Source organism: Spermophilus citellus (assembly GCF_964194105.1).
Source record: "Spermophilus citellus genome assembly, chromosome: 14".
In the NCBI taxonomy this organism is placed as follows: domain Eukaryota; kingdom Metazoa; phylum Chordata; class Mammalia; order Rodentia; family Sciuridae; genus Spermophilus; species Spermophilus citellus.
In genome coordinates, this window is record NC_138194.1 from 78,624,431 (window position 1) to 78,768,609 (window position 144,179).

The window sequence follows — 144,179 nt, forward strand, 5'->3', positions numbered from 1 at the left end:
GGCCCTGACATTTCTTTACATTAAAAATGAAAACCAACCATGTTCTTCTTAATTTGGTGATTAACTCCCTTCACTTTTCAAATTGCTCCACTGAATATAGACATTTTCTCTCTTCATAGATGTAAGCGCATTTTAGTTCAGCAGGAGTAATTTTGTTTCATTTAAGTCATATGTCAAAAGATTATTAAACAAAAAGCATAGGAATGCATATGACTCAATTTTATTTTAATCACGTTTTTCCAGTCTCTCCTCATATGAGGAAAAGAAATGCCTTTTAAGGCTCCTCCTGTTCCCCTACTTTATTTTCTATTAACAAATTGATAAAAGCAAACACATAAGAACCCAGTGGTGACAGTAGTTCATAGAGTAGTAACAATCTTATTTATGAAATTTAGCCAACCAGAAAATGGAACTTATTGCACAACATGTGCTGCACATTTTTGCTAGATTTTATGTAGATTATTTTAAAAATAGATATCACACTGGGGCTTAGTGAATATACGCAAAACACTGTTCTTTATTTTCCAAATATTAAATAATATTCCACCATGTTCGAATACAAAGAAGGATTAGAACACAGGCAATAGTCACCTATTACATGGAAGTTACTTAATATTATTTAATTATCTTCATAACCCTCTAGGCCATTACTGCTTTTTTTTCTTTTCCATTTTGCTGCGAAAAAAAAATTGTAGCACAGCGCAGCTGATATCTGGCATATCAGTTTAAAACAGAAAGCATATTCTGATAACATGGTCTCTGCCTTCTTCTTTGGCCACAGTTGTCCTCCTACAATTTTAATTTGCCTGTTATTGGTGGTATTACTGGCTTATTTTTTTTACTTTTCTCTTTCTTTCTCTTTCTTTCTTTCTTCTTTCTTCTTTCTCCTTCCTTCCTTCCTTCCTTCCTTCCTTCCTTCCTTCCTTCCTTCCTTCCTTCCTTCCTTTCTTTCTTTCTTTCTTTCTAATAGGTGGTTGTCTAGAATCCTAATCTCTCCCTGTAGGAGACTCACATCTTAACTACAGCTCTGGAGATTGCTGTGTAAGAACTTACTATTATCTATCCCTCTATTTTATTATTTGTTTCCCAGTTCCAGTTGTTGATGTACACTGCAAATAAATATTATTAAACAGCTTGAATTTTATACTTTGATCAATAGACTTAAAAGATTGGAAGATTGCAGAATAAGCATGAGATTTAGCAAAAATTGGACTAGAATTATATCAATAAAGGCAAACAACAGGAAATATGGAAAGGGCAAAGAAAGACGGATGCCTGCTACCAATCTCACAGAGACTATGAGTGCTATTTGATGAAAGAATACTTTACTCTTGACCTAGATTATAAGGCATCCCCAATATCTCCTTATATAAAAGAAGGAGGCTCCAAGCCAAGATCTTCTAACCCATAAATATCGAAAGAAGGAGAAAAAAGTGTTAGTGTTGTTCCTACTATGTTGTTCAAAAACTGGCCTACTTAGTCAGTAGCCAGTATCCGCTACATCCTCGTTAATTAATAGCCCTATGATTTTGTTTCACATTTTTGTAAATAAATGCAATATAAGCAATTATGAAATAGAAACCATGTGAATTAAACCTAATTAAATATATTTGCATCTATATTTTAAAAGACATCTTCAACAATACTATTACCTAATTTTTAAAAAAAACTGAACCAAAGATGGCATAGAACTAATGGACAGGTACATGAAAAGATGCTCAACTTCATTAATCATTGGAAAAATGCCAGTCAAAACCACAATGAAATATCACCTTATGTTTGATAGGATAACTACCAGGGAGAAAAGGGAACATTTGAAAGTTCTTGGTGGGAATTCAAGACAGTAAAAAACATTATAGAAAACAGTATGGAGGTTCCTGAAACAAATTAAAAGTAGAATTGCCACATGATCTAGCAATCTCACTACTAGATATATATCCAAGAAATGAAATCAGTATGTCAAGGAGATATTTTCAATCCCATGTTTATTGCAGCACTATTCACAATAGCTGAGAAATGAAATTGAACTATGAAAGTCCATCAACTGAGAACTGGATTTAAAAAAAAAAAAATGCACAAATATACACACAACAGAATTTTATTCAGCCTTAAAAACAGGGGAGAAATTTTGCCACTGTGATAACACAGGCAGAAGGGAAGACTTTATGCTAGGTAAAAAAATCAGGCACAGAAAGATAGATTTTGCATGATTTAATATATACATGGAATAAAAAATATTGAATGCATAGTCACAGAGAATATAATGATGTTCACCAGAAACTGAGAAGTGGGGTAAAGGAAAGATATTATAATTATTACATTATATATACATATGTATGTATTATAATTCTGTTAAAAGATGAATAAGTTCTGGATATACATGCATAGCATGGTGACTAAATTTAATAGGAGACTGTATTGGATGCTTGAAATTTTTTGAGAAAATAGATTTCAGGTATTCTCATCATTAAAAAAACACCACACTGGGCATAGTGGCGCAAGCCTGTAATGACAGCAGCTCTGGAGGCTGAGACAGGAGAATTGCTAGTTCAAAGCTATTCTCAGCCAACAGCAGGGTGCTCAACAATTCAGTGAGACCCTGTCTCTAAATAAAATACAAAATAGGACTGGGGATGTGGCTCAGTGGTCAAGTGCCCCTGAATTCAATCCCCAGTACAAAAACAAAAAACAAAACAAAACAAAACAAAAAAACAACCACAATGTAAAGTGTTGAATATATTAATAAAATTGCTAATTTATTTCTTGAGTTTTGTGAATAAAATAAATGTGTTTGTTTTCATCAATTATGAATTACTTGAAATGAACCAATGAAACACTAAATGAAGTCTCAGATTAATTCATTGACAACAAATGTTCCTAATTATCAGTTTCATGGAATTTGTACAGACATCAGGGACATGAGCAAGGAAATACACAAAATTTCCATTCTCATGGAGGATAGAATAGGCAATTAAAAAAAAACCTGATGCACACATTTCATAAGTATCATGGGGTAAATAAAGCAGGATATGAAAAATAGTTTGTGTCAAGGGGTTCAGTACTGTGTAAATTGGGGCTATTATTTTATCTAGTCTGCTCAGGAAAGGCTGTGATAAGGTGTCATTTGAAAAGAAACATGGGGGTTGAAAAGAAGTGAGCCACATGGACATCTGGGAGATGAGTGCTTCAGGTTCATTCTGTGAGGACACAGGGTACAGGCTTTGAGGTAGAAGTACAGCTAGAATACAGACAGACAGGACAGCAGGGTGTGAACCTAAGACAGACTGGAGAACAAGGCATGAAAGGTGAGAGAGAAGATGGATCTTTAGAGGCTGGTACCTAATTGTAGGGACGTTGGGAATCTTTTTGAAAAGGATCACTCTGGCTGCTGAAAGAAAAATAACTGCTATTATACAAATTCTAATCACGCAAATTTGCTCACTGATTTATTACACAGTTTAAAACTTTGCATTTTAACTGAAATATGTTCAATATTATTAAGCACTAAAAAATGAAAGTCATCTAAATTCTATGGAGAAAAACAAGAATTATTTTTCAGCAACACCATTATTAGAAATATTTTAATGACTTAACAAAATATTTTCAGGCAAGAAAACATGCAGACAGTAGAAGAATGGCATGCTATTGAGTGAGTTCTCATCATTTCTAAGTACTATTTCTCTTCACCACAGGAATGTCCTTTGTGTTTGAAGTCATTATCAAAGCCTGACTTCAGTTTTGGGCGTGGGTAAAGAAAGTAATTCTTCACTGAGATATACAAACTTTCATAAATTATTTCCACAATTCAAAAAAGACTATGTTAATTCAATTCTTAGTGATTAAATGAAGTTCATCGGAAAAGGGCTTTTATTGACCATAACCTTTAAAAATTAATCTTGACTTTCAATCCATGGATAATAACTGTCTTGACATTTCCCCTAAGCTGCATTGTAGTGGATCATTGCTTCATAGCGTTTTGGGGCAAATTCCACAAAATTATTAAGTGTGTTAGTATCTGCTTCAGAGAATAATTGGTGCATAATATACATAATAATATTGAAGTATCCAGCTTCACTATTTTTAAATATAAATGGTCAATACCTTCCTTGTCTTAGCCCAAGTTCTCTGAAAGTGCAGAGAGTTTCAAAACCATAGCTTTTGCAAGTGTTACTTCTTCACTCTTGGGATCTCTTTTGGTGACAATTAATGTTTCATTCTTCTGACTCCTCCTGCAAGCCTCATTATAAGTAGTGTCTCTTAAAGAAGTAATTTAGTTCCCTTCCTTTGTACAATGCAGTTCTTCTCTCTCTCTCTCTCTCTCTCTCTCTCTCTCACACACACACACACACACACACACACACACATACACATAATTTAATAGCATCTGTACTCATTTGTTAGGATGTTGTTTGTAATATTCTAAAACATCTCTTTCCATTATATTCTAAACTCTATTCATGTATACTTTGTCTACCACTAATGCAATTCCTAGCATTTAGTAGGTGCTCAACATGTGAATGAAAGAGTTAATGATTATTCAAGTCTCTATTGATGCTATTATTATTGATAAACTCAAAATACAGAACCATACTGTTTGATATTTCTTCTACAAGAAGAAAAACAGCAAAAGCAAACCTATCCCCTCAAAGAGAAATATATAGAAATATTTTCCAAATTGTGAAGGTTGTCTAAAATAAAATATTGTGTAGAAAATAACTGGTCGATGTTATAATGGTACTTTATGGCAACCTAGCCCTCTGTACATTTCTAATATATTTTTGAATATTAGGGGAATATGTAATAGCATAACCCTGAATGAAGGAACCAGATGGAAGCAGTATATCTCCATAGTCAAAGCCATTTTCACAACAGTGCAAATTACCTCTTCACTTAATCATGTTATGACAAAATCTATTATAGTGATGGATAGGCCTGAGGACATTATTAATATTGAAACAAAATTTAAAGAAACTAGTTGTTTCCAGTTTGTCTCACTTATTTTCCTTAGTATAATTATGGATAATAAGAAAAGTAGAATTTATGTGAAGATAAAGATTTTGCTTAAGAAAACTGTAAATTACAATTATGATTAATGAGCATGACTATTTTAATGAAAACACAATTTACTGAGGAAAATGATTAATAGTAAAGTATTTATGTTAATTATAATCTAGCCTTGACATTGATGGACTATATAAGGGTTTCCTTGCATAAGGAACTGGGAAGCCATTTGTGTGTGGTAAAAGCTGAGGGCAAAGTACTTACAGGTTATGAGTCTGTTTGCTCATATAATTGATTTGGTTGATTTGTTATTTTCTTTAGTGCACCCATAGCCATCATGTTTAAGAGACATTGTGTATGAGATTATGTAATATTTTGATGCTTTATATGATATTATCAAAATAATTCTAGTGGTTTTAATTTTAAAACATGAGAAACTCAATTGTAAATTATAATGATAAGATATGATATTCTGATTTTATTTCTGACTTTTTAATAGCAAAGGACATTAATAAAGTCAATTGTATCCATTATAAAATTATTTGTGAAGACAAATTAAAAGACCCCTTTTTTAAAAGTCTTATTTGAAACTAAATGCTCCTTCCTTTGTACATCCATAGTCCTCTGTAAATTATCATATTATGTGGAAATATTTAATGATATAAAAATTTTCTAATAAGAGTATATCTACAGCTTAAGGAAAATAATGTTTTAATTTTTCAAATAGTAAAATCACTGAGGTTAGATGAATGAATGAATGAATAAGTGAAGGAACAAACTAGTTACAAAAGTAAGTATTAAAAGCACAAAATATCCTAATAAAAAGACATAATTGTATGAAAATGCAGGCCATTCCAGCATAATGTTATCAAATTGAATAGTTTGTTGTCTTTCTCTCTTTCTGTTCTCTCTCCATGCCCCATCAAATGTTTTTCATTTATTGAGTGACATAAATGTGACATACTATGTATGAGTGTTTCCCTAAACAGTAGAGGTAGTGATAGAAAGTTGTTCAAATATAAATAAAAAATATAATATTTTAAGATATGACTTCTGAATCATATACTTAAGAATGAAGAGTTTTATTTTCGATGAGAAAAGTAAGGACAATACTGGCATGGAAAGTATAATGCACTTGGAACTATATAAAACAGAGAGACGTTTGACAAACTGGGGAAAGAGGCACACACTTATAATCCCAGAGGCTCAGGAGGCTGAGGCAGGAGGATTGTGAGTTCAAAGCCAACCTCAGCAACTTAGTGAGCCCCTAAGCAACTCAGTGAGACACTGTCTTTAAATAAAATACAAAAAATGGCTGGGGATATACCTCAGTGGTTAAGTGTTGCTGGGTTCAATGCCTAGTACATAAAGAAAAAAGAAAGAAAGAAAGAAAGAAAAAGAAATATATGTGGCTCAATAAAATGGAAGGAAATTTGATTGGTAACATAGATTGATTAGATTGTCATGATTCTAGAATGTTTCACTAAGGGAATTGAGTTCCTTGCTGTCTTATTACCCACCTATGCTTAATATTTGTTCAGATTAAAAAAAAGTCATAAAAATATTAGGTTTTTTTTTCCTCTCCTTTCTCTTTTATCAGATTGGAGAAACTTGGCAGTTATCAAAACTGTTGTATGGTTAGTGAGTTAATAATTGGATTATCTGTATAAGAAACAAATATTAAAAGAACTTACAGACCTGAGACTCAATTAACAAAAATATGATTATCAATAATACTTATTTTTCATAAATAAGCTTATATTTTATTAGAAATCTTGTTTACTCATAATAGCTAAAGAGTATCATTCTCTCTTGAACTCGGGGATATTTCTTAAATACATAAAATGATAGCTATCATTACATCATGCATATAAGTAATACAAAGTATCATAGTCTGAGTTTTGCCTTTTTTTCTTTTTTTTTAATTTCTGAAAACAAGTTTTTTGTTTAAATACGGGTTTGAGTACATTACATAACATTAAAACTGGAAGGGAAAAAGAATACCAAAAATCAGCACTTTACTTCACGTGGACTGGGGCAGCTGTTGCTAGTGAGTTGCAAGCTCTGTTGTTAGCTATAGGACTGATAACATCAGTTTGGGATTTGTTTCCTTGTCAAAAATGTAACTGATATTCAGCTGGCCCTACATTCTGTTGTTCTGCACATACCATAGCTAGAATATGTGCTCTCAAAAAGAAGACCTTGGTGGCAAGCCAGATGTCACATCACCTCACTGGAGGGAAGATGGCCTCTGAGTTCTGCCCATCTGGTCAGGTTAGAGACACCAGGGGCTCTTTTTGCTACCAAAGGCTCCCTGGAGTGGTGCCCTGCTACTGCTGCTGCCATTGCTGTCTTACCTCATCCTCTCCTGATTGTTCAGGTCATGACACTCTCTTAGGGTAGGGGATTCTGCAGTGGGAGAGCGAAAGAGCTTCTGGCCAGACACAGCCATCTGTGATTGTAGGGTCTGAGCATCACTGAAGCATCACATTATTGTTTTGTTTCAGGGTGGACGCTGCCAGGCGCCTACTGCTTGTCCTTTGTTTAAATGAGTGACTTCAAGACTAGACAGTACGGTTCTTTTCAGTTTATTGCATGAAAGAGTTACACTAGTCCAAGTTAAAAGTGGACCCCAAAATGATTACATTATACAAGCTGTGAGGTTTTTAAACTTGTGACAAGGGACAGAAGGGAAATTCTACTCATTGCCAGGATGTCTTCCCTTAAGCTTCAGTGAGATGCAAGCACTTAAACTCCATTGAACCTTCAGCTGATCACCTTGGTCAGTCCAATCTACCAGGAACTGGTATATGTTCTTACACTGGTCACCTGTTGCTGAATTACTTCTAGATATTCTGGATGCTCAATTAGAGTACCAATGCAGGCAAATTTCTTCTTAAATACCTTCACTAGCTTCTTTTTATCATAATCATCAGTAAGGATATTCCTACTGTTTCTCTGTTGAATTGTGATATAATCCTCAGTGCTAGCAGGAAGCAGGTTATCACTTATTTGTATCAGCTAAGGGGCGGAATTAGTGGAGGTTCTGGATAGTAGACATAAGATCCAATTCCTTCTCTTCAATGGAACCAGTGTGCATAAGGCAGCTGGGGCAGTAGAGAGACAGAGCAACAGATAAAGAGGGGCTTGGGTGGGAGGCTGCTGAATCCTTGACAGTGGTTCAGTCATGGACCAAGTTTTAGTTTTTAATTTTATCCCCCAATAAATGATTCAGTTTTTCCAGGACTATATACCTTATTCCAACTCTATGATGATAATTGTACACCTATTTCTTCATTCTATGAAGAGTTCCCAACCCTCTTCATGACTATCCATCCTTAAGATTCAGTCTATAACACTCCTCCAGTGGCAAAGTTATCATTAAAACACAACTCAGTTATATTAAATCCCCCTCTACAGCATTTGATTTTAGGTCTGGTTTTGCTGTGAATAAAGTTTGTTCTTATGTATTTCCTTTCTGTGAATAAAGTTTGGTCTTCTGTATTATTATATCACCCGAAATAGTTTGCTGGAGAAAGATATTTCCTTTTATTATATGTGTTTGAGATTAGTTCAATCTAAATGATAAATGAGATCTAAAAACCTAAATAATAAAACCATTATGTAGCAATTAGGAACAAATAAATGTAAGAAATATGACAACTCAAATTGGCTCACAAAAAATAAATAAATAAAATAATTTAATATATTTTTTCTCATGATTGAGGAATTCAGGTGAACATTTATCATCACATCCCTCTTGGCTTCAGTTTATGTACACTACAACCATATGGTGAGATATTTACTGCCATCTCCATTGCTGCTTTAACCCCAGCAGATCAAAAATTTAACTTATTTAAACTCCCTGCATACATAGCAATCCCAGAAAGAGAGACTGCACCTACTTAAATATCTCTTCCTATAACCTTGCTTAACACAAGGGAAATTTTTGAATGACCACCCTGGATAAAATACATGCTTTGGGGGCTGGGATTGTGGCTCAGCGGTAGAGCACTCAACTAGCACGTGCAAGGCCTGGGTTCGATCCTCCGCACCACATAAAATAAATAAATAAAATAAAGATATTATGTCCAACTACAACTAAAAAATAAATATTTGAAAATAAATAAATAAAAATAAAATGCATGCTTTGAGTGGACTGGCTCTTGGCTTTCAATTCCATTAATTTCATATAGATTTAGATAGGTAAGAGAATGGTTTGTAAAATGATGAAATTAATGTTGCACAGAAAAACAATGAATGTTCACTATGTAAGTCATCTTATGAATCTGGTGACCCTCAGTCTAAACCCACATTTAGAATTTATTAGCTGTTACATATGGGGAAATGTACTTAAGCACATTGTACTTCATTTTCATTTTTATAAGATGGATTAGATACGATACCCAGAATTCATGGTTACCTTTAGATGATGCGATAAGGAATAACTAGAAAAATTAAGTAATTGAAGCACTTAGAAAATTAGTTCACAAATAATAATCACTTAGAATATTTGCTGTGACTGTGGCAACATAAGTATCAGTCTGGTCCTTTTATCCCTGAATATTTTTGTAATGATGCATTGATACACTGAGTTTTAAATACTGATTCTTAGTGTTCTGGGCCCAGAATTGTCTGGGAGAAAGAAGAGAAAAAATCCTTTCCCTTCTGGAATTGTGGTCCAACTTTCATAAGATTCACATGTTGTGCCTTCAAGAAAGATTTTATTTGAAAACAGAATTCCATAGCTACAGTATATTTTGTAACTCACTGCTGTTCTAAGATATCATCTTTATAGATCTACGTAAATCATAAGTGGAACACCTACAATAAAACAAAAATATAGCCAGTGTATTGTGCTTGTTACGAGAGGGCTGAGCAAAGAGCATAGGTGAGTAATGACAGACATCCTATTGCTCAGGGAAAGCAATTCATAGTCACCACTCTACCAAGCATATTTCAGTGGTGTCATTTTTATAGAGAGAAGACAACATTGTTATATTATAATGCTATTAGGTGTATCAAATATTATATGTTTAAAGAACCAAAGATGTATATCTGCTTTTTCACCTAAAAGCATCTTCTTATTTCTTTCTCAAGTGGAGTCAGAGCATTGACAGATAATATAGCAATTTATGAACTGTGAACGAAAATGAGAGCATAAAAGCACAATCATATTAGGATTCCAGCTATGCTTATCTCATTATCTCAGTCAGAGCAGAAGACATTTTAAGACGTTTATGTACAGAGAATGTTAACTGTTTCCAAAAGATAATTTTCAAATATTTTTAAATTAGCATTTCATAAAAGTATGTGGGGAACACAGGTATGGTTCTGGAAAATGCTTTGGTACTTTCCCAAACATTTATATGAATATAGTTAAGCTTTAATATACAGCATTTTTTGCCTTTCTCAATTGCTAAGTAGTTGAAATAAAATTCAATTTTTCTTATCATCTTCTAGAAAGTGATAGTTAATGCTTGCAAGAGAAGATGCAGTGTATGAAAGTGTCAGATCTTATGGTAAAGGACAGGAATACTTTCACAAAACTTAGAAAACAGTTATTTGTTTCATTTTGATTACAGGTATCTAAATAGTGGTATTTCCAATGAGACTGTTTGTGAATTTGGGATGTTTTTTCTTCTTGTTTTGTTTTTAGTCAAGACTACTATTTAATTGAATATATTTCTTGTAACTCTACTTTATCATCTTTAAAAGCTATAAGGAAAAGACCCCTTTGAATAGCTTATAAAAATTAAAAGTGTTGTATTTTCTAGTGTTTACTGTTTAGATCATTGATTTTGATTTCTGGGTATGTGTGTTGAGATTTTATATATATATATATATATATATATATATATATATATATATATATATATATATCTGTGTGTGTGTGTGTGTATCCCAAGTACAAAAGAATATAGATATATTCTTTTGTATCTGTGTATAGATCTTATTTTGTACTGGGGATTGATCACAGGGGACTTAATCACTAGGCCACATCCCCAGTCCTTGTTATTTTCTATCTTGATACAGGGTCTTACTAAGTTGCTTAGGGCCTCCTAAGTTGCTGATGCTGACTTTGAACTTACAATCCTCCTGCCTCTACCTCTGAAGTCACTGGATTACAGGCATGCAGCAACATGCCTGGCTAATATCAATAATTCTTTAGATAAAGGCAAAGGTGAAGCACCCAATCAAACACAGAAATAATGAGAAAATTTTATACATTTTATTGTCTCCCCAGAAGAGGGCAAACTCTTTTAATTGATGAAATATGACAAAACTATCAAAAGAACATGAACATATCTAAGTATATAGTGAAATATGTCATTATTATTTTATTATATAATAAAATCATAATTGTATACAAATCTTGCCATTATCATGTTCACTTGCTCTGTGAAACTGTCTACATTGTCTTTCAAGCTGTACCTGTGTAAATTCTGAATATGAAACAAAGTATATCTGCACCAATGGAGAAATCTAAGAAGGAATTAATTATAAACCGGAAATTTATGTAAATATGCTGAAAAAAATATATATGCATATATACATATATATGCATACATATATGTCTGAAAAAGGTTCAAAGGCAATTTGAGGGAGAAATGAAGAGCATAAAAGCATTCTAAATATGTTCTTAGCACAGGCATGAAATCTATTCTCTCAGGCAAACAGAAGCACAGAAGGAACATGTTTATATATCATATATTATGGTTGATATTGTAAGTAGAAGGAAAGTGATATTGATCTTGAGATAACTACATGTTAAAATTAGCAAATAAGGATTTTGAAGAAGTTATTACAATTATGGTGCAGTACAAAAAGAAAGCTATGGATTGTAGTTAATATTATGTTTAAAGAAATAGTAGTAAAAAGTACGATACCCAAAGACATAATAAGTTAGAGAAGCCAAAAGTTTCTATGTCTAGTTATGATATCTATGCTTTTGGAAATAGATAACTTCCTGCAGAATGTGGATTGATGGACAACCTTTATAGTGCTACATGGATGGATATGTTATTCATGTCAACTAGTGAATTAAAAACTGATTTAAGACTCATAAAATGTGGTATTTATCACTTATCCTGTTCATGCTGAGGATTACATGTTGTACTGTGCAAAATATTTTCATGAACATTTTTCTCCTTATCTAGTCTGTGATTCTATGAAGCAAAAGATGGTGTGCTACACATTTATAAGTTTACTATGAAAATAATGTGTATAATTTCTCCTGTACCATGTTCCTTACTTCCTTCAAGTCTTCTCCAGGAAAATTAAATGCATATTTCTAAGGTTTTTTTTTTTTAATGTTAAACACAATCTATGCCTTTACTATTCTTGCTCCTCAATATTTTTGAGTCATGCCCATTACCCACTTCCAAGAGATAATTAAGAGGAAATAAAATCATTTTCAATTTGTTTAGTTCCTTATAAGGAAAATGAGACTACCTAAGGAAGACCAAATTCTGAACAGTACTTGTACTTGAGCTGCAACATCAATCTTTTCCTGGATCTTCAGCCTACTGAATTTGGGCTTGCCAGTATCCACTACTGTATTAACCAGTGCCTTAAAGCCAATCTCTGTCTACCTCCAAACCTTCCCCCCACCCACTGCCCCTTTCTCCTCTTCTTCTGTCTCACTTCTATTATCTGGAGAATCCTGACAAATACAGACGGTATAACAGATTAAAAGAAAAAAAAAGGTAATCATCTCAATAAGTAAAAAAAAAAAAAAAATACTCAATAAAAGTCAGCATCAATCCTTTATAAAATCATATCATGCATTAGAAATAAAAGAATTTGCCTTCCACAAAAGAATAATACAAATATTATATAAATCCTAAAAATAAATTAGAATGTTAAAACCTCTATAAAAGTGGTCAAAAGATATGAAGAGGGATTTACTAGAAGAAACAAATACAGCCTAAAACATTGAGTCTGCTCTACCTCAGAGTAATGAGGGAAATAGACAACTACAATGAGATGCCTTTTAAAACCTATCAGTCTAGTAAAAAGTAAGATACCCAAAGACATCTGACAGTACAGAAAGATTTGAAGAGTACAATATTTAAGAAATTTGTATGCAATAGTGGCATTAATCAAAATTGATAGAAGCTCTTCAGAAGACAATTTGCCTTTGTGTTTGCTTGATTTTTATCTACATTCTGGAGCCATCAATTATATTTTGAGTTATGTAATAAATGAAATTTTGCACATGTTCACCAGAAGAGAGGTAGAACAATATAAAAAGATTTTTACATATTATTATTATTTTTTACAGCAAAACAAAGTCAAGATAGCCCTAGTATATACTGATAAGTGAATGGTAGTGCATTATGATACAATGGAATCCTACAGTTGCCTTTATCAGCATGGATGAATATAAGAATAACTGTTGTGCATAAATGATGAAGCAGAGAAAAATACATGTTGGAATATAGAAATGTACAAGAAAATAACAAAGATGTTATATATTCTCTTAGGATTTTATATAATTCATGAAAGCATAACCAAAATATAGAAACAATAAAGCTAGTGTTTTATGCAACCTTTTCTGAAAAAAAAAACTTCCTAATAGTGAATTCGATGTCTTATAATAAAAATTTGTAATTAATATTTCATGAAGCTTTAGAATAATATCAAACTTTGATACTAAGCAGTAGTGATATTGTTAGTTCATTACTAGGGGGCTCAATTGATATTGTTATCCTTTGAGGTCTGTAGGGGATTGGTTTCAGGACCCCTATGGATCCCATAATCTGAGGATGTTCAAATCCCTTGTATAAAACTGTGCCATTTTTGCATTTAACAAATGCATATCTTCCCAAATATTTTAAATCATCTCTAGATTATTTATAAGTTCTAACACAATGTAAATGAAGCCTGTATATGTTTAGTATATATGGAATTTTAAAATAAAATACTGTTTCCATTAAAAATAAATCTACTCAATAATAATTTAGAGTATTTAGATTTTGTGGATATAATATAAATTGTGCTATTGACATATTTGGTAAAATATATAAATTATTAATTTTAATAAAATATTTAGAATTAGAAATATCAAAATTCTTACAAAGAAAAGAAAGTTACTGTTTTAAAATAAATACATAAGGATTAACATGCCCTAATATGTTTTAAGTAGAAATTTTTTTAAAAATGGCTATGTAAGTGAAAATTATGAATAGATATTAAGTATTTTTATTTGAGAGCTTTGTTCTTAGGTAGGAAAGAAAAATTATGTTGGTGCTAAAAAGAAAAAGTATATGTTCATATTAGGGAATTTATGAAAGTATGTACTGAATTAAACCCACTTTAAATAGTATCACAGGGCAGAGTATCCCACAAGATGTATTGTATAATAGATAGCCTTGTTACTAAACTAATAACCCTGAGCAGTTTGAACAGTTTTGCTGAGAGATGGATTTTGTATAATATTGCATATTATAAATTCTACAAAATCACTAAGGTAATTTGTTTTCTTGTTAAGTGAAAAATTTGTATAAAATCAAAGAATTTCAAGTTGTCTTTAACCAAAGAACTCAAAAGCTTAACACCTAAAGAACAAATAACACATTCAGTAAATGGGCAAATGAACTAAACAGATGCTTCTCAAAAGAAGAAATAATAAGGCTTTTTCCTGAAAAAATAAATGGATGAAAAAAAAATGCTCAACATCATTAGCACCTAGGGAAATGCAAATCAAAACCACACTCAGATTTCATCTCATTCTAGTTTAGAATTGTAGTCACCAAGAATACAAACAATAATAAATGCTGGGAGATGATGTGGAGAAAAAGGAACACTTTTTGTTGTTGTTTGTTTTGTTTTCTTTTTTTGGTACTGGGGAGTGAACTCAAGGGTGCTTAACCACTGAGTCACATCCCCAGACCTTTTTTATTTTATTTTGAGACAGGGTCTTATAAAGAGAGCAAAAGGAGACACAAGCAAGGTGCAGAGGCAGAATAATGGATTCTCTTCAGAACTGCCAGTCTTATTTTTATCAATAGGTTACATTAGATCACTGGCATCCTTAGTGCATATTATTCATTGTATCACTAGGCAGGTTATAGAATTAGCAACATTATGCAGCTTTTTCCTCATTTACATACTAAGTTGCCATGTTCAATGTTAGGAGCTTTGTGTAGCTTTCATCTGTTGTTTAAAGTTACAGTTTTGTGGGCAGGTTTAGGAGCAGCAGAGCTTGGTGAAGCATTGTAGTTATCTAATAAGATAGTTCCTTAATTCCCAGGAGCTAAGTGTCTGAGATTAAGGTAGAGGCTGATAAGACTCTAGCACAGAGGCTCCTTACAGAGGGCATTACCGCAGCAGCTAGGCATCTTGCACCTTTGCACAGAAATTTTCCTAGGCATTGAACACATATTAGTTATCTTACTATTCCTGGGAGAAACTATAGAATGTTTCAGAGCTGTGGAAAACAAAACACCTATTATTCCCTGGGAGTTTGCCCACCAGAGGAAATTTGATGTCTTGTATATTTCCACAGCTAAAACCCTTACAGAGGGTGTCACCAAGTTACTTAGGGCCTTGCTAAATTGCTGAGGATGGCTTTAAATTTGCAATCCATCCTGCCTCAGCCTCCAGAGCTGCTGGGATTACAGGATTAATCCCAGGTGTGTGCCACCGTTCCTGGCACGGTATCCTTTCTTAAAGAAACATTTTCTGTGTGTGTGAAAAATGAAATATATGTATTATATTAAGGAAGAATTTATCTTAATGAAGTGTGGATAGAGATGGGAGAGCTGTTTCTGAACTACTGTCCATTCTATTCCCACTATATCACTGAATAACCTTAATTAGAGGTCAATGAATTTCCCAGAAAAATCTAAGCATCATTAGACTATAGGGATTGCTTAGCTCTTTGCAAATCAATAGTGACTGATTTAGTAAAAGATTACTCTTACATTAAATGAGTTTGCAGCTATGAAATAAACTGCACCTCCAAAGCCTGATCTCTTTTCATCATACTCCGTAAAGGACATTAAATGGAGGACACAATACAGTGCTCATTACTTTAAATCTCTTTCTTAACAGCCATTCATTGAGGAGTGAATTTTCAATTCTAAAATTTCATTCATTCATTCCTTCATTCATTCATTTGGCTAATAGCCCCATTCCTTTGATAAAAGTCAAATGTCTCCTGAAAGAAAGCACATTCTACTTTTTCTGCATACTTCATTGTTAATCAGTTGATAAAAATACTTTGAAAAGTTAGCTTTGGATAATGGAATATCTGGATCCATGTGAAAGAGCAGCCTAAGCACAAAATATTCCTGGAGTCATTTTTATGTCATGCTTACAAATGAAGCCCAGGATCAGAGAGACCTGTTCATTTTGAAAATGTTAATTTTCCTGACACCACTGCTTCCTGTGTAACTTTAGGAAAATCATTTAAACTTCGCTTCATCTGTGAAAACAGGTTACTAAGTGTACTCATTTCATAGGCTGTTATTAGAATTAAAGATGGATAGAACACTAATCACAATTCATACCAAGTATATTCATGTAAATAATAAATATGTAGTAACTGTTAATATTAATGCAATGATATTACCAGGGAAGGAAGAAAAGAATGTGGAGATTTCAAAAACAAGGGATACCCAAACAATTAACCCAGTCAGGGGATGTGAGAAGCAACTTCATCAATAGCTTTCTGTGAACTTCTGCATGGATAATTTCAACTTCTCTGTAACACATTTGCAGAATGAGGGGTAATATAGTGGGAGGATAATGATCTCAAAAGCGTCCTTTCATTTCAAATGTTCAGTGATTTTCATAATTGTGCCCAGTACTGTCCCTGACTATAGCAACCTGGAAACACCTTTTCTACATAGTGAATTTCAATGCCTAAGAAGTAGCTTTCTCTAGAAGTTATTTTAATCTTATTTAAAAGTTGATAGGCTAGGTGATAGGATATAGAGCAAGCAGATCTTATAGAATCTAGGTTATCACTCTGGCAAGTGTAGAGAAAATCAATATATTATAGTTATGGTTTTTCGGTTCTTATGTTAGAACCCTTCAAATGACACTCATAAAGGGGGGGCTGAACTTATTTTAAAAACATTTTCTAATCTTTTGGCTAATAGCCCCATTCCTTTGATAAAAGTCAAATGTCTCCTGAAAGAAAGCACATTCTACTTTTCCTGCATACTTCATTGTTAATCAGTTGATAAGAATACTTTGAAAAGTTAGCTGTGGATGACTTTTACAAAGAATGGAATATCTGGATTCATGTGAAAGAGCAGCCTTTAAATCTTTAATCAGATAGAGCAATAATTTGTTGCTCAGTGTAATTGGAGGAAGTAATCTGAATAAAGCAAAAAGAGAAGAAGTAAAAGCCCTTCCTAGAGGTGTACTACCTTAAAATTACAGCACAATCTCATTAAGCAGTAATTGAAATGGAAATTACTTGCTCTTGTAGCCTTGATTGTATTCCTGTTAGGTCATTTGCATACTGTTCAATGATTGGATTACAGGCAAGGCTGAGAGGTCTCAGAACTGTGTTCCTAGGCATTCTTATCTAATTCTACTGCTGTGACCAAGAGCAGAAAGCATTTCATGAACTTTGCAATATGATCCTCATGGAAGCATACAAACCTTCTTTTGCTTTTAGATGAGTATGAGAAGTATAGACTTCTGATGTTGATCCAAAACAGCATAATTTTTAAAGCTTAAAATATACTTCCTCTGGAGTTTGAGACAGGAACATTGCAAGTTTGAGACATGTCTGGGAGGACCCTGTAACATTTTTCAAAGGGGATGTGAATGTAGCTCAGTGCTTGCTTAACATGTGCAAAGCTCTGTGTTGAATTCCTGATACTGTATTTGTGTATATGTGTGTGTACTTCCTTATGTTATACTTTCTTAACAGCTGCAAATGTAATATGCTAATCCTTACCTTTTTACAGTTTACAGCTTGTGTGGTATTTAAAAAAAGAAAGAAAGAAAGAAAATTGGATATACCAAATCAGTTTCTGGTTAATACATAGCACAACCTTTTTCTTCCCCCACTTTCATTGTAATCATTCTTGTATCATTTGAGGATGTGTAATTCAATCCCAGTGTTAAGATCATAAGGTAAAGCAAATGTTTTTCTTTGTTTTTTTTTGTTTTGTTTTGTTTTGTTTTGTTTTGTTTTTGTGTGTGTGTGTGTGTGTGTGTCTCCTACAGGAACTAGCATCTTAGTTTCATTGTTCATAGAAGACTTTAAACAAGGTAACCTATATTTAATTCTAGCAATCAAACTCTGCCTACAATCTGTCTTTACATATATAAAAGCATATAGTTTTAAAAAGTCTAAAACACATAGAATTTAATGTTTAGAGTTCATTCCTGTCCTTCTAATTTTTAATGACTTTATTTTATTTAGTTATTTATTTTTATGTGGTGCTGAAGATTGAACCCAGTGCCTCACATGTTATAGGCAAGAGCTCTATCACTGAGCCACAACCCCATCCCCCATCCTTCTAATTTTTGACTTAAGTTTTAATTGTTTTTCAGTGCTGCTTAATTCATTAGACATGTTTTACTCAACCATAGTGAGGAAATTTGAATGACAGCCATACAAAAATAATAAGTATAAACAGTATTTAAGATAAGATCAGACACTGTTTTCACAAAATGTTGATATTTCAGTTATATCTATGGTAGTTTTTCAGAAAAGTCCAGCATTCTGTGATTGTGTTTTTAAAATATTCAAAGCAAATTTTTAACTTGGTTTATTTATGTCATTTTCTCCTTCTTAGCAATTCAATTATTAACTTATAATGTTTTTTATTATGAAATACTAAAGTTGGATCATTTAGAATCATAATAATATTAATAGAGACAGGTAACATTGTATCTATCAGGTTAGGACTAATGTATCATTGAGTAATCAGAGGTCAGCCTCTTGAGATTCAGAAAAAAAACTAATATGGAGATCTGAATTCTTAGGATATAGAACCAAACGGAGCACAAAGTAAGAATTTCATGTTTCCTAATAAATCTATTAAATAACTAAAATAAAGACATTGTCTCAAAATGAAAATAGGTAAAGATCCTCATAAAAGACATATTGTCTATTAAGAACACCTAGTGTTAAGTTCTTATAAAGGTAAAGCAAATGTTTTTTGTGTCTCCTACAGGAACTAACATCTTAGGTTCATTGCTCTTAGAAGACTTTAAACAAGGTAACCTATTTTTATTTCTAACAATCAAACTCTGCCTATCATCTGTCTTTGCATATATAAAAGAGAGTCAACACACAATGAAAGAAAATGGGCCCTAAATTCAGAGTGACTCCAGTTATATCCCATTTGTAATATATACTCCCAGAATATTTTAATTCTAATCAGAATAAAAATAATCACTGAATCCCAGTGTCCTCCTTTGTAAATATAGACACACTATACACAAATTTTATAGGGTTCATATAAAATTTAATTGCATAAATTCTGTGAAGTTGGGTAACTTGGCAATGCATATAATATTTTATCATTTTGTTGTTTTATAAAAACATAGTTGTTATAAAACTATAAATCAACCTTATTAGAAAAGAAAGATCAAAGATCTCAAATGTACATATGGTTATAAAATTCACATCCAAAGTGCTATTTTCCTCCTGAAAAAATTACTAGAATTAAGTTTTTTAAAGTTTCATCCCTTAAAAAAACAAATATACCTATAAAACATGAGCAGAGAATAACATTTCTATTTAATTTTAGAGAATGGTTAGAATAAAAGTTAAAGTGTTATAATGAAGAGATTCACAAAACAGTGTGGTCCAAAGCACATGGGCACCAATGGCATAAGCTTTCACAAACCAAAGTTCTCGCCATCCTGTGGCTCTATCATTCCCTCCACATTGTCCTAATATTCAGAGTTAAAGCTGGCTTGGTGCCATGTAGTTGTTGTAAGACACTAATCTAGTAAGTGTCAAATAATAATTTTCCATATACTTAATGTAAATAATATCAGATATTATTAGCCTCATCTTTGTTACTATAAACAAAATTCCTTAGACTGGATATTTTATAAACATAAATTTATTTCTTACAATTCTGGAGAATGAGAAGTCCAAGGATGGAGATACCAGAGGATTCAGCATCTGGTCAGGGCTAGCTCTTTCCTTTTCCAATACAGTCATCGGTTCCTACTCATATGTAGAAGAGCAAAAGGGATGATTCCTGTGACAAACACCTCCCACTCATATGTAGAAGAGCAAAAGGGATGATTCCTGTGACAAACACCTCCCAAAGGCCCTGTTTTCTAATACAATTACCTTGGGGTTTAAATTCCAGTATATGAATTTTTCAGGGAAAAATAGATTGGTCTTTAGAAAAGGAAACTGAAATGCAAACATATGTTAAGTAGCTCCCCCAAGGTCACATAGCTACTGATTGGCAGAAGTTAGTATTTATAGCCAGTTAATTGTTCACTTTCATTCTTCAAAATGAATTTTTATAAGGTCTACTTTTTTTCTGTCACTGTACACAACACATATTTCTACTGGACACACTTTTACAAGTATAATAGCTGGAAGAAAAGAAATATAGCTCTTAAACTGACAGAATTTGACATAATTCTCCAAATAGCTTCTCCCATTGTATACTCAGAGTATGAGAATGGAAGTGTCCAGAATTCTAAAACTAGATATTATGAATTTAAAAACGTACTGAGATAATAAAGTGTTTTATATCATTATTATTTTACACTGAAATACCTTATTTACTTCTGTAGATCTGTGACATTTTGTATGTACATTGTATATTTCTTTTTGCTTTATAACCACCCCCACCACAATTATCTATCAAATTGTCTTTCTTTAGCAAATGAGGATAAAAAAATGTTACATATAATTCTATACCTGAGGATTAACTTTGTAAACAGCAGGCACTAAAATGAAAAAAAAAAAGAGATAAGTTTCTAAGAGTCAATCTATCCGTACACACAGAAAACAAAATTGAAGATAAGGAGTGTACCTTTTAAATAAAAGAGGTAAAAGTAGAAATTTTGTATCTTTCCATTATCCACATCATGATTTTTCCAATCTACTGACAATATATTTCCAATTTATTACTTATTTTTCAAGTTCCACTATGACATATAGATATTCATAATTATGTGTTTAAACTTAACTGTTTTTCTATCCATTGACTTCAATATTTTTCCTTGGGTAAACTACTGCCATTTTATGCATTTAATAATTGTATTAGCTATTTAATATTTTGTCTTCTTCCATTATCTAAGTTTAAATATAGTCTTATGTTCTTTACTTCAGTTATAGATTTTTTTTTCAATAATCCAAGTTTTTATTTATTTGTAATATGATTTGTGTGGATGTGTGTATATAGTTTCTAGATTCTCTGTGTCAAAATGTTTCAATAATCTTTTGGTATTTTGCATAATATATATATATATATATATATATATATATATATATATATATATATATATATATATATGGTGGTGGTGGTGGTGATCAAACCCAGGGCCTTGTGCATGTGAGGCAAGTACTCTACAAAATGAGCTATATCCCCAGCCCCTGCACAATAATTTTTATAAACCAGATTTAGGATTGATTTATCTTACTATTATTAACAAATGCTTTTTAACACTAATATTTTCAGCATTTATATTTCTAAGAATATAATTGCTATTATGTAGTATCTCATATTTGAATAAATGTTTATTGTAGCCCCCAAAACTAAATTTCTAAGTTGTAAAATATGTTTATTTCTCCTATCAACATGATCAAATCATTCCTGGAGATTATAAATCTTTATCCCAGTACTATCCATTTTTATGTAGGAGTTCAGGAAACTTGATCAGGCAGCAGGGGAGAAAAATACATTGTTTTAAAAGGGCATAAAAAGTATGACATGATTGTATGATTATGTTATGATTTTCTACTCTGAAATAATTATCCTACTTTTTTAGTTATATACTTTTTATGGTCCATAGCCACAGTTGTAAACTTTTAATGGCTTTTTATCCTTATTATAAAGCCATTTTGGTAAATGCAAAAAAAAAAAATAATACTGCTCTGAAAAGGGTTTTATGAGTTAGTCATTCCAATAAATAACATTTATGCTTTTATTTCTTCTTTGATGCTGATGTTATAAGAGAACTAATTCACTCTTTCTAAAAGCTTTAAGTAATCAGTAGATGGAACATTCTTAAAAGCAAAATATCATCTCTAAAAGTCTGAAATTCTCTGATTCTGGGATTCCAAACCTTGTATATAAGATCTCTTAAATCTGTGACTTATTCTCCCAGCAACCTCTTGTATCCTGGTGCTATGCAACAATTTCATATAAACACACACACACACACACACACACACACATACATAATTTTATGCTTAATGACAGGTACCCAAGTTCAGCCTTTGCCTGTTGTCCTGCACCTCCTTGCTTTATTCACTTATGCTAACTATTCTACCTCTTGTACATTCAATATAGGCCTCTATTCTACTCAAATATAAGTATAATAACTTAATATTTATACATACTTAAATTAGAATATACATGAGCTCAGTGGTTCTTCAATTGAATTTTAATATTAATATGGCCTAATAATTCATATGAGTTACTTCTTCTATATTATCATTAGGAATGTAAAAGTACATGATATTTATATTTCTTTCTTAGAAAGCCACCTTTCTGTTAAAAATAAATACAAACCAATATATCATAAAAAACTACTAATATATGGAGTTCCTATATAGTCATTTATTCTTTCTTACTTTCTAATATAGTGACTTACATTTTAATTTATTTGCACTAAGGAAATAAATTAAAATATTAACCATTACAAATGACAAAAGTATATAATAACAAAACTCAGCAAAATTCCACAAACATTATACTTGAAATATAAGCAAGAATGGTAAATGGCATTAATTAGAATGGTAAATAAGATTAATTAAATTACCAACTGAATGAAAAAGTATGATAAACACATATGTGAAATTATAATTTTTTAAAAGTATTGATTCTTTTTAGTTTTATATAACATTAGGATACATTGTGACATAATCACAAAAGTATGGAATATAATTTGCCGGATTCGGTTCCCAGCACTCCCCGCTTCTTCCTGATCCCCTCTCTCTACTTGACTAATCTTTCTGTAATTTATTTAATTTTTTTAAATTAGTGTCATGTGGATATGCTTGATGATGAGATTCCCTGTGGTATATTCAGTATGTTCAAAAATTCCCTCTCTTGTTGAGAGAAGTTCATAGGGAAAATATGTTTTATGTAAAAATTACATGTTTGATGAAATAACCTAAGTGCTACACAAAATAATTGTCTAGAATTATGCAATCAAATAAATTTTCATTTTTCACATAAAAAATCTCCAGATGGCAATAGTACAGATTTCTTATGGGTATTTTGCTTTATCTAAATCTAATTCATATTCTCCTCTCTGGAGCTACAGATGGTGGTTTAGTAAAATTTTGGATCCCCTAGCTACTTGTTAATCTTAACCCAAATATAAAAATTCTGTAACACAAAATGGACTATAACTTATATAATCTCAACTCCATTAATTCTGAGGTACCTCTTTGGATATCCTCTTTTAAATATATCTGTGCTATTCCCATGAATATTGCAAGTCAAATTAACACAATTTTATCATGTGAAGATTACAAAACTAGACTCAGGTTAAAGACAAAATTTTAAAAATTTTGACAGCAGGGCTGTATTTTATAGCTATTAGTACTACAACCGAGCCATAAACAATTTTAATTATATTTTTAAATTTTAAATTAGTACATCATAATTCTACATATTTTGAGATACAGTGTGATACTTTAATACATGTATCCAATTTGTAATGATTAAGGTAACTGGCACATTCATTACTTCAAACATTTGACACTTCTTTGAATATTCAAAATTCTTTCATCTACCTGTTTTAAAATATGTAATTAATTGTTGTCATCTGTAGTTACCCCACTGGGAACTATGTAATGTTTTGAACAACCAACAATTAAAAAAATTAAAAAAAAAGAATAGTAGAAAGTTTTCCTTTGATTTGACTGTTTTCCTGTACCTGTTAACCAACCTCTCTCTCTCTCCTCACCCTTTCTTCTAAGCCTCTGGTAACTAGTATTTAATTCTTTATTTGTAGAAGATCAACAATTTTAGCTTCCATATATAAATGTAACACCTGGAATATTTGTCTTTCTCTGCTTTATTTATTTCACTTAACATAATGTCCTTCAGTTCATTTATGTTGCCAAAATGAAATGATTTAATTCTTTGTATGGATGAACCATATTTCACCACGTATTATATATATTTTTTATTTATTCACTCACCAGTGGACACCCACATTCATTCCATATCTTGGCTATTGTAAATACTGCTTCTATAAACATGGGGGTGCAGGTATTGCTTCAACATGCTGATTTCTTATCTTCTGGATATATAACCAATAGTGGGATTGTTAAATTTTTCAGCGATTCTATGTCTAGTTGGTTTTTCTTTCTTGAGAAATCTGTATACCTTTTTTCATAATGCCTAAAGAAATTAACATTTACATAACATTTAACATTTGTCCTCATCCTTACCAGCATTTTTTTGTCCTCTTAATAATAATCAGAGATGATATCTATTTGGGTTTTAATATGTATTTCCTAATGATCAGTGATGGTTGAGCACATTTTTTCATATTCTTGCTAGTCATTTGTATATCTTCTTTTGAAAAATGTCTATTAGGTCATTTACACATTTTTAAAATCAAATTAATTTTTTTTGCTGTTGAGTTTCTAATATCCTGGATATTAATCCCTTATTGGTTTATTAGCTTGCAAATATTAACTCTTGTGGTCTAGGTTGTCTCAACTCTGCTGGCTGTTTCCTTTGTAGTGGGGAAACATTTTGATAGGATATATCATATATCATTGTCAACTTTGTATTTTCTTTCCTGTTCTTTTGGGGTCATATCAGAAAACATCTTTACCCATCCCAATGACTTGAAGCATTTCTCACACATGTTCTCCTAGTAATTTTATAGTTTGAGGTCTAACATTTAAGTCATTAAACAATTTTGAATTGATTTTGATAAATTCCAAGAGGTATAGTTTTATTCTTCTCCAAATGGTTATCAGTTGTCCCAGAATCATTTGATGAATAGACTATCTTCTCTAATGAATTTTTTGGTGTCTTTATCCAAAAGAAGTTGGCAATAAATACATAGACAGATATCTTAGTTATTATAAATACATGGATCTATTACTGAGTTCTTCATTCATTTCTATTGGTTTGTCCATGAAGGACCATGATGTCTTGGTTACTAAAACTGTGCAGATGTTTTGAAGTTGGGTACTGTGATGCCTCCAGCTCCAGTTGTGTTTTTGTTTGGGATCTATTGTGGTTCCATAGAAATTTTAGTGTTGTTTTCTTCTATTTTTCTGAAGAAGGCAATTAGTATTTTTTAATAAGGATGACATTGAATTAGATTGCTTTGGGTATCATGGACATTTTAAGAATATAAATTCCTCCAATCCATAAGATAAGAATGTCTTATTTTGGCTGTCCTGTTCAATTATTTTCATCCATGTTTTAGAGAGTACACTCACTTTTTAATAAAGTGAAAACACTCTATTGAGTTATTTCACCTCTTTGGTTTCATTTATTCCCTGGTATTTTATTTATTTTTGTAACTATTGTAAACTGTATTGTTTCCTTGATTTGGTTTCCCTCCTGTTTCTTATTTCTTTTTCGGTTTGTTATTGGTATATAGAAGCACTATTGATATTTTTTATGTACTGTGGACCAACTGGCTTTGCAAGGGCTTACGAAGGGGCACAGGCCTGGGTGTGTGTAGGTGCCAGCTGATTGTAGAAGGCTCTCTACCACATACGTTTTTATTAGCATATTTGTTCTATTCTGATAGTTTCCTTATCTCTGGTATCCACTACTGGAACCATACCCACCTTGCCTTTGATAGTTGAGTGCCACCATTTGGATACTGGTGCCACCATATTCAATTATTCCCACTGTATTGTAATTTTCGAATCCAATGACTGTAATTTTCACTGTAAGTTTTGGTACATAGGAAAGAGCTTTTAAAGAATGCTGGGTCTCCCTTAATAAACCTATTTCTCAAATAACACTATAAGTATTCAATAAAAATTAACTATTATCCATATTATTAGTGTAGGTATTTCATGAATAATTCTTTTGTGAGTGCTCCTTCTTACTCAGGCCTCTGTACAAGATGAAAATTCTTTGGGTTGGATGTTCTGAAGAATTTTAGTGTTAGGAATTTTAGCACAGAGGAACCATTAGAAGAACATTTTCACATGTTCAAGAGAGTGATAAACATTGTTTACACTTGATAGAATATTCCTCTACATTGGTTATTGTATTTAGGAAAAAAAAAATAAGAACTCATGTTTTCAAAGATTAGACAGCAGCATTTAATTCAAACTGAGAATATCAGTGGGTTCATTTATGTAGCTCTAGTATCTTACAGGTAATTTTCATGGCTTCTCAGTGCTTTCAGTCTCCTGTCACTCTAATAAATAACTTCTGTTAATGATAAAGAAAAGTATATTATTTTAACGTAAGATGAAGCAATTCCAAAGTCTTCTATTCCCTTACTATTTTCTTAGTCAAGTGAAGTTTTAATATCCATGATATTTGAAGGGCGATTTTCTCTGGTTTTGAGATCCCTGCAATATCACATCGTATTAAATAATATATAGTAAAAACTGTAAATTACTTCAATAAAATGTTGTTGTCATAGCGCCATTGTGTTTGTTTTAATCTATTTTCTATATAAACCTAAAATTGACTGACCTGTTAAGAATTTCTATTCATCCTAAAATAGTTGAAATTTCCAATTATTTTTTTAATTGTTTTAAGATAGTCTGCTTTATTTCTAGAAGATACAAGCTTATTACCAATGAACTGTCTCAGAAAAATTAATAATTATTATTTTAATCGAAAATGAATCAATAAAGAAATAACTCTGTAAAGAAATAAAATATGTTCTTTGAAACAATGTTAACAACCCTCAAATTCTATAATCAAAAGCTTTATTTTACTACTAACAAAAATCTACTGTAATCCTTGTCATTACAGTTAATTAATTCTATTTTAACAATTTTATTTTGAGAGAGAATTTTTTAATATTTATTTTTTTAGTTTTCGGTAGACACAACATATTTTTTTTAGTTTTATGTGGTGCTGAGGATCGAACCCAGTGCCCCGCGCATGCCAGGCTAGCATGGTACCGCTTGAACCATATCCCCAGCCTGATTTTAACAATTTTTATCTAAATCATATATTTGTGTAAACCATACTTCTAACTCTTTTATGATTTAGTTCTAAAATCAGGCTTTTCCTCTCCTTAGTGACTTTTCATGTCCTTAGTGACTTTAAAACGAAAGAATATATTCTATTTTGGGGGGGGTGGGTGTATCGGGGATTGGACTCGGGGGCATGCAACCACTGAACCACATCCCCAGCCCCAGTTTGTATTCTGTTTAGAGACAGGGTCTCACTGAGTTGCTTAATGCCTCAGCCATGGTACCTCTGGCTTTGAACTGGTGATCCTCCTGTCTCAAGCCTAGTGGGTCACTGGAATTACAGGCATGCGCCACAAGGATATGTTATTTACGTGACCAGAACATGTCTGTACTTTTTACTCAGTAAGTGATAAAACTTGGGTTTAAAAGGAGCAAAAACATTTTCCTCTCCAAATATTGTAGAACAAGATCCATCAACCTTGAAATATGTATTTTTAACAAAGATGCATGATTTCCAAAATCTCCTATGGAAAAATCCTGATTCTACCACTCAGCTCTGACTTTATGCCTTAGTTTGTTACAACTCTCTTGAGAATCCAAAGAAACAAGTTTTTTTGGTTTGTTTTGGATATTCTTTAGCAATTTCTTACTTTGTAATTTATGTCTTTGTCCCTTTCTCTATACATGCTTCTTAACTTCATTTATTTTATTGAAATTTTATACATATATTCTCTCTCTACAGAAATTCCACTTCTTTTGGGGGATGGGAGAGGTTACTGGGGATTGAACTCAGGAGCATGCGACCGCTGAGCCACATCCTCAGCATTATTTTGTATTTTATTTAGAGACAGGATCTCTCTGAGTTGCATAGCACCTCACTTTTGCTGACACTGGCTTTGATCTCACAATCCTCCTGCCTCAGCTCCCCAAACTGTTGGGATTACAGGTGTGTACCACCAGGCATGGCCAAATTCCACCTCTTTTGCTAAACTTTCTCCTCTCTCCAGGCACCTAAATTCTCTAAAGTGAAGTCACTTATCAGCTAGTATCTTTCTTACAGGGCTTAGAATGAAATCTCATTGAAGGCAGAGGTATTTAATCACTACATCCTAGCACTCTGCGTATTGTAAAGCATGCTGGAAAAGTGCTTGCTAAAATGAACTTAAAAGCTATTAAAGTTAAGGCTCTATTCTATATGCTTATTTGGCATCATTTGCAGACTGTTAGTTCTGTATTTCATATTTATAATCAGTCTCAAGTTAATAGAAGAGAAAGAAGATTTTCCTTTTAAAATAGCATAACTGTGCTAAATACACCCCAAAAGATTTTGGATATTAGAAAATCATATTGAAATGTACAGGAGCATTGTTGCTGTTTTTAAGATTACAATGTCTTGTATGATCAACAACAGGTGTTTAATTTTGCTGTTTGAATTATTTAAATACCTTAAAATTGTTTTCTTGTGATTTATTTAGAGTTAAATAAGTATAGCATAGTTACAATAACAGAATTATGTTTTCTAGCTGATTTCCCTAATCTGATTTGTAAATGTCTTAACAATTAACAAAAAAGTGTAAACTACATATTGTTTGATTTAGTTGTGTGTATAATGCAGTCAACTAGCTTTGGCTATTCTATTCATGACCATAGAAGTTCCAACAAGGTGCTGTTTAGACATTCCATCAAGAGAAGACTCACAGTAGGTTTGGTTGCATGTATCTATAACTCCAAAGACTTGGGTATCCAAGACAGGAGGATGGCAAGTTCAAGGCTAGCCTCAGCAGTTTATCGAGGACCTATGCAACTCAGCAAGACCCTGTCTCAAAATACAAAATAAGGAAAAGTTCTCAGGATACCACTCAGGGGTAAAGTGCCCATGGGTTCAATTCCCACTACTGAAGGAAGGGGAAGGAAGGGGAGGGGGAGGGAAGAAAAAGGAAAAACTTGCCAATTAGCTTGAAGGAATGGTTGGCTGACAGCCTCCAGAGGTGAGTTCTTGTGTTCTACAGCAAACTAGGATAGCTATAGTTCAAAACAACCTATCATATGAAGAACTAGTAGTCTCAAAGGTTACAAACACAAATTAATAATAAGGAAACACAGAACTAAATTACCTTTATTTGATCACTGCACACTGTATTCATGTATTGAAATATCACACTGTATCTCATAAATATATATGATTATTATGTACTAATCAAAAACTTTTAAATGTTTAAGGAGATAGAATTGCTACCTCCTCTGATTTGATCTTTTACACAATGCACACATGTATTAAATTATTACATTGTACTCCATAAATATTCGTTGTGTTGTTTTGTTTTGTGTTTTGGTTTTGTATGGGCTTTGAACCCAGGAGAGTCTTACCATTGAGTTATATCCCCAATCTTTCATTTTTCATTTTGAGACAGGGTCTAACAGTTGTTGAGTTTGGCTTTGAGCTTGCAATTCTCCTTCCTCAGTATCCCTAGTGCTAGAATTACAGAAGTATTCCACAGTACCTGGCAATACATATGTACATCTGAAATAAATTTTTTAAAGTATTTAGGAGCCACCATCTAAGAATTCTATTTGTGTACTGCCTGATTGTTGTCAGAAATAAGACAAGAAGAAACCTAAAATTCTCATCATCTCAAAAAAGTGCAACATGTGATAACATCTCAAAAAAGTACAAATGTGATAACATTTTATTGCAGTTTTCCAGAGGAGTACATTCACTTTCTTGGCAAGCCCAGCTATGACTGAGTACCTTAGGAGTACTAAGTCCTCACTATTTCTGTTTACCAACTAGCTCCTTTGCCAGCATCATAATCTTAGGTTTTTATGTCTGATTCTGCTTTATCCTTCCCTTGTCTTTCACAAGCAAAGCCCAGTAAGACTTCTTGCATTCATAATTCTGTATCTACGTTTGCTTTTTGCTGGTTCTACTGAAGTAGTGCCAGAAGTGGGGTTTGGAAGCTGCATCATTATCATTTTACTGAAAACAAGGACAACATCAAAGTGTGCGTGTGAGACATGGATAATCCCTTGCACAATGCAGTGCCTTAATTGTTGTCATATTGCTGACAGTTACTTAGTGACTTGAAAGGAGGTTTCATCAGAGGTAAATACCCTGGTCATTAGAGAGATTTAGAAGGTTGAAACATACAGGGATAATCATGCAGCTAGGACAATGGAAAGGATTGGTTATTATTAAGTAATGTTATGTTTAATAGAGGGATAATGAAAAGCTCTGGGAAATTTCCTTTAAAAATGGAAACTCAGGGCTGCAGTTGTGACTCAGTATTAGAGCCCTTTCTGGCATGTGTGATTTACTGGGTTCAAATCTCAGCATCATATACACATAAATAAAATAAAGATCCATTGAAAACTGAAATATATTTTTTAAAAAATGGAAACTAACAGTAAAGACCTTGGAGCCTATTTGGTAGCTTACAAAGTAGCTATTATTTCTGGATTTATAAATTTTCATTAAATTTATTTTCAACTGATACATAAAAAAAGAATTATATATATTTATTGTATGCAATGCAATGCCTCAATATATGAATGCATTGTGCAAATCTCAAAACAAATTAAACATATCCATCTCCTCAAACATCCATTACTTCTCCATTAAAATCATTCAAAATATTTTCTTTTAGCTTTTTGAAACATACAGCATATTATTCTTACCTATAGTCATGCAACTTTTCAATAACACACAAGAATCTCTTCTTCCCATTCAACTATAAACTATATTGATCAACCTTTCCGTTTCCCTCTTCCACTTCCTAGACTCCCCAGACTCTGGTAACCACCATTCTACTCTCAACTTATATGAGATCAAATATTTTAATATCCATGTCTCCAGTTTGGGCCATGTAGTCACAAATGACAGGATTTCACTATTCTTTATAGTTGAATAGTACTCCACTGTGCATATTTACTACATTTTCTTTATGCATTCATCAAATGATAGACACTTAGGTTTCTTTCATTTTTTGTCTATTGTGAATAACGTTGCAATAAATATGGCAGGGCAGATATATTTTTGACATATCGAATTCATTTCCTTTGAAGTACCAAGAATGGGATTGCTGAATCATACAGTAGTTCTATTCTTTTTTTTTAGTGCTTTTTGTTTGTTTTAATTAGTTATACATGACAGTACAATGATCTTGACATATCATACATTTTAATTAGTTATACATGACAGTACAATGATCTTGACATATCATACATATTGAATAAATACATTTTTCTGAGTGTACAGGTTGCAGAATAACATTGGTCATGAGTAGTTCTATTCTTAATTTCTTTTTTATTATTAAAATTTATTTATTCTAATTAGATATGTATGACAGCAGAATGCATTTTGAGTCATTGTACACAATTGCAGCATAACTTTTCACTTCTCTGGTTGTACACCATGTAGCATCGCACCATTTGTGCAGTCATCATGTACCTAGGGTAATGATGTCCATCTCATTCCACCATCTTTTCTGCCCCCATGGCTCCTCCCCTTCCCTCTCTCCACTTTGCCCAATCAAAGTTCTCCATTTTTCTTATGCCCCTCCCATTATTGTCTATTCTTAATTTTTTGATGAACTTTCATATTGATTTTCATGTGGTTGCAGATACTTACATTCCCATCAATGGTTTGAAGCACTTACATTTCTCAACTTATTATTCAGCACTTGCTATCTTTTTTCTTTCTGATAATATTCATTTGTCAGGAATGAAGTGACATATCCTTGTGGTTTTGATTTGCATTTCCCTGGTGATTGGTGATGCTGAGCATATTCCAGCTACCTACTGTCTGAGAAATGTCTATTTAGGTCTATTGCCCATTTTTTAATCAAGTCATGCTGTTGAGTTTTTGTCCCTTCAAAATTCTGAATATTAATTCCTTTTCAGGTGGACAGTCTGCTACTATTTTCTTCCATTCAGTAATTTGCCTCTTCAATCTTTTGATTATTTTCTTTGCTGTGCAGATGCTTTTCAGTTTGATATAATCATGTTTCTCTACTTTCCAGTGTTTTGAAGAGGCAACCTTTTTATAAAAAGATAGTACTCTTCAAAGTCCAAGTCAATATCATTATCTACTTCAGAAGCCCCTTTCCATGAGTCAATAGGAATTCTTATCAAGATTTGCCTCACCTCCACTCTTGGATGTTAGATGGATAACTATGATTTGTTATTGACATAACTCAACCAGGAATATCCAGTTCTGATAAAAAGGAAAATATTGCACTCTAACACTAAAGTATTAGTTCACAATAACAGAATTTAATAAACTATCATAAGACTAGATTTTGAACATGCTTGATTGGGGAGCTGAAATGTAGGGCTAGATAAGGATAGGTTACTTACTTTGGCTAAGATATCTCAGATACAAAATTTAATGTTTGACAAGAACCCTAGGGCATGGTAAAAATTCTCTACTAGAGTGATATGTGTTATAGTTTTGAGGTGTCCCCCAAAAGCTCATGTGTGAGACAATGCAGGAAGATTTAGAGCCAAATTGATCCGATCATAAAGCCTTAATCTAATCAGTGAATTAATCCCATAATGGGATTAACTGAGTGGGAGCTAAAGGCAGGTAGGGTCACTGGGGTTATGCCCTTGGAGTATATATTTTGTATCTGGTGAGTGGTGTGTGTCTCTCTCTCTCTCTCTCTCTCTCTGCTATCTGTTCATCATTTGAGCTACCATCCACTACATTCTTCTGCCATGATGTTCTGCCTCTTCTTGAGCCCCCAGGAATGGAGTCAGTATTCTATAGACTGAGACATTTGAAATCATGGGCCCCTAAATAAATTTTTTCTCCCCTAAAATTGTTCACAGAAGTGAAAACCTGTCAAAAACAATGTGTTGGGCAGCTTCTGCATCATTATAATTATAAGCCAACAACAACTTAGAAGAAGAAAAGCTTATTTTGGCCCACGGTTTCAAAGGTTCAGTCAATGGTTGGCCATCTCTATACCTCTGGATCTGAGGTGAGGCAGAATATCATGTGATGGAGGAAAGCTGCTATGTTCACGACAGCCAGAAAACAAAGGAGCTTGAGTGTAAGGAGCCAGAGACAATACATTAATCTCCAATGGCATGCCCCCAGTGACCTACTTCTTCTAGCCACTCCATACCTGCCTTCAGTTCCCACTGATTAATCCATTCAAATCATTGACCCTCAAATTAATTAATCTAATTATTTTATCCCTTAACTTTTCTACATGAATTTTAGAGGGTTACCTCATGTCCAAAGCATCACAAATGACCTCTAGAATCGTGGGGAAATTGTGGTCTATGATGAATAAAGTTAAAATCTGGACTTACCAACACAAATGGAACAGGAAAGGATTAAAAGGCTCAATTAGTTGGGCATGTTAGAATGGATATTTTTGGGAGCAGTGAATGAATCATTTCTTTGAAACTGTCCTGGACAGCAGAGACATCTCTTTTAGGAATCTTTTTGTGCAAGGGAGCTGAGAGGTCTGCCCATTGGCCCCTGTTAATAGGGAGGATTCCCTGCTTGTCATGGATTCCACTGGTTCAATAGCTTTGAGTTCAAATACCAGCTTCCCAGAGGGAGACGAAATATGGACAAGAAGCTTCTAAGCTTTAATAGGCTGTTCCTGCTCACAACAAAACATTTTTATATTTAAACCTATATAATAAATGTTCAGAGCCTTCTCTGGTATCAGTCAAGGCTCATCAGGGCTTGGCTTTACCACTGGGTTCCACTTTTCCTGTATTTGTGTCCCCTCATCAGCCCAAGTTTGGGGTAAACTGAATAAATGTCGTTGTGCAGGTTTACGACAGGATATATTTTGCAAAGTTAGAATACTCACTAGAGGATAAAGTTGCATAGGATGATCCAAATAGTACACTACTAATCAATACTATATGGCATGTGCTAACGAGAGAAGCACTAAGAAATTCCATGGTGACTCTTGTCTACAAGCCAGGGATCATAGAAGATGTTGTCAATGAGATTGACTTATTGATGGTAATGGGTATGATGAGGTCCCAAAGTCATACAGGCCAAGTGACAACACCAACATGAGAAGGGGTTTAAGGACTCTTAAAGACAAAGTGCCAGCAAAAGGGTTTTGACTTGCAGAACCTCTGCCAGTACCACTATCCTGGAGCTTACAGATGCATAACTTAAGGGTATAGAAATCTATAAAACAGCATCTGGACAGAGGACTGAGTTTACAGCAAAGGAAACACAGAAGACCTATCACCATGGAATCCACTGGTTTTAGCATATAATTTACCACCCAAAGGCAAATGGCTTGAGAGTATTGGCATGGCCTTTTTCGCATAAAGCTGAAGTGCTCTCTTGGAGCCAATATCCCACACAATGAAATATATACACTGTATCTAGGAACTCCATATGGCCCTGTGTCCCTGGTAAGAATAATGCATGAGAATTAAAAAAAAAAGAAAAGAAAAGAAAATTGCATGTTTCACTAGCCAAGCAAAAAACAATCAAACAATATTCATTGACTTCTTATATAGGCTGTTGCCTAGACACTTTTGAATTCTATGCCCAGAGTATTACCGAAACTATCTTTGATGGAATAGTTGAAGTTGATCAATAGGAGGACATGGGATTGTTACTGAGCAATCCAGGGAAGGAAGATTGTATACAGAACTCTGATCTTCTGAGGAATCTCTTCTGAGCATTCTCTTCCCAACTGTGTATATCAAGGAATAAATGCAGCAACTTCAACATGACAAGGGAAATGTTCCCAGGGGCTCAGTCTCTTTAGGAATGAGAATTGAGTGAAATAAGTAGCCAAGCCAGTGGAGATGGCGGAGGGCAATCTTCTTTTCCTTCTTTCCTTTCATTTTCTAGATGTCAGTTCTGCAACACAATGTGAAGATTTTTTTCCTGCACAATGTTACTAATTTCCATTTTATCTTTTACAGAAATTATCCCTTGACAAATCTCTGGCATTTTTAAATCCATCTCACTGTATGCCTCCCAGAGAAACTAATGAACACAATAGCTATGCTGATTTATTGTTAGTCTAAATTGATCTTAATTTCATAAATTTCCAGGACACTTAGAAAACTAGTCTCACACATGATCCTCACTTAGGATTTGGAGCCAATAGAGGTTTCTCTGTCCACCTACACAGCATCAGAACGCAGATCTAATACATTCTTAATTCTGGTAAACTTCACATCTCTGTAATCTTGAGCTGACAAGACTAAAATTCTCTTCTTTATTCAGTGTGCTATAAAAATAAGTAGATTTTACTCCTGACAGAACATGCAATTTATTCAACATATTATTCAGTACAAGTTTGAAATGAATTTCTTCACCACCATTCATAACTAGTATTAATAACTACAGAACAATGTAGGTGAAAAGTAGGAGTAGGCATCTTGAAGATATGTGAATATGATTTATATAACAAATGATTTAAAAATGGTCTGGATGCAATTTTTTTATTCTGAGTAGTAAAAGTGGGTGATTTTGCTTTCTAATCCTTCTTTTGAAATGCTTCATCTTATTAATTTTTAAAAGACTCACCATAGCTTTTAAACTTTAAGAAAACTATACCTCCTTAAATTCATTCTAGGTTATTTACTGTGTGATCCTAAGAAAATATAGTCATTACCCTCCCTCTGACACACACACACATGCACACATCTTTAAATTATAAAATAAAATATATTCCTCCTTTGCGACAAAGAATTGGTAGAATAGGAAGTGAGTACAAAGGGAAAATATGCTAGTAGTTTAATAGTTAGGACAAATTTAAGTTAATGGTAGAGTAATGAATGCTCCAGTGAAAAAAAAATCCAAATAATTAATATGGTATAATCTGGGAAAAAGGTCTTATTCAAAAAAACATTAAAAATGTCTTTTTACATGATTTTTTTAAAATAAAATATTGGCAATTTTTTATATTATTGTTTTAGAAGTAGGAATACAATATATATTTTAAACATACCTTATGCATAGAGAAGAGATTGTGTTACTCACATATGAATGCAATGTGGGCACTGAGCAGTGTAAGCTGTTTCCTGAATCATAATGGAATAAAATTAACTACTATATTAAGCAGTGTCTGTTTTGCCTACAAACAGATTTGAATTGAGGGTTCTGGAGAACACCATAATTATAGACAAAAGAAAAAGAGAATAGAAGTTCAAATCACACTCACTCACTGAAAGGAAAACAAGCCGAGATATGTATGGCAATGTGAATATTGAGAAACCAGAAGTAGTCTTTAGAGCCTGTTCTAGAAATACACATTGAAAAAGAAAAGCAAGAATAACTAAAAGAAGCAGAAAGACAGATATCTACATGAAGAATAAAACCAGACCTTTTTCATATATCATATCCAAAAATCAACCCAAAAGAGATTAAAGCCTAAAATATAAGATCTAAAATTTTAAAACTACTAGAAGAAAAATATTAGGAGAAAACACTGGAGGAAAACACATTGCCTTTGGTCTGAGCAATGATTATCTGAATAAGATATCCAAAAGCATGGGGAATAAAAATAAAAATAGATAAATAGGATAGCTTGAAACTGAAAGTCTTATTTACAGCAGGAGAGATGATTAACCAAGTGAAGATAGAACATATAAGATGAGAGAAAATACTTGCAAACCTTACGTCTAAAAATTGGTTAAATCTCAAATATAAAAGGATTAAGCCAAATGACAAGAAAACAAATGTTCTAATAAGAAACAAATGTTTCTTTCTTGGGAAAGAAACCCGAATAAATATTTTTCAAAAAGAAGACTTATAAATGGCCAATAAATACCATAAAAATGCTCAGCACCTCTAAATAATATGGAAATTCAAACCAAAACTACAAGGAGTATCACTTCATGCTTTTTAGAATAGCCATTTGATTCAGATATCCCACTCTTTGGTACATTTCCAAAGGATTTAAAATCAGCATACCAGATTGACACAGCCACATTAATGTTTATAGCAGCTCAATTCACAATAGCTAAGCTATGGAGCAAGCTAGGTGACCTTCAATGATGAATGGATAAAGAACATGGAGTATTACTCAACTATAAAGGAAAATGGCTTCATGACATTTGTAGGTAAATGGATGGATATGGAGACTATCATGTTGAGTGAAATAAGCCAATTCTCCCCAAAAGCCAAAGGTCAAATGTTTTTGCTGATATGTGGAAGCTAATCCACAATAAGACGGGAGAGAGGAAGCATAGATATTCAGTAGATTAGATAAAGGGGAAGGAAGGGAAGGAAGGAGTAATAGGAAAAGGAAAGACAGTCCAATTAATCCAAAATAATTTTCCTATGTACATATATGAATCTACCATAGTGATTCCCCCATTGTGTACATGCATATGTCATGGGCCAGGCTATATGGGCAAGGACCAAACAGACTCCATTTTGCCCTGAGACTCCGCATCATGTAAAAACTGTTTCTTCCATGTGAAAGCCCTGCCTCTGTACCCATCAGTAGTTGCTTAGCATAGCATGTTTGGCAGCACAAGATGGTAATTCTTATACAATGTAAAATTGTTCTCTCCTTGATTTTCACTTTTCATGGAACATGAACCCTGTCAGAGATAGACTTTCTAGATGTTAGTAATCCTTCTTTAACTTGCACTCAAGGGACATTTTGACACACTCTCCCTTATGTTTATGATTTTATATTTCATGATGTTTATGGTTTTTGAATCATATCAATAGTCACTTATGATTAATATGGTTTTGGACTATAAAAGGTGTACTCAAATCCCAGGTGGGGGTCGAAGGGTATAGATTTGCAATCTGCCCCTTGGCCCACCAACTGGTGAATCCAGACCATCAACTGGTGAATAAAGTTTCCGTCTACTGCTCTAAGATTGACTCGGTGATTTATTGCAAGCTCGCCATAACACATAAGAATGGAGTTATAACTAGAATAAGATATATTACTTGCTTATATAATTATATCAAAATGAAATTCTACTGTCATGTATAATAAAAAGAACAAATAAAAATAAATAGAAAGATAAATTGAAAAATAATCAAAATTTAAAAAGGAATAGCTTTTTGCAAAAGCATAAAGAACACATTTTTATACTGTCGATAAGAAATGTAAATAGTGTAGCCATTTTAGAAAATCCTATCAGAAATTCAAAAGAAAGAAAGAATAAGAGAAAGAAAGAAAGATGAGAGGAAAGGAAGAAAATACAACCCCAAAAAACAAAAAGAAAAAGAAATCTTCAGGCTCTGCCTAGCTCCTGATAGGCCTCTCAGAAGCCTAGAAGTGTCAATGTTTTTCAGAGACATTCTAGAGCAACAAAAGAGCCCTGGGGTGCCCTGTGCACACACAAACCACTTGGGGCTCTCTCTTGCTGGCAAAGAACACCATGGCTGCTGTACCAGGATTTATGCAAGTTTGAGCACAGCTTGTGCCAGCAACAGATCTTAGCATTGCTCACACAATGCTGAATGTGGACATGTGCAGAAGCTAAGAGTTATAGAGTCTTGGCAACTTCTGAATCAGACTCCCTCTGAAATTAAGAGCAAGCTCCTCATACTGAGAATCGGTGCTCCTATCTGAAAGTAAAGCCTGAAGGTTCTCACACAGACCTTCAATCTGATAGAGGCCAAGGAAATTCAGACTGGCAGATTCTCTGCCTAACTATATCTGCATGTATGTATGCCTTTTGACCCACTTTGCCATCACTTCTCTTATAAATGCTTTCTTGGCCCTTGAATTCTCTGAAGACAGTTATTTGAAAATGGGTCTCCTCTATCTTCCTTCAAAACTGGCTTTGAATGAAATCTATTTTCCTGATAATTTGATTCCTGGGTATTTGCCACCAGTGAAGCTGACCACTGGAGATGACCGGTAGAGCTGCAGAAGTAAAGTCAACAAGAACTCAGGAAAGGATAGGTTCCAGCAGGGTGACACACAACCTTGAAAAGATTCAAACATCTTTAGAGTAGCCATGTGTCATGAAACCAGCAAAGTCATGGGGCAGGACTATCTGAAACTTTGGGAGGTGACCCTTCTGCCACATGCCCAGAATGCCTCACTTAGAGATTTAAGACTTGAGGCTTGCCCTGTTGGATGTGGATCTTGTTCTGGTCAATTCCTCCTCTTTACTTTTCTAGTGCTCCCTGTGTCTGCCCCAGCACTATATCTTAAAATTAGTGTCCACAGATACATTGTAGTAATGCAAAGGTGACAAATAGAATGTAGAATCTAATATAGTGAAACTCATAAAATTGTGGAGTAGAAGGATAGTTACCAGAGCCAAGGCTGGTAAATGGGGTAGAGAGAATGAGACATTAATCAAAGGGTGCAAAGTTTCAGATCGATCAGCAGAATAGGTTCCTAATTCTATCGAACAGCAGAATGACTATAATCAATAGCGTTTTAGAAGCCAGACACAGTGGTGCACCTCTGTAATTCCAGTGACTTGGAAGACAATGACAATCCTCAGCAACTTAGTGAGGCCCAGTCTCAAAATAAAATGTAAAAAGGGACTGGGGATAAGGTTCAGTGGTTAAGCACCCCTGAGTTCAATCCCGGTATCAAAATAATAATAACAATAATAGTAATGTTTGGTAATATTTAAAAATAAGTAAAGTGTAAATTTTAAATATCTAATCACAATAAGAAATAAGTAAGAGAGGCAATGAAAATATTGATTAGTTTGACTTAATTATGTCATGCCATTTAATAAATTTCATACACATATCAACACATCATATTGTACCTATAATTTTATATCATAATGTTCAAATCAAAATAACTTTAAATTAATAATTTTAAAAATCAAACCCCTTTTATCACATAGATCTGACTTTTATCTTAATTTTGTCCTTAGTACATCCTTGTTAAACTCAGAAATTATTTTCTTTCATTTCTCTCTTCCTCACTTTGTGTGTGTATGTGTGTGTGTGTGTTTTATTAGAGATTAAATATATTTCCTGTTGGACTGTTTCATATTATATACCCTTAGTTTTTCATATGTTTTCGGACAAAGTCTTTCTTTTTTAATCTTCTTATCAATTGATACTTGCAGTGTTGGGGTTGCTATACTAGCTAGCTACAATCACACAGGGGCTTATAATTAACCATATGTTTATTAAAAAAATAGAGAACATAAGGTTGTTATTTAATATAAAATGGAGATGATATAACAAGTGTTTATCATTATTATTAAATTTGTATGTTGTATAAGCTAAATATTCAAGAAGGAATCAAAGATTTTAATGTTTATAAATTTTCACCTTCTAAGCTTAGTAATAAATTGAAGGTATAATATCCATATGAAGTTTTCCTGGAGTGAATTTTATAAGACATATGCAATTAATAATTTTGTTTTAGCAAAAAAAATATATAAAATATTTATACATATATATATATATATTATATATAAAAGCACACAGAGACAAACGTAACAATAATGAAATGAAAGGCATTAGGATTATTGTATCTTCAATTGTATAGAAAATAAGGTTTAGGAAAAAATTGCATAGAAATAAACTTATACTCAAGACTTTTGCCTCCAAATACTATTTACATTTGCTAAGAAGTAGTAGAATATATATATTCTAATATATATATATAAATTATTTTACATATAGGAACTATATATATTATATATTTTCTTCTCATATGCATTGTATATTTATGTGTCTATATCATATATATAATACTTATGTATATTCATATCAATAAGTATATTTTGTAGTTCACAAAGCTAGTAAGATATAGATAGTTTTTGAAATAGATAATCTGGTCTTATGAACTACATATATTAAGTCAATATGAAAAAAGTCTTTCAAGCTGCTATTTTTTTGGTAGTAAAGGTGGCTTGGAAACGAGATGAAATGGTAGTAGAAAGTGAGTGAAACAATCAGAATTTTATTTAGGCCATCTCAACTACGAAACTGAGATTGATTTTTTTAGTGAAAAAAGTTAATTATAAAATCAATTGGGAAGCTATTGCAGTATTGTGTATAAATTAGTGATGATTAAAAAAAATATCTAAAAGGTGAAACTGGCAGAATTTTACATTTAATGACATAGGTAAGGTACAGGTGAAGTTACAAAGGAGTCAACAATGACCCTCAGGTTTCTGCATAAGTGGTAGGGAAAACATTGGAAACCACATCTACAACAGAGGTCACAGGAGAAGGGTGACAGTTAGCAAAATAGCTATTAGTTCAAATAGAGACAAGTCTGGGAATCCTTTATGATAAATATACACAAATATCTTAGGAAGAAAGGAATATGCAAGTAGTAACGAGTGATAAATAACCAATAGAAGAGTGAAGATCTACATAGTATAACCTGAAAGAAAAAATGGCAGAGCACTGTAAGCATAAGAGATGGGCTAGGATCAAACACAGAATAGTCATACTTTCAGTCTAAAATCCAGATCATCAAAAATCTTGTTATTATATGTGAAACATTTATCAAATTTATTGCAATTTGTAACCATAACTTTTCCCTTCATCTTTACTTTAGAAAGAGTCATGCTAATAGGACCTTGGTATAAAAATCTAGCAGCTATTTTCCCTTAGAACATTGCTTAACCACACTGCCAAAATTGCAACCTGTAATTATTCAGTTATATACTTTGTGGCTAAACAACAATCTCCTACCCCTGCAAATACATGTAATGTCTAATTTGCATATTACTTAATGTTATTCATTCTAAAGTTTGTGGTCCTTGTGATCATTTTTTCTAGATGAAATCTATGGCTTTTTTTCTCCCTAAGATACTTGTGTACATTTAAACTCAAGTTTATTATGTTTTTATATTTTATAAGATCAATATCAAAAGGTAGTTTCATTATCACCATTTCCTGTGTGGGAGAATGGGGAAGGATGTTTCAATGTAGCCCTCAATCATCAAGAAGATAGTCAAATTACTGCTCCAGAGATAACCAGGTACAATAATTTAGCAAGTAGAATGAAGTATTGGGACAAGAATGAGAACTTTTTTTTTTTTTTTAATAAGAGATGTACTCTAAACAATTGCAATTTTGTTTCGTATGCTATATGTTCTAGGTCTTCAGTTGCCTCCAGACTATCTTTACTCCAATCTAGTCACAAAACAAAAAGAACATAAATTTCTTGAAGTCATTTTGTTTGTTACATTCTTCCAAAAGACCCTGATATCAGTTAGGTCACAAGCCTTAGTTTCCACAGAAGGAGGATATGTCTATGTTTACCCCTTTACCATCTCCTCTTTCTACTCCCTCTTCCACATTAAGGATTCTAGGACAAATCACCTACTGTTCTTCAGATGATTCATTTCTTTCAAGTCCTCTGTCTTTCTTACAGGCTCTAACACTGTTGTCTGTGGAGCTTCTCTTTTTATATACTCAGTTTAGAGATGGATTCCAGGAAATCTTTGACCCAGCTTCTGTCCATCAGTGGTTGGTAGGTAGATAGGAATCAGTGAGCACCAGCACAGCTGTGTCCAGAATTTACCTTCATCCTCTGATATCACATGATAAAGAGTTAGGATTTCTTCCTTCATGTTGTACTATGAGGATTCTCAACTGGAAGAAAATGACTTTTATTTCTAAATCCAGCTTTTATGTCTAAATCCAGCTTAAAAACTGCCTGGGCTATAGAAGATGCTCAGTAAATATTTGATGCATGAATGACCCATGATGGGAAACTGGTATAACATTTCCAAACTGTTTAAAGAAAAATGCTGATAAACATTCTGCAGGAGGAAAAAAAAAAAAACATGATCCTGTATTATAAATTTGGGAAATATCAGGTTAACTATACCTGAATAGAAAATTTATAATAAGAATATATAAACTGTAGGTTCCAAGAAATGGCAATTCTATGTAGTGTTTGTCATATTTGTTTCAAAACCACTTTCTCATTTAACATCTAATAATATTGCAAGTTACTTTTTAGAACATAGTTTTAGGAAAGCTTGTTGAGAGAACACATATTTTATTCCTTTTCTTAACCAAAAAAGAAGAAGGGAAGAAGTTTTTACCACAATTCTCCACAAATAACCTTTAGGCATTCAATCAGCATTTCTATTTCCATAACCCCTTTATTTTTAACATTTGACATTTGAAACTTTCAAAATTTTTATGCCTTAGTTTTAATATGGTTGTAAAGAAAACAAAGAAATGATAGTTGGCACACTAAAATAAAGAGATAATTTAGTCAAAAGCAAAAGATAGAGGTTTTTTGTTTCTATTATTGTCAAGAAGCTATGGCATCAGATGTAAAAAAAATAGATAAGTAATTCATTAAATTATTGTTGTTAATAGAAGTGTTTCTGAAAACCATTCTTTCCTGAATAATCAGTTTGCCTTCGGTTCAATGGTCTTTTTGAACTATATTCATTAATATAAAAATTATGCATTTATTCTTTGTGAAGTGCTGACTAGGTGTTTTACATACTCCCTTGAACAGAGGATTGCTGAAGTAATTACTCAAGTATTGAGTAACTATTAAATAGATGCCACACTTTAATCTCCATATTATAAGTCTCCATTTCAAATACTTGCCACAGATATATCAAAGATTTAAATGCTAAATATTTTTCATCCATTTTTTCAACTCCAATTTTTTTTCAATTCCAGACATATCCAAATCTATCTATTTTGAGATTGATTTCCTCAATCATATCAACTGATGTGATTAGCATAAATCCTAACTTTTTAGGGCTAACAATTTACAAAGCTTTAAGGCAAATATAAATCTATATATATCCATGAGACATTAAAAGTACAAGATAAGTTTTATGAGTGGCTAAAGAAATATCATATTTCTGAGGGTATAAGAGTCAATCAAGACCAGATAAAATAAATCCCAACATGCCATTATTGAGAGTGATGTTTCCTTTGAAAACTGGCTATCAAGAGTCAAAGTTTATAGAAGCTATTCCAAATTGAAGAATTAACAGGTACAAAAAAAAAAATGAAGGTAGTGATGCATGAAATTCATGCAGAAACAATCAGTTGAGCTAAACAACTACTGTATTGTGTAAGGGTGTTGCTCAAGTATATACATAGACAGGAAAGTTTAAGCTGAGGACATTTTATAGAATTGTTTGAAAATCAGATGGAGAGATTTCTATTTAATTCAGTGATACTCAGATGTCATTTAAGGTGGATGAGCAGCAGAAGGATTAAATCAGTTTTGCACTTGAGGAACTTTTATCAGCCACAGGATGAGTCAGAGGGTGGATGAGCCAGAGACAGGAAGACCAATTAGGCAAAAGGCAACAGACAGAAGGCTTTGTGCAAGGATTAGAGGTCCTCATTAAAATTAGAATGAGAGTAATGGGGATGGAAAGGAGAAGGTGGATTTGAGAGTTAGAAGACACTGATGGAGATAAAATAATTGGTGATGAAGTATTCTTCATATTTACTCCAATACAGAAATTCAGATACAGCAAAGAGAGTGTAGAAATAGTTAAAATTAGCTAACAGAAATTCACTTTGATGGTTTTATAGCAGATATGTTTGAAACAAAGTGATTTTTATTTTGTTTCATTGACAAATTTGCTGAAGATGTCCCCTTAAAAAACCATCATTACAGATTAGAATGGATTTCCTCAAGTTTCTCTCCCTAGTCATATTGCATTGCTATTATAAATTCAGTATATAGTCTGCTCATGATTTTTAAAATTTCCTAAATACATATATATGCCTACATAAGAAAAATATGTACTAGTATTTTAACATTTTCTGAATTTTACTTAAATCTTATACTCTTATAATTTGCTTTTCAAAACTGTATCTTTCAAGCTCTACCCATATTTATGTATACATTGATATGGTCAATTCTTCATTAACTATAGTGTAGTATTAATATACAACAAAGCATTTATATGTCTTCACTCACTCACAAATAAATAGACAGGTTCATAACATGATTTTTCTTTTCATCTTATTTAGGTCTACTTTTTATTTTGGCATAAGTTTGGATTTATAGTAAAGTCATGAAGATAGTGCAGAGTTCCTGAGTACCATTATCCTCTTGCATTCCAGCGATACATTTATCAAAACTTGAAAAACATTGCTACTGCAAACACTTTTTTTAGAGCTAAACTACATGTTCCAATGACCAAATACTTTCATTTTTCCTAGGCAGTCTAGAGAAAGCAAATAGACTGATGATAAACATGGGTAGGGAGGTGGGACACATGCACACTGCAGCATTTGTGTTAAGTGTGAATAATTTGAAAACAAAACACTCTAATACAGCCTCTACAGCGTCATTCCATCTGACACAGAGAACAATGAGAAGTTTGGGTATTTTTGTTGTTGTTGTCCTTGTTATTGTTGTCCTTTTTTCAGAGTATGTAGACCTAAAATTTCATGTCAAAAAAATAATGAACAGGGTGGACATTGTCACAAAGGTGCTGAGAATAGTAATTTATCTTTGCGTCTAGGCAGTATTAAGATAATTCTAATTGAACAGCAAGGAATTGCTAGTTTGAACATTCTCAAATGCTTTTAGCAGAGAAAATACTGGATTGTGACAGCATGGAGAGGTTTATCACAGACAACACTAGAAGAAACCCTAAAATAGAAAAATATACTTTAGAAGCCTATTCAATTTGATACTCTCATTGCACAGACAGACAAAAAAAGGAGACATAGAGGAGGGGATATGATTTTCTTGAGACCATGCAACCAATTGGGGTAGCAATCTGGTCCTTTGACTCTTAGTCCAAAATTTTGATTTCCACTGAAGAGCATAGATTTGGGGCATAGAGCTAAAATAAATTAAATTGCAATTAATCTTATTAAATGTATAAACAAAGATGACTATTGACCAATCCTTATCCCAAAGGAATAATTATCACTCTTAAAATTTAAAGAAAGGAGATATAAATGTTTGTCTATAAACTTAATACAAGGCCTCATGTTGAATCATAGTACATCTATGAAACTCCCACTCTCAATGAATACAAATGCATACCTATAAAATCCTCTCAAACTTGTGGCAGATTGAAAATGTGACCATTGTTCTTTACCTCTCCCTGTATCTGTGTCATTTGCAATGTGACTTTACAACCACTCACATCAAGATGGGAGTCTCTCCTTTCGCCTTCCACCTGCCTTGTGACGTGATTTGGTCATGGAACGCAACGTTCAAGTAATGTGGTTTTGGTACTGAAAATTCAGTGCCGAGAAAATACAAAACAAAATTCTCCATTTTAATAAATAAGCCTAGTTTACAAATTACTTTTGTCACAGGCAAATACACAGAAACAGAGAGAAGAATGGTGGTTATTAGCAGTGTTGCTGAAATAGCACCTCTTCATTTCCCTTTTACCAAAGAAAAAAAATTAATTATGCAAAATGATAGATCTGCTGGGTGAAACTGTAGTTGCAATACTCTATTGTACACTCGAACATGTAAGAACATAGAGCTCAAGTTAAATTTCACACCACAATTTTTTTTTAAATTGCAAAACAAACTATACCAATCAATGACAATGGAGTTGAAAATTCTGTATTTGACTTCAGTTCAAAAATTTGACTCCAGTTCAAATCATTTGACTTCAGTTCAAAAATGTCAACTAGAAGTAACAGGTTGTAAATTAGAGCACACTTCTTAATTCCTATTTATTAGCTAAGTGTAATATTTGTAGTTGACCACTAGGTAGAGCTAGTATAATAGTATCCTGAGAGAATAACAAAAATATACAAAACATACTTAGCACGTGTATAGACTGCTATTTTTATTTTGCATTCTATATGATCCCAGTAGTTCTGAATATGACATTAAACTGATAAAACTTAGTTCTGCCTTCACTGCAGTATATTCAACCACCAATTTTATTAATTTACAATAGTGATCTGCATAGACTGCATTATGAAGTTTGATCTATAGTAGTCATTATCTAAAACTATATTAGCACATTTTAGCATGAAATTTTTCCTAAATCCACCTAAATATTTTTATAAACTTGTAATTATTATTTTTAAAACTTGTATACATTATAATATTTATCATGCTTAGGCAAATGAGACTTACTACTTTTAGATAAAGATTAAATGTAAAATGAAGAATACACAAAAATAAAGGTTCAGACCAATCCTGAAAGCCTTAAAGCTGAAGTTAGACTAGCTAAAATCTAAGTACTTTATAATAGTCAAAAAACTTCCATCATGGAACCAGCAAAGAACAATAAAATTTATAAGAAACTTGAAGACAGAGATTATGTTGAAAACTTCTTTTCCAGCTCTTATAAATAACCATTACTCTCATGATCATCATAGAATAGGAACATAAATCTTTGAGGATTCATTCTTAAAGAACAGTTGTTTACATGCTGGCTACATAAGTGCATTATTGATGAGTATCCAGAAATTAATTGGACCATTATTCAATGCAATGTATGTACTTTATTACAATTTTAAATAAGTGACCTCTCTCAAACTCAACTTATTAATCTGTAAAACTTCTTAACAATGTGTGATTTATAGTAAGAATCAATTGGTTTTACTAGTAAAGCAACATTTTTCATATTTTGTTGAATATCAGAATCACCCAGCAACCTGTTAAAATGACAGTCCTGTACCTGACCTGTCTCCTGAGAGTCTGATTAATAATTCTGAGATATGTACTATAAAGTCTGTATTTTATCAAGCACCTGTGATTGTTATGATGCAAGAGACTATATACTATAATTCCAGGAGTATAGTCATTAAGTTGAGACACACCTAACATCTGAGCCTCAGTTTCTTAATCAATAAAATGGAAACACTAATATCAGCAAAATTAGTTGTAATAATTAGAGCAGCTTGTGTACATAAGAGAATAACAATGTCTGGCACATGGTCCCAATTCAATAAATGGAACTCAGTATATTCCCTTATCCAGTTATCTTTAAATAATGTGAATATTCTCTGACAAGATATTCAAGGAAGTAAACAATAGTGACAGTGATATGCATTTTTGTTATGCTTCCATGATTTCATTTTTCTTGTCATTTATTTGTATTATGCAAATCTTGTTAATCACATGCTTACATGAGTAGCAATGTCACTTTATCTATTAATAATTACTTCCAGCCTTGTTCATGTTTTTTTTACTATGCTTAGGAACAGATTAGAGTGCCACAAGGTGTGTGTGCCTTGTCTCCAAAAAATGTGTCAGTAAAAATACAAACAGGCCTTTTCTCATAAAAATGCTCTCAAATAGAAACTTCAGAACTTTCTCCTGAAGAAACTAATTCAATTGCATGTTGTCATCTAATATGTTAAATCCCTTTCTTGTCATAGGGTTTCTCATAAAATTGTTAATGCATAACCCTCAATGAGACCATTGAACTAAGCTGCTTTTGTAGTTCTGCATTTACATAATCCTGCTTTCGGGTATTATTCCATTATCTGAAGAAAAATACATGATGTGTATAAATAAAAGGAACCCTATCTTAACAATTGTCTTTTCTTTGGAAAGTGATCACTTTGAAAAGATGTACATTAATACAATGTGCTTGTATGGCTTTTGAATAAAAGAGTTGTCCCATACTGACATATTGAAAAATACTCTGAATTAAATAAACAATAATAATAAATGGGCTACATGATAATGCATTTGTTCAAATATTAAACTGAATATTTTGAAGGTAAATGATTTCAAATACATTCATCATGTGTCTCTTTCTTCTCATATTTAAACTTAAGGGAGATGGAAATAACATTAGCTAACATTTATTGAGCACATATTAGCTTATGGGCCCTCTGTTAAGTGCTCTGTGTTGTAAACCTTATTTAACCCTTACAAGCCAGTGCATAAGAATATTATTTTTCTGCATTTAGTGGTGACAAAACTGAGCCACAGAGAAGGATACATTTGGCTTAATGATCTTGCAGGAGGAGCTTCCTGATTTATATCCTAGTAGTCTTATTTCCAGAGGCAATGTCCTTAAATCACATTTGATCTTCCCCTACCTTTTCATATAATCCCCTTTCCACCTGAAACTATTATTGCATCAAGCAGAGCTTTAATGAGAAAAGAGAGGCCTCACCAAACTCACCATAGTTTAATTCTAATCTATTTTTCCGATCTATTTTCCAGGAATTCAGCTTCCCATTGCTTCTCTTTCTGCTATTTCAGGTTCTTGAACTTACCTTTTTCAAAATTATTGCTTCCCCCACCTGAATGCATTCCCTACAATGCCTACAAGTAACATAACAATATCATATTCATCATTCATCGTGTTGTACCACACTTCAACTTTTCAAACTTTGTAACTGAGAGCTTGATCAGAAAATCTTCAGCCTGCACATGGCTAAACTGAGAATCACCCCTTCCCCAGTATACGCTTAATATTTGGAAATAACCTTGTGTTTTATGATATGTTCCAACCATCAAGCAAGATTCCCTATACATCACATGCATTGTATTTAGGAGACTTAGGGGTGACCCACATTTCTCTATAATTTATAACTCCCAGTGTGGAGACCCGGAAGAATAAATCATTATCTCCATGGGTCCAGTGACTCACCTAATGAAGAGCTTCAATACCACAGGAGAACTTATCTTAAGAAACTCCAAAGATGATGGTAAAATAAAATTGCAGAGGGTACTTTACATAAGTTTTCATTTTGAAAGTCCTACTATTTCTTTATTAAATATTGTCTTTATAAGAGATCCTCACTTTTTATTGTTAAAAAATAAAAGAAAACCAGTTCTAAGACCCCTATACGGTAGTCATGTTTTTTTAAAACAAAAGCTAACTAATTCAGTAATACATTCAGACTAATAGAGTTGACAGTGACACCTATTTTCTTATAAATATGGGTTAACATTTTATTTAACTAAAAAGTTAATGCAGGGAACTCATAAACTTGAGGATTTCTATAGTAAATCTCTTTTCCACCCTAGTCTGAGAATCACAAGTTGATACAATTATTTGGAATGTAATCCTTTACTTCATAGTGATGAACTGTAGTAGCAGTTCTCTTTCTCCTCCTGCTACTCATTTTCTCCCACTCTGTCCCTTAATGAACTCTCCATCAGGGTAGCATCTGTATGTCCTCTTATGATGACTATGTAGACACACATTTTGAACATTGTAATCTCATTCTATGGATTAGAACAGAATTCAATTTGAGAGGAGGCCTCCAAAGCCTCACTCCTAAGCAGTGATCATTCTCCCCCTTTTCCTGGCTAAGAATGCAGTTTTATTCAGGGATGGCAGTCTGATTTATCTCTCTACAGCCACAGGTAGTAGATATTAACCCATCAAGATAACCAAGATAATTCTTTTTACTGGTGACAAGAACTGACTTGTGTTTCAGCCCTCAACTACTAGGTGCCCAGTAAGTCTGTTCCCCTAATATTTCATTAAGGTTTTCCTTTATGAAAAAAAAAGTAGAAATCAGTCTGGGATTGTGGCTCAGTGGCAGAGTGCTTGCCTTGCACGTATGAGGCACCAGGTTTGATCCTCAGCACCGCATAAATGTAAAGAAAGTTTAAAAAAAGATATTTTGTCCATCTACAACTAAAAAATTATCTAACAAAGGAAAAAGTGGAAAGCAAAAAAAAAAAAAATTACTTTTTCACCTCTGAGTATTTTCCTGTGAGAGAACAATGCATCTTAATTGCTGAAACTATGTCGCAATTATCATGTTGAGAGTGGCAGTTTGAAATAGAGCAATGGAAACTGAGCCCTTAATAAGTGTTATCCACCATAAAGTCTCCAGACATTTTATCTTGTGACTTCTTTGTTTAAGCATTCTTAAGTTTCAATTACTTGCAACAAAAGTCATCCCATTACGAGAAACTCATTTTAGCAATCCTACCTTCTCTAACTTACTTTTCAAAGGACAATATCATGGAGACTTAATGTAATTCTACTGACATTACATAAAACATCTTTTTGTTATGTTAAAATGATCTTTAAGATATCTGAAAAATTTTTGGAGACAGTAAAATATAAGTTTAACTTCTCATTTCAAATAACTTTTTAAAATTATGATAGTGGAAAATGAAAGCTGTAGTAATCTTAATGGAAGTGAATTATTCTATGTTTAAGAATTTAAATAATAGTATAGTGTTAGCTAAAACTCGCACACAAAAGTATATTAATACAATGAATGTTTTTGTATCATTTGAAGGTCATTATGGTTTTTCTGTGGAGTTTTGTGGTTTATTATTATTATTTGCAGCAAGGGATAAATTTTATTCTGCATTGATTTTTCAATACAATTGTTTATTATTTCTAATATTTTATAAACTTAATTTTAATATGTATATGACTCTTTTTAAAATTTATTTTGGAAGTTTCAACAGAAATGATTATTATCAACATAAAAATTTTGCAAGTTTAGAATATTCTTCACCATGTGCCATTATAAAGGGAGTTACATCATTATGAGGATATATGTTTAATTATTCTCATTTTATGATGGAATAAAACTAATTTCAGAAACTTTGCATCACATACTACATATCACAAGATGAAAAGGGAGAAAGACTAGAAAAATGTGGTCTTACCCCCATGTAATTATTCTATGTGTGGTTTAGTATAAAATCTGTTATGACTTTCACACTTACCTGATTCAGTGACAGCCCCCCCCCCCCCACCACCACCACCACCAAGGGGAAGAGCCAGCCTGCTGGTCCCTTTCAGGAAGTGGCAGCAGAGCTGTATAGCAAAGTGGAATACTGGGGGAGTGGTGATCTAGGCAGGCTGGAGCACTGGTGGTGAAAAACAGCCTGAGGCGTGGTGGAGCACTCACTGCAGGCAAGCCAAAACCCACATACCTGTCATCCTGCACAGCTCGGTCAGGCCCAATGCAGATACTCACTCCACACAGCTCTGCAGCTTCAGGTCCCCCACCACAACAGAGCATGTGCCATTCACTGACCTCAACTTCTAATTTCCCAAGATGTGGGGAGAAAATGGAAGCAAGGCAAACCTGAATGGGAATCAGGGCTAACTAATAGCATTAGTACTTCCCCAAACCCTATTTAGCTTTGGTACTTTTTGCAAACCCTGATTAGCATAAGTTTGGACCAATAGCATCAACCCAAGTGCTACATAAACTCCTGGACTAGCATACTCAGAAAGCAACCCTCTCACACTGTGAAGTTCTGTTTCTATGCACACTTGAATAAATCCTATTCTCAACATTCATTTGTCTTGGTCTCTGGATTTTATTTTTTGAATTCAGGGACAAGAAACAGAAAGAAGAAGCTGATAGTGAGCTGCTTGGGCTTCCTGCAACACTACCTACCACACTTTTTGGCTGCAGAGGTTTGCAGCTTGTGCACAACCCTACCTACCAGCAGAAAAGGAAAATAGAGTTTCATCTCAAAACTCCAGTTTTAATAGTGCAGTTATAAATAAGTAAAATGAATAAGTATCATGGATCATGAAGAAGTCTCAGAAGCATAAATAAAATGACTAGAATAGGATTATGGTTCTGGAATCAGGAACTTGATACCCTTTTTTAAAATCAAAATTGGTAGTCATAGAAGCAAAAATTGCATTATGGGTACTTTAGGCAATTCACCATTGCTACAGCATAAGGTTAGTTATATTCTAGGAAATTGCTGATAATTAACCATTTGAACTTTTTAAGGGACAATTTCATCTAGTTCAAATTAAAAAAAAAGTACACATCGGAATTTAGAAAGGTAAGTAAAATTAGAGAGGAACTATGTCTTGAAGGATGTTGTATGCCATATTAATGAGCTTAATTTTATATTGCAAATTATTCAGAAGCATTGAAAACATGTTAAGCACAAGAATAATATAGTTATATTTTCATTTGTAACAGACAACTCTAGATGTGTAGAAAGGATGAGACTAAGATCAGAGTAAACACATCACTACATCACACAATCAATCACATCACAAGAAGCCAGTCACAATCACTAAAGCAATAAATAATCTGGACCTGTACCTGGCAATGGCGAACAGAACACATAAAAAGCTCTGCTTGAAAAATACTTATGCAATGAAACTTGTAATATTATTAATTTTTAATAATAGTATTAATACAAAAAGAAAATAGTACAGTACTATCAAGTTGCTGTTTTACATGACTAAGTGGACTTAGGTACTAAGATTTTATTAGCAAAACTGATCAGGCAGAAGAATGGAAAAATATCTATCTCTCTACTTATTTGTAATGTGTGTGTATACCAATTACATAGCTGGATGGGGCAGGAAACTGTATAAATCAAAGTCTTGAAGGACAAAGAACAATGCATTAGTTCAATAAAAATAGTCATGTACATTTAAAAGAAAATTAGGAAAAGACTGATTCTGAAGACAAGAGGAGAGGTTAATAAGAAGTACTAAGACAGTTGTAATAAGCAGGCTCACCAAGAAAATTGAAGCTTAAAAAGTCTGTATTGTACTTAACAACTTATAAGTAACCCTAATAGGAAAAAAATAAAAGAATTTTCTGAAATTTTGACAGTCATTACATTGAATTAAAAAGAAATCTTTTGTGGACCTATCATACCTGTCTTTTATACATTGTTGTTTTGAAACAGAATGAATTTTAGTTTTTGAGTTTTTATATTATAAAGCAGGAGCTCAATAAGTAAAGTCTTAGAAAGAAGACAGGCTAACAGTTTAATATATAGTACTAAAGACAAAATGCCCACGGAAGTTTGCTCCCACCATCCTTAGTGTGTCATTGGTGATAGAGGTAAGTTTGTATTAACAGATTTAGAATAACAGTGATTATATCTGGTCAGCTTTAGCATTTTGTACCCCCAAGTGGAGTTTTTTAGTGGGATATTGAATATATGACTCTTATACTAAGAAGACATTCGTATTAATTTGAGACAATAATTTCCAATTTCAAGCTAATAGTATTTGGCATGAAGGAATAATGTAATACATAGTAGGAGAAGGCAATGATAGAGCCTTAAGGGTCACAGATATAGAGAGGTACTATTAAGAAGATGAAACTAGTAAGGAAAACATGAAAGGGGGACAACATAATTAAGATGGTGACCAAAAACAAACAAAAAAACCCTAGAGAGGAAAGTGTCTCAGAAAGGAAAGGATGGTTTAACATGATAAATTCTACTATGCTTTAGAGAAAATGAAGTCTGAGAATTGTCCATGTCTTTAACTATATGAAGTTAATTAATGCCTGTGGTTAGCATGGTTGCTGCCAAATGACAAAAGTAGACTTAAGTAGATGGTAGAGGGAAAAGGAAGACTGGGGCACAATGAATAAAACTCAGTTTTATTGTGAAGGGTAAAGGAAGAAGTCAATAGCAACAGAGGAAGTTATGTCAAGGACTTTTAGTAGAGGATACAGAAGGTTTTCTGTCCACTGACTGAAACTCTCAAAGAAACTTGAAAGCATTTTCTATATATAAATACTTAAGAGGAACAAGTGAATTATCTCAAAGGTGTATGTTTAAGTTTTTAAGAAATGGCTAAAGAGCTTTCCCAATAGTTCATGCCCTTTTGCACTTGCAACAACAGTTTGAAAGAATTCCTATTGCACTATTTCCACAACAAATCCCTGTGTAATTAGGTTTACTAATTAACTATCCCAATGCATGGATAATAGTTTTAATTTATACTCCCCTGATGGCTTCCTTTTAGGTACTTATTCTCTATCAATATATCTTGTTCAGGAAGACGTATTAACAACCTTCTTTTTTATTGGTATGTCTTTTGTTGAGATGCAAAATATTTATGTATTCCATATATGAGATATTTTTCAAATACATGGTCCATGAAAACTTTCCCCATGACTTGTACATGTTTTTTAAAAACATCTTTTTAATTTTAAAAAGACCAATTTTTAAATTTATTTTTATTCCTCATGCTTTTTTTAATCCTATCTAATGAATCTTGGACCAATTTTAGATCACAAAGACTGTATCTTATACTTTTCTAAAAGTCTTGTAATGCTAATTTACATTCTTGGGTCTATGATCCATTTTGGGATCATTTTTGTGTGTGGTGTGAATTAAGGTTTCAAGTTTTTTTATTTTATTTTTTTCCTCATAGGGATATCAAGTTCTTCTAGTACCATTTGTTAGAAACCTTACATCTTCACTATTGAATTTCTAAGAACTGTCTGTATCCTCTCCAGTCTCTGGTAACCACTATTCTACTCAACAACTTCTATGAGATCTACTCTTTAGGCTCTGTTTATAAGTAAGAACATACATTGTCTTTCTGTGCCTGGCTTATTTCACCTAACATAATGACTTCAGGACCATCCATGTTATCACAAATGAGAGTACTTCATGCTATTTTATGGCTAAATAGTATTTCAACCTAAAAGTTTATTTATAGACAAAAGAATAAAGAAAATGTAGTAGATATAAACAGTGGAAAATTTAAAATATGGTGAAATATACATGTAACACAAATTTACCATTTTAAACATTATTAAGAGTACAGATGAGTGATATTAGTTACATTTACAGTGTTCTAGAAACAGTAACTTTTATGTTTTTCCAAACCTTTTCCATCACCCCAACAGAAACTCAGTAAGCAGTAAGCAATAATACCCTACTCCCTCCTCTTTTAGGCTTCTGATAATTTCCAATCTATTTTGTATACCTGTAAATTTGTTCATTTTGTATATTTCATATATCTAAGCAATATTAAATAATATTTATCCTGCTGTGTCAAGCTTATTCCACTTTGCATAAAGGTTTCAAGTTCATCTGTGTTATAGCATTATAGCATTATGGTTATAGTGTCTGTGTTATAGCACCAGAAATTTATCCCTTTTTACAACTCAGTATTATGTTTTATTATATTTATTTATTGATGGAAATTGAGTATTTCCACATTTATTATGGATAACAATACAAAAAAACAGTGTAGTATTATCTATTTGAGCCCCAGTTTTCTAGTATGTATGTATATATATATATATATATATATATATATATATATATATATATATATATATATATAAAATTGAAATTGCTGAGTCAACAAGTAGTAAGATGTTTAACTTTTGAGGAAGAACCATATTGCTTTCTTGTAGGTGTAAAGTGGTGTCTCATTTATGGTTTTGATTTGCACTTTCTGTTAGGAAGTAACAATAGTCAAATGAGGCCAGAAGAATGGGACCTTTATGATTGTGACTTCATACAAAGAGAAAAGGAGAGAGATCTATCTCTTCCTTTTCATAAACAGAAGGCATGTGAACACATTGCAAGATGGTGGCTACCTACTAGCCTAGAGGATAAGCCTCAAAATGGACCTACCTTCCCAGCACCATGATCTTTAACTTCCCAGACCTCAAAATGCTGAAAAACAAGTTTTTAATTATGAAAATTAACTTTTTTTCTAAAAAATGGGAATTTATTTCATGATTTAGCTATTGGAGAAACAATTTTTTTCACTTCTGTGGATTGAGAGAAATTATGTCAAAACTAAAAAAAATTTTAGAAACCCTTTTTATTTGAATTTTTTTTGGTTTACAGATCTATATTATGTTATAGATTAGCAATGTTAGATTTATCCTTTCAATGGACATTTTAAAAGGTATGTATAGATCTTTAATTATCTCTGGATATTCTGTACTGCATATAACAGAACCTCAACATTTATTTTTTGAATGTGACAACCAAAACAATTTGAACCAAAATAACAGATTTGTATATTTACACAAGGAGACAGTACTGAGGACTTTTGTGTATAAGTAACTCCAAATTCTTGAGTAGCGAAAAGAAAGGGTATATAAGATAGTAATGAAAGCATGGACATTTGAATCTCAGTATCACCATTTATTTCCAATGTGACATTAGACAATTTGCCTAAGATCTATTATAGCATCCTTACCTGAAAAATGCAAATAATAATAACAGTTACTTCAAATTTAGATAATTTTATATTAGTATTGCAAATGGTATGAATAATCTACTGTTATTAATCCACACAAATATAATGTACACATTTCATGTTCCAATTTACAAAGAACTTTTTAACATGTTTCATAACATAATCACCAAAATAACCCTGTGAGACAGAAGAAAATATATTATTACTCATATTTAATAACAAATTAAAATTCAAAAAAGTTGTGAACTATCAAAGATCATATGAAAATTAGAACCTCTAAAATAAAATCTTATTAAAACCAAATAATTGTTTTTCTATATTCTTTACACCACAGCAAATTGCTTCTGCTTTGTATTTAAATTGAATAGAAAGAATTATATAGTAAAATTAATTTGTATAATATTATAACAAAAGGAACTATTAGCAAATTTTTCCAGCAATTTATAGGGAGTTAATTTTCTATTCCTAAGGTCATATTTGTTTCTTCTGATTTTCAGATGAGTGAAAGTGAATTAATGGTTGTGTAATTTATGTGGTGGTTAGCAATCTGCTGAATGTAGGATCATTTTTAAAATTTGTATTACTCTGACTTCATTATAAATAATCACAATTTACCCCAAATCCCATAATTCTGTATGCTAGAACATCAACAATGAGATATGCATGCATATTTGCCTCTTATTTAAATAATTCTTTATAATTGGCTCATATTTTAAGAAAATTTACTTGCTCATTTTTGGAACCTCATAAGGATAAGTAAAAATAAAAGATTGCATTGATTTAATCTTTCTAAAATTCATCAGTAAGATCAAAATGATATAAAATGTTTTAGTTTAAAAAAGCTATTAATGAAACAATTAGCTAGTTAATAAGTATATGTGCATGAAGTTTACTATTATTATTGAACATTATGTGACATTGTGGCAGGACTGTTATCTTTCAATTGGCTTATTTTAAAGTCCTGCCACAATGTCACAATCTGAAAAAATCAGATTTGAGGATATCTACTTAATAATGTTGCTCTTAGAGAAAAATTATGTAAGTGATGTTCTTACAAAAATTCAGGCACATATATACCCCCCATACTAAATATCATTTTTTATTTAAATTCTGTGAAAAAAAGTTTTTTATGACTATTTTGTATCAGCAATATGAATTTGACTAAGAACACAATAAGTTTAAGAATTCAGACCAATTATGCATGTAGTGATTGTTACTATAAAATATTTACTTCAAAATAAATCTTAATTATAATTTGATGTATTTGAAAATTTTATACAATTAACATCCTAATACTATGATAAAAATTTAAAAAGTAATTTCAATGCACTATATTAATTTAACTACTGTAAATTATGTGCAGCAAAATGTTAAAGAAATATAAATATTTACCATGGACCATGGATAATTCTCCTTTATTTTTGTAACAATTATGTATCTGCATGTTTTATTTTTAAAACAGAAAGTATTTGGTAATACCTGAAATCATTCCAATAAAAGGTGGAAGAATAGAAACTTAGAAGTCACTTTTGAAATTCAGGATAGCCTTTTAGGCATTTTGCTCACAAGTTTTTGCTTTGAAGACAGTGGGGGAAAGAACAGTGGTGGAGTAAAGCATCAGGGAGGAGAGTCAGAGTGAGCAAAGCCAGTCTCCGAGGCAATGAAAGGGGAGAGCAGAGAGATGGTATCAAGAAAGGCAACCCATGAAGAGCAACTGTTGTTACCAGGATGTCAGAGAAGAACTAAACCCAGTATAGAACCGAAGTGAGTAACAGGAAGAGTAATAAGAACCCAAGGGTGAAAGAGACAGAAGAAGTTATGAAACAGCAGGGAACAGAGAAGCTGCCTCCGTGCTTTATTTCAGCCAGTGAGCTTGTCTGGTACTTCAGGAATATCCTTTTAGAATTATTCTCTTTGTCATCCACACTGTTATCTTGGATGCACTCTGCAGTATTCAGAATAGCATAAGCTTCACTGGAACAAGAAACACCACAGTCTAGGTAGGGACTGAAGATGATTTGAAATCCAAAGATGATTTGTCCCTCATGCCATGTATGTTAAACATTGATCATGTGTCTAAGCAGAAGTCAGGGACACCAGAATTCAGGATCAAAGGAGAGTAGAGGTTTGGCTACCCATGCACTAACTATATCACACCTCCCAGATGTGACACCCTTTTCTTTCACTCACATTGCTTTGCTCTGTACTTGTCGTGTGGAAAAAATGCTGAAGGCAGGCTGGGAACTGTACATGGACACTGGTCATCACTAATAGTTTCTTCTATTCCACCTTCACCTGTTGCCACCTATATAAAATACCATTGCTGCTAATCTTCCTGACAATATTCTTCTCCAACTTCAGTCCACACATTACATTTGCTTTAAAAATCTCAATTGTCTTTCATGGCAACCTATCACTAACCAGTTTTATCAAAACTGAACTCTATAATATACTTGATAAAAATCTCCATTTTCTGGTTCTACTTTGTCAATCTTTAACAAATGACAATGAAAGAAATCTATTCTATGCCTTCTACACAGACCAGGATCATTTAAATCTTATTCATGTCATTCTCTTCACTTTCATGATATTCTTCTTATTCACTCAGATAATCAACACGAGGGCCTCTATCAAGACTAAAAATGAGTTAATACATGAGAAAATCTTGGGATTATTGGTGCTATGGAGTTATGCCTGCTACCCTATACCCAATCAGCACTAGTCCTCCAAGGATTGTTAGTGTAGAAACATGGCACCTAGAAAGAGAGTAGAGGCAACAGATTATGTAAAATGATAAAAAGAAAGAGTGATGGAAAATAATAAGTGAGAGGACAGTGGAAAGCCTTGTGTTTCGAGTCCAAGAAAGTAGAATACTAGAAATGGAGATTAGCCTGAGAAAGGCCAACACTGATCTCCAAGAATGTTCATAAAAGGATTCCCTGGCTTCTGAGAACTGTTGGTCTGAGGTCTCCATCTCTGAGTCAGGATTAATTCCATTCTAAATGGGAAATCCAAACAGAAGGAGTTTACTGATGATCACGCAAAGAATGTTAAGAACTTGATGACTAGCATTCCATCAATACACAGGACAAAATCTTGGTCCCTCCCATTTCTAATGAGATTGTCACCAATTAAGGAATTCCAGAGCTATGTCTAAATTCCAAGGATAGCATGTGAGTAAACAATGGACTACAACCTAAGCGTGTCCATCAGGCAAAAAAAAAAAAAAAAAAGAAATAATAAAAATGAACATTTACAGCAGAGTATGATGTAACTGCTATCAATAGAATAACTGAATGTAAAATAAATTAGTATTTATAATGATTAAATTATAGCATAAAATATTTTCTAGAATAGGTAGGTAAATAGTGAGATAATTGTGTGTAATATTTTATATGAATTAAAAATCAGAAAAATAATAGTCACTGAATTAGGTGACAGAATGAAGCCCATATTAGGAATTCATTCACATGAAATGAAAGTATACAGCAATTAGAATTATAGAAAGAGAAGTAACAACAACAGGTAGGGAGGCAAAACTTAAATAAGTAAGAAATAACATTCTTGAGCTGGAATAATACCTGATTCTGTAGATTAAAAGGCATCACTGCATTTTAAGTAGTAAAAATGAATAAAACAATACTTAATTATATTCCAATATTATTCTCTAACTCCAGGAGTAAAGAGAAAAATCTTATATGCTTTCAGAAGAAGTAACTACTTAGTTACACAGTAAAAAGAATCACAGTGAAATGAGCTCTTTCAATTCTTGACACTTCAAGTTAAAAAAAAAGTAGAACAACATGAATAACTAATATGTAACAGTCATACACACATGAATACACACACACACAAACACACACACATACATGCACACACACCAGTACAGAAATATATATGCAAATAGAATAGAAATTGAAAAATAGAGACTTTAAGATGAAAGAACATGAAGAAAGGAAGAAAATCTTTGCTATCTCCTGCCAAGTATGAGACAAGTATTTGTTTCAGGAAAATCTCCAAAATATTTTCTTACATTTCTGTGCAAGCATTTCATTCTCATCTCTGAATTGTACACAGATGTAGAATATAATGATTTGCTTATTGCAAACAGGACATGTTCCTTAACCTGATGTATAGGTCATGTACACCCAAAAATACATTCAGCAAGTGTACATTCTCCCTAACACATGTATAGTTAGAAAGGTGAAATAAAAATTCAGTCTAGTTTGTCAGGACACTGTAGTAGAATAAAAGTGTTTTAGATTTGAAGATTCTTTTGATTGTAGGACAAAACACAGTGACACTTACATAGGTAAGCAGCGAAAGTTTTTGTTACATCTCCAAATGAGAGAAGGCTGTCACACAGGGACACATAGAAGGTTGCAGTTGAGAATAGGATAAGTGCAAGCCAAAGCCCAAGAGGTAGCTTTGTGTGGCAAGAAGGGAAGGATTATCTGGGTACACTGGCACACACCTGTAATCCCAGAGGCTCAGGAGGCTGAGGCAGAAGGATTCTCAGTTCAAAGCCAGCCTCAGTAAAACCGAGGCACTAAGCAACTCAGTGAGACCCTGTCTCTTAATAAAATATAAATAGGGCTAGGGATATGGCTCAGTGGTCAAGTGCCCCTGAGTTCAATCCCCGGTACCAAGAAAAAAAATAAAAAGAAGGGTAGGATTAGCTAGGTTGCATAGGCTCACTCTGAATTGACTAATTTGAACAATTTCACTGGCTCTTGGCATAGGGCCTGTCCATGGGTTTCTGGTACGTGGCTCTGGCACAAGTAAGGTAGGTATGTACTGACCCTGGAGTGTTAAAGTACATAAGGGAAGTAGTTATTAAGTGGACTTAATCAACTGCTAAAGAAGGGGAACTGAACTTGCTCTTGCCAGAACCTCAAAACTGGATGAGTACATTTTAAAAAATAAATTATATTACAAAATGCAAATGTTTTGTGTACCCTTCATAAGGACTCCTCTCCAGAATATATATTTTCAACTCACCAGGATGAGACAAAGAATTCAACCTCTATACCTAATGCCACTTACAAAAATATGAGTAGACACTTCCACAAAGAAAATCTAAGATTGAGACATAGCATGTTGATAAATTCTCATTAGTCATTAGGGAAATGTAAAGTAATAACACAACAAGACACTATTGAATGCCAATCAAAATGTTAAAACCAGCATCAAATGTTGTTGAAGATATTATAATGCACATAGAAGAGTCACATTTTGTGGATGAGAATGGAAAATGATATAAATACTTTGCAAAACCCTTTAGAAGTTTCTTAATAAGATTTGGAAATCCTTTTCTAAGGACTCACTAAAAGTAAATGAAAAGTTATGTTCAAAGATAGGATTGTATCTAACAGCTTTCATAATATCCACATACTGGAAAGAACTCTCATGTCTATCAATTTGTAAACTAATAAAGAAATTATGGTATAACCTCACAACAGATTTCTACTTGGCAATAAATCAAATAACTACTGATTCATTACTGATACACCCAACAACATGGATGAAGCTGAAAAAGATCAGCCTAAGTGAAAGAAAGTCTTGCCATATTCACAAAATGTACAATTTGTTTATGTGATATTCTTGGAATGGCAAAACTGTAATGTCAGAAAGCAGAGCAATGATTAGGAGAGGTAAGGTTGATTGCAAAAAGCAGGAGAAAACATTTTGCAGTGGTAAAAATATTCTATATGATGCTCCTCAAACTTACAAAATTGCACACTTAAAATTATTAAATTGTGTTATATGCAAGTTCCATTGAAAATACTAGTTAATAGATTTAACAATATGAAGTACACTTGAAAATTGCTGAGATTATATGTTAAATATTCTTGCCACCAAAATATGTGATGTAATGCATATGCTAATTAGCTTGATTTAGTCATTGCATAATGAATGTATACATATATTAAAACATCATGTCATCATTATAAATATATATAATATTGTTAATTGCCAGTTAAAATTAATTAAAAATAAAAATGACAAAAGAATGAAGAGGTATTCTGATTAAATTTTAATGTCTTTGCTTCTTTTATTTTCCTCTCGGCAAGTTTATTTATTTTTAATATAGTACTACACAAATTTGCAAAAATAATTTCAATTAAAAACATCATGATTGAGAAAACTAAGCCCACCACAATTTGTTTAAAAACAAATTCAGTTTTTAAAAGAGCAGAATGTATTTTTTTAAAAGTATCAGAATTTACTTTAAATGCCTAGTAATACTGTATATCATAACTCAGATTTTTCACCTTTAGTGTTTTAGTCAGCTTCATTGCTGTGACTACAAGACCTAGTGAGAACAATTTTGGAGGAGGAAAAGTTTATTTGTAGACTCATGGTTTCAGAAGTCTCAGTCTATAGTAGGCTGGCTCCATTCCTCAGGGCTCAAAGTGAGGCAGAATATCATGGCAGAAGAGTGTGGTAGAGGAAAGTAGCTCAGGACATTATCAGAAAGCAGAAAGAGAAGTTAGGTTCAGCTTACTAAATATATATCCCAAAGGCATGCCCCTCAGGGACCCATCTCCTCAAGCCATACTCTGCCAGTCTCCAGTAACCCTTCACTTAATACATATCAGGGGATTGATTCACTGATTGGGTTAAGGCTCTCAAAACCCAATCATTTCACCTCTGAATGTTTTTACTGTCTCACACATGAGATTTTAGACGACACTCCACATTCAAACTATAACATTTAGTTAACTCATTTAATCACCATCCAGGCAAAAATCACAGATTTATTGGAGATTCCTTGTTGTCTTATAACAGTCAGTGTTTCACATGCACTCCTGTGTCTATAACAGGACTTTAGCATTTCAAATTAAAAAAAAAAAAACACAAATTTTTGTAAACTGAAAAACATTATAAACAAGACAGTTACTATTATTTATCATCCTTTGATGTAGAAATTGTTCCTAATTCATCTTTGTATGGGAACTAACAAAGCATACGATGTAATTGTTACTCAGTAAATAGGTATTATGTGGTTCAATCAATGATTAGGATACTTATTTTTGCATTTAGACTTTTCCAAGTTGCAACATTGAATTTAGGCATCACATGATAGCATCCTCAGGGCAAAAGCTGAATAGTGACTAACAGTGACTGCTGTGTTTTTTCTATTGGGTTTTACTCATCATCACATTTCCTACAAGTGAACTATTTATTGAGTTTCAGTAGCACTGAGTGCCAAAGGACAATTAAATTGATCCTCGACAAATTACTAAGAAACACTTCCTTGATTTTAGTGTTTCCCCTTAATTGTGAAGCCATGGCAGCTCCACAAATAAATGGGTTGCTTAACAACTGCACTGCTAATAATGTGAAAAGCTCGCATTACCTAATGCCACTTACAACATCTCTATTACCACTGTAGCTGCAGCCAAATATAGAGTGATAAAGAAGAGTTGCTATATTTTTCACCATAAATTACACTCAAGCCTTTACAGACAGATACACACACACAAGCGCTATAAAACATTAAACATGTTTTAAAAATATTTCATGTCAATTGCTTTTACATGAAATATTTAGTCATTATAAGCAGTTTATACAGTATATGAGAAAGCCCTATTTCATAAATAAGAAAACTAAGACTCAAAGAATTAAAAAAATTTCTTGGTGGGGGAAGTGTCACAGTTCTTTTATTTCCCAACTATAATATTTGGTTACCTACAATAATCAATTCTATTTTCAGAAAAGTATAAACTATTTGAGAGTAATTCCATGTATACATTTTTCCGCATCTTATCAGCAGTGACTACTAATTACTATGTTGTTTGATTCATAGCACTTTCAACAAATAAAAAAATATATTAAATAATTACTACAAGTTCTGAAAGCCTATGTTCCAGATTGTTAAATGGTTTATATATTCAATGTTATTGATTATATCAACAACTTTGTGAAATGGTCACCAGTATCCTCATGTTTTCTTCCATTCCCATGATTAATCAATTTCACTACATATTAATTTTCCACAACTGACGTAGCAAAGGACCACAAACATAGTGGCTTAAACAACACAAATTTTCTTTCTTACAGTGCTGGTTGTTCAAAATCCTAAAATCAAAGCATCGTGGAGGGGCTGCATTTCCTTCTGGAAGCTCTGGAGGAGACTTTGTTCTCTGGCCTTCTTGAACATTTAGAGGTTGCCCACATTATCTTAGTGGACAGTCAACTCCTTCTATCCTCAAAGCCAGCAACACTGAATTTCTCTGACCCCTTTTCTGTGGTCATACTCCCTCTGATCAAAACCAAAAAATGGTTTTCTGTTTTAAAACACTCATGTGATTAAACTGAGCATACCTAGATAGTTGTGGTTAATCTTCCATCTCTCCATCTTTAACCTTAATCACATTATCAAGGTCCCTCTTATCGGGTAAGATAATATCCACAGATTTGGGGACTGTCATTTTATCTACTACACCTCCATCAACTTTTCAGTAATCATTTCCTACCCCTGTGCTTTAAACTGAAACCTGGTTTCTTTCTAAAGACATTACTTTTCTCACTATTGTCATAATTAAACTGTTTTTTTTTACCCCAAATCAGACGTTCCAGAATAACCAGCATTGGACCTGTGTTACCTTAGATACATAATATTAATTCCTACCATTATTTCTCATTTCAAAGTATCTGCTCTTAAGTTTCTTACCCACCCAGACATAAGATATATATCTCAATTTATAATTTCCCCTCTCAGTTATTAGGCTGTATCCTCCACAATAAGCTTCCATCCTTTTTCAACTGATTCCTGTGGTCTCATCCTCAATCTGTGTGTCAATCCCAGTGGGACTCTTAGTGCATTAACCACTTATTTTTATTTTCTGTTTTCTTTTACCTTTTTACCTTATTAAAGAGAGAGGATCAAGTTCTATCTTTATGGACAGACAAAATTAGGAGCACATTTTCCCAATTACTCATCTGTCTCTTCAAATTCCCCAAGACTATGGTCAAGAAAGGATCTATTTAACTACCAATTGGCACATTTTTAAAGACAATTGCAGCAAAGGAAAGAAAAGGATAAACTCTTGACAAAATAATGTTTCTTCTACAGTTCAAGGAAAACACCTTTGATCTTTATTCTCACGATGAGTGCCACCAACCTCCCCCCTGACTTAGCTTGGTTCTTTGCCTTGAGGCTATGCTCCCATTTCTCAAATAAATCTTTCATTTACTCTCACCATAGAAATCCTCACCCACCTCTGATAAAATAGCTAACCATATAATATATGACTGAATCTTAACTGCCTGAATTACAATTTCTTTCATTCATTTGTAATAAATAGAAAGTTTAGAGTGGAGAGTTTGAAATACATTTTCCTTGTTTCCCTAAATAGTGATGTTGTTTGTTGACAAAGTTCTGTAGATTAATAAGTGCCAGGTAGAGTGAGAGTCTCAGATGGAAAGGAGAAGAAGGTTTAAGCACTGGTAGTAGAATGAATTCTAAGACTCCTCCATTGAAGTTGACCATAAATCCATCTTCATTGTTATTCTTATCTGTAAGAGTTTAAAATATCAGTTCTACTTTTATGTTTTTCTTAGTGCATCACAATTATACATAATGGTGGGGATTTATAATGACTAATCTGAATTGTCATGATTGGGTTAAAAAGCACCTAAGAGGCTCCAGGTTGTGTCAATAAGGGTATTTGAAAATTTAGCCCATGGGATAATGAACAGAAGACCCACCCTAAGTGGGTTGGACCATCCAATAGGTTGGAGGATTAGATGGGATAAAAGTTGGAAGAAAAAGGAAGCAGCAACATATAAAAGTTCTAGTTTCTTAAATGGGTTCTTGATTGCTGCTGGGATTGTCTGAAGACATCAAATTCCAGCTCCTCTCTCTTCCAAAGTAGACTCTGACAGTGATTCTCCAGGGAGTTTCCAGTTTTTCTGTCTTGGACTTGAGTAGCATAGTTGATCCCTCTTGTTTCAGTTCCTCCAGCTTTCCAGCCTGCAGATAGCCACTGTAGGACTATCCAGCATCTGGTTGTGTAAGCCAATCTAGTTATAGATCTCCATCCCATTGGTTCTGTTCTTCTACAGAACTCTGACTAATACAGGTTTATTGTGATATAATTACACATTCGTGGGATAAAATTTGGTTCATTTCAGCCTCCAGAATATAATCATTTCTTTAATTAGTGAACCAGCTAGCTCACACACTTATATACTATCTAAGGACAGAAACTCAGGAATCCATATGGAAGAAAAAAACTTGTCTCCGTTTAACAAGTCATCTATAATTTCCTATAAACACAGTAATTATCTTTTCTGTATAAAATATTGTTTGATTTGTTTCTGTCTCTATCAAGGTTCTTATTAGAATAACAAAAGTAATGAATTGCTTTCTCTTGGGCTTCTCCTTGGTTACCACAGAAATGGGCCCTAGTTTATAGTCAGTGTAGTAAAGATAAGAGCAAATTATGTTGTTATAACTAGTTTTTCTCTGAGTGTAGAGAAAAGAAAAGAGAAGAAATAATTACATTTTATAGATGTGCTTTAAAATATAGTCTTTCTACCTAATATTTGCTTCCTGTAACATCTGAAATTCTTTAGGATATTCCTATATTCTTTAGTGCTTCCTTCAATTATAACTTTAGTACCTTCACTAATATTTTTTTCCCCTTGGCAGCATCTCTTTCATATAAAAATAAATTAAACCATGTACAACCTTCCTTTTTCACTTCCCTCACCATGTATTTTTTTTTCATTTTTCACATTCATTAATGGCCAAGAATGTTCACATTGTTTCTGAAACTTTCCATTCTAATATTCTCCCTGATCATTTTTACCTTCTCACACCGAAATTGGGCTTCTGATCCTGTAATACCACCAAAATATTTTTTCTCCAGGTCACCATTAGGCTTCATATAAGGAAATCAGTAGAATTCTCAGAAGCTTTTAATCTCCTTTTAAGAATACTCTTAGCACCTCTTACTCCTTTCTCTTCATCGATTTTTCCCCAAGTGGTTCCTTTTCAGAATCCCTTTAAAGTTTTCCCTCCTCCCATCAGTTCTTTCAATGCTAGTGTTTCTTCATCTTTTTCTTCTTGTCTACAATTCCTGCAGCATGATCCTATCCACAGTGGTGGCTTTAGTTGCTACTACACTTCTGCTGATTTCTAATTCAGTGTCTTATAGTTAGACTTCTGACCTTCAAGTTCGTTTACATATCTCTTTCTAGTTAACATTTTTTTGTTCATATCTCAGAATTTTATTTCTGCCAGGTCAAAATCTATCAAACTTTGCTAACAGTAATAAAAATAATAAACAGGAGATCAGAATGAATAAAACAAGCAGATCAGGAGAAGGGAGGGGGTACGGAGGGAAAGGGAAGTTACTTGGGAATGAAATTAATCTAATTATGTTATGGACATGTACAAATATTGCATACTGAATCCAACTCCTGTGTATAATTATGATATACTTGTTATGGTTTAGTTTTAAGGCATTCCTCCAAAAGCTCATATGTGAGAAAATGAAAAAAAATATTCAGAAGTAAAATGATTAAATTATGAAAGCTGTAACCTAATCTACTTGAATGAATTAATTGGATGATAACTGTAGGCAGAAAGGATGTGAATCCAGGAAGTAGGTCACTGAGTAGGCATGCTTTTGGAGTTTATATTTTGTCTCTGGTGAGAGAAGCGCTCTCTCTCATTCTCTCTCTCTGTTTCCTTCTTGGTTGCTGTGTCCTGAGCTGGTTCCCTATGCCATGCCCTTCCACTATGAGTTTCTGCCTCTGCTCAGGACTAAAGTTACGGAGTCAGCCGACATGAAATAAATCTCTGAAACCATGAGCCAAAATCAACTTTTTCTCCTCTGTGTTGTTCTTGTCAGGTCTTTTGTTCACAGCAAAGCAAAAACTGACTAAAAGAGCACCAATAAAAAATAATAATAATAATACAATGACCACTGAACACTAAAATGAAAATAAAATCCAGAACATTGAATTCCTACTTCCCATCTAATGTCTACTTAAAATAAACAAATAAGTTTGAGCTTGATGTAAGGATTATGTCATCTCACCTCATCAGCCACTCAAAAAATAAATGGAAACGATTATAAGTACTATTATTAAAAACAGTGAGATGTATTATTTGGTTTCTCATTTATATTTTGTTATAAGAAAAAATGTATAAACAGCAAATACAAATGTCTGATGCCCAAGGCTTTTTTAAATGTAGTCTTAATACTGAGCAAATAGTTTTGCAAGTACTTCTTATTTTATGTAGTAACTTTCAAGTTCGTAAAGTGGCAGTAAGTGTTCCTAGCCTACTCAACACAAGGTATACTGAAAGTATTTAAATAGGGGAACCAAAAGAAGTGAGCCACATACAAAACAAATATATCATCTGACTGAACTGAACAAGCAGCATGAACTTTTCTTTTAATGCTAATATTTCTTCTCTCTTGGGCTGCTAACTACCCCTCGGGAAAGTTACGTTGTGTGTGGATGATCTCATAAAATCACTTCTTGGAAGCAATTGTAGCAAATATTTTAAGTCATTATAATCTCTTATCCCTTGATTTTTGTTTTATTTTATCCTAAATAAGAAAAAGGTTTTTAAAAGTCTGTTATTCACCTAAAACAGTAATGGAAAATGCTGTATGAACAGCAAGAATCCAATTCTGAAAATAAACACTTCAAGTATGGTATTTTAAAATTTTTTCGTTTAATTATTTTAAATATTATTTTACAGACCTATATGTGAATATATTTATCAATTCAATACCATGCTGTTGTTTCCAGATATAGTTCTTTTATATAATTAAATGTAGGCCAATAGAATGTTATTCAATATTTGGCATCATCTAAAATATAACTCTTAATGACTATTAATTCATGGCCTTTACCACATAATAATCTGGAGTCTTTTATGCTTACAAAATACAATTTTCAGGCATCAATTCACTCTAAGTAATAATTAAGTTAATGATTTTCATTAGTAAGATTTGTTGACCATCTATTAAATTTTATTGGAATCATTTATGGATTATTTTATTTTCACATTATTTCTCCTAGAGATAAAGTTATATAATTGTTAGTCACATAACACTTTTAAATAGTATATGTCATTTATCTTATGCAACTGAAAAATTGTGAGAAGAGTGCTAATTCTCTGGAGAGTAGTAACACTAATTAGCATTTTACATTCTGCTTTTTCATACTGAAAGCTAATTTAAGCCTTTCTCATTTTTTCCATTATCTTTTCTTATCTAGTACGAAGCTGATTAAATCACTTGATCATTTATATGATTAGAAATTGTTTAACAGAACGATTTATCATTCTGCCCTTCTGGTCTCCTCTCTCTCTCCCACCCCTCCTCCTTATACTGACTATCAGGATAATTTTATTACTCACATCAATGACATCATAGTATTTATTCATTAAATGTGATAAGTTACACTAAAAGGACAAAATCAACATATTTTTTTATTACAGTGGAGTTTTATTTGAAGCATTTTCAATAATAAATGGAATCTAGCTACTACTTTAAAATATGAAATTCTAAATAAGGTGACTAGCTTAATTAGAGAACATCCTTCTATGCATCCACTAATGTCTTAAAATATTTTTAATTCTACTATTTGTCAGGCACGATGCTAGGCTCTGATATCTTAATAGAAATAGAAGCAATGAAAGTCAAATCCCTCTCCTTCAAGTAGCTAATAACTCACTTTATTACCAAAATTAGACAGATTATTCATTAGAGAGGTTACTAATTAGATTTCATGAAAGTCAAATTTTACTTTCCATTTTAAGGTTTTACTATGCTTTATATTTACATAATTGTTACCCTAAATTACAATATGAACTATCCATGATAAAGTATATGACCTAGGCAATAATTAAAACATATATTTGATTTGTTGGCATTATCTCTAAGCTCAAATTAATATATAGAATAAGCCCCAAATGAGATTGCTAAATAATAATTAATTTTGATCATCCATGTACTCAAAAATATCATACTTGTCTAGTTCAGTTTTGTAATACCTACATACAACCCTCTGCATTGGTAAGGCAGAAGTAAAGTCTGTTAGAGTTTTGGCTACAAAGGCTGACCAACCTACCTGTGCTATGGCTGTAGCACGTGTACCAACCTCTTCACCTCCAATTTGAAACTTGGGTCTCAATGGAGAAAAATGGAAGGTCTTGCAACTAAGGCACCTGAAATTTTTGAATTCTAAAGACTGGTCCTCCACCTTACATGAGCATGGACATATGAGCTATTATATTTCACAAAAGCACTTATATTCTGAGAAAGGAGTCCAGAAAGTCTGATGATCCTTTGAAATGGCATTCCTCATATAATTTATCTTGTGTTTATATGCATTGCTCATTTAAACTCTGTTAAGATAAAAAATCCTGGGGGCTGGGGATGTGGCTCAAGTGGTAGCGCGCTCGCCTGGCATGCGTGCGGCCTGGGTTCGATCCTCAGCACCACATACCAACAAAGATGTTGTGTCTGCCGAGAACTAAAAAATAAATATTAAAAAAAATAAGTTTAAAAAAAAAGATAAAAAATCCTGCTTTTTTCATCGCATCAAACTGCTCTTTTATTTTTCCATATTATCTCTATTTGATAAAGGCATCTTATTTCCAAGGCTTTTCTCCTCTGGCAATTCCATTTTTCCAGTTGCTATTTCTGATTTTATGAAGATGCCCCACCATGTCTACCATGATTTTTGTTTATCACTCCTAGGATTGAGCAGATGCTGAAAACTAGAATGGATTCAATAGGTCACTTACTGTTTTTCAGTGATGTTCAGTGATGACCATGTTGTCTGCTTAGACTTCAAATTATAATGATACAGCTACTTCTAAGGGGTAGTCTACACAATCATTGGACAGTTCTCAGATGAGAAACACCTTTTTATACCCCATTTTAATAACCACTTTCTTGTGATATCACTGATTCATTTATTTATTCTTTTACTCCTCTACTGTATAAGGAACACCTAATTATGTAAACTCTTTGAATGGAAAACATTATGTAATATCTGTATTCAAGCCATTTATTGTTTAATGGGAACAGGCTACAAAAGCATTAGTATCCTGCTTTAATATAGTAGCCCTGTTACAAAATTCCTTCTATTTACAATGTTTTTTTTCCAGCTAGTTCTTCCAGCTCCTTGTTAAACTTCACTACCCCACCCTTGAACCTAGGAGGGGCTCCTTGATATGTACATGCAATGAGAAAAATATAGTCTAATTTTAGATCCTACAACTCAGTTTTTATTACTTTAACTATATAACCCCATCTGTATCTGTTATATTCTATGCCTTAGGACTAGGTTTTAGACTGTAAAATTTGTTTGCTCTTCTTCCTAGTGAAATAATAATAGTAAATATTAAATGGGTAAATTAATTAATCACTAATTTTTGGATTAGTTCTGCTGTTTACCACACTATAGCTACATGAGTTATCTATTACTGCATAAAAATTATTACAAAATTAGAAGTCACCGCATATGTATTATCTCACAATTCCTGTAGGTCTCAGGTCTAAGCATGGTTTAACTGGAATACAGCTACAAATACAATCTCCTTGGAACTTGGCTGCTGTCAAGTCAGCCAGAGCTCTGATCTTATCTGAGACTTGGTGTCCTTTTCCATGAGTGATTTCTGGAAGAATCGGGTTCCTGTGGTTTATAGGTTGTCACCATTTTCTGTTATTAGACCCTCTCTACAACATGCCAGTTTGCTCCTTCAGGGACAACAGAAAAGTGTTTCTGCTCTTTGTTTCTATTACTTCCACGTTTTTACTTTATACATTTAAGTGAAGTCATGTGGCATTTATCTTCCTGTGACTGTCTTACTTAATTAAGCATAATGTCCTCCAAACTCATCTATATTGTTGCATGTGACAGGATTTCCTTTTCTAAGGCAGAAAAGCATTTTGTTGTTTATTTAGACCACATTTTCTATCTCCAGTTACGCAGCAACGTGTAAATGTTATTTTTCTGCACATCCTCACCAACACTTAGTATCATTTAATAGTGGCCATTCTCACGGGTGAGATGTGCTATCTGACTGTGGCCTTTAATTTGCATTGGCTTGGTGGTTAGACACGTTGAGTACTTTTTCATTATCCATGAGCCATTTGTATATCTTCTTTGAAGAAATGTCATTTTGTGTTATTTCCCCATTTTCTAATTGGGTTATTTGTCTTCTCTGAGTTGTTGAAATTCTTTTTATAAACAGTTTGGATATGAACTCCTTATCAGAGACACAGTTGGAAAATATTTTCACCTATTCTGTAGGTTACTTTTCACTATTTTGATTATTTGCTCAGCTGTGCACAAGCTATTTAGGTTGTTACAATCCCATTTGCCTATTTTTGCTCTTGTTGCTTGTACTTGGGAGATTACATTAAAAAATCTTTGCCCACACCAATGTTAAGAACATTTTTACTATAGTCTCTTCTAGTAGGTTTATAGTATCAAGTCTTATATTTATGTCTTTAATACATTTTGAATTATATTTGGCATGAAATACAGGTTCAATTTCATTCTTCATGTATATATTCAATGTTCATATTTATAGAAGAGACTATTCCCATTGCATATTTGTAGTACTGTGTGAAACATCAGGTTACTGTGGACATGTGGACTTATTTATGGGCCCCCTATTATATCCCATTAGTCTATATGTCTGTTTTTGTGCCAGCACTATGCTGTTTGATTTATATAGCCTTATCATTGTAGTACATTTTTGAAGTAAGTTTGTATGGTGCCTCCATATTTGTTCATTTTGCTTAATGGTCTTTGACCATTTGAGAAATTTAAGATTATTTTATTCTATTTCTGTGGAAGATGTCATTGGAATTATAAACAGATTTCTTATTAAACATGATGAGCTACAAAAATAGTTATAGTCCTATGGAAAAGGATTTATTTTTCTCTTTTATTTATTCTGGGAGGGAGAGAGAACTATGATTTTTTTTAATTCTCAACACTTCTTCCTCTAGATGTCATTTTATGCAATAAACTTACATGATCATCTCAACTCCCATCTCAGAAACTATGCATATAAAATCACCTGTAATTTTGATGTCTTCTTCAAAAAACTTTATGAAGGATTTTCTACTCTAACTTCAAAACTAAACAAAAATTTTTTTTCCATGTGAACACCTTCTCTTTCCTAAACATTTTGTTATGTGCCCTCTTTGCTTTCAATACCTGTTTTTCACATCTCTTAATGCAGTTGTAAATAGTTACTGTTTAATTAATTATGAAAACGACTCTTTCCTCAGAATAATTCTGAAGAACATGTTATGACTCCCATACCTAGGAACTTACAATAAATTACTATATAATCAATAACAAATAATTGAAATTCAGACTCAGCAGAGTTAATTTTCCTAAAAAAGTACAGATAACACATGACACAGTCAGGATGTGATACTCTTGCCTTTTTCTTTTCTCTTTCTTTTTTTCCCCTGCATTATATGACTTGATTACCTGGAGGAAGGAAAAGTAATAATTGATAAGATCATTTGCAGGCTCTACAGAAGATTTTGTTTTGGTTTTGTCACCGTGAGAAGTAAATCCTGAACTTCAATGGAGGAAGATTGAGCCTTTTCAACAAATAACTCAATGAACTGCTATACAAGACTGCTCCTTGTATGTATGTATTTTTTTTAATTTTAGGGAATCAATACTTCTCCCTTCTCAGAGATCAAGAAAGAAATCAGACTTTGTCTAAGTACTTGTTTCAAGTGTGAGGCAGTTATTTTGACACTTGAGACAGGTCTTCATCTATCCAAATAGTCATTAAAAACAGATTTAACATATTTTACTGAAAAGCTTCCCAATCTCCTTTTTTTTAACTAAACCTGTATTTAATAACTACAAAACATACATTGATAGAAGCAAACAAACAAAAAGATATCTGGCAAACAAAACTTGGTGCATATCATGGAATATGAGATTCAATAAAGAAAGCTTGAGAAATCAATATGATATTGAGATATTATACATCAAATAGATATATGTATGCTCTACAAACATACTAAAGAATATATTAAATATGACAACTTAGTTCATGAGTAAAAAATATCAAGTTTTGAAAAATTTGTAAGCAAAAATCATTATATAAGACATTGAGTGGCATAAATATAATTATTTGGATTTTTCATTTCTTATTCAAGAAAATCAAATTTTAATAAAATAATATATGATTCGAAGATGATGTTCATTAATAACAAATACATGCAAATTTCATTTGTGGATACTACTTGTTGATTTACACAGGAATATGGGAACATAATTTACACAACTGAGATATATCCTTATTGGTACTTTATTTCTTATTTATGTCAGCAATGATATTTTCAATTTGATTCTAAAATAACTACTTTCATCTGTCTGTTAGCTCTGTGTTTCTCAGCTCACACAGCATAGGCTGGGCCACTGCAGTATTCCTAAGTGGCCATTCATAGATGAGCAGAAGATGGCATTACCATACTCTGTGCTGTAGAGCATAGAATTCTCCAATTATTTTTACATCATTTTTGTTGTTATTTGTTTGTTTCAAATGGATGATCACAGAGTGCCACCATAGATTAACTATGTTATTGGAATGATTCTGGTGTTCTGTTTCCTAGATACGAAATCTTCTGCTGAATGTGACTCGATAAGGGATGTATTTCTTATTCTCTCTAGGTTCAGGAGGGCACCATTTGAATATAGAGGGCAGTTGGAAATAAACAAAAGAAATAACATAGTTCTGATTGGTAATGCCAAGTAATAATTCCATTGTAAGGGAGTTGACCTTCATAATAATAGAGTTCAAATATATCCCAGTTAGGAAAATGTTTATTTTCTTCCTGTGGTTTAGTCTTCATTATCTTAGAGAAAAATAATAGTTCTTCTCATATATGTTTGCACATGTGAATAATCATGTATGACTCTGTGTATGTGAGTGAGTATATTTATGTGAAATGGATGCTATAATCATCTATAGACAGGCAGATGAATATGGAAGTATATATACCTGCTGGGAAGACGTCCATGTAGTCTCTACTTGAAGTGCCTGCAAACCCCATTTCTACTGTGTTATTTTGGAAATATTGAGACATATAATTGTGAGACAAGGAGATGAATCTTGTGATGAATACAAGTTCTTCCAGTAAAAGTATGATTTGGAAAAGATATAATCTTGTATATCAAAATAGAGAGCTACAGATAGATTTGACATTAGAAGTTAGGGTCATTGAAAAAAGGCAACCTCCACTGAAAGTTCATCAAGACTTTCACTGAAGACTTGGAAATGACTGTTTATATATAGCTGCATTTTTCTAATCTGCATGATAGTACAATTCATTACTCTAATCCATCAATAAGGCTTAACAAATATTATATACTACCTCTAAAAATCTAATAGATATCTCTGATTTGCATCTCAAGATCTAGCCTTTGCCCTCCCTGCCCTTCTTCAAGCTCTGTGTCCCCATGCATCTGACTGGTGGAAACTACTTCAAGATACACCTTCCTCTGCCTTCGTTTCTGGTTCAGCTTAGAGAGAGCCCTAGCAAGAAGAGAAAGGGTGCAGGAGAGAAAATAAAGTTGGAGTGTTCAGTACTCAGCTTTTCTCCTGAGGGGCTTCTTTGGGTTGAATAACTCTCAATCTAAGATTCTAATGATCTGGCTCTTTCTAAGGAACTATCTCTTTCGGCTTCTGGAAAGTGTCCTAATCACTTGCCTCTTTAGATGTATGGGTGCTTAGCATTATATACACTCAAATCTGGATAGCAATCCTACTATAATATCCTACCTACAATTTAGTAAATAAACCATTATTAAACTTTCTTCATGTTTACCAATATATGCACCATCTGTTTCTGCCAGGGCTTATATTAATTCAGACAATAAAGGAAAAATTGTTTTTACTGAAGCTCACAAAGTGGTAACATTGTGTTGAAAACACCAAATTCTAGGATATCCTTTGATCAAACCATGGCAAACTGAGTGAGGATTTTTAACTGAAGTGAATGAAACACACAAGAACAGACAGATTGGGGAACAAATTGTGGGTGGGAAAATGAAAAAGTATCTCAAACTTCACCCTCTAAAAATATATACCAAAAAGGCTTGGGATGTGGCTTAGAGGTAGAATTTTTGTCTAGCATGAGGCCCTGGTACTGAAAACACACACACACACACACACACACACACACACATAAACATACATATACATACATATATACATATATATACATTATATATAAATATATATATATATATATAATTATGTGTGTGTATGGGCGCACACACACACACACACACACACATCCACCAAGAGAAAGTTGATCCTTGAAAGTTGGTGGTGGGCTGATATTTTAATCATAACTTAAAATCTTGAATATCTTTTGAGGTTCCAGAAGTATTACTTTTATATCACAACTTTTCTAAATATGGCAATATTCACTGTGATCCTTTATGTTTCCGTATTCCTTATCCATGTATCTCCAAGAATGAGTTTTCTCTCTTGTTTTCTGCATATGAGAGTTCTGGGATGTCTGTCATGAGCAGTGGATGCCTTCACTGCATAACATGATGACTACTTTTTCTATCTTTTCTTAATATAGATTTGGCATCCAATCCAATTTGCAAGTGAGAGCTGATGATACCTTCCTTTATTTAACATAATTTACCAGGAGTTTTGCCACAATTATATGTCAGTCATTTGGAAAAGACTAAAGGCAACATTTTTTTTTCTTAAGATAAATTAAGTCTTTCTTTATAAACGGTCAACAGAATGCCCTGGCAGTTGACTACTACTTTTTAATCAAATGAGTGTCATTCACTATTATTGAAACTGAAGAGAAAACCCATAATATATTGTGAAATAATAAAAGTAACATTTTGCTTTGAGCAAGAGATAATGTATGAGTGCTTAGTTGTCACTTTAACTGGATAAACATAAGCAAGTCAACCAAAGTTTACTCTCATGTACATAGGAAAGAGAATTTAAATATCAATTTAACTGAATTTTAAAAATACATATCATTTTAATAGGATTTTACTCTAACTTGTTTTCCCACAGTGTAAAATATATGTATATTGGTTTTATTATATCACATAAATATTAGAATTAAGAAAAATTATAATTTAAAGCTATCATCTTAATTTAATATCTATACCACTGAAAAGTTTTTCACTAATATATAGATATACATGTGTGTGTGTGTGTGAGAGAGAGAGAGAGAGAGAGATTATTTTTCATTCCTGCTAGAAATTTTCAATTGATGGAATTATTTCCATATTTTGAATCAGGTAGAAGATGTTTCTTTATGTTGAGTGAAAATTTAGCTCATAATTGAGCTAAATTCTGCCTTCAGGACATTTGAAATATTCTACAAGGTTTCATGAAAAACTTTTTGAGAGTATTATCAGTTTCCTTAATTGGAAGTTATTAATATGAAATTTTTAGACTACGAAGCAAAGGAAAGATTAAAACTACTAAAATATTTTTCTCTTCAATAAATTACATAATTCTTAATGAAATTTTATATAAATTTTAGTTTTATTTTACACATTCCTTTTCTCTGAAAAAGATAATATTTACTAGTGGTTTATTTTTTTTAATTTCATCATAATTTTCAGGTGCACATATTCTGATTTTAAATAATCTTTTCATGACTACAAAAGCATTTTTGGACTTTTCATTTTTATATGACTCAAATTCAAGCAATTACATTAATTGTCTTTGGAAAAATGAGTGAGCGTGCCTTATCCTTATTTTGGGGGATTTTTTAAAAATGTCAGACTGAAAAAAAATGAGTTGGTATTTTTTTACTCTAGGGTCATTCTACATAGTTTTAAAAGAAGGAATCAGGAAATAATTTGGGGAAATAATGTGACGGGATATTTAGATCACACTGTCTTGGCAATTTAAGCAAATACTTTCTAAATTTAAGTTGAATACTTATTTCTCTTCTCTGAAATCAGTTTATTGAGCTGTAGAGTATACTTAATGAAATTTACTCATTATGTATCTAGTTCTAAAAGTCTGAAAACATATGCAGTTATATAAGCACCAATACAATCAAAATACAAAATATTTATATCACACCCAAATGTTAACTAGTATCTTTTGTGTACAATGCCTACACCCATCCCTACTTCTTGGCAATCACCATCTGATTTTCATCCCTACAATTTTTCTTTTATAAAATGTGATATAAATGAAATCCTAGAGTAGGAGGCATTTGGTGCCTGACTTCTTCTGTTTAAACCAAAATGTTAGCTTCCATTGTTTATGTGTTCAGCTCCTTATTATGTAAAACCTACTTTCATTATATTGACCTTTTTGTTTTTGAAACTTGGATTTTTATATGATTTGCTCAAATTCAGAATAAACTCCAAACAAAAGAACAAGACATAAAATAGATATAATGAAATAAAAGTTATTTTCAAATGTTTCTTGGTTTACTTGGAAGTTAGAAATATTTGAAGATATTTTTGGGAATTCCTCCAAAACTAAATTATTCACAAAATATGTAAATCACCTCTACTTTTTCAGTTTTTATTTTGATAACTCTTATAGCTTTGACCACTAAACTCATTTCCTCAACCCTCTGTATACCTCATGGAGTCACAAGAATTCTAGTATGGTTGAAATGTCAATGATAACATACTTTCTTTAGACAGTTATTCTAAAAATATGCCCAGTCTCTCTGTGTTGTCTGTTTTATTGTTGTAAAGGGCAAATTGTTTCATGCTTCTTAGGAGGAATCATGGCAAACTAACTTCATAAAAGTTTTGATTTAAGATTTTATATCTAGGGAATTCTTAGAAATATATCCTCATTCCTGTCATAAAAAAAAATGAAAAGTAAGTATTGCCACATATGTAAAGAAAAGTAAAATGGATCTCTTGAGGATGACTAGAGGAAATGTGCTTTAGCACACACACTGTGGAAGTTCCTAAACAATTAAATATAAAACTACCACATGATTGAGCAATTCTACCTCTGGATGTATATACAAAGGAAATACAATCAGTATGTTGTTGAAGAGATATCTGAACCATTCAAGCTTGTTGCAGAGTTGTTCACAACAGCTATGACAAGAAATTAAGTTTCCATACTGAGATGAATGGATAATAAAAATATGGCATTGATATACAATGTAATTCAGCCTTAAAAAGACAGCAATCCTATTCTGTTGAACATGGATAAATTTTGAGGTCATTAAGTGAAATAAACCAGACCAGAAAGATAGATATTGCATGATCACACATGTATTTGCAACCTAAAAATGTTAAGCTCATAGAAACAGAAGAAAAATGGTGGTTACGAGAAGGTAGCAGGTAGGAGGATCAGAGAGATGTTGATTACAGTGTACAAAATTTTAATTGAACAGAAAGAAAAGTACAGAAGATCTATTTTACAATATGATAACTATAATTAATAACAATGTACTATATATTTGAAAATTTTAAGAAAGTAGATTTTAAAAAAGTTTTCACAGCAAAAATGATAAGTATGCAAAATAATGGATAATGTTAATTAGCTTGACTTAGGTGTTACACAATGTATACATGTATCAAAACATTTTTTATACCTTTATGCTAACAACAAAGTTTTACTTGTCAATTTGGAAAGCAATAATTAATCAATAATTTCTCTCTGATAATATAAACAGTTTAAATAAAGTTTCATAATTATCTTTCCTCCGATGAGCTTAAATACATTATTTTTAAAGTAATTAAAATTTTAACATTTTATTTCAAATCTAATATAAAATGCTCTAGTTTCTGTTGCTATTTTGATATTTTTTTTTTCTTATTTCATCACATTGGTATAACTAGCACCATTTTGTTGACAGTTTATTATTGATGCCATAACTATTCAAAAATCAGAATGTGAGATAGAATGTTTAGGTGACTAGTAATTTCCATTGCCATTTTAAGATGCAGCTTATGGTCTTCACAAGGCAGTATAGATCAGAACGTGTGTTAGAAATGCCAGTTCCCATTTTGAGACTTGTGTACTAATGTTTTATTATTCAGTTTGATATTGAAAGAACTTGAATATTACAGTCTCTGCAAAGGGAATATTACTTTGTTTTATTTATTGATAATTGGAAGATGTTGTTTGATATTAGAAGGTCAAGGTGTAAAATGTACTAGTGCCTTTATGTTTCTTTATATTTAATTTGTTTAAAATTTATCTTAACAAATGTGCCTTTTGTTTAGCTTAGTCTTGTTCATACCATAAAGTCCTTCAGCATGACCTATATATTTTCTTTCTCTGCTCATATCAGCCATAGAACATCCAATTAGTACCTTTTAGAATAAGCCTTGGGATGTCTTACACTGTGAATTGTCATAAAGATAATGATGTGAAGTATGAGGTTTCCATTTCCCTGCAGCTTATGGTAGATGGGCCAGCCATCTGGCCTCATTGATTGACTACAGTAAAGGGTAAGTGGCATGGGTATAATGTTTGAGAAGGAAAAGAAAAACAGGCACTTGAAGTATTACACAAGCAATATAAAAAAGATGATAAAAATAGTGCTTTCTTGGTTGAGACAACTGTTCTTTATTTAGCTTTTAGAAGATACAAATTTTACTACTACACTGTTCTGAAATAGTTTACCATAAATACTTTTATAAATAATATAGAGCTTCAATTCTGGTAGTTTCAGTGTTCTTTTTATTCCACAATCTGAGCTAAATCTATTAAATAAAGATCATGGCTATGATATTCAGTTCAAAAAATCAGTTGTGAATAAATTGAATTTTTATTTGTACATAACTCACAATATGCACTTCTGTTCTTTTGGACAAGCAGAATAATAATAACAACAACAAAATCATAACCCATAAAGTATTTTCTGAGCCATCCTAACAACTCATAGAGTCCTGCTACAGTTCTATATATTTCTTGGAAATGGAGCAGAGGGGATTGCAAAATATTAATATGGTTCCTAATCAATCTTTCACTTGAAAAAATTCTGATGCTTGCTTCACTCCTCTGCATACCACCCTTTCAAATCTTCTGGGTTTTTGCCACCTAATTAATGCAGGAGTCTTTGGAGAAGCTATATATGGTTCTGACTTTCTTTCTTTTTTTCTTTCTTTTTATTTTAAACAGATTTTATTAGGTAAAATGCATATTGCAAAACGCTAATTGGACAATTAAAATTTCTCAAAAATGTAAAATAATTGTGCTGAGAAGAGATAAAATAGAATCATATCATTAATAAAAATCAAGAAATCTAGAAATGCAGAGGAGAAATAAAAAGTATAGCAAATAGACGATGGTTAACATCACAGTAGATATTAACCCAGTTGTATTACTAATGACCCTAAATGTGAATGGTCAATTAAAGACAGAGACTGTCAGAGTGAGATTAAAACAAACACACAAAATCTAAGACCCCACAACCTGTTGCTTACAAACAACACTTTAAATATAAATTCTTGTCAATAGGCTACAAGTGCAGTCTGAGCTAGAGGACTTCTTTTTCTCTTTCTCTTTTCTCAGTCTGAGGTAATATTTTACTACCCTTAATACATGTTTTCCTCTTGAGAGAAGCTATTGCAGTGTTTAAAACCTTAGCACAGTTTACCACCAAAATAAATTCATAACAGAATAAAGGTGAATAAGTCAACATTACTTCAATTAGGAAAAGGTGAAGAAAGTCAACCTAGGTTCTGAATACTCTAGCCATCATCATAATTTTCACATTATTTTTTAAAAATTTTGAGGGTACAAAGATCATTAATCTGTGCTTCTTGACTTCGGGGTATTATAGTCTAGTAGAGGTTGCATATTTGAAGAAACAAATACAATTATGTATTACTTGCGATAATATTATATATGGGCTTTCACTACAATGGAACTTCTAAGAAAAGAGTCATTAATCTTATCAGCCTATAGTACTTCACCTTAGGAAGTAAATATGAATATGTAAAGGAACCATAAGGCCCATATGCCTAACTACAAAATTACTGAGACTTCTTAGAAGAAATACCTTTCAAAACGTAAGAAGAGGATTTGAGTTAACTGGGACTTGATTTAGAATTATCTATACATGTAATGAATATCTATGAGGTAAAGGAGAAAGGAATTGAATTAGTTGCTTCTACAATTAGTAAATCATTTTGTAGTTCCAAATATGAAGTGTTTTTAACTGCATATAACTTCCCCTTTTTCATATTCTTTCAAAGATTTAGAGGAAGCTTGTACTAATATACCCTGTTGTTTTGTAGTCTTTAAAATGTTCTTTGGATTTTTTTATGGTGGTTTCCCTTGCTGTTTTGGACGAACTGTGTGTTTCCCACAAAACTCACATGTTGAAATCTAGCCCAAATTGATGGCATTAGGATATGGGGCTGTTGGGAGGTGATTAAGTTAAAAAGGCAGAGCTTTTGTGAATGGCATAGTGGCCTTCTGAGACATGAGATCTTGCTCTCTGCCATGTGAGGATCAACGAGAAGACTACTCTGTAAACTAGAAGAGCTTTTTACCAGACACCAGATCTGCTAGAGCCTCACTCTTAGACTTCCCAGGCTCTAGAACTGTGAGAAATAAATGTATGCTCTATGCACCACCAGGTCCATAGTAGATTGTCACAGCAGCCCTGACTTACACACAAATCAAATGATTTATAAATATTATAGACTTACACAGTGTTTGACAGAAAACAAAACCAGAATTATATACATATATAACTACCACAGTAAATTCCATCTTTATGTATATCTTTAAAGCACCAATTAAAAAACAATAAATAAATACAAGGAAATGAGTAGAAGAAGAGGAAAAGAGGGAGAGAAAAGGGAGGGAGAGAGGAAGTACTGGGGACTGAGATGGAGCAAATTTCATTCCGTTCATGCACAAGTATATCAAATAAACCCCACTTATTAGGTATAACCACAGTGTACTAACAAAAAAAAAATTTAAATGCTTTCTTTGCATGTTACAACAGGATTTTTATTACACTAGAAAAGTTTATTATTAATCTTTATGTGGTTATAAATTAGAATCACATGCTTCTCCAAGGGTAGCCAGAGAAACTAGATGAGAGACTTAGAACTCAAACAAGTGATAATGAAAAATCCTCTCTATCTCTGCCTTGATTCCCTCTTTCCTTCCTTTCATCCCTCATTCCTTCAAAGATTTTTCCTCCTTTACTTCTCCTGCAGCAGAGAATGAGATGTTATTTTTGTTGTCCTGTCCAGAGTCAGAATATAAGATTTTATTTTTCTATACATCTTAAAAATTATGAGGAATGGGTAAACTGTAAGAATTTTTTTTCTTCTCTTTAAGTTAATATTTTTCCAATTCATTTTTAAAAGAAGACATAGGTATTAGTATAACAGGAATGATTTTTTTCATATTTTTAAACATTTTAAAGCTAGAGGCTGAAAGAGACATACTAGATCTCTCAAGAGATAATGCATTCTCACATGTTTTCTAGTCTTATTTCTTCATCAAAGAAAGTTCAGACGAGGAAAAGGAACTCAACCTCCCAAAGCTTTGTGATTCACCTATCACTAATTTAAAGAGAACATTAGTCATTCTGTTTCATAGGTTCTCCAAGGAGATGTTTTAACGCATGTCTTTTAATCAGTGACTGCGAGGTGAGGCCCTCTCAAGAAGTTAGAAGAGAAAAAGAATATGTAATTTGCAGGATCATGATTCCTCAGGGTTCATAAAGGGACTTACCTACTCATTACAATGGATTGCCAAATCTGATTTCCTAGGATTTTTATGAGTTTTTGTGACACTAATCAAGTTCTAAATATAGTTAATTATACTAAATGCATGCTATTTACACGATTTACTTACATTGTAAATTTTTAAGGTGGTTTTTTCCTAAATATTCTTGATAATACTCTTAGTTTTTGTTTCATTCTGTTTCTTCCATGTTGGAAATGCAACTAAATCCAAGGTATCATGCATGCTAGGAAAGCATTATGTCACAGAGCTTCAACCCCAGGCCTTTGTGTTTAATTTGGTTTAAGAAGCTTTTCATTATTTGGGAAAAGGTAAAACAATGAGAGTGCAAGCTAAGATGAGAATAAATGCAAGTCTTTGATTGAAGGATGGGGATTAAGAAGTTTCAGGGAAAGACCTTTTTGCCTAGTACTTGCTTATGTCATTTACACTCAAATATATGTAAGTTAACTCTAATGATATATGTAACCCAAATCCATAAATGCATTTATTTTCTCATGTATTTAAATTAATCTTCAAATACTCACTGACTATTATGTTTAGGCTTTCAATTAACTTTGCTATCTTGCCTTCTCTATAATTAAAATAACTCAAAAGTCTTTCCATTGTGTTTTCCTGAACCACATCAGGTCTCTTAGTGTTCCTCAGATCCTCATTCTCTTTGGTTCTCCAGAAAAGGTTATTCTAAATGTCTTTACTTATTTGTGTTCTTCTAACCATTCCTTTACTTCTGTTCATCTGTAATGTCATTGTTCTATTTCATTTACCTCTTCCAATTGAAGAACCATCACACAGTCTCTGAAAGTCACACTGACCTGATTTCAGATTCCGTCTATGCTTCCTATTAGTCATATACACATGAACAAGATCACAACTTTGATGAAATTTAGCTTCCTTGTGCGGAAAAGAATATATATAATTACCTTAAACATTGTTGGAAGACTGAAATTAAAAACAAATATTTCTTTAAAAAAATGTTCCATGGGGCTGTACTTGTAGCTCAGTGGTACAGAATTTTCCTAGCATGTGTGAGGCACTGGGTTTGATCCTTAGCACCACACAGAAATAAATAGAAGAAAGGTATTTTGTCCATCTACAATTAAAACAAAATTTTTAATGTTCCATATGTGTCTTTTATTTGGAATGGATTCTTGTGACACCTCATCATTTACAATGGGGATACCAAGGTTCATAAATAGAATGATAATAGTTCTAAAGCTGGGATAAAGGCTAAGTCTTGAAACTCAAGTTCAATCTCCTTTCTGGTATATTACCATATCTCAGGTACCAGCATTTTATCTTTTTATAGTATAGACATAAGTGAAGTTTCCAGAGAGAACCACAGAAATCTCATTTGCCCTAAATCCAACTTCCCAGTGACTATGTAGAAAGAATTTAAAGCATATAATTAGAAAATACTTTGTACATTTACATTTAAAAAATAAAACTCTATGAAACCAAAAATCTAGCATTTTAATGTTTTAATTATGTTTGAGCATGTGATTTTCTATGATATATTAAATAGATTTCTGCAAAATAAATTTTGTTACCAGCAAAATAATATATAAAATGTATAAGACATTTTACATTTCCAAAATCCCATAGCACTTTCAAAATTTTCTTAAGAATGCTGTTGTAAACATTATTGTAACCACTGAGATGATGCACAGATTTCTTTAGATAATTTTCAGAAAAAACATGCATGGATTTCTATTATTTATAAGGCTTGTTTTTTAAATTACAGTTGAGAAATATTATACTATGAAAATATCTTTTAAAATATTTCCCATAGTATTATTAAAGTATTTGAACTTCAAGATTTCATTAATAGACAAATCATGGAGTTTTGGATAGCAAGACACACAAATAATATATTTACTGATTTGTTTTTTAATTCACTATTGACATAGTTAAACAGAGTCCTCATTTCCTTCACTCTACTGCTCAAGAGATTATCTTGAAAGATATATATTTTAGGCAATATTTTATTAAAATAAGAGCAAGTGGAAGAGATTTTTGATACTATTTATTTTCTGCAGTATTTGAATTATCAGAATTTTAGTGTTTGCCAAGAAAGAGTATGAGTTGCCTGTGATTTTCTTCATAGATACATTTATAATATTTTTAATTATCCCCAAACATAATTCCTTTCTATCATGCTATAGTCTAAATGCTTATTTCCTCCCAGAATTCACATGTTGAAATCCTAAACTCCAAGCAGTAATATGAGCAGGTGGTGCTTTGGGAAAGGGATAAGGTTATGAGAAAGAGCCCTTGTGAGTAGGATTAGAGATTTTATTAAAACAGCCTCAGAAAGCTGCCTTGAACCTTCTATCATATGTGTTCACAACAGGTGGCCTATGAAGCAGAAGGTGGGCCCTCACTAGATCCTGAACTGCCTTGACTTTGGACTTACTATTTTCCATAACCATGATAAATAAATTTCTGTTGTTTTAAGCTTTGTAGTTTATGATACCTTGTTGTAGCAGCCCCAATAGACTAATAGAAAAGTAGTATCTTGTAAAAAATAGAAATTTTCAACCATCAGAGTCAATTTTTTCTAAAATTTCATTAATAGATTCTATTTTATGAAGAGCTTGTGTATCAGTATTGTGTTAGTTTTACATCACTGTGATGTTAGAGTCTGTAAACAAGTCTGGATGGCGCCTGGCATTTTGCCAGAGGGAGTAGTTAATGTTAAGGTCTGTAAACAAGTCTGGATGGCGCCTGGCAAAATACCAGAGGGAGTGGTTTGTGAAGTAAAGCCAGGGAGCCATTAAGTGTGGAGATTCCTTATTGGTTGACTGCTGTCTCTAGTTTATGTTAATTAGATAAGCTGTGTGGAATGTATAAATATCTCTGTTGTCCTACAATAAACGGCTCCCACTCCTGCTGTATCAATCTACACAAGTTGTTTGTCACCCCCCCACCCCCCCCACCCCCCCACCCCCGGTTATTTTGCTGCAGCTGGACTGCAACACTGTGACAAATACCTAAGAAAAACAGCAAAAAGTATTTATTTAAGCTAACAGCTTCCAAAGTTTCAGTCCATAGTCAATCAACTCCATTACTCTAGGCCTGAGGTGAGATAGAACATCATGGTGGAAGAAGCATACTGCAAAGGAGGATGCTCATGTCATTCATGGCATCCAGGAAGCACAGAGAGACAGGAAGAGGATGAGGAAAAGATAAACCCTTCCAGGGCAACCCCCCAGTAACCTATTTCCTTCAACTAAGTTTCACCTTCTAGTAGTCCATTCAGCTATCAATGGATTAATTCACTAATAAAGTCAGAACCCTCATGATCTAATCATTTTCCCAAAAACTCCATCTCTAAGCACAAGAGACTTTGGGGGACTTTCCAGATCCATAACATAACAAATTTATTTAAGTAGGTACTTGTCTTTCTTTAATATTTATCTGAACACAAACCTATCCTCAACTAATCTCTTGCATTTTTATCAAATTTTCTTATTACTAGGATTCATCCTTTCTATAACCACATTTTCCCAATTGCTAAGGCCAAAATCTGATGATATCTTTGAATTATATTTCTTTGGTATCCCTTATTCAAACCATCAGTTATTTTGTTGGAATTGGCTTTGAAATATATGAGAATTTGACTGTTAGCCCAAGTTCTTCCTGGACTTCAAACATCCTCTTCTATCCAATTTCCCTGTGTGGTCTGGCTTCTCCAGATCAGTCCTCACCCAACTGCCCAACTGCTACTTTCACGATTTAAAACAGATCACATCACTACCTCGATCAAAACTTCAATGGCTCTCCATACAACTTAGAAAAAGATCCAGAATTATGTAGGTCTCTACATAATTTTCAGTTACATCATTCATAAAATATTTTAAATAATAGTATTTGCACCCTATGTCTACTATAAGGGTTGACTGAAATAAAGCATATAAAGAACTCCATGCAGGCAAATCCTTCATAATTATTAGACATCACTTTTTCATGCTCATAAAACATGTAGAAGAGATGGTGATTCTCTTAAGACAAAAAAGATATTCTTAACTTCAATTATATATTAAGGTTATAATTTGAAGTTTATATATTGAGGCTATAATTTAAAATTCAACTTTTAAAGATTTTTTTTTTAACCAAAAAGGAATATAGCATGTAGATTAAATGGTAATGTTCTTCAGGGTCAAGCAGTTAAAAGTCGAAATTCTAACTCTTACTCCTACTAGCTAAGGGGCCGTAAGCAATTTGTTTAATCTTCTTTGGACCATCAAGAAGAAATGAAGCCTCATCTCTATAATCCAATAATATATTTAGATTAGTTTGGAGAGTAAATACAATTATACAGCTATTTAGCTATAGTTTTCTAAAATATGTAGATATATAAATAAGTTACATATATGTTTCTATTATACACAGGGCATACATATTTTTTTATCTCTCAAATAAAGTGCTTTTAGTGAATCTCTGGATGCTTATCATAAACGTTAAACTACATTTAAGAACTATATATATTTATATATGTAAATGTATATATAATTTCTTTTATTGTCATATTTTCTTCTACTAACTTAAAGGAAGTAATTTAATGAAAAAAAAAAAAAACTTCAGACCAACTACACCATTCTCAGAACAAAATCCTGAAATGCCTTATGTGAAACTTTGACAGTATTTATAATTAATTTTATCTAGGTTATAATTCTTATATTTTTTTCTATGTTATTACAGTTTGGATCTTTAATGTTCCCCAAAGGCCATGTAATGAAGGCTTGGTAATTAGTTTGTGACAGTATTGGGAGGTGATAGAACCTTTAGGATGTGGGGCCAAGTGGAAGGAAACATGGTTATTTGGAGCATGCTCTGGACGGGGATAATTAAGACCCTGGACTCTCCTGCCTCTGGCTGCTTCCCAGCTGTTATGAAATGAACAGCTGTGTTCCACTAAGCCCTCCCCTCCGTGATATTTTGTCTTCCTACCAGGCCAAAGGCAGCAGGCCAACTGACCATGGACTGAAGTCTCCGAAAAACTCCTAAACCAAAGTAAACTATTTTCATATTTTTCCACTAAAGTAAACTATTTTCATATTTTTCCACCTTATAAGTTGATTATCTCAGCTAATTTTCACAGCAATATAAAGCTAAATAATAAAATTGTATAGTGCCTGTCACATAAGGAGAATGTCCTTAACACCAAATTAAAGGGTGAATAAATACTACTATTTTTAAATGATGGCAGCATGAAGTTAATGCTGAATAAAACTCATTAAAACATTATATACTGTTTTAAACTGTGATTATTTGTATGTATAAACATCTTTTGATCTCTTAATGGTTCCATGATGTTAATAATCATTATTCTGTTCAGTATAATGTTATATAATTGTATACTAATCTAATTATATAAAATATATTCATATTTGATTAATACTTGTGACAGCTGCCATTCCATAAATGTACTAGTTACATCTGCATTTCAAAATATTCTAAGTGACTTGCCCAAAGATTCACACATGTTAATAAGTAAGAGTAGAATGACATCAATAACTTCGGATAACAATTGTTAAATGCATTTCAATACATTTAGCTTCCTCCATAATTCCAGAGTTTAATAGAAAAAAATGCTGAAATTGAACTCTTTCTTTCTCCATTTTTTCACTATTACTTCAAAGACCAATACATTCTAAGAGATCTTACAAAATCCAATATTGTGATATTTAATTCAACTCACCCAGTTTAAGGAGATTGTAGGGTTAAGAAAATAAATATATTTTTTTAAATATTTATTTAAGAGTCCTGGAGACATTCTTAAATTTTAAAGAACTCCACTTGTCATTAAAATGTCTATTCTTGGCTGGGTCTGATGGAGGATGCCTGTAGTCTCAGTAGCTTGGGAGACTAAGGCAGGAGGGTCCCAAATTTGAGGCCAGCATCAATAATTTAGCAAGGCTCTAAGAAACTTAGTAAGACCATGTTTTAAAGTAAAAAATAAAAATGGGGGCTGGAGATGTAGCACAGTGATAAAGTGCCTCTGGGTTCAATCAATACCCAGTAACAAACAAATAAATAAATAAATAAAATGCAGCTATTTCTGTGAGTTACAGAAAATAGGGACATTTTCTTTTTCTTTTTATTAGTAGTAACCAGGAATGTTCTGAGATTTTAATCCTAAGGTAGATAATGAAATAACTCATAAAACAATTATGAAGGGACAGTGTTCTGGGAACTGGTAACTGCTGATATCTCACTATTTAATAAAAGATATTCATGACAGATTTTGAATTTCAGATAAGTTTGTCACAATTATATCAAACATGCCTGGATTCTATTTTCACAATGAATGATTTCTATCCAGGGAAAAAACTCTAATATTTAATAAATTGAAAATAAAACACTATCATAATTGCCTGAATGTATTTTTTATTTTCTTCTAACAAATAACTTAATTCACACAAGTTTGGATTCAATTTACTATTTAGCTTAATTTCATTGTCATAAGTTTATGATAAATGGGGCAAACCTCTATGTGTGACTCAATATCAAGGACAGACTTTTAGCCCCAGTAGAAGTTTAGGAACTTTATGACTTTGAAATGAACCAGTGTTAAAACAAAAGGAAATGCTTCAGGAGAGAGCCTGCAAAAGACAGTCACCACCTTTTTGAGTACTTGCAAGGAAAGAAGCTGATATGTACATTTACTTAAGGTAGTGTGACGAGTGAGAGAGAGAGAGACAGGGTAAAATGGAAATGTAAGTTTCTTCTCTATGTTGGGCTTTGTAAAATTTCTCCAGAAGTATTTGATACCTTATTGAAATGACCTTCCTGATTTAGGAATTATAATTCATCAATTTGAAAAATGTGAATAATTCTATTGCTTACTCTAATGCTGCTAAGACCCTACCAATAACACCTTTAAAAGGACTAGGAATGAATGATCTAGACTGACAATTTGCCGTCTTTAAAGTTGGTCTCTAATACTTTGAACAAGTGTTTGCCTATTCTGAAACCTTATCACATTCTTTGGATGAAGTCACCTCTTCGTACATGTCTGCTCAGCCTTCACTGATACCAATTCTTTGGAATATGAAGAGCAGAGAAAGACCTCAGCCTTTTAGGCTTGTCCGCCTTTGGCCTACTGACCACACTTAATCTTTTTCAAATCACTAAAAGCTTTTATTAACACAATTATAAAACACTTTTCTATTTAGAGCTATTTAGAAAACACTAGAAGCAATCTTATGTCATTTGATAACAACCACTCCAATTAAACTGCAAATAGGATACCAAAACTAAGCCTGAATTAGTACCTTGATTACATAATATGTGATTGTATTAGGAACTACTCAAAGACCCACTAGGGTAATCTATTTTGTCTATATTCTTGCACTTAAATTCAAATCATGTGTCATCTAATCTTCTACTTCTTAAAGCCTGCAGTACTGTATTAGCATCCTTCTGTTGTAGTCTGATAGGATCCTAGGAGTATATCCCTGAATTGCTTTGAGAGATACATGCAACAAATTTTTATTTCTCAAGTAAATTATTTTGTATTTTTCAGATAATTCAGGGTAAAGATCTCTTTATTCCTCCCCAAAAGAAACATATATGCCTTAAAGAACAAAAAGGAATCATAATCTTAATTATGGTTATTTAATCAAATCTTAATTATTGGTTAAGATTGCTTCATTGATTCATTGGATTATGTGTGCTTTATACATATATTTATTTATATTATATATATTTATAGCTTATGAGCATTTTATATTATATTATTTAGTTATAGTAACATAAATATGAAAAGTGAAGGAAAATATGCCTGTTCTTTGTTGTCCTTCAAAAGGAAAGAAGCTTATGTTTGACAATACCCATATTGATAAAAGTAATCAGAACATCTCTGCTCTTTCACTGTAGGTAGGAAACAACCTCTGTCATCTCTTGCAAAGTTTAAGTGATCTGAGCTACTGTATGATCACCGTCACTAAGATAATTCAATGTTTCTCACTGTTTGGTAGAAGGAAGAGTTAAACAGGTAATATCCAGAAACCCTCTGCTACTGAAGTATATGGAACTAAAGAAGATACACTTGATATGTTCTCCAATTTTCTTTTGTCTTTAAGATGCTCACAAGAGTGTCCAGTAAGTATTACATACGAAGTAAATATACATTAAATTAATAAATGCAAGAAGAAAGAAATAAGAAGTCAACAGCCCCTTTATTGTCTTAACAATTTAGTTAATTATAATAAAGTTTTTAAAAAAAAAATCAAAGCAAGATCTGGTCCAGAGAAGACTGGTAGTTACAATACCTTTCCTTCATCAATTCCAAAACTCAAGTGGTTTTGTATCATAAAATACCACCCATTGTTGAGTGTATTTCCCTATGAACTATCATGACATGACAGCAAAATCCAATGTTTCTTTCTTGTCTTTTAACATAGGTGAGTAGGAAATTTACACTTACTCGCTTATTATTAGGAAAGTTATACAAGTTAAATGAGGGATGAATTATGTTGCAAAACAATACATAGTTGTTTAAATTGTAGTGATGGGTTTAAACTCAATTAGAACCAAAATATTAACTGCACTTGTGATTCAAGGATCCTCTCTATAGACTTGTGTCTTTTTTGATGTATATACATTCATATAGTCAATACATAAAACTTAAAATTAATTTGTGTTGCTTGAAAATAATATTCATTAATTTGTATATTTCTTTAAGTTTTATAAGCACTTTGATGACCGTTAGCTATATTTCTATTTATAATGAACCCTAGTTTAAGATGACTTTGTGAGATAATTTAGGAGAGTGCTTTATTCCCTACTTTTTAAATGTTAAATTGAGATCTGAGGTCTTTAAGCTTTTAGCTGTGCTATAATCAGGAATGAAACCATTGGTTTTTCATCCTGATTTCTGACTCCAGATATGACTCATATTAGAGCAAGTATTTTCAAGTGCTCTTATGCATTATAATCACACAGGCAGCTTGTTAAAAATAGAGATTACCCTGGTCACTCAAGCATTATAACTCATAGACTGGCAAGAGAAAATTAATATTAATTTTCAGTAAGAATCAGAGCACATTTTTTGAAGGGCTCCATTACACTATGTGAGTAACAATAAGAATGCCATGTCATGGATGGTTTTTGTAATATCCCTTGAAACTGAGTCAAATGCAGTAAAACTTGTGACCACAGATTCCTTGAGGGCATGGAAGCATAATTTTTTCCCAATTCACTATTCTAAATGAAAGGTACAGGTAGAAACTTACATGAAAAAAATTTTTTTTCTTTGAATTCTTCTTAAATGACAGGAAAACTCCAAAGACAATAACATAATTTAATCAAATATAGCTAATCTATCAGGGACAATAACATCCACTAAATTTATAGAATCACAAAATAAAATCACCCTTATGCATGGGGCTAAAGTTGCTCTTTAGGAAATGTCATAGACACAGTAGTTCTCAGACTTTGTGTTCCCATGACATTGTTGGCACATACACAACAACCATTCCCCCATATTCTTCTTTTGCTATGAGAATTCCAATTTTCAGTGCATGGTAATATGTCTGGAAAGTAACTAAATTAAGAGTAAATTAATCATGAATGTTTCTTTCCTCTTTCAGGTAAGAGGCTTATGTGGCCAGTTCTCTACAATAAAATATAAGGTAAAGCATACTTTGAGCTTCCAGAAAAACTTTCTGAGTATAAACAGAGTGGGGCTTTGGTTCCTACCTTTTCCTTCTTGTTTGAGACATGTCCACATAAGGACTTGGTACTTGGATCCCTGGTGCTTGAGGTGATATTGCCAAAACTCTGAGGCTATTGCAGCAGAAATAAAAAAAGAACCTAGGTTTCTAACAATGTTGTTGAACCATGCCTTTATCACTGGCCACTTGTTAAGTGAGATAATTAATAAATTTGTTGGAAAAGGCAAATATACTATGAGATAAATCTGAAAACTCTCAATTCAATGAGTTATTCTTGATTCATTTTTATGACAACCAATACTCATTTCCACTTTGCATTTTACAGAAGTAGATTAACTTAGAAATGACAATGGCTTTCATTAATCCCTTCAATTACCCAATTCATTTCTGGTTTATTCTACTGTTCAATTGCATAAGACACCACATCTTTACCATTCTCTGCCTTGTCTCCCAACTAAAAAAAGAAAAAGCAGGTTGAATATGGATTGAGACTTTCCACTTGCTTTGGTCAGGAGAATGAGGTAGAAGTTATGATTATGATACTTCATAATCCAGTCCTCAAGAGACCTTGAATGTCTCCACTTTCTTGCTTGGCTTCTGCAACTTTAAAGAGGGACATATGTCTAAACATGTCCACTGTTCCTAGGAGGAAAATAAAGGGCAGCAGAAAAAGTAAACAGACAAATGAGTGAGCATCACTGATATCAAAACAATCCTCTCTATATCAGTTGAATGCTCTAGACACTTGAGAATTGTATGTTCTGATTTTATGTCATTGGCTTTCGGGATGGACAAAGCAAACACTGATAGTTTGAAAATCATTTAATTCCCTTGGTGTACTCAAGTAGTAACTCAGTACTTTTCTCTCTCAACAAAAAAAGAATGCTATAAAACAAATTGAATGAAATTGATATATTTTTGCACATATGAACATGCAATTTTTTTATTCTGTTAAAGGGTAAATAATTTCTGTATTTTTGTATTTAATAATTATCAATGGCAGATTCACTATGACATACCTCAAAACTGAATCACTATTTAATGTTAATGAAATAAAACTCTCTCTTACACTCAACATGTAACATCTTATTTCTTCTTGGAATTGTTATTTGCCCTATCTTCTAACATGTAATCTAGTTTATGTTTTGTTTTTTTATTTTATTGTCCAGAAAAATCTGTCCTTAATTTTGTGTTTTCTTGAAATATCTTTCAATTCAGTTCCCTCAAACTCTATAACAGTTATGAATTGCATGTAAAATAAAATTTCAAATTTCAAATTGTAGAAACATTGGATTTTATTTGCTATCAAGAGCTATATTAATAGCATTAAAATTATTGACACTGTAATGAACTTAAGTCATCTTCTGGTATTTTAATGTGCCATATATTATGTTAATCTTTCTTATACTGAAAAACTGTAGAAAAGTTTGTATGTTTTTTTTTTCTTTCACACCTAAGTATCAGGTCATGTTCCATTTCAGAATTTAATATGATACTGGGAACCTTTAAGATCTCCTTATCTATCTATCTACACTCCTAACACACTATTGCTTACAGGAAATGGAATTCAGATCTTCTGAAGCATTCCTTTAACAACTGCTTCAATAACCAATATAGAACAAGTGCATGCATTCCTTTGGATTGCAAGACCTTAAATAATAAGATCAGTGATAAATGGACTAATCTGTGTTTATTGCAGAACTGGGAACTGAAGTGTTGAATTGATGCACACTCCTAGGAGATATTTTTCTCTATTAATGATATTTCAATTTCCTCTGATCTAAGAGACTCTCAATTCAGGCTGCTGTGTAGAATATGTATATCCCTGGAGATTTCTTTCAAATTTGGGATTTTGTCACTCTCAATATGTGAGATATAGAAGCAAGTTTTTAAATTACTGATTCATTACTTTTGGACCTGTCCTACCATGCCACTACTCCACCTGAAAATTTATGTATTTATTTCTTTCTGTAAAAAAGTTAATATAAAACTTTATAAGACCATTATGTGTTATATTGTGCAACATGTAGATGTTCTAACATAACTGATAATTCAAGGTAGGTCTTCTATAATAAGACAATTAATTCATTAAAACTATGAAAATTTTAAGTATTAATGATTTTGAATACTTCACTATTTACTACAGAACTTTAAGTGCCTGCATTAAGTGTGTTTTCATTTTTGGCATTCATTTGATTTGTATTTTGGAATCAAATATATTATTTTCTTCCATATAGATGGATATATCATCTTCCAGAAATGTGTTATTTTAAAAAATTGCACCCATACACAAATATATATATATATATATATATATATATATATATATATGCACATATATTTAAATATATATGCATTTGTAGTCATCATTATTTTCATCTTCATAACATATAAAATTCAAGCATCTTAAATTTTGACAGAATATATGTCATCCTAACACACACACACACACACACACACACAAACACACACACACATACACACAAATGAGAGTTTACACCAATTATCAGAAACCCCCTTCCTATTATAGTTATCACACATTTGTGTAGTTAAAATCACCTTTGTTCTGTAGATAGCAGTAATATATTTTGAAGAAAGGGTGCTTTAAATAACTATACACAAAAATTATTTGGGGGCTATTATCAAAGCTGATTATAATCTGTGATTTGTTTAAAAAATAATACATTATACCCTCTTATTTTACTCACATAAAGTTATTAATGGTAATGCTAACAATGATAATACACATAAACTGGTTTTCATTTATATGATAATTTTTGCTTTTTATTAGACTTGTACAAATTTAACTATTATGTTTAAAACTGGTCACCTTTTATACACTTTGGGTGAGAATGTAAACTAATATGGCCACTGTAGAAAACATATGGCGTTTCCTCAAAACTATGAAAAGAAAACTGTTGTATGATCTAGTCACACCAGTCCTGGTGTACAGCCAAAACAAATGAAGTCAACATACAAAAGAGATACCTGAATTCCTATCTTTATTGTGGCACTATTCATAATACCCAACATATAGAATCAGCCTAGAGGTTTATCAACAGATGAATACATAAGGAAAATATGGTATATGTACACAATAGAATATTATTCTGTCATGAAGAAGAGGGAAATCCTGTCATTTGCAGGAAAATGGATGGAAGAAAAGGTATCATGTTAAGAGAAACAAGACAGACACAGAAAGATTGGCATCATATATGGAAACTAAATATATGGAAACTAAAAGAACAAAAACAAAGACTTGAAAGCAGAAGAGGTATTATTAGAGATGGAGAAGGGAACCAGGAGGAATGGGGAGCAAGAGGAGAGCAAGAAAGAGTTGTAGGAAGGGTGGGTATATGCATGTATAGGAGTAAGTTCCATAGATTTTTACAATTAATATGAGTTAATATTTATAAAATAAAAATGGTAAGGTATAAAAATGTTACTTTTCCTTAAATCTCACATATCTTAGTATCTCATGTAAACTATTTCTTATCCATTATGTGTCTGAACATCCTTAATCCTTTTTCTTTCTTCCATCATCCCTTAAAAAATTAGGGATAATATATTAGGCAGCTTCTAAGCTTTCTGAGATTAGTGATGTATTTGCATTTTAAAATAATTTTAGTTTCATATATTGCAGCTTCTATCCTAAAACATTGAATACATACACTAATTTAACACATATCACAATAATTAATTTAACTGATTCTTACTCAAGAATAATATTACATTTATAATCATCTGTCATATCGCTGTACCCATTATTGTGCTCAATTATCAATACTCAATAAATACATGTTGAGCTAACTAAATTCTATACGTCAAGTCTCACATCTATGAATCAATCTCTAACCGCCCCTCCCCCCAGAATTGTTTACACTAAAATTCCTCTCCTGAACTTTTTGTCATTCAAGAAGTCTTCAATGACTCATTTTTCCTTATAACCACCAGAAAAATCCTTTTCATTTTTTTCTTTCTCATGTATTTGTAAGTCTTTCCACATTTTTAGGTTCCTTTGCTCCCTAAATGTTAGCATCTCCCAGTAATAGTGAATAGTGATTTTATATTTTAGGAAAAAAAATAAATAGTAGTTATGATGCTATTATATAAAATATATAATCTAGCTGATAGTTCTGTAGTTATAAAATTTTTCCTAGTTTTTGTTAATTCCATGGCTGGAAGTTGGGAAAAAAATATCCTGGGTTCAGTAAACATCATGAATGCATTTTTCTGTGTCATGCTAGCTTGGTTCTCTTCATCTAACTAAATTTAAATAATATATATCAGATAAGATGCTATATTTACTTTATTATTAAGTTTTATGTTATTCAGATCAGAGTTAAACCTGCACAGATTGTTGAAGTATATAATACATTATAGCATTACAATAATCTAAAAATCTGAGACTTCAATTTTAAAAGATTCTCAAATTTTCTAAAAAAATATTAGAAGTATTCTGTTATAGTTATTTACAACTTAATCTTAACAGATTCCTGTATTTTGTTTAATCCAACCCTCAAAAGTAATAAGGCTTCTTAGCTTCACAGCAAAAAAAAAAAAAAAATCTTTTGAGTTTGACATGTTTTCATGCTTCTTTGATCCATTACTTCCAGATTTCAACTCCCTGAGTATCTGTCGAAACTATGAATTGATACAGATTTCTGGTAAACATATGGCTGCCTTTTGCCCTTTCCTCCTGACAGATGTGGTAATAAGTCTTCCATAGATAAAGAAAACTAAAGTCATTCCCAGATACTTTAAATAAAAAAGACAGTTTGTCAGTCTTGCTTGGCCCTATTGTTTACTTTTCTAACTCATTAATAGGACTTGAGGGTTGGATTAAACAAAATATAGGAATCTGTTAAGATTGCTTTAATGTAAAATACAAGGTTCTTATCTGTATTGTTGCTATAATGAAATAAAGCTTTCAGCACTAAAATCTTTCCTGCATTGTCAATTTACAGATGATACTATAGTAATCAGTTAAAGTATAGGTAAACCATGATCTCTATCTCCTAGAACTACAAATATCCAAATAACTATAACAAAAGATGTGTTAAGATTTCATGAATAATTAAACAAACAAGGAGCCATGGGACTTGTTAGAAAGGAAGGCACATCTATCATCTAATTAGTTATTAAGTTAACTAGGAAATGTGAAAATGAATGTGTTAAAATCGTGCCTTCAAAATACTTCCAATAATTTTTAAAAGAGAGTTTGTAAAATGTTCTTCTGATCACAAGCAATTTTTCTCTAAGGTAATAACAGCTATTTCCAAAATGTTATAGTATATTTTGCAAGAATCACCATAGGAAATGTTTTCTAATTCTGTATTACATCTTTGTGAAAATAGGTAATGTTATGTTTATTAATATTCACATTATATTTTGCATATGACTAAGCAGTAGGATGGATTTTTCTTATCAATCAAAGAAGTGAAATATCCTATTTAAAAAAGAGTTTTTCTAGCTTATTTCACTGCACTGTGCTTACGGAGATAATATGTATTATGTTTTCCATGAAAGATTTTATAAATTTTAGTTGGATTCTAAGAGTGAATATTTCATTGACAGACATGCCAAATAGAAAGAAAAATATCCAGCCAGAAGGTGACAACTTTCACAGAATTCATCTTATACAATAACCATTTCAAAAAAAAAAAAGAAAAAAAAGTGATGGCATGAAAATGTGGGTAAGTGAATAAAATTCTCTAATATATTCTCAAGGAACTGAGCCCATTCTCTCTCAAAAGTCAGAAATAAATGAATGGTGGCAATTACTGCTACTGGGATCCAGAGAACGATATTTAAATGAATCTCCCCACCATAAAGAGGTTTTGTGAACTGAGACCATAATTTTATAAAGTTGGTAGATAAATGTGAAATACCTTACACAGAGGTAGAAATATGTATAATTTGAAGTAAAAATCCAGAGGAGAATATTATGTTTTTAAAAAATGTTTCTCAGCTAGAGATATAGCTTAGTGGTAAAGTATAGGCACAGGGCCCTGCGTTTGATCCCCAGCAGTGTAAAAATGTAAATATGTAATGTTTCTCACTTGTTAGAATGCTGGTCAGTGTTTCATAATGAAAGGTCCTTTAATTCTCAGTGCCTGCAGTCTAGTAGATTGTAAAGATATCTATTGACCCTATTTGTTGCTTCTACAAAGTAATCTACAGTATGAAAACACAGCAAGCTCAAGGCATCTTGTAGAAGTATAATGAATGAATAAAAATATAGAGAATTTAGAAAAAGAAGGTGTAGGCCTGGGAAGATGAGAAACACAATAACACAGTAGTTTTAATTTTTATCATGACCATTTGTGAAAAAGGAACAAGATGAAGAGGAGAAGGCACAGGAAGATAAAACTTCTGATCTCTTATCATATATTGTAGATTGCAATAAATATAGACAAACAAGTAGATATATAGGTTTAAAACTGAAATTAATAGTTTCTTGCTTTCAAGGTTTATTGAGTCCAAGTTTTCTGTTCCTCCACATGCGTCATTTCCCTTCAATGGCATAGAGAGCCAGCCTCCACAGAAGTCTTTGGTGAAAGCTACCTGCATCTCATGGAATTTTAAAATGACTGAGGTTTTCTATTTTTGCATTCTTACAATGAAAGGACAATAACTGATTCTTTTAGAAAGACCAATGTGATACCTTCTTCAAATAAATTATATGATTTCAAGAGGGACAGACATGGGGATATGATGAAGGAAGAGGTTATTCAGAAATCTACCAGAGATTAGCAGAATCTAAAGAGGTAGAAATATGTATAATTTGAATTGTAATTATAGAATTTATCTTATACAATAACCATTTCAAAAAAAGAAAAAAAAAGCGATGGCATGAATATGTGATAAGTGAATAAAAATCTCTAATATATTCCCAAGTGGCCCCATACATGACATATCCAGATCATCTTCATATCTATGGTACTAAAATATTTTTCAGCATAATTGATAACTTGAGAAATTTTACTCTTTTCTAAATCATCATTTTTTTTCTTTAGGAGCATCAGTTTGATAAAAATTCAAACATATGATTATGATTATATTTTCTACTGTTCAAAAGTCATTTTTCCATATTTCTTTCTACCTACCATCTCATTTCAGTTTATAGAGCAAAAGTCCTGAAAAAAATATCTATACACATTATTTCCATTTCCTCACTCCTATTTTCTCTATTTTTCATAGCCAACCTCTTTTTTTTTTTTCTATCCAGAACTCAACTCGGGCTACCCCTGTTAAAATCAAAAACTATTTCCACTATTAAAAGCTTGATATCAGCTCTCAGTCTTCATCTTGTTTGAAACATCATTAACATTTAACAGCACTGCTTCCTCACTGGCTTCCAAGATTTCACATACTTCTGATTTTCTTCCTGACTCTTTTTGGTTACTCTGACTCCTTTACTGTTTATGCCTCATATTTACAACAAATACACGTAAGAATTCCCCAAAGCCCAATCCTTTGATCCATTCTGCTCTTTTGCTATATTAACCTTCTGATAGTCTAGTTCATTCCCTCACTTCAAAAATTATTTTTTTTACTGTATCAACCACTTTCCCAATTTTTATCTGCATCCTATGCTTCTTATCTCAACTCCAGTCTCATATATATCTAGATATTAGATGTCCCCCAAAAGCTCATGTGTAAGATAATCAGGAAAGTTTAGACCATGGTCCCATAACCCAGACAGAGGCCTGCCAGAGAGGCACACTGGCACTGTGGTTCCCTAGTCACCGAAGTGTGGCTCCATAGCCCAGCATCAAGGTACATAGTGGCTTGACGCTGCCGCTGCCAACAAAATGGGATATGGCTACTTCTATCTAGGGACAACAATCATGAACTGGTATAGTATCACCAAGGTCCCTATGGGCCTGGTTGCTCCAGTGGTATCTCTACCAGGGATGTTAATAGCCATCTTGTTGCAGAGGTAACAGGGAGCCTTGTAATGGGGTTGTTTCTTTCTTGTTTCTCTTGCTAACAACCAACTTCTTTTGATTACATTTCTCTAGTCATATAATCTAATACTTTTGTATTCTCACAGCCTATCTCATAAACATCACAGCCAACCCCCAACTTTACCATTAGAAACTATAAACCATTATGGAAACCTGTTGAATATATGATAGAATATAACTGAACTTATCATTTCTGTTTATAGTGACAAATCTGTAACTGTCAAAATAGAAGCTAATTGATTTATGGTTGCACACTGGTTACATTAGTTGCTCTAATATTGATGTCCCCCTTAAAAATGAGGTATTGGTAACTGTGGGAACACTATAAGATAATAGGGTAGAAGCTGCAATACCTCTGATCTATACTGCAAGAGAGGAAGACAGATAGGTATCATGAAAAAACAAGGGAAGACAATGCCCCAATCAAACCAAGATACTATAACAATAGAATCCATAGATAGCACAGTAGATGAAACATTAGAGAAGGAGTTCAGAATGTACATAATTAAAATGATCTTGGAATTAAAGAATGACCTAATTGAGCAAATACAGGCAAAAATCAATCACACCAACAAAGAGATAAGAGAGCAAATGTAGGTAGCAAGAAAGAGAGATTCTGAAAAAACAAATAAAGAAAGAGATAGAGATTACGAAAAACAAATAAACAAACAGAAATCCTTGAAATGAAAGACACAATAAACCAAATTTAAAACTCAATAGAAAGCATCACCAACAGACTAGATCACTTGGAAGAAAGGACCTCAGAAAATGAAGACAAAATATACAATCTTTAAAGTAAAGTTGACCATACAGTGAAGATGTTAAGAAACCATGAACAAAACATCTGAGAATTATGGGACAGCATCAAAAGACCAAATATAAGATTTACAGGGATAGAGGAAGGCTCAGAGATTCAAACCAAAGGAATGCACAATCTCTTTAATAAAATAATATCAGAATTAATTGGAAAATCAAATATAAGAGGCTTATAGGGCCCCAAATGTACAAAATTCAAACAGATCTACACTATGAAACAATAATTCTAGGTGACTTTAACACACCTCTTTCACCAATAGATAGATCTTCCAAACATAAGCTGAACAAAGAAACTATACAACTCAATAATACAATCAATAACTTAGACATAACTGACATATATAGAATATTTCATCCACCAATGAGTGAATACACTTACTTCTCTGCACCACATAGATACTTCTCTAAAATAGACCATAAATTATGCCACAAAGCCACCCTTAGCAAATACAAAAAAGTAGAGTTACTACCCTGCATTCTATCAGATAATAATGGGATGAAATTAGAAATCACTGATAAAATAAAAAATAAAATCTACTCCAACACCTGGAGACTAAATATTATGCTAGTGAATGTACAGTGGGTTGCAGAAGACATCAAAGAGGAGATAAAAAAATTTAGAGGTGTATGAGAACACAGATATAACATATTGAAATCTCTGGAACACTATGAAAGCAGTACTAAGAGGAAAATTCATTACATGGAGTTCATGCTTTAAAAGAAGAAAAAGTCAACAAAAAAAAAAAAATGAACTAGCATTACATATCAAAGTCCTAGAAAAAGAAGAACAAATCAACACCAAAAGCAGAAGACAGTAAATAATTAAAATCAGAGCTGAAATCAGTGAAATAGAAACAAAATAAACAAATGAAAATATTGACAAAACAAAAAGTTGTTTCTTGAAAAAATAAATAAAATTAATAAACCCTTAGCTACGCTAACAAAGAGAGGGAAAGAGAAAACTCAAATTACTAATATCCATTATGAAAAAGAAAATATCATGATGGACACTACAGAAATACAGAAGATAATTAGAAATTACTATGAAAACTTGTATTCCAATAAAATAAAAAATATCAAAGGCATCGACATATATCTAGAGTCATATGATTTGCCAAAACTGAATCAGGATGATATACACAATTTAAAAAGATAATTTCAAGCAATGAAATAAAAGATGCCATCAAAAGCCTACCAACCAAGAAAAGCCTGGATGTATACACAGCTGAATTCTAAAAGAACTTTAAAGAAAAACTAATACCAATACTCTTCAACCTTTTTCATGAAATAGAAAAAGATGGATCACTTCCAAACTCATTCTATGAAGCCAATATCACCTTAATTCCAAAACCAGACAAAGACACATAAAAAAAGAAAACTTAAGACCATATCTCTAATGAACATAGATACAAAAATTCTCAATGAAATTCTGACAAATTGAATAGAAAAACATATCAAAAAGATAGTGCACTACTATCAAGTGAGGTTCATCACAGGGATGAAAGGTTGGCTCAACACATGGAAATCAATAAATGTAATTCATAACATCAGTAAACTTAAGGATAAGAATTATATGATTATCTCAATAGATGCACAAAAAGCATCAACAAAATACAGCAAAACTTCATGTTCAAAGCACTAGAAAAACTAGGAATATCAAGAACATACCTCAACATCATAAAAGCTATCCATGGTAAGCCCCAGGCCAACATCATTCTAAATAGAGATAAATTGAAAGCATTCCCTCTAAAAACTTGAACAAGGCAGGAATGCCCTCTTTCACCACTTCTATTTAACATAGTTCTTGAAATTGTATCCAGTGCAATTAGACAAATGAAAGAAATTAAAGAAAGTTAGAGAACTCAAACTATCACTGCTTGCAGACAACATAATTCTGTACCTAGAGGATCCAAAAAAAAAAACAAAAACAAAAAAACTCCACCAGAAAACTTCTAAAACTAATAAATGAATTCAGCAAAGTAGAAGGATATAACATCAACATTCATAAATCAAAGGCATTTCTGTACATCAGTGACAAGACCTCTGAAAGAGAAACTAGGAAAACCACACCATTTACAGTAGACTAAAAAAAAAAAACAAAACTTGGAAATCAAAGAGGTGAAAGATCTCTACAATGAAAATTGCAGAACACTAGAGAAAGAAATTAAAGGAGACATTAGAAGATGGAAAGGTTTCCCTTGTTCTTGGATAGGCAGAATTAATATTTTCAACATGACCATACTACCAAAAGTGCTATACAGATTTAATGGAATCCCAATCAAAATCCCAGTGATATTCCTCCTAGAAATAGAAAGATAAATCATGAAATTCATTTGGAAAAATAAGAAACCCAAATAGCCAAACCAATCCTTAGCAAGAAGAATGAAACAGGTAGCACTACTATACCAGAACTCAAATGATACTACAGAGTAATAGTAACAAAAATGGCATGTTATTGGCACCAAAATATAACTGTAGACCAATGGTAAACAATAGAGGACACAGAGACTAGCCAACAGAATTACAATTATCTCATAATAGACAAAGGAGCCAAAAATACATATTGGAGAAAAAATAGCCTCTTCAACAAATGGCACTGGGAAAACTGGAAATCCATATGCAACAAAATGAAATTAAACCCCTATCTTTCACCATGTACAAATGTCAACTCAAAGTGGATCAAGTACCTGGAAATTAAACCAGAGACCCTGAACCTAATAAAAGAAAACATAGGCCCAAATCTTCATCATGTCAGATTAGGCCCCGACTTTCTTAATAAAACTCCTTTAGCGCAAGAAATAAAATCAAGAGTCAATAAATGGGATGTATTCAAAGTACAAACCTTCTTATCAGCAAAAGAAACAGTCATTGAAGTGAATAGAGAGCCTACAGAATGGGAGCAAATTTTTACCACTTGCACATCAGATAGAGCACTAATCTCCAGGATATATAAAAAACTCAAAAATCTTAACAGCAAAAAATCAAATAACTCAATCAATAAATGGACCAAGGAACTGAACAGACACTTCACAGAAGAGGATATACAATCAATCAACAACTATATTAAAAAATGTTCAACATCTCTAGCAATTAGAGAAATGCAAATCAAAACTACTCTAAGATTTCATCTCACTTCAGTCAGAATGGCAGCTATTAAAAATCCAAACAATGACAAGAACAAGTCTTGGCAAGAATTTTTGGGGAAAAGGCACACTCATCCATTACTAATGGAACTGCAAATTGGTGAAACAAATCTGGAAAGCAGTATGGAGATTCCTTGGAAACTGGGAACGGAACCACCTCTTGACCCAGCTATCCCACTCCTTGGTTTATACCCAAAGGACTTAAAAACAGTATATTACAGGGACACAGCCACATCAATGTTTATAGCAGCATAATTCATAGCAGCTAAATTGTGAAACCAACCTAGATGCCCTTTGGTAGATGAATGGATAAAGAAAATGTCATACACACACACACACACACACACACACACACACACTTACATACACACACAATGGAATATTACTCAGCATTAAAAAGAGAATAAAATCATGGCATTTTCAGGTAAATGGATGGAGTTGGAGAATATTATGCTAAGTGAAAAAAGCCAATCCCAAAAAACCAAATCTCTGATATGAGGATGCTGATTCATAATGGGGATGTGTTGGCGAGTATGGGAGTAATGGAAAAACTTTAGATAGGGCAAAGTGGATGGTGGGGAAGGAATGGGGCATGGGGGTAGGAAAGATTGTGGGATGAGATGGACATCATTACCCTAAAAAAATGTATGAAGACATCATTACCCTAAATACATGTATGAAGACACATGTATGTATACTTTGTATACAACCAGAGACATGAAAAATTGTGCTCTATATGTGTAATATTAATTGAAATGCATTCTACTATCATATATAACAAATTAGAATAAAACATATTTTGAAAACAAAATAGAACTAATACATATAAAAATTACAAAAAAATAAAAAATAAATAAAGATATACGTCTTCCCAGTTTCTCAAACTTCCCCAGTTTTTTAATAGCAGTTCCATTCTTCCTCTGGTATTCAAGCCTCAGCCAGTCCTTCCTAGCTCCTTTTTTCTTCACATTCTGTTAAATTCATCAGAAAATACATTTAAAATGCATCTTATACCTCATCATTCTTTACCACACTGTACTAAGGTACTGTCAATAACCTGATTCACACAATAATTTCCATGCTTCCGAATTTGAGTTCCAAAACATTGTTCACATCTAGGCACCAGGGAACTACATTTATACTCTTTTATTTGAAGAATGTCACTTTCTTTCTTAATCAGTGAACCCCAAATTCTCAAAGTTACATGGACAACTACACAACCTGAAGCTGTGACCTCTCTAGATTCTCCTGCCTCTCTTCTCATCACGCACCACATTCTAGCTACCCTGGCCTCCCTACTTCTCTTGAATGTATGAGTCATGCTGCATTCTTCTCTGGCTATTCTTCGTGCACAAGAACTCCATCAATATTCATGTGCCTTGTACCCTCACTCACCTATCTAAAGTTTTTATTAAAATATTTCTCCAGTTGGGCTTCTTTGACTTCATGATATTAATCATTATTTCTATTTCTAGTACTTCCCATGGTCCTCTTCACTACCTAATTATAATCCTATATATATATATATATATATATATATATATATATATATATATATATATATATATATATAAATTGTAAGTCCTTTTCCCCTTGTTTGTCTCCATCACTGGGATATAAACTCCATGAGCACAGGGACTTGAATCTTTTTGTTCACTGTTGTGTCCTCGTTGCATAGTAGGCAGTAAGTAAAAATAAATAAATGAAGTTATCTGCTACATCTGAAATATTCATGTTCAGGGAAAATATTGCAATAATAAGTTCAAAATTACAAAAGAGAGAAGCATATTGAGAATTAACTCTAAGAAATCAAATGGGAAGTTTTTAACTGATTGAAATTAATTATCAGAGGTCTGTTTTAGCTATATAGTGCTTTGTTCAAACTCCTAGAACATGTTCTTAGACACTGGTAGTTTCCCATTCTGACTGACTCCTTGAATTATTATAATGCCGATGGTTAATTGATAATGATATGGTTATTGTTACATTTATATATTACCATATATCAGGAATTGCATGGGGCATCTCTTACGTACCACCTGAAAATCCTCTCATCCCAAACTATTGCTCTAACCATAACTGCAACAACCTGCTCCCAGAAGGTTTTGCATGGAGTGCCATCAGGAAACTATGTGCCTTCATGCATGTGCAATCTCATGATATAAGAGTGTGAGCACTGGCAGAACAACTCATGATCAGAAGGAAGTTAGAACAAATGGATATGGGTTTTGTTCTTATTCCCCTGAGTAGTCATTTCTGAGATGTGTTCAATAAGATGTATTCATGAAACACTGGTGTAGCCAAACACCAGTGACCCTTAGTAGTGATGAATCACAAATGCACTTGTATTGGAATTCTCCCTTGTTTCATATTTTATCTTGCATTTCTGCTTCCTGTAAGCAAGAGTTCATTTTATAGTTTCTGCCTCATAGAGATCCCAAGTCTGGAACTGTATTAAACATTTTAAAATGCTCTCAGTTTATTCCTTGAGAAATTCTATTATTAGTTATTATTACTATCCCTTTTTTCGAAAGGAGAAAATGAGGCTCATCTAATTAATGTACCTTACAAAGAAAAAAGTCAGAGAGAATGCCATTTTTTTTTACTGATTCCAAATCCATATTCTTCCTACAGGGGAAAAAAATCTAAACTAGTGAGCTAATAAAATTCCTGAACTTATGATGTTTTTACTTAAAAAGTAAAGTGTAAAAATGTATGCTACAGGACTGGTAATGCACAATAATTAAGATCTCAAGACAATTCATTAGAAATAACTCCCAAACATATTCCATAGACCCATAAATCAATATGACATACTGCAACAAATCTGTTAGGTCTCTCCCATGTTATTTTGTGAATGTGTGACTGCTTTATCCTATGCCTTGCAAAGTACCTTTGACAGGTTTATCTTTAGGGACTAGGTAAGCATGCTCCCTTGCTCTTTAGTTACAGTTCAATTCAGCTGCTGGGATGTACATAACACAGGTTAGTCAGGGTATCTATAGCCCAGGTTTCTTCAACGCCTTCAGGATACATCACAACTATATGCAACACTTCTCCTTAATTTGTAGGAATCCCTGTATCCTATATTTATTCAGGTTCACTAACCTTGGTGTACTGTACTTCTCTTTGATAGTTCCTTTAATTCCACCTATAACTTTATAATTAGCTGCTTTATTAAACTCTTCTTAATTACCCCATTTTTGAGTGTACCATCTGTTTCCTCCTGGGTTCTGGCTCATACAGGAGACAACAAAAATCATAAAAATATAATATTCTTAAGCAATAAATGATTGAAAGTAATTAGGGACAGATTGTCCACAGGGGAGGGGGAGGTATACAGTACTTATTCAGGGGAATTGGTAGTCATGTATTAAAGAGGAGAAAGGAAAATGTATGTGCTATTTGTAGCCCAGAGAAGGCCTTGCAGTTGGATGTGAGAAATAGAAAGATTTTTAAACTCATTAGTTAACTAATTAAAAGCCTTTGTTATGTATATTTTGTAATAGAAATTAATGATCCGGTTTTCAATGATGTTGGTCATCAATTGGCAGAATATTCATGATAGCATGTACCATACCAAACAAAATGTCAATCATGGCTTATAGATCGTACTGATTACGTCCTTGACATAAATCAGTATAGGGCATCGGCATTGACCATAGAGATATTTACTATGAATTTTATGGTTTGAAATTTAAAGTTTTTTTAAGAAAAAATGTTCCTCCTGCATATACATTTACATTAAACAGATTTCATTCTACATAGGCTGTCCCATAAAATTGGAAATTAAAGTTAAATTTTATGGATGTGAAGCCATGAAATCTAATCTTAATAAAGAGAATTTCAGAAACTGCTTCAGGACTAGAGATTTATATAGCTGTAGAATAGAAGATTAATGGAGTAGAAAGATGAAGTACAGCTTACTGCATTTCCTTCTCTTTTTAGACATGGTGCTCAGCCTCCTGTTACCTGACGATTTTGTAATATCTCTCTTCACATTTCTCTTCTTATATAACTTTCACTTTAAAAATCATAACTGTTTCAGCCTTTACTTTTCTTTAGCAACAAATAACTCTCTGAGTAACATTCACTACTGGTTCACATCTCAAAATATGAACCTTTTTCCTCTTCCAATTTATTTTAGAAAAAAGATATTGCTCACAGGAAGATAGGATTTTTGACTTCAGTATTTTAGATAAGCATTTTATTCATATTATTTTACTTTAGAATTGAGTCCAGTATGCAAACAAAATTAGAGCAGTTCAGCACATCTACCATTCACATTGTTGCAACCTCTTAAAATTTTGTCATTGCTTGATGATTTCTTCTTTTTTTTGCATGATGATTCTTTAGTCTTAGAGTTTGGAAACAAACACTAAACCAAAAAAATCTCCTCTAGAATATTATAGCCTTAAAATTTTTTGTTATGAAAGAGTATAATACAGCTAAAGAAAAATATATAGAATGATTTATCACAAAATGAATACCCACATTACATTCATCGTGAACAAGACATGAAAGGCTGCTTGTGTTTACTCCGCATCCTCTTTTTTCTTGCTCTTTGCTATTCCCTCTCTCCTCTTATAATGGTAGCTATTTTGACTTTATACTAATCACTCCTCCCTTTTAACTGTTACTTTCTGAATATGCATTGATGATTATAAAGTTTTGTACATTTTTATTTCCTAAAAAGTGCACTATGTGACTCTTTTGATCAACATAACTTTTCAAATTTGGATATATCCCATTTATTAGTACATAAAGCCAACTTTTTTTCCAAAATAATGTCATGAGTATTTAATCTCATTAGCAGTTCAGGAAAATTTCCTATTCACAGCAGGGTTCTGAGACACAGTTTGCAAATGAGATGTATTTGTGTATGATTCAATAGGTGGAAGCAAGGCAGAAATCACTAGGTTTTGAAACATGGCACTTCTTCTAATCATTAAGCCATTATCTTTCAGTCTTTGACTATCCTGGCTTCTCTAAAATTTAGGGAAGTTAAAATTAATTTCTATATTAGTTCCCTAAATAGTTTTAACCAATTAACTTATATGTCAAACCTGAATGATGATCTCTTATGTTCTAAATATTGATAGGGATGGTAGATAAGAAAAAGTTTAAAAAAATTAACAACAACAACACTTTTGAAATATAGACCAAAGAGAAAATCATAGAGGTTGGTGGCTCATTACATGGAATGAGTTAAAGGGAGGAACTGTTTGCTTCCACTGGCCTGGGGTCATGTGTCCTAAGTTACTGAAACAGGATGGTGTTGCCATCCTGAGAAGTCAGAAGGGAGTACCTGATGAGGATTGGACTTGTTTGGATTGAATATTTTGAGGGATGTTAAAGAACAATGTAGATCAGGAGAAAATAAACAATAGGCATTGAAATTGTTGATCTTGGTCAAATTCAAAGACAAAGAAATGGATTTGTGGGTCACTTTAAAGAGAGCGATTCTTCTCAGAGTGATCTCGATATATGGCTAAAAGAGTAATGAAATAACCCTGTAGATTCAGAATACCCATGCATATTTGCATAAGTTGTACTAAATGTTATAGCTTTTATGGTTTTATGTTGCAATCCTTATGTAGTCATTCAATTCCTAAGTGGTTTGCAGTATTTTATGACATTAATATGAACCATATATCGTGCTATCTCAAATCACAGATTGCCAGTTTCTTAAAGGTGAGGGCAATGTTTTATAAATCAGTATTTTCATAATAGTACATAGCACATAGTTAAGTCAGAGATGGATAAATAAATGTGGTGGCATTATTTCTCTGTGTATAACTGCAAAAGCTACTTCAACTTGTATTACTTCCTCATAAATTAATATTTCCCCATTTATACTTATGCCACATCACATATCACATCAATCAGACTGTCAGTGTTATTGTTCACTTACTCAAATCTCATTGAATTCAGTGTGTCTCCATTGTAAATTTCTAGCACAAATTAACAGACTTTTTTTTTTTTCTTTTTACCCACTAACTCTTTTTCTTTTGCAAAATCATCAGTAGTTTCCTCTCTGCTGAATCATATCTCCTGCCCTAGGGAAATGCACTACATCTGTCCCAGAAGAATTAGGGAATATTAGAGATAAATATTCTAAGGAAAATAGTGGTGCTTCTGTATGTAATTATCTTCAAATTTTCTAAGGACACAGTTCCCTAGTGGAACTAATTTTCAAGTATAAATCTTTCCAATTTATATAAATACAAATTTGAATAAGGAGACAAAGAAGACGGCCTTGTCCTTTAGAGTTTAAGGTCAAATGGAAAATATTCTTTGAGAGTCCAGTCAAGTGACATGTCTTGGACATCTGGAGAGGAAAGTCATCAGAGATAGATCAAATACTCTCGCACAAAACCAGACTGTCTGAGACAATCCTGTTTTAACTATAATTCTGAGGTATTTCGGAGTCACGGACATCATTCCTTTTGTAATCCTATTTCTTGCCATCTCCTGAAACAATTGTTCCTAATTTATAATCAGTCCTACTGTAATTCATTTTGATTCCCAAATGATTATCAAATTGTCAACTTATATTATCATTAAAATTGTTAAAATTTTCTTTTTTTATACTGCAGTTGATTCACAAATATTAATTTTAGTGTTATCTTTTAATTTTAAAGAGAACTAGGTCATGGGTATTATCATTTGTCTTTGTCATATGGAAAACAGAATAATAGAAATGGTAACCAATAATTACAGAATGTAGACTCAATGGAAATATCATTCTCATTTGTGTCTGTTGTTCCTCAAATATCTGCCTCTTTCTTTGAACTTTAGGAACATTTTCTTCCCGTCTTCAGTTCAGTGGTGGAATAACCACTGCCAGCTCCCTAAGCCTTAGTTTTAGGACAGAGCTTCTGACTTATTACTCAATACCATCTTTTCCCAGCTTAATTCACAACAGAATAATGATTTATAGATGATTTCCCAACCTCTCAGATAAACACTGCATTTCTGAGCCCACTTTTTATAATTAACAGCCAAAGAGATATAAGGAAAATTTGTTGGGAATGAAAACAAGCATTGAGGATTTTCTTCTTTCCACTTTCCAACTGGCTGAAATTCAGAAGTGATGACAGCAGCACTATCCACCATCTTGAGTGAGAGCAACAACATAAATGTAGATATTAGCACTATGGATGGCAGGGTGGAAAGTCTGAAGGAATCCAGTTTCTTGGTGGCCATGGAGCCACTAAACCAAAAATGGAAGACTTATCCCCTGACTTGATTAATTATGCAAGATAAATACAAACATTGACTACTTAAGCCATCATTGCCAAGTTTCTTTTATTAGCAAATATAATATTGTTACAGCATGTTATATCCAAATGCCCCTAACACTTGTTATTGGTGGTTCAGATCCAGAGAGTAAGAATAAATTGTAATTATTATGTGATTTTTTTTCTACTTACAATTGAAGTAAGAAATGCAGTATGAAATGAAGAATAGTAGATTCTTTCATTTTCTCTAATAAATATGCTATATTGAATTTCAAAACTATATGTAGGATGAATGATAAAAATGTTATTAATAAATGACTTAAAGTTGATATTAGATTATGGGTAAAACATGACTCATTAAATTTTCTTTATAAATTTATGCCATCATATTGTCGAGATACCTATTTCTGAAGGTAACATATGCTTATTAATAAAACTTGTACAACATCATTTTAGTATTAAAATCAAAAAGAATATTTACTTGGTAGATGGTACAATCATAACATTTCATTTCTTTATCTTATGACAAAGTTTGTTTAATTTAAAATAACCTTTTTATCACTTTGGGAATAACTGAAAATGTATTTCGGTGTGAAATTTAAGAATATTCACCCATAGTGTTAGTTTAAGCTAATCTAAAAATATTTAGAATGCATTTCTAGATTGTACATATTAAGATAGGCAGAGAAAGATTAAAATTATTTCTCATGAGGTCTGGTTTTTTTAAAACATGAGATCTATAAAGTAAAAAAATGTTAGAAAATATCTGCAGAGACTTTTCATTTCATGTAAAAGGAAATAGAAAAATTCACATTAACATCTTGGGAAATAAGATGCCAAGCAGTTTGATATACAGGGAAATTCTCAGGATGAATGTAGAAAAAAAAATGCCAGCACATTTCTGCATTAAATAGCTATGACCTTGGGCAAGTCACTCAGTCTTAGTACATGACAGTTTTCTCATGCATAAAAGGAAGTTAATTTTATCTGACCTCACATGAATAGCATGAAAACAGAATTGTGCTAATGGGTAATGCATTAAGGAAATTTAAAATTTTCAACATGGAGATCATCCAACACATAGAAAGTTGCTAAAAATTTGTTAGACTTAGAACTGTGAAATATTTCAAGAAATATTTGCATGAAATTCAGAGAATTTAACATGAGAGACAATGAATTAATATCCCTAGAGTTTGAAGACTATATATTTTAAATTTTATATATATTATCCTCCTCAATGTACCTATTATATGCCTAGCATGGAATTTCTATTGCTGTTTTGTTTTGCTTCTTAGTTTAAGAACCCTAAGTAGAACATGCTTTATAACATTCAAAATTCATGACAAAATTCTTCCTTATTTAACAATTATACTTGTAGTTCACTTCCATATTTTCATGGCTTTTGAATCACTGAAAATACAGGGCCAAAGACTGGGAACAGTGTTAATACATCATTTTAATATACTATAATGTTACAAAAATATTCAATACAAGTATAATCTACAGTATATAATTTAGAAACAGATTAGACACTATTTCAAAATGGCAGTTGAAGCTTTCCAGTTTTACAATCCCTGATTCTCCCTGACAAATAAACACAGGAAATACAGAGATAGGTATGTTCACACACATGATGTATTTACAAAACCTATTACCCTTAATTTTAAGGTGATCAGGTAATCAATTTCCTTTGGTCCATCACACCCAGGCAATTCAGGGCATTCAGTCACACAGCTGAAAACCCACTGCAGTTGAAAGAAGGGAAAGGAAAACTTCCTGGAAGAAGGAGCATAACCAGGTACCTGGCTTAGACTTTGAGATGGGCAGGGGCAGTGTAGCTGAGAGGATCCAATCAGAAGACTCAATGGTTGTGCATTCTTAACCATGGGGCTTACTCACAACCACAGAGACATCTCTTGCTCATCCAATTAGTACCAGACTAATGAGAGTTTAGTTAAAAAGTAACAATTTTGAATATATATATACATATGTATGTGTATATATATATATGTGTGTGTGTGTGTGTGTGTGTGAGTGTGTGTGTGTGTGTGTAGTTGAAAGATGGTCAAGAGTAGAGTGAAGGAACTCCATGGGTACAACAAAAAGGGTAGAATAAACATTTATAAATACCCTCTACCAATAAGTCTTAAGTCTAAACACATTCAATGCTAGAGAAATTGTGGCCACACACTGAGCACTCATAGAAAAGCCAAACCACATACCCAACTATATTTCTTAATGAATTGACCCAACTCCTAAAAAGAATACCCAGAAAGAAGGAAAGACATGCTAATTTCTAAACACACAAAATATTTTTCTACAAAAAATTTCTGCATTTCAATTCAAAAATTATAATGTACACAAAGAAACAGGATTCAAAGCATCTATTGTCAGGAAACAAGGTAATCAACAGAAATGGAGTTAAATGTGACATGTATCTTGACACTATCATACAGGGAATTCAAAATAATGATAATCAATAAGTAAATATGTCAGTAGGAAAACCAAAGAGTGCTGTATTGCAACACAGAGATGGATGGTCTCTGACAATGAAGTATGTTTCAAAATGGCTAGAGGCGAAGTCCCAACATATAGAAAACAATTACCTGAGAAGGTAGAATTCTAACTACCCTGATCTGATAATTACATATTGTATACATCAAGTTATAATACTGTACTCCATAAATAAGTACAAATATTTTCATCTCTTTTACCTACTGGTTCTAGTTGTAATTTCTAAAAGTTTTCAGAATGGAATTTCTATTTCAAATGACAATATTATTTTCAGTCATCTCAAGATGCCTATGCTTTTCCTTCCATGTCTTTTTTTGTAATTTCCATTTCTTGGTGTATTTCTGTTCATTCTTATCTCATATTCTTTTATTCTATTTCTTTTTGCTTTCTCTTTTCCATGCCTCGATAATACTATTGCTTCTCTTGATTCTAAATATTAGAATCATTATCATTAGAATCACTGATGTCCTATTTTTCTTTTTTAAATGATATTTCTGCAAATTTTGCTATGTTCTGAGATTACATTATTTTTCTGTCAGTGATGCCACATTTTAGCACTGTTGAGGATACATAACTAAAATTCCTATGTCTATTATCATATGATTACAAATAAATGGATCTTTGCACTATCTTCTTCTGCAGAATATTTTCAAACCTCTGTATATGGGTTGCTGAGTGTGTTCATGTGCATGTGTGTGTGCGTGTGTACATAAATAAATTCTCCATTAAATCGTACTTGATTTCCTTCTCCAAACTGTGATCATTTTGTAATACCTATTTTGTTCAATAGACACCTTAATACTTTCTTAAGGTTAATGTGTTCTCAAAGTATCTGAAGCACGCGTCTATCTCCTTATCCAAGCTCATAGATAAACATACCATAGAGACATCTGGAATTCTATTGTATTCTATTCCAAGGTTCCTAATGTGATTAGTTGTCTTGATTTATGTATGTATTTAACATACTGGGAGTAAAGAAAATACTATGTTCTTCTCTTTGCACGTGAATATACTGAACATAGAGAAGGAATAATAACAAGTTTAGGAAACCTCTAATAAAATGTATCTGTATATCACATCAGTCAGAATATCCCCCTGCAAATGAAAAACATTTTGAAAATCTAGATGAAATATAGATATATCACATCTATTTTTTATTTACCGTTCTTTTATCAAGAAATAAGGGGGAAATCAGAATTGTTTTGATTTCTCTATAATTATCACCCAAGCCTATTCTCAGCTCTTTTGCCTTCTTTCCAGTACCTCAAAAGGCTACCCTGTATGAACTGCATCACCTCCACAGATGTTGCTCATAGCAACTAGGTGAAATTGTCCTGAGGAGCAAGACAAGAAGTTAGTTGTGGGAACCAGTACAAATTCAGAAGAAAGTAGAAAGTTTGACTTTATGGTTGCTTAAATCTCCCCAAATACCCCTGAAGGATAGGTAGTGCTTCATCATTGGCAATAGGGCTGACCCGGTATCTGGAAGCAAAGTGAGCCCCTGATTAATAGTGAGAAACTCAGAAGCAAGAAACAAAGGACATAGTTACATAGCCACTTAAAGACAATGACCACAAGGATTCCAAATATCCAGTTATTTTCAAATATAAGTTAATCTGAAAGTCAACCACAATCTTAGATGTTCTGCATTACCTATTCACTTCTCAGACATGAAACAAATTTGGAATGGATAGTGAACTATCCCAGAACTCCTGACTAATAGAAGCTATAGCCAATATTCTAACCTATCTGAATTCTAACCTATCTGAATCTAAAACCAATTTTCTTTCCTCTACAACTGCAGGAAGAGTCCTTTACTATAATCTACTATTTTAAAACTTGATCACAAATTTTGGAAACTTTGGATAAAAACCTAGGAGCATATAGATGTTTTTTTTTAAAAAATATTATATGATATATGGCTTATTAGTGTTATTTATTACCATAATTACAAAAATAACTACTGATCTTTATAAATTCATCAGGAATCTATTATAACAAGAAACTATATACACTACTGAGTAATTCTTTGAACTTTCCTCAAGGACTTACAATTCATTTTCACTTGACTGTACTCTGCCTTCCAAAAATCTTATGAACTTCAGGAGAGAGAAAGAAAAACATTATTTCCTTTCTTTGTACCCTCCCAAATGTGTCTACCACAGTATTATTCACACAGTGGGTAACCAATTTATTTTGCTAACTGACTGAAGGATGGTATCATTACATAATGAAATTTTTTTTTATCTTCACAGCAATTAAAGCAAAGAATGCCTAAAAAATGTCATGAAATCTTCAAATAAGACTTGTTTAGTAATCACTATGAGTAATAGAAATCATTAGTTATAACATGATGCAGTGAATACTAATGAAGGGAAAGTATATTTTGACTACTCTGCTTTCTGAAATGTGCTTGGTTAATAAGTGTTAGAATGGGGTCAAAGTCATTTTCCTTATTTGAAAGGAAAAGGTAATTCTAAAGCTTATAAAAGAAAGCTTTGTTGTCTGCCAGGAATTTTAATTTCTATGCTGACAACTTTTTAGCACTTATATCTGATAACAGCTGTTGTAATGCACATTCCAGTCTCCTATCAGTTGTTTGCTCTTCCCTGAGTCACAAGTGAAATATGAGTAACCCTAATGTGGAAAACACAGCAAAACTTTGGTTTTCTGGTCAAATTTCCAAGTTATCAAATTATGTTAAATTGATACATTGATGATAATTGTATATATTTCCATATCTGATAGAGTTCTGCTCAAAAGCTATTTTTGTCTTAAATGGAAACAAGAAATTGATTTAACTTAATTGAATAACTGATAAAAATAATCAGTTATTGTACTCCAGGTTTTGACATAAAATGGTGGAAATGTTTTTTCTATCTCTAGAGAGACTGCTTTATAAAAAAGATAATATTGAATACAAAACAAGGTTTTTAGATCTCTTTACACTTCCAAGAATCAAACCACTAAAAATCTAACAAAATCAGGCAAAGGTAATGGAACAATTGTCAGAGTGAGAAGAAACAACTACATAACTGTTGAAAGTCATCTGATGTATTTGATACATCCCTTTGGGTTGGTGTTTACCAAACCTTGTTCCATTTTGAGAATCCAAACATGAGGAAAAAATGGAATTAGCAGATGTGATATTAAGAAATCATCTGCAGGGGCTGGGGTTGTAGCTCAGTAGCAGAGCGCTTGTCTCACACATGTGAGGCATTGGGTTCGATCCTTAGCACCACATCAAAATAAATAAAATGAAGATATTGTGTCCATGTATAGCTTAAAAAAATATTTTAAAAAAAGAAATTTTCTGTACTTCAGAATAAAGAGGTTAAGGAGTCCAAATGAAAAATACCAGAAAATAATCACAATGAGCAAGTATGAGGAACACATGATGCTAAAAGATATTTTAGCACCAGGTAACAGGACTATTCTGTTTCAAAACTGAAGAACTTGTCAATCAGAAGAGGTTCCAGAGAGAAGAGAAAAGGAAATTGAAGTTATAATTACTGACTGAAATGGCTGAAGGGAACCTGAAGGTGCACTGGTTTTATTAGCAAAGGTAAGATTTGATATGCTCGGGATTGCTCACTCTGAAGTTGCAGGTCTGGAAGGACTTTCAATTCTGGAAAGTGATACAAAAGAACTGCTATGGGTTCTCCCACACACACCCCCAGGTTCAGGTGTTGGAAGCTTGAACTCAATTATTTGAGAGGTGATGGAATCTTTAAGATGTGGGGCCTAATGGCAAGTCATTGTTGGCCCTCCCTAAGCTAATAATGTGATCAGTCTCTTTCTCTAAAGCACAGAACTCTTTATTGTGGGGATGCCATCTCCTTTCAGGTCTTTATCAGAGCCGAACTGATGTCAGTCATGCCCTTTAACCTCCAGAACTATGGGTAAATTTATTTTCTTTGTAGCTTACCCAGCCTCAGGAATTTAATTATACTAATCGAAATAGACTAATATAAGAACAAACTTTAAAATACAGAGGCAAATCTACTTTTGGCAACAAGTTGAAAAATCAAAGTTCAAATATCTAAATGGGTCTGACTGTATACTACTTCTCTACCAGCATGTGCTTCTGACTCTACTATATAAACTCAATCTCACTCACTGAAAAGATCCACACACACTCCAGGGTGTCATTCCTTGTGCCTTGAATATGTTTATATTCTTCTTGCCAGAAATGCACTATAATCCTTTGCTTGGAAAACTTACAATTATATGCTGACACCTAGATCCAAGAAGACTCCCCCAAATTGAATTTCTTCCTTCTTCAAAAGTAAAATAAAGCTGGGCATGGTGGTGAATGCCTGTAATCCCAGTGACTCAGAGGCTGAAACAAGAGGACTGCAAGTTCAATACCAACTTTAGCATCTTAGCAAGATCTTGCTTTAAAATAAAAAATAAAAGAGCTGGCAAAGCACCTGTAGATTCAATCCCTGGTACCCAAAAATAAAAATAAATAAAAAAATAAATTGAAATAAAATAAGAATTGACCAGTTTGTCAATATTACTATTACTATATTTTAAAGCATATTTTAATCATAGAATTTCTCTTCATTTACTTTATCTGTTCTTCCTATCAGTCATCTGTGATCTCCCTTTGAAAAATATCCACATTTTATTCATGTTTTTAAATCCTTTAGTCCATTGCTTAAAATGGGTAACCAATGAATGTTTATTAAGTAACTAAGTAATATACTATCTTGAAATTTTTGTTTTCAGTGCTGGAGATTTTAATCTCTGGCCAGGTTCATACTGAGGCACATCCCCAGCCTTATTTTGAAATCTTGTTCTGAGTATTTGGTCTTTACATTTTACCATTTAAACATTAGGAAATAGAACACAACAATGTGTTAAGAATTCTTGGGGAAGTCTCCTTACCGTCTCCAATTCCTATCTCCTCTGACTCAAAGATGCATCAGGCAAAAATCTGAATGTCTCACTCTAAGGGTGTTTTACTAGAGTTTGTCGCAGTGAATGTGTTGCCTTTCATAGGTTCCTCTTCAGGAATTAGACTCTTTCAAAGTTCATTACAAATTACAAATTCCAAGCCTCTAGGGATTGACAGAAGTCCTCTGACTACACCTTGAGATAGTCCCAGCATTCAGGATTCATACTTTTTTGCTTTTGGCTGATGAGGATTTATCTTGGTTTTATGTTAGATGAACCATCCATTTAAAAATATGGAATTATATCTCATTTTATATGTTTTAGCCTTTTTTTCCCACTTTTGGTGTTCTCCCACGTGAAATCTACAATTTTGTGGGTGGGAAAAAATGTACAAATTTTAACTAATTTACCCCAAAAAATAGTGACTCCAAAAAAGTCATATGTGTAATCCTCTTTCTACAAAGAGTACAATTAAAAACAGGATGTATTATTTGGCATCATTTTGAACTATTCTCTGTGGATCAGAAATTGTTTATTGTCTCTCAGACAACATCCCACATTCAGATTGATTAGTTCTATCCATTCATCCACTTATTTACTCGCATCTATTTGGCATCACCACAAACTCCTAATTTTGTAGACTAATTAATTCATACTGCTAATTCAATCTGATTATGCACTTCCAATGAGCAAATGAAGATATTTATCATTATTAATTTTAATGAATGAGATTTACTTTCATTTGTTGTAAATGAAAACATGCCTCCTGATATGAAACAGTTTTCTAAAATGATGTTTCTGTATAAAACTCTAATGAAAACAAGTTTACCAATGAGTACATGGTTTCTCTCAAATTCAAGAATCTCAGTAATAGACAACTTTTTTTTAGTGTTTGTTTTTTCATGTTTTATTGATGTTAAAGATCTTGTTATTTAAAGTTTCTTATGTATAATTAATTTAATTTTTTAAAATAAAGTTTGTTAATATTAATTGTTCTAATCAGTAATAGAAAGATCTAACATAAAATTCTGGCCTAATCAAAATAGGTGTATTTTTCTTTTCAAATGACTATGTGGCCTTGCAGGATGGTGCATGCCTATAATCCTAGCAACTCTGGAGGCTGAGGTAGAAGAGTCATGAGTTCAAAACCAGCCTCAGCAACATAGCAAGACCCTAAGCAACTAAATGAGATCCTTTCTCTAAAAAAAAAAAAATAGTGAGGATATGTCATTTGGAAAGATTATATGATTACATGCATTCCATGGGATAACTGGTACTGGTTGTTTTCTCTCTTCTAGTCCTGAGTCTTTCAACACATTAAGTAGGTCAATAGCAGAGGTAAAATGAAGAAAAAATTTAGATTAATTAAACCATGAAATAGTTGAGATTAAAATATAAGCTTTCTTTATATTTCTAGAATGTATATTGGTACATCATTGTTTTTCAAATACTTTTACCCATGACTATAATAAAGTGCCACTATTAATATCAATTATAAGGAAAATTATATAATACTGACTCGATTGTGATTTTTATAATATAAACCATTTTTTCTATAAAACATGAAATGTGTCAAGCTTATCTCTATCATATTCATAACCTGGTTAAAAAATGTGGGATATTATTTTTTGTATTATAGGGCATCCATCATATTTCTCCTGGATTTATTTAAGAATCCCACAATTTACATGCCTCAATTTCAAAGACAGATGTTCTTTTATTTAATCTAGTAAAAGAAAAAGAGTAAGTTCTGAGTAAGTTTGGGGACTGGTGAAACAAAATACTATTGAATTATAATTAACATGCTTGCCAATATTCTCTCATTCTACATATCTATGATAAGGCAGGTTTTGAGCCCAACTTTGTCTGCCATATCCAAATAACTTCTACTGTGTAGCAGTAACAGAAAATTTTGTCAAGTTTGAATTACAACATTTGGAATTAAGTAAATAACCAGGAGAACCTGGATTGAGACTCATGACCTCTTTCCTTCAGTTCTCAGAACATTTATATGGCCCAAGATTGTCTTGATGGAGATCAGTAACCAAGAAAAGACTTTGAATCCACAATAGGAAGAAAATTTGATACCTAAGCTCACTATCAGTTATTAAATAGACACTCTAGGTTCAGATATGATTAAAGTAAAAACTCCAAAGCCTCATCTAGTAGCCCTAACACATAGGCTCACTTTCCATAAAACAGAAATGATTATGATGGAGCTTTATGAAGTATAACAGATCCTTGTCCCATAGTAATATAATATAATATATGCATATGTGTACATATATAGTTTATATAAAATATATGCAACAAATATATATTTCATTTGAAATACTACATTGCTATCCTTTCTAGTAAGAAATTTTGAATGCATATCTTTCCATTTACACATTCTTATATCTGTATAATTCATTTCCTGAGATGAACTATGGAACTGCTGAATACCAAAGACAGCTTAAAAGTCAGTTATTTTGTTTAATGTTTCCTTCTCAGTTAATATTTTTCCTCACCTTATATAGAAATGAATGCATCCATATTCTGATTATAAATATAAAAAATTCCTTGATCTATTTTCATTATCTAGAATATAGCAGATTCTACATCATAATATTTCATATTTTTAACTACATTTCAAGTGAAAAGACTTTGGATTTTTGTTTCCAGGAAACACATATTGAATATGACTTGTTTAGCACTCACATGAATGACTCATACATTATGGCACTATTTCTTAAATACAGAAAAAGGAAGGTGGCTTATTAGAAGTAGAAAATATGATAGAGATCATTATTCATTTGTCAAAATGTTTTGCAAAAAATATGGGGTTTTGTTGTTATTGTTGTTATTGTTCATTTTTGTTTTTAGAAAAAGTAAAAGCAAATACCTTTAAGTCAAATTTATTAATTTAGGTCTTACTGAATTTGTACTATCTTTTAATAAGGGTTTTTACTTTAAGTATGCGTAGAGGTTAATTATCCTTTCTAAAGCTCTCCCAACTAGAATGTTCCTTTTTATATCAGTTCAATTGTATATGAGTTCTCCCATTTCAACAGGTTCTTGGCCTCTGGATGTGTCCCCTTGACCACATATACATGATGCTCTTTCATGCTTGTTTCTCTTGTGTTAGGTGTTTCTCGTTTCTCTTGTGACCTCCCTCAACTGGACAATTTACATGCCTCAATTTCAAAGTCAGATGTTCTTTCATCTGATCAGTTCTGTAGTTAAAAATACTGTTTATTCCATCCCTCAGGAGAGAATTATTCTAATACCATCTATCTTAATATTTTTATATATATAAATTATAGTATATTAAAAAAGAATTAACAAAAACACAAATAAGTGAAAAGATACACTTTGGTCTCAAATTTGGAGGATTATTATTATTAAAATGTTCATAATATACAAGGTGATATGTATATTCAAGATAACCCCTATCATAATTCCAATGACATTCTTTTTGCAGAAAGAGGGGGGGGGATTCATTTAATTTGTATGAATCAACGACAACAACAGCAACAAAATAAAAACTTTAATGGGAAAAACAATACTGGAGTCATTATACCATCTAATTTTAAAATATACTACAAAGATATAGTAATCAGTATAGTATAATACTGATATAAAAACAGGTACATAAACCAATGGAACAGAGTAAAGACCCAAAGTAAATTCATGCATTTATATTCCATTAGGGTTTAGATATGAGGTATCCCCAAAATGCTCATGTGTGAGACAATGCAATAATGTTCATTGGTGAAATGATTGGGTTATGAGAGATTAAACCTAATCCATGCATTAATCCATTATTATGGATTAACTGGAGCATCACAGTAGGCAGGTAGAGTGTGGATGAAGACAAGAGATCACTGGAGGCATTTCTTTGGAGTTATTCTGTTTCTGGTGAGTTGAAATCCCTCTGTCTGCTTCCTGATTGACATGTTCCGAGCTGCTTTTCTATTTCCACGGTGATGCTTGCTGTATCTTGGACCCAGAGCTATGGAGTTGAGTATCTATGGACTGAGATTGCTGAAACCATTATCCCTAAATAAACTTTTTGTCTAAGGTTTCTTGCTAGGTCTTGGGTCATAGCAATGAAAATACTAAAACAGAAATTGGTATTGAGAGTGGAGTTAGTGCTTCACTGAAGGCCATTGATGTTATTTTCTGACAAAGAAGTTGTCTACATTTTGCCCACATCCTGAGACTTTTTGTGAGACTGAATTTAAAGATGATATACTTATTAATCTGCTGGAGGAAATTTTGAGGCAGCACAGGATTCTGGTGGTAGTATGGATATTGATTGCTCGCAACTTTTATTCAGGTTTACCCTGATACTCAGAAGCAAAAAGCAGAGCATAAAGATTTTAAGAACTTGCAGTATGACCAGAAAAGGGCAAGTAAAATTGGGCTGAAGAAGTTATGGTTGTTAAAGACTTTATAGCCACTAAAGAGGTGCTAAGTACTCTAAGCAGAAACAATAGGAAGAATGGCTTAAGGGCATCTCAGGAATTGGTAAGACCACACATTTCCCAAACTCAATGTTAAAAGTAAAAAATCCTTTTGAGAAGAAATCAGTGGGGCTCCCTTCTTGCAAAGGAAGGCAAGGAAGTTGTTTTACCATGCTCTTTCACCCAGGTACTCAGAGGCTGCTGCAGCCAGGGTCCCTGGAGATGTGGATACTGCTCGAAATGACAGCAGACCTTAGAAGCAACCCCCTCGTGCTGGTTCTGCAGGAATGCAGGATACTGGTGTCAGGTGTCAGGGAGGCTTCCACTGAGATTTCAGAGAAAGGCTGAACACTTAGACCAGGCAAAGTGTACCAGGGTCAGATTTCCCTGTGAGATGCCACTGAAAAGGGTGATGTGTAAAGATGTGAGAAGGAAACCAAAGCTGCCGTGAAGGCCTGTGAGATTAAGAGATGCCAGCAATGTGGGACATCTGCCAAGGAAAGCTGCAGGTATCAAGCAGAAACAAGCCAAGAGAGGTCATGTGGGCTGCACACCAATAGGACCAAAGGGATAGGTCTACTGAAGCAGTTTGGAGAGAACATCATCATGACGTCACTGGACATGAAGGTACCAGCAGAATTTTGGTCTTGCTTTGGTCCCATCCCTTCTTTCTATGCCCCAGTTTCTTCCTTTTTGAATTGCAATGTTTATTCTGTACCATGATATATTGGATATATGTAACTTGTTTTTGATCTTTACAGGGGAAAGAACTGTTTGCCTTGAGTTTCAGAAACTTTTGAACTTGGACTTTTGGAAAATGCTAGAACAGTTAAAACTATGGGGTAATCCACTGGTATGGATTAGCTGGGAGTGGGTAACTGCTGGAAGGTAGGGTATGGGTGAAGGAGACAGGTCACTGGGGGTATTCCTTTGGAGTTTATATTTTGTTCCTGATAAGCACAACACTCCCTTTGCTTTTGTTGTCGTCACCATGTCCTAAGTTGCCTTTCTCCTCCTGCAGTGATGTTTTCCCAGAGCAGTGGAGATGACCATTTAGGGACTAAGACCTCAGAAACTATGAGGCCTAAATAAGTTTTCCTTTTTAAATTTTTCTTATCAGATTTTTGGTTACAGTGATGAAAAATCTGACAGAAACACTCAACGGATTCGTGAAAAAGATATCATGAATACACAATGAGGGAATTATAATTTCTTTGATACATGATATTAGGAAAACTAGATTCCACCTGAACAATAATGACAGGAGAACCTTATATGACACCATACACAAAATCATCTTAAAATGGATTAAAGACTTAAACATGAGACCTAACATTATGAAACTACTAGATGAAAACATAAGAAAGCTCTGACATTGGTGTAGGCAATGATTTTTACATATAATCCCACAAGTGCAGGCAATAAAATTTTAAAAACAGACAAGCAGGATTGTATCAATTTAAAGTGCTTCTGTACCGCTAAGCAAAAAAAAAAAAAAAAAAATCAAGAGTAAAAATCTCATTGCAAAATTTATATCTAATAAGGGGTTAATGCCCCCCCCATACAAGGAATGCACACAAAATGTTGGCCAAAAAAAAACAGCCTGATTTTTTAAATGGGCATAGAACCTAAAAAGCATTTCTAAAAAAAGACTAAAATGGCCAACAAGTACAGGGAAAATAAAACACTTAATATCACCCATCATTAGGAAAACGCAAACTAAAACCACAATGAGTTACCACTTCACACCTGTAGAATGGCTATTATCAAAATTATGAATAATGTAAAGAACAGACAACCCATATAAACTGTACTGTCATTATGGAAAACAGTGTGGTGGTTCCTCAAAATATCCAAAATGGAACTACCATATGTTACAACCACACACTCACTATTGGTGTATATCCAAAGGAAATAAAATTGGTATGTTGGAGAGATATCTGCACTTCCATGTTCATAGCAGCACTATTTACAACATCATAGGCATGGAATCAACCTATGTGCTCATTAACCAGTGATCCAATAGAAAAAAAATAGGGCAATTATACACAATGGAATACCATATAGAATTTAAAAAGAAGGAAATCCTGACACTAATGACAACATAGACGAACCTGGAGGACATCTTAGTAAATGAAATAAGTCAAGCATTGGAAAACCAGTACTACATGATCTCACTTAACTGTGAAATAACTAAAAAGTTGAACTCCCAGAAACAGAGTAGAGGGTAGTTACCACAGGATTGAGAAGGATATTGAGATGTTTTCAGGGACACCACAACAGTTCAGTTTCATAGAAGGAATGAATTCAAGGGATCTACTGTACAACATGATGACTATAGTTATGAACAGCCTATGACACACTTGAAAAATACTAATGGAGTAGAGAGGTTAATCATAAAGAGTAGAGAGATAATAAATGGGAGGTAACACGTACGTTAATTACCTTGATTCAATCATTTCACAATGTATAAACATTTTGAAAACTTTAGGTCATACGAACATATGATGCAATTTTATCATTTAAAAATAAGAAAGGTATTTTTTAGAGAAAATAATAAAAATATAGAAGATAAATTTAAAGGTGAAAACACTCTGGGCTGGGTTTAGAGCTCAGTTATAGAGCACTTGCCTAGCATGTACAAGGTCCTGGTTTGCATCCCCAGCATTCCAAAATAAATAAATAAAATAAAGTGACAACACATGAAGCTCTACACTCTTATCAATACAGTGTTAACTATGTGGTAATCATCTCCTATTGTATGGTTTGTTAAATCATCACAGTGTACATCTGAAGCAATCTTTTTTTGTGTGTTGCTGGGGATTAAATCCAGAGTTTTGTGCATGTGAGGCAAGCATTCTACCAAGTGAGCTATATTCCCGGCACTGAAACAATTTTTTTTAATTCAATTTTTATTTTACCTCAATAAAGCTGGAAATTATTTTTAAAAAAGCATTTTATGAAATCAGCAAAAAAATATTGATAGTGTAATTAATTAACAATAATGATATCTTCTATTAGCTAGCCATTCTTAAGTTTATGGAGACACTACTGAATTAAGGGTAGTGAATCTTGCATTTCAGTTTGTTTCCCATCACATAAATTTTTGTAATATTAAGAAAGAGAAGTAAATTTACTAGATATTTTGGCCTATAATATGATAAAGACATTTTAATCTAACTACATACATAATTAATTGTAAGGGCCAAGTAAGAATTAACTTCTTCATATCAGATAAACCACTTTCCTAAGCACCTGATAGACATTAAGTAGGAGGAATACAATTATTTTTCCCATTTTCAATAAATTATGACTCAAGGATGTTGAATGATTCAGTATCAGCACTGAATCTGAACAAGGTCCAGAACTTCCGAGTTCTACTTTTTTTTTTTTTTTTTTTTTTTTGGTCCTGAGGATTGAACAGGGTCAATCAAGCATTGAGCCACATCCCCAAACCTTTTTATTTAAAGACCGGGTCTGTCTGAATTGTTTGTTCCTTGCTTTTGCTGAGGCTGGCTTTGAACTCTTGATCCCAGCCTCCAGAGCTCCTGGGATTATAGGTGTGTGCTCTCTGCCCACCCCTGCCGGCTTGATTCTACTCTTATTTTAGACTTTGCTATGCTAATCATCTTTAATCCAGGTCCATGCACATTGCCGGTAGATCACAGTGTTTGATAGTGACCATAATAACTAAACTTTATACTCTTTGGAAGTTTTCACTTCTTATGTAGTAGATATGTTAATTCACTTTGACTTTTCATCCTCAGAAAGATTCTGAGCACTGATGTCATTTTTATTAGTGTCTTTTCTCAGGAGGGTGGCAAGCAGCCTTCTAAATATCATCTTTTAAAGTGACTGTGCAGTGAAGGAAAGGTGCCATTTGCCCTACCACATTAAACTCCTCCATCATTTTCCTCTTCATATGGCAAACCCTGACCCAGATGCTAAGCTGTGAACCTCAGTTCCCCACAGCAGCAGCTGGCGCCTTGGCAGTCTCATTAAGTGACTGCGCTGGCCCCTTTCATATCGTCCGCAGGTTTCACACATCATTATTCGGTTGATAGCTGCTCTGGGCTCTTGTGTCCTTCTGCTTACTCTGTCCTCTTGACTAATATGTTTCCACAGATTTTTGTTAATTTTACTAATTTATTAATTAAGCAATTATCATTTGATTCTTATCCCAGTGAAGAAGTATCTAGGGAAAAGCAAAATCTATAATTACTTTCTATCTTAATTCATTGTGAAGTAAGAGTCCTTTATTAAAAAAAAAATTAATGTGAAAAAGGTGTTATCCCACCATCAGTCCCCAAACTAAAGAGGAATGTAATTACATGTGGCAGTACAGTGATCAGATCAGTTCTTTCCTAGAAAAGGGGCTCATGATTCTTAACCACAGGAAAAGAGGAATTGCCATATTTGTCTGTTGCTATTTTCCTTCATGTTAAGTCAGTTACTAAAGTGTCTGTGAATACATTAGCACTTAGGACAAAAATGAAGACCAGATTAACCAATCAATACATTATTGTAGCTAAATGGTCCTAAAGAAGAGTAAATAAACTGACAAATGTACCCTTCCAATGGCTAAAAACCAAATATAAATTGAGCAATAGAACATTTCATTATTTTAATAAGGGAGCTATTTGAATAGGTCTTTTGTAAAATATAAGCCAAGTTCCTTTGCTTTTCACGCTTTCTTGTGTCTCAGAAACTAACATATATGTTTATATATTACAAGCATATGCTATAAAATTATTTCACTCAGATTCTGCATGTGGCAAATCTTTTCTTTCTGAAAACTGTTCTATTTCACCTATTTTTGAAAAAAAAATAATTTCCACATAGATAGAATTCTTTACTTTTGTTAATTTTGTTCAACAAACTAAAAAAGTAACAGCCCACTGTTTGCTGGCTTCCATTGCTAATATTAAAAGGCATGTTGTTCGTGCACCTTATGCTCCTTTGAAGCAAAAAAAAAAAAAAAAGACAATATGCTAATAGATATAATTTGCCAAAACATGTTTTTATGTGGTTTCTACTCCTGGATCAGTCTAAGAAAGTTGTGCTAGCTAATAGATTGATTTATATCACATTATATAAAAAGAAAGACTTTATCTGAGGCAAATATTTTAAAAATTTCAATTCTTTTATTTGGAAAGTAATCTATCAAATATATATTGTTTGCTTCACTATGCTTTTCAAGTACTATCCTGGCCAAATAATGTATGAACCAATATGAGAGCTGTTATTCTACACCCAAACAATTTATTTCTCCCCAGGAGTCTTTTTATATATTTTAGGGAATTTATTTATAGAAATTCATGATAATGCTATAATTTGTTGATAAAACAACCATGCTGTAGAGAGAGCTTTTCATGGTCCCATATTTTACTTAAAGATTTCCCCTCTTATCTCTATTCATTGTAATAAGTCATTTTATCAAAATAAAAGATGAGACACATGAAAATATATGATGGCTATAATATTTTAGAACTTGGTGTATTCACAAGCTCATTTGTATTATTAGGATTGTTTTCAGTAGAAAATAGAAAAAGAAAAAAGAAAAGAAACAACTTTCATATTATCATAAATATCCAAAAATATGTTATGTAAAAATGTTTAATGTTATATTGACTTAGGCTATGGGATGTATTTCCAAATGTAACCATGTACAGGCATAGTAGTTTTTAAAAATTGTTTGTGCAATGATAATGAATATTATTAGACCTATCACACAGGCAGGTAGGACTGACACTCTGACTCATTAAATTCTCCTATCTAATGAATTTTTAAGCATTCTCTTTTTTTTTCATGTGAATCAGGCACTATAAATATTTGTAAATATGCACAGCAGTGATGTATTATGAAATACCTTATCCTAAATATCTGGAAATATTTCTAAATTAGTTCATTTTGTTAAGTCCAGTTTAAAAACTGTATGTGGTTTGAAATATTGCAGTCTCATTTTACCTGAAAATTATGCTACAATGTTCCAAACCAAAGGTTCTAGGAAATTACATAGTAAGTTACATTGATTTTCTAGTTCCTAGTATGTGAAAATACTATGCAAAAAGATGGCAAATATGTTTTATTTTGCCTTCTTATTTTAAAAGACTATGGCTGACAAGTTTCATTTGGGGGAGAAATATGAGATAAAACGATAGCAACCAAGTTATTCAATAAGCTATCAGTTATTTTTTATTGGTTAGGAAATTGGTTATGAATTATTCAAGTTTTCTGATGCACTTCTTATATACAAATGTAATTTTAACAGTGTGTACTTTGATTTCCTACTTATTTGCCAAGAACTGCTAATCAATCAATTAAATGATTGTTTTTACAAATGATTTTGTTAACTCTTAATATTCCAGTCACCATAGGTGATTAATTTAAACCAATCATGGCAACTTCATTCATTCTGCCACAGGTAATTTTAACAAAGTTTCTGTTAACTATTTATGGAAATAAAATCTAACTCTCATTGTGACTGTGAGTATGCTATTATAAATAGGAGGGGAAAGATTAAAATGTCTCTTTTACTTTTGCATATTGTCTGGTCATATGACCTCAAAGAACTACAGTCATCTTGACCCCAGAATGATTTTTAAAACAAATTCAAAGCTTCAGAGATACGAAAGCAGAAATATTGAAGAGTAGTAATAATTGACTATGTCTTTACACCACTATATTTTACCATCCTGGAACCACTCTCCCTTGGGATTGTTTAATGGAGAAATTATTAATATTATTGTTTGGACTTCCGTTGAATTCCCCACTAATTGCAAAGAAATACATGTTAATTCTCTTGCTTTAGTGAAGAAATGAGGAAGCAAAGGCTTATTGGGGTTAAAAAATAAGTGAAATTCTCCAGTACTGAGGATCATATAAAGAACAGGAACCAAAATATGCCACATCTGAAGCTGAGCTTCATGGATGCTGGTTAACCTTGACCACAGTGAAAGCTATTCAGGTACACTGAAACCTTTAACAATCCCACTCCACTTTCCCCAGGCTCCATAGCATCCCTTTCACTATAGTAACTTACTAGAAAGTTTAAATAAAAAATTTTAAAAAACCCAGACATACATTAAAGTATGACTTGCATACAATATAAAAACAAACAATAAAATCAGTATTTTAATTTGTGTGCAATGATTCTTAGTACAAATAAGAATATAATGCATTGAGTTTAGAATTTAATCCTTACTGCCACAAAAGAGTAAAAGTTTTCTTATGCAAATTTTTGTTTTGTTGTAAGAATCCCCAATCCCTCAAATTACAAACAATGGTTTTATCATTAGCTTTAAATACTAAACAAATTAATTGGCTTATGCTAAATATATTTTTTGGAAAGTAGTGTTTATTTGTTTAAAGAAACAGAAAACTCACACTGCTTTTTGAGATTTCCAAATGTTCAATGTAACATCTGCTATAAAATTATAAAACCTGCTCAAAGGCAAAACAACCATCTCCTCATAGCATCATTTCTATTATTTGCCTTCTCAACACTCTTATGTAAAATCTTTGTATATTTGAAGTCAGAGGCTTTTACAGATTATCAATATAATAATGAGGTTTATTTTTGGTTTGTTCATTTCTTTTTTAACAACTTGGAAGTAATATGTAAGTCATGGTGACAAAATCATTTAAATTAAGCATCTTCACCAAGTTAACTACCTTTATTTTTGTTGTTATACTTTAAGCAACTGTCTTCATTCAATCTATTGCTAAAATATGCTGTGGCATTTAAATATTGCTAAAACATTTGAAGATCAGGATTCAATTATTTTTTAGTAATATAATTACTGAATCTGTCTACTGATCTCTTTGTTAACATTTTATTCTCATTTCCCATTTTAAAAAATTGACAAATGAAATAAAAATATTTATTCTATTCCCTTAATAAGGAGGGTAGAAACTTTCTAATATATATATATATATATATATATATATATATATATATATACACACACACACACACACATATATATATATACACACACACACATATACACACACACACACACACACACACACACACACACACATATATATGATATATGATATAAAAATATATTAGCAGCAAAGCTTGAAGGATTTGGGTTGAACACACAAAAATGTCTTAACTCTTTAGACATGGGTCTTTGAGCATTTCATTTACCCTGCTGGCTTTTCCTGAAGCCAATAATAACAAGTGTGGTGTGTCACAGATTTGAGACTCTCTTACTCTGCCAGCTGCTATGACCACTTAGAGGTAACTCCTAGAAAAGGATGGAATTCAGTTTTATGGATGCCTCTGTGAGATACCTGGGGTGATAGATATTTAGGCAGAACTTTTGCTGATGTGAGTCTCCTTATTCTTTGTTAATGACAAGAGCGACAAGCTCTCCTTAAGAAATAAGAAGAGGATTAGTTAGCACAGTGTAAATTCCATTAAAAATATTTCAATGAACATTTTTAAACATCATGAGAATCTTTTCCATAATCATGACTATAGTTCCAGTACATCACATCCTATTTACTAGAAGCTGTAAATATTGCCTTAGATATGATTAAACTAAGGATTTTTCAGATTTGGGGGTTATTCTGGGTTAATCAGGACAAATCTTGATCATAAAGGTATCCTTTCAAGGAGGAGGCAGAATGAGTTTTGATGCAGATGGAAGAGAATAAATCAATATGAACATAGAGGCAGAGATTGGAATCATGCAGGCACAAGTCAAATAATACAGGTGTCCACCAGAGCATAACCAGGCAAGATAACATTCTTACCTAGAGCCTTCCAAGGAAGCTAGGCCTGCTGACATCTTGATAATGGCTGACTGATACCAATTTTGGCTTCCAGACTCCAAAGCTGTGGAAGGACATATTTCTGTGGTTTTAAGCTACAATGTTTACAGCAATTTCTTACAGCAATACAGGGTTTAATAGAATGATGTAGGCAGCAAAAAAGAAATACTCTCTCAGTTCTTTAATACGACAATATATAGCTTTATACCTCTTTTTAAGAGAAGACAGCTCTGTGTGAAAAATTCTTTGGATTCTCAATTAGGATATCATAGAATTGGCCCATATACAGTGATCAATGGTACTCCATTCTCATCCCATGCATTCTAGTGCCTTAGGTAACTCATGTACTTTGCAAATTAACTTATGAATTTGATCCTGCAAAAATATCTTACTCTTCAGATGTAATTTAGTTAAATACATTCCATTCGTAATCCCTAAGATTACTTTGCTATCATGATATCTATATCCACACAAACTCTCTTTTCCTTTAAAGGACACAACTTTATATTAGGAAGCTTGTAAATATATTATACATGACATCTATATGGAGATACGTTAATGCTGACAATGACTCAATTATTTACAGACTTTGTTTCAATTCTGATAGGCAAGGCTAAAATTCACTTCAATTTAGGGGGCATAAATTATTATTCCTCAAAGAGCTAAACTACCATTCATGTTGAAAAGAAAGTCTTATCTGTATGAAAAATAAGGATCCAGCACAGATTTGTAACTTGCAAGTGACTTCCTTAGTTTTCAATTTTAAAGTATGTCAAAAGATTTTTTGATCATTTTAGTGAATCCGGAATTGTTTACATATTATATCAAAATATTCTGTGAATTGTAAAATTTTTAAAGTCATGAATGCTTTATGATAAAATAACTACTTGAGAGTTTGAGCCTCAGAGGACAATTTCCTTTAAATGATTTGGACACAAAGTTTGTGTGTCCAAATCATTACACTGTGATCTATATTTTCTGGATGATTAATAGGAAAAAGCTACATTAAAACACAAAATGGAATGAAGTGACTTCTAAATAGTAGACACTATATTCTAGCATATTAACCAATTTAAAAAGTAAATCACAGGTTTTAAAAGTAAATCAACCTAAATTAAGTAAAAGCACAACTGAAGAAAAATTACAGTACGTTTCCAAACAGCATGTGAAAATGATGCATCTGAAAATTCCAAGTACAAATATTTGTACAATGTTTTGAACAATGTTTCTCTTTTAATTATTCATCACATTCAGACTTTTGAAAAACAAAACTATTTCAATTTTTGTTTTTGCTTTTTGCCTATGTGCCCTTAAGGAGAAATGTGGCCCTCAATACATGTAATTTTCATCAAATCAAATCATATTTTCAGCTGATATACTTAGCACCACCAGGTACCACACAAAGACCTCCATGTTTTATTATGAAAAATTCTCAAACTAGAAATTTTATGTGTTGGATGGTAGGATTCCTAGCCTAGGAACAGAAACTATGCCTGAATCTAATACAAATCATCTAAGTCTAACAAAAATGAGAAGGAGAATACTGCCAGGATTATGTGATAGAAGATTAAAGAGTGTGGCTATAAATTTTAGAGGATCTAATTCTGCTTGACACTGAGAAAAAATGTAAATGACTTTATTCTGTATTGGCTCATTCAGATGTCTTGCAAAAAGAATGCAGTGGGATAAGAGAAATGTAAATTCCATCACATTAATACTAGATATTTTTACAGTATGAATTCATTTCTAGCATATAATGATTTATTAAATGAAGAGTTTCCAAATACATGATGACATTTTACTTCAAGTATAATTTATGAGCACTAATGTGCTTTTTGTAAGCCCTGTGAGTTCACAGTCTATAAATTCAGATAACCACCATTATGTGTTTCCCACTTTTTTATCAGCTATTTTATGAACATGGTGGCTCTTACTAAAAGGTGAGGTTATACATTCAAAACTTATAAATTATAAACAATAACTAACTTATTTCAAACTTAGCAATGTAACTGTAGAAAATTTTTAAGCTGCAGTTCCTGAAGAGATCTTAAGCATCTGAACAGAAATTTCTTTTGAGTACTCAAGTGCCACATAAGAGCAAATTCTCATAAAAATGATAAATAATAGTAAAAACTGGACTATTCTAAATCAAGCAAGAAAATATCCTATTTTTTTTAAGGAAAAGAAACCTAAAATTCAAAATTACTTTAGAAGAAAAAAAAATGAAAATTTTGTTCAATATTCTAGACATACTGAGTTGTTTTCAGGTCTTTAGACAAATTCTACAAGAATTTTACACAGAGCTTTTCTTTTGCTTGGGTCACTCTTTCTGTTAATCTCTTCCTAGCCAATTCCCACTATTCCTTTAGATCTCAGTTTGCATTTTCTTGAAGGTGACTTTTTCTTTAGGGTCATGCTTGACTACTTCACTCTCACCTGAGATGAAATTAATTGGTCAGTATGTGTTTTCACCATACCCTTCACCTTCAAATTTAGCAACTATCACATTATTGAAAATGCTATTTAAAATGCCCTCTGACAGGACCATTAACTAAGTCCAGGGGCCACCTCTGTTCTGATTATCTAGACTTGTAAATGAGTGATCAGAAATAAAACATGCTCAATAACTATTGTTATCTTACTAAGTGAATAAGTTAATAAGCAAGTGTCTGAATAAACAGGACTCTGAGTTTGAAGGCTTATGGTCTGTTTTTCAGACAGGAAGAGTTACGATTTTTTCTCAGGAACACATCAGAAGCAGAATCTATGGCTCCCAATTAGAAGAAATTCAGAATTCATCACCATTAGAGAAGATAACATTGAACAATAAAAAAAAAATTTTCAAATTTTTAATTTTAGCGATTGTCTCAATTTTCTGACAAAGCCACAACTTTAGAAATCTAAGCTTAATATAGTTTCTATTTGTTTCACACCATTTGTAGGAATATAAATTGATTCAAACTCATCAACATATAAAATGTATATACACTTTGATCCAGAAGTTTTAAAACCATTCACAATTATAGACAACTCTAAACTTCATTTTTTGAAGGCTGGTTAAACAAATTATAGTACAATTAGATATCATAGACAAAAAAATCAATGAAAGTTGACAATATTGTTCTGAAACAAGATTCCAGAAACACTGTAGATTGAAGAAACCACATTACAGAATGTTATATAAACCGATTATATTGCATATTCTATGTATACTTTCAAGCACACATATACATACATATTAATTTATTATTCAATAAGTACTTCTTGAGGAAATTAATTTGTGCATAGAGTGCTCTATGCAGGAGATATGCAGTGGTAAAAAAAGGTAAACAAGCTCCCTGGGGTTTCTTTCATATTCTATTGGAATATCATGCAATGTTTACAAGTGAACATAAATGGTCTAGAGGCATACCAGTGTTTTAAATATGCATACTTAATCAAAGAATTAGAGATATAATTAAGAAAGAGATAAAAAAAACTTCTGTAGTTTGTTCTTTATATTTTTTATCAAGTGTTTACATTTGCTCACAATCAGTATATATTTATTTTGCACTAAAAAATGTTGAAAAACTTTAGTTAGCTCATACAACTTAATTCTCCCTAAAGCTTCTTAATTATTTTACATCATAACATAGACCTTGATTTAGAATTTAAACCATTTTTTTGGTGGTTGTCTTATTTATATTTATATTCAGCTCACATTCAGTTTTTTCCACCTCTCCATGATCTCTCCCACTTGAGTTTAAGTTTTGTTGAAGAAGGGAATCATATCTTACTGACTTTTTTACCCTAGAACACCAAAGAGAGTGCTTCAGACAACTGAGATACTTTATAAAAGGTTTGAAAATAAATATGTTGATGGCACTGGAAATTATAACTTCATTCTAAATGATTTCATGATTTCAGAAAATGTAGGCACTTTTATTTAAAAAGTTGAAAGGGAACATTGTTCTATAATTCTCTTTTCCTGGAAGTGCTTTTAAAGTATTTTAATGGTGTTTCGTGAAAGGAAAGGTAAAAATTATCCAAAAGTTCCATTTCGGTTCCATTAAAACTTTTCACTCCACTAGAGTCACCCTCAAAATAGCTATATCCTATAGCCTCATGCACTACAGAAAACTGGATCACTATTTGACTAAAAGATGACAGATGTTAAGTATTTTTGTTTGCCAAGCAATTTCACAAATTTGACCATATGTGAAAAATCATTTGGGGATCAACAGACAAGAATTCTATTTAATGAACTTTAAAGTTCCTTATTGAATAAGTTTAATGCCAAAGGGTAAAATCCACTTACTGCATAATCTAAAAGTCTGAGGTATTTAGTAGGAATCAGAGAAGGGATTTGTGTCTTAATATCCATCCCTAGTCAAAAGTACTGGGATCAAATAGGTATTAAGCATCAAAAATAAAATAAAAAGCAGGATTTTCCTAAATGTTATTTATTTAAATGTGGAAGAGAAATGAGTTGCTAAAGAAGCTTAGCAGAAACATAAATTTGATTAATTATTTTGAGAAACAAGTCAAAATGTTATAGAAACCCAAGAACTAGATGTCCCTATGCACAAGAAGGAATTCATGAGAGTAACTCAGTAATGATGATGATAAAAAAAATAAATTGGGATATAGAAAGAGGTATTGAATAATTACTTTACAAATATATTTAGCACATTAAGTGCTAAGGTTGAGAGTGGTTTTTACCCATACAGTAAGTAGAAACTGCAGAAGAGGCCCTTCTTTTGGTAAGGAACCTCAGTACTCTCTACTGAAAACAAATATGCTTAAAGGGATTCTATATATTATTGTACAGCACATATTTAAAGGTTAATTTGAAGCTGAGAAGAAATTAATGATTGGGACAATATCATATAAACTTTGCATTGGAGCATAATTTGACATGTACAGAATTTCTAATTAGGTTGAATGAAATTTAGCATCACAAGTTTAACATTATGGGAAGAAGCTCTTGTCAGATGGACAGTACACAACAGTGGAGAGTATAGATGCAATTTTGTATTTGACTAACAAAAATGGAGACTCAACAAGAGGAGTATTTTTCTTTAGGTAGCAAAGCACAAATACAGGGAAGAAATAAAGTAGTTTATTTATTGTCTCTATTCCTACTACCATTTGCAAAAGATTCATGAAGACCTTAACAACCCTAACTCAACCTCAGGAACACTGTTTCAATTCCATGGCTTAATAGTGGGCCTAATTCCAGTTTCCCATTCCTTGGTCTTGTTGGTAAATATACCCTCACAGGGGATTAGCAGGGAGGATCAAAGTCTCCCCTAAAAAAATTCATACTCCCAAGAGAAAGCTAAACTTAATGTAATCATTGACTTTTATAATCATTTGTAGAAGCACTTAAGTTTAATCATAAATCCCTAAATATGGTAATTCAAGTGACTAGGAGCATATGAAATATAAATCATTAGTTCCAAGAGAAAACATAAGCCATAACATAAATTTGTCATAAAATAACTTTTCTAGACATATTATTTTGTCCTTTATCAATGTCCTTTTATGATCTATAATTATTTCTTTGTCTCAAAAGTAAAGGTGAATGGAAGAATATTAGTAAAATACTATTCAGCACATTTTCACTCTGCAGAATGATTTTTGTCAATGCAATATGGTTAAAGATCTTGTGCCTGAAAAAATGTAATAAAAGCCCAGGGACTCTGATCTGATTAATAGCATAAAAAGAACAGAGATGTTATATAGAGTCTACACTCAACAAAATTGTATGTTGACAAAATTTTATGTAAAAAAAATAACAATAATAATATCCTGATGATAATCCAGAGAAAGAATAAGGCTATTGGCATCCCTCACCTGAAAACCATATATTTAAAGCCAATCTTGGAAAGCCAAAGTAGTAAGTTTTCTCTCATGTGTGAAAGCTAGGAAGGAAAAAGAATAAAGAAAAAAGAAAAAAAAAAAAGGTGAGGGAGATGTCATGAAAATCAAAGGGAGAGCAGGGGGGTACAGGTAAAGGACCAGGGGAAGAAAAAAGAGAGAGAGAAAGGGAAAATACTCAGAATGATTAGCCAGAGTATATTGTTACTTCATGTGTATGTGTAAATATGTAACAACTAATCCCACAATTGCAAATAATTATAATGCAACAATAAAAATATGAAAAAAAATATAACTGTGTTTATATAAGTATCAAAGGGGTTAAATGAGGTATGACAAAGGAACCAGTCAATGGCAATAACTACTGCATTTCATTCTGAGGAAGAAAATGGTAATTTATATATAAATATTTATAAAGTACCTATTGCATGGTAGGCAATTTGTCAGAATTAGACTTAGCAGCAAACCAATCAGGCTGGTTCTACGTCATCATGGGGCTTATGTACTAGTGATGACAGGTATACAGGAAAGGAAAAAAGAATGAAGAAAATGAAGGAAAGATTCTCAGATAATGAGGATTAATCAGTGCTATCAATTTGGATGGTAGCATTGAAAGTGATTAACCAAAGGATATATTTTAGAGAAGAGCCAATAAGACTTACTAACACCATCAAAAGGGATATGGAAAAATTGATGAATAAAATAATAATGTATTTTGTTATCAGTTATGGATACATGTATGCACTCAGCAGTGAAACTAGTTGATGAGTCACAGCTTCCCTGGTAGAATGAGAAATGATGTGTGCTCACAGATGAAAGATACAACATAGGAGAATGTAAAGAACGGTGTGTGCAGCTACTTCTACCTCCCATTGTTTTTGTTTTTGAGAAGCAACCAGGTAAAGGGGATTATAAGTTTCTCTAGACTATGTAGTTCTTCTTTGGATGTCTTGATATATTTTGATGGTATGACTATACCATGCCTATCGATCTTTTTTTCATTTCCAAATCTGGGACCAATTGATTAAAAACTATAAAAAGTTTGACAGCATGTTGGACATTATTCATTCAAAGATCTCTCACCTTGAAAATTTAAAATAGACATGTGAAATTCTAGGATTAAAGTCATGAATTCATTTATAAAATGGAGACAATCTTATTAAACATGTTTCTCAAGGACTTTTGCCATAAATGAAAGAAAACTGGATTGTAACTAAAAAGGAATGGGGGACTCCAAGGGAGTTTCATTTGTGATAGGAGATAATGCAGTATGTGTGTATGCTCACTGTGGTGGTGCAACTGGGTGGGGTGGGGTGGGGAATGAGATGGCATTAAACTGTTTTCGTGAATAGGTTAAGTAAGTATAGATAGATTCCATTACTTCAGGGTTGGACTTAGACACAGTAGAGAGGATTCATCCATAATAACAGGAAGGCAGTGTATAAGTACAGACACAAATAAGATGGGAGACTTGGTGGTAGGAAGATGGTACAGTTTCCTTATCATTTTTTTCTGGTTTCTCAGAGAAATAAGAAGCAAAGTCACAAAATGAAAGAACTGAAGACATGTTTTTGTTGTTTGTGGAAAGAAGTAAAATCCTTTTCTGAAAAAGTGGGAGAAATCTCCACAGAAAGGGTGGTAGGTTTGATGTAACAGTGACTCAGTTGTGACTACAGATAGAAAGATCAGGGTAGGTTTCACTGAGGACAAAATGTTTCACCAAGCCACTAAATACAATATATTTGGCTGTGCAAGTATTAAGAAAAATATCATTCCAGGAAGAAGACAAAGGAAATAAAAATTTTAAGACAAGAACACCCGTGTGTTTAAGATTCTGATATAAGACCAGTGCTATTTGGTCATATGAGAGATAAAGCGCTAAAAGGTAGATCCGGAGAATTAGGGGGAAGTCAAATCCTGTTAGTCTCTACAAACTAAGATAAAGAGACTAAATTTATAACCATAGTTAGTTACCTGGTAAAAAGATGGCCTTGTCCTTTTGGTTTGATATGCTACCTTGAAAGTAGGCAAAATGGAAAAATAAGTACCATAATATCACAAATTATGTGCTTGACCCACAATAAACTTGATAGAGGAGTGGATCAAACCCAATAATTTAAATCTAATCACCAATTGCTATGCCATTTCAAAGCAGTGGAAAGATTCACTGAGAGACTGCTAAAAGGTAAGAAATAATCAGAGTACAGGTGTCCATGCATCCATTTACCCATGTCCCCTACTGTGTCTTCTAGCCCAATGTGGAGGTGGGTGATAGGACTTAACAAAGAGGCCTGCCTGGCAGGGGGATATGACCCCAGCAAAAGGAATCCACAGGGGGTGTCCTATCAGAGGGAAGGATTGGAAGATGAGTTATAAGCCGATTGCTGGGATATGACTCATAACAGGAACAGATATAGAGGAAGGTCTCAATAGAATAATGGATCTTAAACCAAAACAAAAAAGAGCAACAACAACAAAAAGAAATCACAAAAAAAAAAAAATGCTTTTAGGCTTCTGTTCTTCAGAGGACACAGTAACAAATACAATAGCATGAGTCACATGAGATTTTTCCATTTCTCCTAAATCCTTCTTGCCTCTGCACCAGATCCTAGAGAAGCCAACAACAATAGCAGCTATCCAGTCAGGGAGGAAAGGAGAAGAAACAAAGCATATTTCTTTTCTCTGTTACAGTCTTAAAAATCTGAGTCAGGCCTAGGCTTCACAGGGAGATGCTTTAAATTATATGACAGATTGAAGCATTTTTATACTTCATTGCTTTGGCCTTTTTAATACAAGAAAACAAGACTGTTCATCAATACAGCAATGTGACTGGATAAATTTGTAGAATTACCCCAAGAATACATCCTGAGATGCAGATGAAAACTCAGAAAGAATGATTTTGAGTGGCAGGGATAGAACTAGAGACAGTTTCCTTTCTTACTCATTTTGAGATCAACTCATTTAGTGAGTGAGTCATATGGGTATTTTGTCAGGAGACTGTTTGAAGGGTTTTGGCCACAGAGTGATATTTTCTAATTAACAGATTAAACAGATCACATTACTAGCTGTATGGGAAAGAGACTTTAGGAGAAAAAGACAGAAAAAAAGGGGAACAAGTTGTGAGACTATGTCTAAAGTCCAGACAAAAGATGGTTGTAGCTCCGGCTAAAATAGTTATCAATGAAAATGGAGTGGAAGGGGCAGTTCTGTTACATGCTCAGAAGGTATTTCTATTGGACTAGATGATATGGGATGAGCCCTACAAAAAAAAATGACAAGTAATTCTTCTATTTTAGACTAAAACAAATGAGCACTAGCATTCACAGAGATGTAGATTTGGCAAGGAGCAGAGCACAATAAAAGAGAGATGGTTTGGTCATATTAAATTTGAAGTATCCAGTAGATATTATTTGGAAATGTAACACTTAATATTGGAGGCAATGTTTGTTGTTGCGGAGAGAAGTAATGAATGGATATATAGATTTTGGGATCTTCAGCACACATAATGTCAAATCCTTACTTCAAAGAAATCACCCAGGAAAAATGAATAGAAAAGAAAAGATCAGTAATGCCAAGATAGAAACTGAGGCACTCCAACATCTGGAGTTCAAGCAGAAGACAGGAATCACACTGGTCAAGGAAGTATAAGGAAAGAGTGTGATACCTCAAAGTCATAAGGAAAAAAGTTTCAAGAAGAACTGAGTTCAAAACTATGTCCAAAGTTGATAAAAACTCAAAAATTTAAAAGAGAGCAGTTATTATTTGGTTCGATAAAAATTAAGTCATTTATGAAGTTGGCAATTATTTTCAGAGAACCAACTGAGGAAGAATACAGGATTTAGAAAGTTGAGAAGAGAAAGATGAACAAATTCACACACAAGCTGTGAATAAATCCTTCTCTAAAGGAATGAATAAGAGACAAAATGCATAGAAACCAGAAAAAGAAATACAACCAAAAGACATTAAAAAAAAATCCTAATTTGGTGAAGTACACTTTAACCCCAGCTAATTGGGAGACTGAGATTAGAGGATTGCAAGTTCAA